The sequence below is a fragment of the Diadema antillarum genome, unplaced genomic scaffold, assembly GCF_040938485.1.
Source record: "Diadema antillarum isolate AM-2024a unplaced genomic scaffold, OU_Dant_1.0 seq00000455_RagTag, whole genome shotgun sequence".
NCBI classification, from domain to species: domain Eukaryota; kingdom Metazoa; phylum Echinodermata; class Echinoidea; order Diadematoida; family Diadematidae; genus Diadema; species Diadema antillarum.
This window is the reverse complement of record NW_027271427.1, coordinates 1,549,309-1,693,487: the sequence shown is the minus strand read 5'-3', so window position 1 is coordinate 1,693,487 and position 144,179 is coordinate 1,549,309. Positions and strand designations below refer to the sequence as shown.

The following is a 144,179-nucleotide window of genomic DNA, read 5'->3' as shown; positions in this document are numbered from 1 at the left end:
AGTTTTCAGCCACAAAAACATGATTATTGCAGTCTTATAAGACCTATTGATTTCTAAAGTTCTCAGTTCCTGTTCATTATTTCATAGACTATGACCTTGTCAAAACTGTTACACAAAATTATAAGGAATCATATAAAGGAATCAAAAGAGCTCCGACAATCCAAAACAATTATTGTTCCTGATCATCCATTCATGAGCGGTGATGAACGTTAATGCATAATTATGTAGATGCAGGTGCGCTTTAGAGAACGTCTTCAGTATTTCTAGTGGTGCCGGTAAGTAGAAAGATCGATATACTGAATATTTTATTCTGCAGTTTTATCTTCCAATAATTATGAACCCCAAAATTTGTATTTCTTTGAGGTTTTCCTCAAATTCATAAATTAGCATAATTTTTCTTGTAGTTTATATTTTGGATGGGCGCTGTTACGTTATAAAATTGCGTTGAAATATCCACCGTCCATTTACCTGTAGAAGTTGCTTTTGAATTATGAAACCTTAATCCTTATTCCATATGAGAATGGCAAATGCATCAAATATATATTTGTATAATTTCTTTGGGGTTAGGGTAGGGTAAAATTCAGTTCAAGAGGCTGCAATCATTGATAAAAATTAATGCATAAATCAACTATAACAAGTAATGTATTCAGAGTAGAACTACACACAGAAACAGATAATTTGATATTTCCTTGTTCTTGTTCTTTACAAATACATCAACAGGTCAAATTCACAAGCACAAATCCATTTAACAAAAATTTTTGTCACATTTCTAGAAAAAAATATACACATAAGTTTTTTGCTTTACCTCTGTGAAGCACATTTACATAAAATGTTATCTTTTTAAGTAATTGGTAATTGGGTTTATTTGTAGGATAACATGGCTTCAAAAGCAAAAGCATTTCAACCGAGAAAACAGCTCCCAGGAAAGAAACAGATTGGACCAGGTACATGTCAAGATGATGACACAAAAAAACCTATCATGTCCAGCTTTGTCTTTAAGAAATGATGTTGGTATAGGATACAAAACTTTGGCAGAAGATCTGATTTGTTTTCATGAGGCCGATTCTTTACCCACTACGCTGCAAATTACAATAGATGTCAACCTATAAAGATGTATCGTATAATACCTATCATATTTACTTTATCATTTGATGTATAACATTCAGTGTAGTTGTAAGTATCAGAACAGCCTGGTCAATCATGGATTTTACAGACACACATAATTGTAGTGTGTTTACATTTGATGTATGAAAGTGACCCAATAAGTTTTAGAAGTTTTCTCACACTTAGTGTCATATTTCCAAAGAAAACAGATGTACTATATTATAGACAGGGCAGAGCCAGGCAAAAACTGCCTTTTTTTCCAGTCAAGGTTTTCTCACTTGATTCTGGTACTTTAGACCATACTTAACAAAATAAGCTTCTGCGCCATCTTGAAATCTGTCCCAAATCCAAGATGGCCGCCAAATATCCAAAATGGCCGCCAGAGGACCTAAAAAGTGCCTTCTGTGGTTAAGATTTGTCTGGGGATGGGTTTTTTTTTACTCTATTTGATGATAAATGGTAAGAGGAATAAGATTCAGTGAATTAGAATTAAAATCAGTTTCTTTTTTATTGCGAAAATTCAACATGGCCGCCAGACGCAGCTGCCGAAATTAATAAATGTCATAATAACCGGAGGGCCAAACCCTAAAAACTTGCTTACTTAACAAGTGAGTTCCACTCTCTCTACAAACTAAGTAGACCATGCTTATTTTCAAATTTTTATTGTAAAAAACAACATACCACTGGTCTACCTCAAAAAATTTGTTGCGAAAGCCTCCAAATCCAAAATGGCGTCCAAGATGGCCGCCATATTTACTGAATTTGCTATTTGAAAGATAGAATTTGATAGAAACATCAGATTTCAACAATTGTGATGTCATATGAAAGAGAATAAAATTTCCTACAAGTTGATACCATTTTTGTGGGCGATTGTGATAACTGAATTGAGATATAAAGGAAAAACACTCATTTTTTGATATTTTTCTGAAAAAAGGAAAATCATGAAAATGCTTGATTGAGCATAAATCAGAAAAAGACGGAAGGATTATCTTGAAACGTTTTTAAGAATTTTGCTTAACATAGAATTAATATTTGGAGAAAATTAGGGGTCAGTACCATTTGCGGTTCAGGAGTTATAATGTCTCAAACTTGAAAACTCACTATGTAAAAATTTCCACTTTAGCTGTGACAAGACCTTGTTGGTCGTAAAGAGAGTCTGCACGCGCCAAGACTACTACACGCACCACTGGCACTGACGCTGGCAGCAGTGCCAGCGGTGCATGTAGTAGTCTTGGTGCGCGCAGACTTTTTTGACAAACAAGAGTTTGTGCCTGCAAACTAACTTTTCATACCAAGTGGTAGCTCAGGTGACGCTGATCGTTATTATTTCAAAGTAGATTGTTCTGATATGTTTTTATGCCTCCGCCAACGAAGTGGCCGGAGGCACTATGTTTTCGGGTCGTTCGTCCGTCCGTCCGTACGTACGTCCGGACGTCCGTCCCGTTTTGTTTTTGTCGATATCTCAAGAACCGTGTTGTGGTTTTACATCAAACTTGGTATGAGGGTATATCCTGGGGAATAATCCTTTGTTTGGATTTTAGGGTCATGGGGTCAAAGGTCAAAGGTCACAGGTTATTTTGTAAAAAAAGGTTGAAATTTCATGTTTTTCTCCATATCTCGCAAATGGTTAAAGGTATCTTCATGGAACTTAGTATATATATGCTTGTACCGATGGGCAGTGATTATCTAGGAAAGTTGGGGGGTCATGGGTCAAAGGTCAGGGGGGTCAAAGGTCAAGGTCAACTCCTCAAAATATCACTACTTATATTTATGCAATGCCTGAAGGTTTGTTTTTTTAACTTGATGTATGCATGTATTACCAAATATATATTCTGTGGGAAGTTTTTGCCAAAAGGTCAAAAGTCAAAAGGTCAAAGGTCAAGTGAAAGTGCTTAATTGCACTTTTTCCTCCATATCTCGAAAGTAACTCAAGGTATCATCATGAAACTTACATATCTATGCATGTTCTATTAGACCTGACAGTGATTCTCTTTGGAAATGTGAGGTCAAAGGTCAAAGGCCAGGTTTAGATGCTGCTATTTTACCATTTGATACTGAAATTATACTTTTTCTCAATACCTTGAAAATTACTCAATGCATAAACTTATAAAAGGGTCAAAAGTCAAGTAAAAATCATCAGTTCCCCAAATACCTGCACTGATGTTTTAATCATTCATCCAATTGAACCTAGTTCTAGGAAAGTGAACATTCAGCACATTTGTGGCAAACCTGTCATTTTAATATTTTGCCAATTGTGTGAAACTGTCATCACACATTGTCAAGACATTGATTTGTGGCAAACCTGTCATTTTAATATTTTGCCAATTGTGTGAAACTGTCATCACACATTGTCAAGACATTGTACTATAGACCTATTATGAGAACCATGCATTATGGCGGAGGCATACCAGTCGCCGTAGCGACATTTCTAGTTTTTTATACTAAGCTGTCAACAGTTATCAATGTTATGGTTTCTTGAAAAGAAATGGTGATATCTCCGTATGTTTTAGGCTTCATTATATATATATATATATATATATATATATATATATATATTTTTTTTTTTTTTTTTACATGGTAGAATGTTTTGTGATACAACTAACCTGCACATATAAATCGAATGTGATATCTCTTCCAATGACAAACGATACCTTTAGTGTGTTGCGTCAAAGTCAAATCTTGATTAACAATTTGATATATTTTTAGAATTTCTTGTATTGCTGTCTATCATATATATTGTCCTTGTTTAAACCATATTGAGGGTTTATTTATTTATTTATTTTTTTTTTTGGGGGGGGGGGAGGTGGAGCTCATTTTAGTGTTTGGGTAAGGCCCGATCTTTGATTTAAAAAAGAAATGCTTCTGTATCAAAGATATGCTTTTGTACTTGTATGTTACTCTGCTGTTGTAGAAACGTGAATGATGATGGCATATGTGTAATAATATCTGATCCGTACATGTCCTTGAAAGCCCTTCTGATCCGAGCACCCCCCCCCCCCCGAAAAATCCGACATGGCGGCAATTTCTCAAAGTTGCTTTTAAATGTGTTGTGCGAAATTACTTTTCAGTATATTGTTCAAATAACACTGTCCAAAATGATTATTCATGCTGTATATTCACATTTCTGAGGGGCCCACATTCTACAAGACTTGTCTTTTTAGTGGGTCCCTCCATTTTTCGAATTATCCACAATGTTTACTTACTTCAAATCACTTGAGTTTTATGATAATCTGTAAAGGTGCTACAATTATTGTATTCTTTTCATCTTACATAGTTTTGAGCACCTAATTTTCTGTTACCAAAAAAGAAGAAGTGATGTTTATATGTTCTTGTCGAAAAATGAAATAAAACATTGAATTGAATTGAATTGAATTTACAAATAAGCATGCTGAAAGTGTATTCACTGTGAATAGATTTTTCTTACATCGTTTTAGGCTGATTTCATGTGGGTTATAGTGTCAAAATTGAATTGAACTAATGCCATTGGTAGATGCTTTCACATTTTAGATATCAGGATCACTCGAGAGTGGAAATGTTCATTTTCATTCCTTTTAGAGTGATCTCAGGGATCACTCAAAGAGTGACGAGTGATCCCTAAGGTCACTCTAAAATGAGTGAAAATGAAAATTTTCACTCAAAACTCACTCCAATTTTACTTTAAATTTACTGATTTCCGTTATTAACTCCTTCAAAAATGAAACTTCCACTCGATTTTTTTTTCTTTTTCGGAGTAGAATATCACTGGTTTTTAAAATATCTCCATAAAAACCCATGACGGTTTGAAATAGCACTACAATGTTCAAAATATATAAAAACTATAAATAGATAGCACAACAGACAAAATTGTACCAAAATTAAAATAATACATTTAATTTGGCGCAATAAACTATGTCAACTTTGATGGCCTGCAATCTTGAAGTTTTTGAGTGATTGATCCAAATTTTGTTTTAAACTTTCTATAGCATGGTTGTTTCAAGCTTCTACCTCTATTTGAAAGACATTTTTTGCTTCATCTCATCTGCTCCAGAACAATCTACTTTGAAATGATAGCGATCAGCGTCACCTGAGCTACCACATGGTATGAAAAGTTAGTTTGCAGGCACAAACTCTTGTTTGTCAAAAAAGTCTGCGCGCACCAAGACTACTACATGCACCACTGGCACTGCTACAAGCATCAGTGCCAGTGGTGCGTGTAGTAGTCTTGGCACGTGCAGACTCTCTTTACGACCAACAAGGTCTTGTCACAGCTAAAGTGGAAATTTTTACATAGTGAGTTTTCAAGTTTGAGACATTATAACTCCTGAACCACAAATGGTAGTGACCCCTAATTTTCTCCAAATATTAATTCTATGTAAAGCAAAATTCTTAAAAAGTTTCAAGATAATCCTTCCGTCTTTTTCTGATTTATGCTGAATTTTCATGATTTTCCTTTTTTCAGAAAAATATCAAAAAATGAGAGTTTTTCCTTTATATCTCAATTCAGTTATCACAATCGCCCACAAAAATGGTATCAACTTGTAGGAAATTTTATTCTCTTTCATATGACACCACATTTGTTGAAATCTGATGTTTCTATCAAATCATCTTTCAAATAGCAAATTCAGTAAATTTGGCGGCCATCTTGGACGCCATTTTGGATTTGGAGGCTTTCGCAACAATTTTTTTGAGGTAGACCAGTGGTATGTTGTTTGTTACAATAGAAATTTGAAAATAAGCATGGTCTACTTAGTTTGTAGAGAGAGTGGAACTCACTCGTTAAGTAAGCAAGTTTTTAGGGTTTGGCCCTCCGGTTATTATGACATTTATTAATTTCGGCAGCTGCGTCTGGCGGCCATGTTGGATTTTCGCAATAAAAAAGAAACTGATTCTAATTTTAATCCACTGAATCTTATTTCTCTTACCATTTATCATCAAATAGAGTAAAAAAATCCCATCCCCAGACAAATCTTAACCACAGAAGGCACTTTTTAGGTCCTCTGGCGGCCATTTTGGATTTTTGGCGGCCATCTTGGATTCGGGACAGATTTCAAGATGGCGCAGAAGCTTATTTTGTTAAGTATGGTCTAAAGTACCAGAATCAAGTGAGAAAACCTTGACTGGAAAAAAAGGCAGTTTTTGCCTGGCTCTGCCCTGTCTATTATTGGTTGGAAACTATGATTTTCATTCCATGGTCCAGGGACCAGAGAATGCGAGAGTCTATATTTCTAGAAACCGTATAATCTTGAGAAATATGTACTTCAGACATGAAATCGTGAAGATCATGTTTTTCACATACTGTACACACAGAAATCCTATAAAGGAAGTTGAGCATATTTTCCAAAATGCTTCCAAAGTCAACTATGCCCAGATGTTCCACATTAGAATACTGAAAATGAGTGAACAAGTAATTGTTGAACTCTAAAACAAACGTTTACACCAGAATCAATCCACAATGGGCATCCCGCTTTCATAACACTCGTACGCTATATAACTGGAGGGAGGCCGTATTTATCAAATGGCCGCCAAAACAAAGGATGTGATGAACCTATTCACTTTGCTAAAACATCATTAAATTGAAAACCTTCACCCCAAAACTATACTTTTACACTTGAATCGTGATTATATATCTTTTGAGTACGAAGATATACAATATTCATTTTCTGTTGTATGGCAGCCATATTCATTAAAACGGCCGCCAAAACGTAGGATGAAGCGATTCATATTCACTTACAGTTGAATTTATGGGAATCCTTGACCCAAAAACATATAAGTTGGTACCAGAGTCATGACCCTTTGTCCATACGTTTTAAGGATATGTTTTTATCTAACATGGTGGCCATATTTTTTTCAAAATGGCCACCAAGAAGTAGGTTGCCATGGTTTTATCCTCTCAAAAATTATTTTATTGGAATCCTTGACCCTCAAAACCTATACTGTGGTACAAGAATCACGACAATCGGACTTATAGTTTCCAAAATACACTGCATTGCTATATCACATGGCGGCCATTTTGAAAAATGGCCGCCACGGCCGCCAAAGGGAGAATCAGAGTGGCTTCCATATCAGAAATGACTTATATTGGCATCATGTACATGTGTACCAAGTATGGTGCTTTTACCATAAAGTGCATGATTTTTTCTATATCCGCTGGACTAATAGGCCTACCTATGTCGCATTGGGGCGCTGCTAGCACAAGATCGAGCACATGAAGCCCACTTTTTATTTTTTTATTTTTTGTCTGGAATTAGTAATCCTTCTTCTACAAATTGGTCAAGTTTTGTGAAAATGACATGGGTTTTGAATGTGCAGCATAAGTTTTATAACCTCACCCTGTCAGGGCATCCCTGCATAGGTTTATAACCAGATTAGGGGGACTTACGATGATATATGTCGCATGGGGGCGCTGCTAGCACAAAACAATCACATAAACCCCAACTTTTTATTGTTTTTCTGGAATGAGTAAGATTTCTTCTTCAATTTAGTCAAGTTTCGTGAAAATGACATCGGTTTTGAATGTCAGTATAACTTTTATGAAAATTGTCCTTTAGCTTACCCCTATAACAAACAGAAAACGTCGATTAAAAGGATTTGAGAGATTTCGGTGTTTTCTGCCACGTGAGGGCGCTGCTTGCTCAAGAATGAGAGTGTAAACCCTAACTTTAAAGGCACTCAATCGTGGCGAGTGGTTTGTGCGGCACGGAGACGAACGCAACACGCTGCCTCCCCCATTCTGTATCAAATGTAGTGACCCCGAATGAGAATAGCGCTGGCTCAATGGGTCAGCGAACAACACGCTAACCTACAAGAGCTCTATGCTACAAATCTCCTAACCCAAAATGGCTGTCCGAGCGAGCCACGAGAGCTTCGGAATGGACGCACACTCTCAGTGCGCATGCGCGTGAAGAGAGGCCAAAAGAGCCACGCGTCTTCTGGCCTCTCTCCTCCAATCACCGCAGCTCGCGGTGACAATGTTTGTGTATGATGCGTACACACACACACGCACACACACACACGTGTCTCAGTGGTAGCTGCATTGTCCCACACGTTTATGGATATAGCACTGAATCTGGCATTGCGCAATTGCATGCACAAACTTCGGTCGTTCGGAGTTTACGTACCATACGGGATGGCGATCGGCTGCCTTTAAAACCTTTCCCTCATTTTGGATACCTTTTTCTGCAATTCTTGCAAATTTGGAGAAAATAACGTGGGTTTTGGAAGAATTATGGGGATTTAAGTTTGTCATTTCAGATTTTGTTGCCAATCATGGTCTTGATCCTGTAACGCTATCATTTTGGTACAGGACGGCAGATTAGTCATATTATTCTTCAATGTCCCGTAGATGAAAAACAAGCACATGAACCTATGGTTTTATTTACATATTTTTTTAGGCTTCGGATGGGTCAAAGGTACGGTATGGAAAGTTTGAAGAAAATGACATGGACTTCACTTTAACTGAGGAACGTATTTAAGCGGCGGAATAGATAGCGCAAGCGCGTAGGCGCAATCTGGAGCAACATTTTCACGCTCACAATTTGGTCAACACGGCTGCTTGCTCGTTCTGGAGCGCCTCATTTTCACGCTCAAAACGGCTCAAACTCGTTCAAGAGACACTCATTTTCACGTTCGACCGCTCGGATTTCCGTTTGGGAGCCCCTCCTTTTTTTTTTCTTTTCCTGCAGCGGCACGTACCTACCAAAATTTGGGGCGAGACAGCCATATTATTCGCTCATATTCGCAATAATTCAGCGGAATTTGAAAATGGCTGCATTTGCAGAAATTTGCGTAGAATGAAAACTGAATGATACTGAACCACATTTTTGATTCCGGTATCATTGTATTCTACGGAAGATGCTCATTTTAAATGATGTCAAAAAATATATCACGTTTAGAACGTAAGCTACTGAAAATCCACTCTCCCCCCCTTTTTTTTGGGGGGGGGGGGGGGGACACCCGGTATTAGACGTGAAAATACGCAGCGTTTCACAACCAGCCCTTACCCCCCCCCTTTTTTTTAACCTTGGAAGTGGCACACACACACACACACACACACACACACACACACAATCTGATAAGTCTTCTGTTTTGTCACTCGATTAACCCCGGAAGTGATTCCAGTTAAGCCGTCCCTCTTTTTTTAATTGTTAGATTACCACGTCATGCGTCACACTGTCCTCGTCACCAGAGGCCACAGAAATTTCTTAGAATGGGGTATGGGCTGCGGAACCGAGAGTTGGGGCCAATATCAATCACATTATTCTATTGATAATGATGAAGATCAAATTACTAATACTCTGCTTGTGCAGCTCCCAAACACTGACACAACTTACCGTTAGAAATCAAGAAATCCCCAACTGTAGCAGTCTTTTTAAAACAAGACTCAAAACACCTCTTTTCATTTAACTATTAAGTGGTCATTATTGTCAAGCATATCAGGAACTCCTGCAGAACAGATATTATTTTTGACGTGATCAGTGTAAAAAAAAATCATTATTATCATATTATCATTAATGTCAGTCATGTGGTAATATTATATAATAAAAAACAAATTTACAGCATTGCAAACATCACTTATGAATACCAAGAAAGGGTGACATAGCAATATAAGCTATTAAGCAAATTTATAATGCACTGAGAGCCTCATGAAAGAAAACATGACTTCACTAATGAAGTATTGAAATTACAAGTAAGACATTGCTGACACCTTCAACTGATTTGTTCAACTGGACTTGTGAAAATCACAGGGAGTGCAGTTTCGTGACTCATCCGTGTCACTTAACACCTCTGATCATGTTGACTGTCTAGAGAGCATCCAACATTGATGAGTGAAAAGGGAGCTAAATGGTTTAAAGAGGAGTCTGAGAAGCTGCATTTGATGTGAACGCTAAAGACCACGTCTCATAATTCAAGATTCAAGATTCAAATTTATTTTCACTTCCAACAAATAAATAAAGAGATTAAATACATTGCATATGTACAGGATATTTGTAATACTTGCAGAATGTAATTTGACAAAGGACATAATTATGAAAATGAGAAGTAGATGAAAAGAAATGCAACTATATCCTTGTTGATTATATACATAAAGCGTATAATACAAGTCAACTAAGAATGAGGCTGGAAGTGGAGGGTCCCACTAAGAAGCAGAGCTTGTACGATACAGGACCCTCAGAAAATACACAAGACAGCAATATAAAACAGAATAAAACGAATCGATGTCAACTGACATCAAGATGATTGGGAAGGGGAAGTGAAAGAAAAGGAAAAAAAGAGAAAAAAAGGAGGGAGGGGGAAAAACTACAGTACGTGCCATCATGGACGCAAGCATTGTGGATTCCATAATGTAAAATAAGTGATGAAATACAACCTGGATTGAATATAATGCAAAATATGTTTTTTATACATAATTATGTTGGTAAGAATGCAGGAGAAAGAGAGCATAGACACATCGATATATGCAGAACACTGACAGAAACATAATTACAAGGAGGACCTATGTAAAAGAGAATGATGACTTGACTGAGATGATAAAATGAAACTAACTCGGTTGAATGACGTAAGATTTCAATAAAAATATTTTAATTCATTCTTGAAGGAGTTCAGAGATTGAGCTGTTGTAATATTGTTGTGAAGTGAATTCCAATACTTTGAATGCGTTTTAGGCCAACACAGTTCTCAGAAATGGCAAATAGAAGTAAATTTTGATCGCCTTGTTGGGTAATCGCGAACGGATTGATTTCTTTGAAACATTGTTTCGAATATATTTGGAAGATTATTTTTGTTATAATTATATATATATATATATATATATATATATATATATATATATAAGTAATTTCTTATAAAGCGCTATGTCCAGTTACAAACTACTCAAAGCGCTTTCTGCTCTCTCTTAAGAAAATAGAAAAGGTACAAATAAATAGTACATTACAATACAGTGCAATACCATACAAAATAATACAATACAATGACAACGCCTAACAGAGGAAGAAAAAAACAATTATGCATAATAATTGTCCTAAATTAAACAAATACAAATTATTACTTTTCAATATTTTATTCTCATAAAATAGTGGGTCAGTATGGGACAAAAATGCAGTATGACATATGATACGGAGTGATTTCTTTTGCAATAAAAGTAATTTATCTAAAGATGTTTTATATCTACATGTCTATCCCCATAGCGTTCTCTGAGGGAGGAGCAGCTTTGGGAGCTCTCTCTCTACTTCTCTCTTTGAGGTATATCCATAGTTTTGGGAGTGTGCAAAACATAACCAGTATTTTGGTTATGTATCCTGGAATCTGCTAGACAAAATGTGGAGTCTGTTTCGATGTAGAAGAGTGGAATTGCCCTTCAACTTGTTTCTCACTTGCTGGCTTGGACTGTCAATTACCTGAAGCAGCCATACTAGCTGTTGGTCAGTCATGTACACAAACTCTATTCATCGTCGGTACATTGTCCTATGAAGCTGGACCTTCGCCAGTGAAAGTAGTGCTTTGATTGTCTTCTGTGGTGCTGTGATTATCGTCTGTTCATTCACTGCATTTGACCATGGGATTCATTAGCTGGTTGCTGGCACTACTCCTGTTGTGTAACCTGTCCACTGAGGCGGATCCCTACAAAACAACCTTAACCTCTTCACATGGCAATTCTGTGAACAATAGATCAAAGCCGGTTATAAAGTACAACGGAAAGAGAATCTGCTACTACAGCAATGCTACTGCAACCTTCAATGTATCATTACTGGTTGCCGGAGATATTGAGGCAAACCCTGGCCCAGATCGAATAGACAGAGAGGAGTGTGAAAACGGCAACAATGAGTCAGACACATTGCACAGGAGACAGTACAGCAGAGCAGCTCTTCTTGATCTCAACCATAATGGCTATGTCTCCTCGCATGTTTGGGCTACTGTGAAGTCACTTGGTATCAGTGTCAAGAAGCCTACAATTAGAGGCACCAGATGCGGTGTCAAAAGGAAGAAAGTGAATACTCCACCAAGCCGTCCATGCTTCTCAACAACGTGTAAAAGACCCATCGGTAAAGATGACAGGAAGAGAAACTACACACTGTGCCTCATTGACGCACAGTCTGTCAGTAACAAGGCTGATTTTCTGGCCGACTACTTCACTGAACATGATTTTGATATTTTGTGTTTGACAGAGACTTGGTTGTCCATGAAGAAAAACACAGGAAAACTATAGCTGATCTTACAATTCCGGGTTTCAAATTCCGACATGCTCCCCGTCTACATCGTGCTGGAGGAGGAGTAGCTGTTATCCATCGAGAGTCAGTAGACTTGGTGACTTTGTCGACTCACGCTTTCCCCAGCTTTGAGAGTATGTGTTGCGACTTTACACCTCACCACAATTCTTCAGTCTCCATTAAGTTGATTGTGATTTAAAAGCCACCATACAGTCGAAAAAATAAAACAACATCATCAATGTTTCTTCAGGACTTTGCTGATTACTTGTCTGTGTTATCTGCATCCCCTTCAAAGCTTGTGATTGTCGGCGACTTCAATATTCACTGGGACAATCAATCCAATGCAGATACCAAGAAATTTGCAGAAATCATTAAATCTCATGATCTTCTTCAACATGTATGTGAGTCCACACACATCAGCGGACATATTTTAGACTATGTCTTATCCAGAACGGATGAGGATGCTATCAGGTCAGTAGAGGTCTCCTCTTTTCTCAGTGATCATGCAGCCGTGCACTGTGATCTTCATATGTCTAAACCTGCAGTTGGTCGTAAGGAGATAGTATATTGCAAATTGAAGACAATACACCATGAGGCCCTTGCTGAAGACTTGGAGTCATCTGACCTTATTCGTAAACCCGAGACTGACATCGACAAGCTCGCTGATCAGTATGACAGAACATTATCAACTATTCTGGATATACACGCACCCATTAAACGATGTGTTGTTGCCACACGTCCACCAAACCCATGGTATTCAGAAGCGATCACAGAAGCAAAGAAGCTGAGGAGGAGACTAGAAAGGAAATGGAGAAAGACAAGACTTGAAGTAGATAGACAGTGTTTCAGAGATCAACGTCTGATTGTCTTGGACATGATAAAGAAGGCAAAAGCATCATTCTACGAGAAGCAGATCTCTGACTGTGTCAGTCAGAGAGATGTCTATAAAGTAATAGACAAGATGCTTCATTATCGCAATAAATCTATCCTTCCAACACATCGTAGTGACCAAGAGCTGGCAGAGAAGTTTATCAGGTATTTTTCAACAAAGATACAAGACATTCGAGCAACACTTGATGCTGAAGTGCTGACTGGTGGAAATCTTACTACAGCTCATTCTACTGAGAAAGACCACAAGCTCAACAGCTTTGACTTGGCATCGGAGGAAGAAGTGAGAAAGATTATAGCTGGTTCCCCGTCTTCTTCTAGCTCACAAGATCCAGTTCCTACATGGATTTTGAAAAGACACTTACATATTTGTCTCCCAAGCTTATACTGATGGTGAATAGATCGCTTGAAACAGGCATCTTCCCCAGCTCATTCAAACAAGCTGTCGTTCGACCTCTCCTAAAGAAGCCCAGTTTAGACCCCGATACCCTCAATAGCTACAGACCAGTGTGCAATCTCAAGTTTATTTCAAAAGTTTTGGAAAGAGTCGTAGCCCAGCGTCTTCAAGAATATTTGGAACTGAATGATTTAAGTGAACCATTTCAATCTGCTTATAAGAGGCATCACAGCGCCGAGTCTGCCCTGATTAAAGTCCATAATGATATACATCAAGCACTTGACAAGAAGCAAGCTGTTTTTTGGTGCTCCTTGATCTGTCAGCGGCTTTCGACACCATTGACAAGGACATTCTTATCACAAGGTTTCGTTCAATAGGTGTGAAAGGATCTGCTCTTGCATGGATATCTTCCTATTTGTGTAACCGTTCGCAGGCAGTCAGGATCAATGAGTGCATGTCATCCTCCGCTGAACTTCTGTATGGTGTCCCCCAAGGATCTGTTTTGGGCCCGTCATTCTTCAGCATTTATGCAAGTCCCCTCGCAGAGATCGCAAGGACCCATGGCATCCATATACATCTTTACGCTGATGACACCCAGCTGTACACCTCATTCGATCCATCCGATCCTTTAAGTGAGGCCTCTACCAGACATAGACTTGAAGCATGTATTGATGATATGAGGGCTTGGATGATACGGAACAAACTCAAAATAAATGATGACAAAAGTGAATTTATGATAATTGCATCAAAACATCTGGCAGCAAAGGTCCGTAGTCAATCATTACGAATTGGACGTGTCAATGTACAATCTGTGTGAAATTGTAGGAATCTGGGAGTTTATTTTGACCCCGAAATGTCAATGGAGACACACATTACAAACACATGTCGATCTGTATATTTGCAACTACGCAATATTCACAGTATCAGAAAATCCTTATCAAACAAAGCTGCAGCCTCTGTTATTCATTCGTATGTTATGTCTCGTATTGATTATGGAAATGCATTATTGTTCAAGGCTTCATCTTACCAACTGGCCAAACAACAGCGTGTTCAGAACTCTGCTGCTCGGGTCCTCAGTGGAACATCTCGCTTCTCCAGCATTACCCCAGTTCTAAAAAATCTTCACTGGCTACCAGTATCCAAAAGAATAGAGTTTAAAATTCTTCTTGATACATGGAAAGCAGTACATCTTCAGCTCCAAACTATTTGCAAAACCTTGTTTCAGAATACGTCCCTGGCAGAAATCTCCGTTCATGTAATAGTAAACAATTAACAGTTAAAAGAACAATCTCGACTCTCGGAGAAAAAGCCTTTGTTTCTTCAGCCCCATCTCTCTGGAACGCTCTTCCACTGAGGATCCGATCAGCAGAGATCATCGAAACATTTAAAAAGCTTCTGAAATCACATATGCTGGCATCTTGTTTTGATTGAATTTTCAACGAATTGTTCATTGGGTGTGTATCTCTATCGATCTCTTCTTCTTTTTCAACCTTCTTATGTACAATTATGACTACGATGTATGCTATTCTTTTTTACGTCCCTCTGCGCCTCAGAATAGGATATCAGATCGAAGGCGCATTACAAATGCTGTACTTATTATTACTATTATTATTACTTCCCCACGCGAGAATACCGTAATTTAGATCTGACAATATTAAGGATGAATATAATACAAGCAGGGACGACAAAGGAAAACAAAACTTAAGCTTATTAATCATACCAATATTACGTGAAATAATTTTACATATACTGTCAATATGAAATTTTTAGTGGAAAAGTGAGCAAAGAAAATGGGATTCCATCGGGATTCGAACCCGAGACCTCCGGATTGCTAGACCGGTGCTCTACCGACTGAGCTATAGAAAGCCCTAGTACAGTGTTCGTCCCAGAAACCCTTAATTCTCAATGCTCGGGTGGTCAGAAGCTATAGCAGTGTGTTTGTGTGTGACACACACGCACACACTTGAACCTGGCATAAACCCGAAGGATAATTCAACTTGGGGATAAATGCGAGGGATCACCGAAGTTATACAGCTTTTTGAGTTTGTAACAAATAAGGACAGAATAAACTGACCAGAAAGAATATAAATTATTAGTGGAAAAGTGAGCAAAGAAAATGGGATTCCATCGGGATTCGAACCCGAGACCTCCGGATTGCTAGACCGGTGCTCTACCGACTGAGCTATAGAAAGCCCTAGTACAGTGTTCGTCCCAGAAACCCTTAATTCTCAATGCTCGGGTGGTCAGAAGCTTGTCAACTGTTATTCCAAGAAATATTACATGGGAAACATTTTCGAGTGGAGTACCATCTTAAACAATGTCAACAGGTAATGCTTCAGTAGAATTACTAAAAAGCATATATTTTGTTTTTTCAAGATTAAGAGATAACTTATTTGCTTTTATCCACTTGGCAACATTGTTTAATTCTAAATTCATTGTATTAGCAAGGGTAAGAAGATTATTGTGCGAAAAAAAAATAAATTTGAATCATCTGCAAAGAGAATGAAAGAAAGAACATCTGATGATCTACAAAAAATCATTTATGTAAACATCAAACAACAGTGGACCCAATAAACTTCCCTGTGGCACCCCACATTTAACATTTAACATTTGTGAATTACAACCATTTAGAGAGACATTTTGTTTCCTGTTCATGAGGTAGCTCCTGAACCATTCTAAGGCCTTCCCACGCACTCCATAATGATGTCAAAGAACGGGGACATCGACTCAACCATCAACTCAGATGAGTCAGTCAGCTGTTCTCTTCATGAATTTCACAAGTTCAGTTTGAAAGAAGTAATTGCCTCGTGTTTATTGTATGAATGTTTTTAATCTGTACATCGATATGCAAATTATTAAGGTTACATGTGTACCTATAGCAAAACATGAAACCAAATACAACGAACAAAATGAAGTGTTTAACAGCAATAGGAAAGAACTGTGAAATCAGCCGAACGATTGCAATGCTAATCTTCTATTTCTGATTATCACCTTGATGGCAGCTTCAGTTGGTGGCAGCATTTCAATTAATGCCAGGTGTCCATTTGCTGGCATAAGGCTAATCTGGCGGTAGTACAGGGAAACCGGTTGTTCCCCCGGTTGCCATCGCACAGTATGAACCATCAGGCGGTGAAATAAGCCATCTTAATGTAAAACGTAAGACAAGGACAATATCATGGTGTTGATTTTGCGTTCTTGAAAATAGTTTGACTTTACCACCATTTCCATCGTACAAAATAAAAACAAACAAACAAACAGACAAACAAACAAACAAACAAAATCACTAAACATTATTTTTGGGTGCACTATTTTCTCCTTCAATCATTTTCTATACAGAGAGATTTGAAAGATAATCTGTCCGACGTCAATGAACCACACCGATATGTTTGAGCAAATTTACTTTATTTTTTTTCTCCCTCCCCTGAAGTGCCTGCAACATGGGAAATTAGGTAGAACCAATGAAATAGTCAAAAAAGTTTTGACATATTACTTCTGTCAGGAAATTTACGGAGCTTACCTGGCAAGAAACCTTGAAAATCCACGAAACATTTTAACGTTATCTTCTTCTTGATAGCTTCCATGTCTTTCGGAGAGATAGTCAGTTTGAACCTGGACGGGACATAGTACTGCTTCTACAAGCAAAGAACGTAGAACTTAATAACCAAAACATAATGAGGAGCACTCTGCCATGGTTTCAACAAAAACATTTTTAACTTCCCTAATCAAACGTAAATCCTCTGCATTAAGTAAATTGATTGCAAATATGTTACATAAACAAGTTACTCTTGATATCAACCACTGATAGCGTAGTAGATGATCACTAAAGTAGAAATACTTTCGTGTGATTTTCCACGTCAACAATAAATATGACCATCATGAATCCTGTTCGAATCCTGCTCGAGTATGTTCGCCCATGATTTGTTATCATGGCTACCATAGGTTTTCCCGGTCAATTTCATGCTTTTGTCATTCAGCTCCTATTCCGAGCGTTCGATTTCACGCATCTCACGCTCGCAGCACTGAATCAGCAATCCAGTCATTCGAATTCTATAGCCATGTTTAGACGTATTTCTAGTTGAAGTAACATTTTATGGCACAGCAATTAAAATTCTAATTGATGATAATCTTATCACGACCCTGTGTCCACACGACGGTCGTGAAAGAAACTCCTTCGCGAAGATCACCGTGGAGGGTCAGAGTAGCTTCCGGAAGTGATAGCGCCGCGCACGTAGACCATACGGTTATTTTTTTTTTTACAAGCGGCATTTGTCTTCCCCATTCTTGTTGATAAGAATTTCTGAGCGCCATACTTCCATAGCTTCTTCGTCGCGATCGGCTAGGTTAGAATTGTACTTCACGTACACGTGCGCACGTGTACTCGAAAAATGTCATTGCAATTTGACCCCGGAAGTATTACAAAGGTCGCAAGGCATGTAAGGTCATAGATATACTCCGAGGGCTTGTCCACACGGGCAATTTACTCCGACCGGCTAGTTGTGGTAGCGAGATACTCCTGAGAAAACTCAGGATGTCTTGGTCGGAGAAAAAAGTCGTGGTAAGTTCCCTCGACCGTAGAAAGATACCACGACTTTGTTCAGTCTGGCACTACTCCCACCTTTCCTCCGACCCTTCCTCCTATATAAGTTACTCAGAATAAAACTGCCTTCGTCTGAACACAGCTATTATCGGAGCATTCAAATTCACTGTCGGAACATTAAAATTCACTGTCGGAACATTCAAATTCACTGTCTGAGCATTCCAATTCATTTTCGGAGCATTTAGATTTAAGAAAGGAGCACGCATTTCAGCAATGAGCATTCAAATTCAGGTCAAGCTGGCGACGGAATATCGTCGGTCTTTCCAATTCGTGAATAGGCAACCATGTTTCAAATAACTGCATTCAATTTAGAAGAAATCCAGAATGAAGTTAAGTTTGGGGCCGTGTATGTGTGTCTATAGCCATGTGCAGACGTATTTCTGGTCGGAGTAAAACTTATGGCACAGCAATTAAAGTTCCAATTAATATACTTATCTTACCACGATCATGTGTCCACACGACGGTCGTGGGAAGAAACTCTAACAACAGCCTTCGCGTGGATCACCGTGGAGGGTCCGCGTAATTTCCGGAAGTGGCGCGCGCGACCATACGAATGTTTGTTTGTTTGTTTGTTTGTTTGTTTGTTTTACCAGCTGCATTTGTCTTCTCCACTCTTGTTGATGAGAATTTCTGAGCGCTATCTTCTTTGTCGCGATCGCCTAGTATAGAATGGTTCTGCACGCACACGAGCGCACGTGTACTCACAAAATGTCAACATTGGGATTTGACCCCGGAAGTTTTACCTAGGTCGTAAGGTGTGTGAGGTCATAGATACTCCGCGGGCTTGTCCGCACGGGCAATTTACTCCGAACGGCTAGTCGTGGTAGCGAGATACTCCTGAAAAAACAAAACAAAACAAAACAAAAAACAAAAAACAAAAAACACCTCAGGAGTGTCTTGGTCGGAAGAAGAGGTCGTTGTAAGTTTCCCCGACCGCAGGAAGTTACCACGACCTTGTTCTGACGGGCACTACTCCGACGTTTCCTCCGACCAAGACCGCCTCTGTCTGAACGCAGCTTTTCTCATTTAGTTTCGAATATATCGGGATTTATAATTTAGATTGTTTAGTTCGCAGTAGAGGTTCATCTGTTCATTGAAAATTTGAACTAGGGCTTCACTAAAAGGAATATACAGGCACATGTCACTCGGATAGCACATGAAATGGAGGTTCCGTGTGCAAGTGAGTCACAACTCACGCGCGTAAAAGATCCCACTTCATTTATTCATCGCAAAAAGCAGGATGTTTAACCCGGTGAAGTGGTCCCATCTAAAATATCTAAGTGGACGCCATAGAAGATCAGCTATTGCAGCTATAGATGGGCTATCCAGCCATCTTCTTACATGGAAAACGAAACAAACAAACATTAGGCATAACATAGGCCTGCAGATGAGCATAATACGTTGAAAAATGACAACATTAACATTGTATGCATCTTGTTTGTTGTTTATTGCTATCATATTGGTTTACTTTTGCAGGACTTTGTGAGATCATTGCGTGTCAGTTTGTCTCTGAATTTATGCTTTGTCATTATGTGGTTAGTATTGGGGCGTTGTCAACATGCAGTATCATCAAGAAATATGATTAGATTTTCGATGTGTTGTTTGGATGCACTGCAGATTGGACCTTACAGTTCAGAATTTACTGAGATCAAAATCAAAGAATACATACACAGGGAACAATGTAAAACCTTTACACAATCATAAATACACTGTATCCAAGCCTTCATTGGTCGTGTATGCCCTTTCTCCTTTCTTTAAAAAGTCTACTCCATTTTCCTCTGTAAATTGATTGCACGAAGTTGGAACCTGATCGCCTGAAAATGAAATTGAATATTCCAAACAAAGCGCATTGCTACTATCACATGACTGTCGCGTGAAATTTAATGCACGGGTAGGAAATGGAATGCTCGCATTTGGAAATTGAACGCCCAATCGTGAATTTGACTTGACGAAAACGAAACAGAACTCCCATAAATGAAATTGACCGCTTGGAACATTTTCGCGTGCGTTCGCTGTGTGAATTCTCGCTATGTGATAGCCAATACGCAAAAAAAAAAAAGAAGTTCGCGGATGTAGTCTTTACGTCAAGATGTAGTGCACTTCCGGGACTCGGCCACTTCCCCTGCGGGGCTTATTTTGCACAGCCGTAGCGTGCGTGTACGTGTACCTACATAATTACCGCCGTGCCGGCCACGGATAGGCGCCAGTACCCGATCCAGCAGGCCTTTGATAATAATTATGATAGCTAGCCCCCGCATTTTCCCTACTAGGCCTTGCATGCATACAAGCTAGACACCGGTACTGCTTGATCATAACGATCGACTTGTACATTAGTCATCTATGCATACCCCCGGATAACGTTGAAAATGCTGCACCCACCTGGATATCGTCATGGAAGATCCTTTTCAAAACTTCAAGAGAATTACTGTTCCCCAGCTGAAAGCGGTTTTTTTTTTTTTTTTGGTATTGTTTTTGATGGAAAGCCTTGTCATGGAAAATTACGCAAGCCTGATCTCGAATCACACACGCAGTGGAGTCACCCGGAAACTCAACCCACGTCAGGTCAACACATGGCAGCTTCGTAGTAACTACAAATAGTCGTATTTACAGCAATTTCTTTAGAATGGAAAAAAAATCATATAGTAATAATAAACGCTAAAATTCAAGTCGAGGAAACAGTAAGTACACGACAGGATACTGTCGGCCGGCTGTTCTATAGCTGTTAGCTGTATGTAAAGAGCATTCGCGTATCACGCGCGTACAAGCGGAAGTGACTTGGTTCCCAAACTATCCCATAATGCACCGTAAATGACGCTTAAATCAGCATCCAGGTAATTTTTGCGTCATTGGCGGTAGCGAAAATTTGAATTGGAATGACAAAAGTACGAATTTGACCGGGAAAACGTATTATTAAAACACTAATCCATTCAGTGCTAATTACGTTGATGTAGGGCAATCTACAGATGCAATGAAAACATCTCGACGGAAAAAAGGCATGCATTTGACAAATACTGATCTGTTGTCAATTCTTCTGGCGACAATTGCTCCACTGCTCCACTTGGAAGGAGAGGAATGCGCATCAACATCCTTCCCTCAAGTCCAAAACCTGGCACTTCGTATTTCGTGAACTTAAATGATTCCCAAGTTAATGATTACTATGACAAATTTTCGTCTAATAAAGTCGTCACAATGAATACATCGTTTCCTTGAGAGACATGGGTTATATTGGTTGCTATAGTACTAAGTCCTGGCTTGTGACAGTATTACGGTGTTTGTTGTTGTCGTTGCTAGCGGTGGTGGTGGTGATGATTATAACATCCACTAACCACTGAATGTTATGATTCTGTCATTATCACCCCATCCACATTGTATGTCCGGTTTCCCCTCTCATAACACTCCTCATCAATCACGTGTCAGCACACATTCCACTGTTATGACTGTCTAACCACTGCGTCTTGATCAAAGATCTCACAAAAGCATCACTGACCACTTTCCAAGTAGACTATAACCACTGCATCTCGCCTCTCATCACAACATTAACACAATTGTACCTCTATGCAACTGATAGTACACATATGTAATATATCTAAGGTTTCTCGGATAAAGATAACTTATCCTCCCAAGTACAACCGAGTAAAGTTCCTCTTTATCAATGTCTCTTGCCTCTGAGTATCTAGCTACTCAAAAGTATAATATACAACGACACACCTATTAATGTATCCCCCATCAAAAAAAAAAAAACAAACAAACAAAAAACAAAAACAAGAACAAACCCTTACAATGATGATGATGTCGTTGTTGCTATTGTTCATCATTCATGGAGAAAAAAAAAGGAGTGGCAGGGGAGATGGGAAAATGAAAAAAAGGAAACGCGTTGTAAGCGAAAAGTATACTTTAAACTTCTTTTTTAACGCTCTCCACATAATTGATTACAGACGGATGGACGGACGACGGACGATTCGAAAACATAATGCCTCCGGCGACACTTCGCGGCGGAAGCTTAAAAAAAAGATACGCACGCCGGACGATGAGGGATCGCAATAGTTCACCTGAGCCTTTGGCTCAAGTTACCTCAAAACGTGGTCCTTCTGCGTTCTGACGTGGACAATATGTATAGGCTTGGTAACTGCACATTAACTTGACTCTCTCAAAGTTCATTCCTATTTATGTAATTTTGTTCCTTTTCTTATTGTGTGGGTGTGTGTTCTGGCCAAGCAAGCTGTTAAAGGGGAAGGCTAGTAACTGATCAGTGGGAATCAGTGGAAATGCTGGGGGATGATTGTTCCAATCCTTATGGGATTCATTCAAGAGTTCATTGTTTATCTATTGTTGTGTGAAAATGATTGCTTCAGCACGGTCTCATATTCAAGTAATGTGCAGATTAATGCTCCGTCACTGACCAGGGACGCTAACCTGGAAGCATTAAACTGCACATTACTTGAATATGAGACCATTCTGAAGCAAATCATTTTCACACAACAATAGATATACAATGAACTCTTGAATGAATCCCATAAGGATTGGAACAATCATCTCCTATCATTTCCACTGATTCCCACTGATCAGTTACTAGCCTTCCCCTTTAAGCATTTAGAAAGGAATCAAAAGGCCGACACCAGGGACATGCGCTGCTGGACTGTTGACAAAATGTATCTACACGAATATAAATGAGAACCACTTTCTACATGAAAAATATCAACAGGGATGAAATTCTATTTAGAAAGTAAGTGTGGCCGATTTGTTTTAACGTAGACCCACGATAATTCAAGATATTGCAAGAGATAGATACCGTAATACAATTATGTACCACATTATCGTCTGTATACACTCTTTTTATCTTAAATTGTCTTCATAAACAAAACCTATTTATTGCATAAGGGTATACAGAGACATATCTATCACAAACTACTCATAATCTCAGATCAAGATCGATTTTTTAAAGAAATTCAAGCAACCTTCATTGGTTTGTGCTCCATGCGTGAAACGTATATTTCGGTATCTGCGGATATCAAGTGTTCCATCAAGTTTTAGACATCTGCCTTGAAACGTCTCTTTTAGTGTTTGTATTTTTTATTTGCGCTTTTGATAACCGGACGATATCGTGCACCTGAAGAAGTGCTTGCTCATCCCTGCAGATGAAGTAGAGTTTGGACCATGTTTTCCTAAATTATTCATCATAGCAGTCTTTGAATGCCTTATATTTGCGTGCCGTTATTAATTTCTAGTGTACACGGTAACATAGCTCCAGCCACGGCTATTTATTTCACTTAACTTCAGAACATTTGGGAAAGAGGAAACCCTTGGAAGGGGTAAACAGGAATGTGGTAACAACTTCGATTAATTGTGTACAGTCAGGGAGACTACCTATTTTGAGGGAAGATTGAAATCCCCCAAAAGAGGGAACATTGAACCGCGAGTAGATGTTACGTAACGGAGCGACGCGATATGGTCAGAGCGAACCGTTACAGATGTTCTTTTTCCAGTCGCTATGAGAATAATTCACCGAGAGGGAGAGAGAGAAACACGTACACACACGCGAGCGTACACACACGGAGGGTCATCCGCATCGAGTTGGAGGACGGATCGTTGTGTGTAGCTATTTTTAGCGCTCCTCTCTCTCCCCCTCTCTCCCCCTCTCTCCTCCATCGTTCTGTTGCTGCGTACCCGTGATCAGTGATGATGCTGATAAGCAAAATCCCCAATCACTTACCTTTCGCGACCCCCATGGCAGAAAAAAACAAAACAGCAAGTGAATTGACCATGCACATCGACATTGTGTTGTTGGAAGGCGGAGCATGGTCGTGCAGACCTATGTTTTGATCGAAGTTAGAGCACGAGGAAGAGACATGCAAGTTTGAAGAACAACAAAAACCTTCACAAGACAAGACTAATAGTGAGAGGTAATTATCATCTATTAACTCTATTTCAATTTCAACTATTTTAGTTAAAAGCATTTAAAAGCATATGTGATTGTGACGTGTTGATCAAACATTTCTAGAGACAAAGTGAGGGTGGATGTCGCAATATAGCTCCCTGGTTCATTACCGTGATAGTGTATGTGTGATGTTGCGATGATCTAGATGAGGTAACCTTGTGGTTGCATGAGGCTTGTAACTTTTAACCCAGTGAGCATGATCGCAAGAGAGCAAGAAAGTATGAGGACACTGATGGTCATGTAGCAAAAGAAAGAACCCCGGAGCTCCGGCGGTCCGCAGTTGACGTTCGACGGCTGTGCGAGAGCTCCAGCGTCATGCAACCTATCAGGGTTATTAGAACACCTACGGTGGCGGTCCTCTCTTGCTCTTTTCATTCGGACATTCCACAGAAATACGGGCAAACCAGGAGTTTAGGGGACCGGACTATCTAAGTTCAATACCAGTTCTCACCAATTCTTGATCATTTGACGAAAACATAACTGAATTGTTGATAGAAATATCGGCAAAAGCATGACAGGCTACCACAATTCCCACAGACGTTGAAGCTCAGCGGTAACAGCGCTCACGTACGCACGGTACGTGCGTGCACTGTGTTAACGCGATTCATGCATAGCGCATTGCAGACACACACACAGTCCGTCCCTGTGTTTCGTTGAATAAGAACGCCTTGAAAGAAACTATGACGCGGAGATTCAAAAAATACACTTTGGATTCGCGTTTTCATCCTTCAATTACAAATTTTCCTCACTATATGTGAATATTGATTTTTGGAGGAGATAAACTTTATTTATTCATCTTTCATTGGGTGAAATTTCAATATCAACATTAAATGAGGATTTTTTAAGGTGAATTTTTAAAGACATGCATGTCAAAACGATGCAGTGATAGCCATTGACTTTGTACGCGTCGAGCTTCGGCCAGAGACTGCGGAAAGGTCATGAATAATTCATTAAGTCCAACTTTCCCGATTTTTCGCGAATATCTCCATTCCCTAAAAATCGGCTGTCTCCCTGACTGGTGTACACAAAAATTACGAAAATTAAATGTTTCTGTTATCAAAGAGTAAAACATGATATTATTCTGGGATAACTTTATAATTAATGACCGGTTGGATACATCCGAATATGAGACTGTGACGAGATTGTGTTTGAATGACAAACTAGAAAATCCCAAATTATGTTGGCTGTTTAAGAAATGTTCCCCGAAGACATTAACGAAACTTCAAAATGTCATGACTCCCTTGTTTTCATCCAATTTTGATCAATTATTATTTTTTATTGTAGTGCATAATATATATATATATATATATATATATATCCATATATATGTATATAATATATATATATGTATATATATAATATATATATATATATATATACATATATATATATATATATATATATATATAATATATATATGTATATATATATATATATATGTGACCCGCTACAACAAAATGGTCCTAAATCGCGCACGGTCGAAGCCGTGAAAATCGAGTTTGAAGTCAGAGCATTAAAATTGGTCAAACCTTACGATTTTCTGATTTTGATATATTATTGGAGTCTAACATGTCTTCTATCATCTGTCGAAATTTTGAAGCAAAATGATCAAAGGAAAGACCAAAAAATAGCGTTTTTCAGAGCCATGTATTTTGGCGTTTCAACGAAGCACAAACTGGTTCGAAAATTTGGATTGAGCGCCACAGATAGGTTCCGCCCCTAACAACGACCAGAGTGATCTCATTGGTCAGTTTGCTGCTTGCTGCTAACCGAAGCGTGAAGCTCGCACACTGCCCAGTCGACTGGTGCGTACGGGCGGGGTGCGCTATGCTCAGCCGCTTCTCACATCCTGGTCACTGATTGGCTGGTGAGGAGACTGCCGACGCTGATGTGCTTGAATGAACTCTTCGGGGGTTGCTAGGCCTTACCTTCTATTGTCCAGAGGTGAAAACTGACTTGCGTGTCCCTTGATCGCGATTGCGTCGAAAGGAAGACTTTTAGGGCGCTTTTCTCGAAACAGTGATTTTCCAGACGTCTCAACATGCTCTCTTTTAAACATCTATATCTCCGCAGCCGATTATTCTTATAAAATGTGTTATATATCAATTTGAAGCAGAAAGATTAGGGGATTATATCATGCAATTTTCAAATAATCGACCTCGCCCGACTTTAGGATCATTTTGTTGTAGTGGGTCATATATATATATAAATATATGTGACCCTGCACCACAAAACAAACAAAAAGTCGCCAGACATGAAATTTTAGTTAAGACCATATTCTGAAAGAGCAGACTTTTAGCTTTAAAACGATGTATAACTCAAACCAATTTGATTCTCCTAACCTAATCTAAATATTGGAAAGAAGGCACACAATCAGGAAAAGTGTGAACTGAGAAAAGAGGCTCTGAAGTACAGCGTCCATTCAAGCGCTTAATCTTTACCAAGCCGTGCTCGCTGCGCAATGAATGGGACAAAAAACAGGATGTAAACCACCGGAGTAACAACAATGAAGGGATTACCAGATTAAATTGAAATTGGTCATGCCTTATCAACACATTCTGTCCTTAATCAATGCCAAATTTCAAAGCAGTAGCCTTATCCCTTCAAAAGTTACAGGACTTGATAATGAAGAGTGTGCACAAGGTTTTTAAGAAATAAAAAAGGGATTCCAAAGACACACTTAATCACACTATCCTGCCAAATAATGTTCCAGAAAAACGGCTAAAAAGCACACTTTTCTGCCCGTTTTATGATCTCAACTTTTAGCATAATGTAGAAGAAGACGTGCTTTTTCAGAAAATATGAAAAAGTCAACATCAGCTCGGTTGACCCTTTTCACCTATATTCAGTCCTCACACAAAATCAGTGTGTGCGACTTTTTGTTCGTTTTGTGGTGCACGGTCACATATACTCCTTCCTTCCAGACTACCGTTGATCATCTGCTTACTACTATTGATACTGTTTTGACCAGATATCCAGAAGCTGGGATCACATTACTCGGTGACTTTAATGATCTTGACCTGCAACCAATCCTCAGCAACGCCAATTTTAAACAAGTTGTTTCTCAAGCCACTAGAGGAGCAAACATCCTTGATAAGATCATCACAACTAACAGCTCATTGTACAACGATACTTGTGTAATATCCCCTATTGGAATGAGCGATCATAATTGTGTTTTGTGGTGTCCAATGGAATCGATATCAAAGTCCAACAAATTACGGAGAAGGATAGTACGGCCTCTGACAGACAGTGGAAAAAGAGCCTTTGGTAACTGGATAACAAATCATACCTGGGAGGAGGTTTTCCAGGAACAGGATCCTTCTGTTAAGTGTGATCTGTTGATGAATTCAATTCAGAGTCAATTGGATGTATACTTACCTGCCAGAGTCACGCATGCCCACAGTTCAGATAAAGTATGGATGACCGCTGAAATCAAATCTTCAATCCGTAGTAGGCAGCTTGCCTTTCAACAGAATAACATACCACTTTGGCGTCATTTCAGAAATAAAGTTACTCGTTGTATCAAAAAGGCCAGATCCGCGTATCATAACAAAAGAGTGAAGAACCTCAAAGTTGACAACCCTGCAAAGTGGTATAAGCAGATCAAAATACTTACCAACAATGATGCACGCCCAACACCAATCTCAGTACCCGGGACTGAAACCGGTGATCCCCGTCAGTTCAAGGTTACATCGGACCGCATAAACAATCATTTTACGTCAGTAGCTGGTGACTTACCTCCCCTCGATAGAGACCATCTACCTGCTTACCTCCCCTTTCCGTCTCCTTCTCCGGAAATTCAGCCGTGGCAAACTTACCGAAAGCTGCGTTCACTCAACCAGTGTAAAGCAGGTATTACCGGAGACTTACCTGTCCGCATCCTTCGTGAATTCGCGTATGAGATTTGCTTCCCACTGACAAACGTACTTAACGCTTCCTTCCAATCATCGGATGTCCCGCGTCAGTGGAAACAAGCACAGGTTGTTCCCATACCGAAATGCCATCCCCCAACAGTTGAGAATTTACGGCCAATATCTCTGACTAGTCATTTTGCCAAAATCGCAGAGTCATTTATGTGCAAGTGGTTGTTGGAAGATATAAACAATCAAATAGATCCTAATCAATACGGAAATCGCCCAGGTCTGTCGACGAATCATTATCTCATTAAGCTCCTTCATCAGGTGATAGAAAATGCTGAAAATGCTCGCTCCGTGTCTACTGTTGTTCTTACCGATTTCTCCAAAGCCTTCGATCGCATTGATCACAATATCCTCGCCAAGAAATTGATCGCCTCGAAAGCTCGACCGTGTCTCATTGCATGGATTTTAAACTTTTCTGGAGAATCGGCAACAGTGTACAAGATATTTTGGAAAATTGTCAGACCAGTCAACGGTGTGTTCTGGTGTTCCACAGGGAACGAAATTGGGTCCAGTACTGTTTCTTTTAATGATAAATGATGCCTGTAATGATTCCGTGGTGCCCTATTTCAAATATGTGGATGATCTGACGCTTGTTGAAAGCAGGAAAGAAAGCCAACCCCCAAATATTCAAAGTGCCCTAAATGATTTTCATGAATGGTCTCTTCGCAATAACATGACTTTAAATCCCGCAACATGTGAAGTTATGACAGTATGTTTCTCCAGAAACCCGGCAATTTCAATCCCTCTTTCAATAGGCGACAAAATTCTCAATACAGCTGACAAAACCAAAATATTGGGCATCACCATTCAATCAAACCTGAAATGGGATTCCCATATATCTGACATACTGAAACGGTGTAACAAAAAACTGTACATGCTGAGGTGTCTGAAAAGACACAGATTGCCATTGCGTGACATGATCACAGTCTATTGTGGATACATCCGACCTATACTTGAATATGGAGCACCTGTTTTCAGTGGCAGCTTAACAAAAAAAAACGGTCTTGCCGAATAATACTAGGCGACAATTATACCACGTATAATGAAGCACTTGAAATTTGTTCCTTGGATACGCTCAGAAACAGGCGAAACAAGCTTTGCCTGGATTTTGCTACCAAAATAGTCAAAAACCCATTGTGTAGAGATTGGATTCCTGTTACTCAGGATGTCAACTACAGCCTACGTAAAAGACATAGATATCGACAATTTAGCTGCAAAACAAAGCGGTTTCAAAGTAGTGCCATTCCCTATCTTATACACTTATTAAATGAATAGCGTAGTTTTGTTTTGTTTGTTTGTTTTGTTTTATGTCTCCTCCATAAAGTGCCGCAGAGTATTTATTATTTCCCCCATTATGCAAATTATTATGTGCATGGTTTGTGTTGCCAGAGAGTACACCATCAATATAAAAAAGATTGTGGACCACAGGGTCAAGTGTTTAATGACAAGTTGAAAGAGTACATGCCTAATTGCATCTTTTTTATATCATCATTATTCTCGGACGCGGTTCAAAATATTTATAATGTTATCTCTCAGTGTTTTGGTGTTTTATTACGTGAGATCAAATTCTGGTACAAAATGTGCAATAATATCATACAGAGTGTTGGTTACACTCTGTATCATTATTCTCGGACACGGTTCAAAATGTTTTATATTGTTATCTCTCAGTGTTTTGGTGTTTTATTACGTGAGATCAAATTCTGGTACAAAATGTGCAATAATATCTTACAGAGTGTTGGTTACATACAATAGTGTCTATTTGCTGGTTAGATGTACGAGAGAGTGTGCACATAAGTGGAATGAGAGTTAGGAGAGTGAAGGAGAGAGAGAGAGGGGGGGGAGGTGGAGAGAGAGTGGGAGATAGATGTGCAGATATCAGACTTTCTTAAAACGGTTTCAAACAAAATGGTTTCAAATAGTGCCATTCTCTACCTCATACATTTATTAATGAATAGCACAATGTTTTTGTTTGTTTGTTTGTTTGTTTTGTTTATGTCTCCTTCATAAAGTGCCACAGAGCATTCACTATTTCCCTTATTATGTGAAGATGTCATTTTTGAAAGCATATACATATTGTTTTAATTATGATGTGTATGGCATGCGTTGTCAGAGAGTTTATTATTATTAATATAAAAAAGGTTGTGGATCACAGGATCAAGGGCTTAACGACAAGTTGAGAAAGTATAATTGTGTCTTTTTATATCATTATTCTCAAAAACGGTTGGATTTTTTTTTTATGATGTTATTTTTTAGCGTTTTGGTATTGCTTATTTGTGAGATCGAATTTTGGTGTAAAATGCGCAATAATATAACACAGAGCGTTGGTTATCGAAACAATAGTATATTTCTTTGTTAGATATACATATTGTACGTGAGAGTGTGTGTAATAGTGGAATGAGAGTTAGAAGAGAGAGAGAGAGAAAGAGAGAGAGAGAGAGAGAGAGAAAGAGAGAGAGAGAGAGAGAGAGAAAGAGAGAGAGAGGGGGAGAAAGAGGGGGAGAGATGTGCAATTATCAGATGCTATTTTCGTATATACAATGCACATAATTATATGTAACGCGAATCATTGATTGACTGATTTGATGTAATGCGCTGTGTATAGATTGCATGTATTCTGATATGGGAGTTTATGTATATTACGAAGAGAAGATTGTGAGGATTTTTTTTTTTTTAAATCAAACTGATTATCCTTGTTGAGAAAAATGTGTTGATTTGAGTTTTATGATTATTTGATTATTTTTGTTGCGTAAAATGTGTTGATTTGAGCCGTATGACAACACAACATCTGTATTAATTAATAAGTATAAATGACCGGTATACATAATTAACATAAACTCATTGTTTGTTTGTTTTTTGATAATCATTGAGAATAGTAATATATTATATTTTTAATATTTGATTTTGTTTGGTATTATAGGTTAATCTAATTGTGCAATGATTCTGATAAATAAGATTGATCCTTTGTTATTTTAATGTATTTTTTTTTCATCGCTACATTGTATTTTGTGAGTATTTCTAATGTATACATGGCCATTGTTAACAATGTCTGTAATTCAGCCTCCGGGCTGCGAAAGATATTGACTAATAAAACACCATTTCAATTCAATTCAATTCAATTCAATTCAATTCAATTCAATTCAATTCAATTCAATTCAATTAATACCTTGCCACTGCACTGGAATTCCCGCGTCATTAGTCTGCCACCAGCAGGCGAGATGTTTATGGAAAGACTTACCAGCGATTCACCGTGGCTCCTGGTTCTCTCGTCTTTCTCGGGCGGAGCTTCGCAGATGAGATCAAAAATTTCCATGAGTTTGACCAAGAAGTCTCTCTCCTTCACCGAGAAGTCCTCCCACATGGAATTGATAAGGCGCTGTTCAAGTATCCCTTTATCCTCTAGCCTGGTCCAAGCATCGCTGACATTGCGGTCCTTCCAGCGGCAAAACGACATAAGAAAAGCGAAATTTCACTTGTGTCAATCTTCACTTAAACGTAATTAATGAGACTAACACATCGATTAGTCACATAGGGCGGGTATATACCAAGATCGTTACTCATTATGCTGCATAATGGAGTCATACTCCCACATATTGACTATTATCTTCTCAGCACCTCATTGCTAAATTACAACGCCTTCAAAATGGGTTCGCCGGTGTGGTAGATGCAAATCAAACTCGTCGTCAGTGTTTCAAAGAGTGTGTCTGTACTTGTCATGTATAAAGCCTTGAATGACCTCACTCCAGTAGATTCACTAGTATTAAAGAACGCTCTAGATATTAAGAGTTTGTTCGCAAAAACCGATTTTGTGTAATGATGTATTATTTGATAATGATTGTATCTGTTTTACATTGATATAGCTGATTCTGGGTGCATGCACTGGTCGGGGAGGAAGGTCTCGAGCCTCGGTGATTAAGTTTGCCTTTTCCTCCCCTGGCAACCAGCAGCATGCACCTGGAACCACCACAATTTTTATATCATGTATTTACGATTTTCTGTTTGTATTTTATGTCAGCTTGTATTGTACATTGTATATTGAATTGCCGAATGAATAATGATAATAATAATAAAGTCCATATTTGTCAAATGGAGATATTTTGCGATTAAAGGTCAAGAAAAATAAAAAGAATAATAAGAAAATGTTTGCTTCTTTTGACCATAACTTCAAAAATGTACCTTTATTATGTAGTGACCAATATCCCGATTAAAAGATATTATTTTGTACTTTATGACAGAGACCGTAATTCAAAAAGTTCAAAAATGGACTTATCGGTTTTTGAGAACAAACTCTTCATATCTACAATACACGATTTTATTTGTCCATTGTATATCCCCTAAACCCAAAACTGAGTGTAGTATACAAATATACTTGGCCTTGAGAGTTTCTTGTTAAAACTATGGGCAGACTGGATGTGACTCCAAACTAGTACTATTCACTAAGGGGCCCAGCCACGAAGTGAATAGCACTAGTTTGGAGTCACCGAGGCCCATAGTTTCAACAAGAAACTCGAAACTAGGCAAAGTATATTTGTTTTATATTTTGGATCAAAAATTTGAATAAAAAGTGAAAATCATTATAATGAAGTATAGGCGTAGCCGCACTGCGGCGGCAGCGCAGCGCCTGCAATACGCAACAGTGCGAGAGATCGGAAATTGAAAAACGTAGTAGCCGTGGCACCGCCAGAGTTGCACGTCGCATGTATACAAGCGCTTGTGTGGCCGCTGCAAACCTGAACACTAGAATTCGGGACCGGTGTGGTAGGAAGTAATGTCCGTCCGGAAATAGACTCCGGGGGAACTTATTTCCGGGTTCGAATTTAGGAAATAGTATCCTAGGACCAAATATCCGTTTCGCAAGGACCTAATCGCCGCCGAGGGGGATCGAATCGCCGGGTTTGTACGAAGAAGCCTATTCGGGGGACCAAATCGCCGCTGAGGAGGTCGAATGGGCGGATTTATACGCAAATTCGGGGGGACCAAATCGCCGCCGAGAAAGGACTTGATCGGTGGGTTTAGAAGAACCAAGGAGCTATAGTAATAGTTCCTTGGAAGAACAAGCCTACTATTATACTGTAGTATTCGCTAACGTCAAAGTGCAAGGGACTTAAATAAGCAGGTCAGAAGGATGATTTGCCGCTGAGGTGTTGTTATTTGATTGGTTTAGTGGATTCAAGAAATAATAATATAACTGTTCCATAATAGTCCCTTCATGGTGGGGTTATTGACAAATGTGATTCCTAGCAGTAGGCTACTTCAGAGTTAATGTTGGGAATTGGGCTCTTTTGGCATAGGATTAGGTACGCTTAATAACAACCCCCCCCCCCCCACAAACTAGTATGATTCTCAGTGCAAGACCAATTATTGGCATAAAAAAGGGAAATCATCACCTTTTCTCCATACATGCAATCTATCAGCTGTTTCTCGACAGAAATGACAAATCCAATAACACTAGTAACATCCTGCACTAACAAGAAGGTAATACCAGGGGCCGCAGAAAAGAAGTTGATGCTATTCAATCCTTTGTCGAAATTATCTCACAATATAGGCCTGTTATCATATTGTCTTATATTCTATATACAATGTTATATTCACCTCATTCTCTGTTGCCTGAGAAATTGAAATGCACATACTATGTTTTTGTCGAAAGACGAAATAAACTTTGAATGAATTAAATCCATTTTTTGACATACAAATTATGGGCAAAAAATATGCAAAGAAGGAGCTGCCATGTAGGGACCTACTTCTAAGGGCAGTATAAATATCATATTGTCCATGAATGTTTTCGCTATTTTTATTATTTTTTTTGCACTTCAGGTGTAGAAGTCAACGAAGTAGGAAATTTGTAAAGTATTTGCAAATAGGTTTCCCTTCTCTGCATGCTCCTGATCATATATACGGTATGATATCTTTTACCGCATAATCTGGACGAATCAGATCATGACCAAAGGATTATTCAATTCAATTTGATTCAATTCATCTATTTTCATTCTTCGTTTTCCAACAAACATAAAAAAGAATAAATCAGGAATTACATCATGAACATAAACATTCGCCTCTGCAAGAGATGAAATAATACAGTTTAACATAAGAATGCATACTGGCAAAAATGCAAAGTTATGTTTTAGTTAAGAAAACAAATTGAGAGGTCCACTAACAAGCTTGTATACTGTTAACCACTCAAAGAATCTTATGAATTACTTATTTACACATACTTATCACAAATATAATTTACGACAGGACGGAACAAAACAGGAGAAACACAAGACGTCTTGACAGAATAGATGGAAAGACCGGAAGGAAAAAAAGAAAAAAGAGAATGCCTATACACGCTGAACAAGGGAAATGGAACAGGGAATTGGGGTGCTTCAGAGCTCACAGCTCACAGCTGTGGAAGTATCATTATAGCTAAATCATTGCGAAATAATGAATTTAGTGACTGACTGATTGATGGTGTATTGAACCCTGAGGTTGATGAGACCTAGCTAATAAAGAAAAAAGATATCAGAGAGAACTTAACAGAAAGAATTTCAACTTACACTTAAAATAATACAAAGATGAATATATATTTTTTTTTTTGCTTCACAGCTTAATGAATTCCAAAATCTGGCACCGGTGTAAATAAAATGTATTCTGAGCCAATAAAGTTCTCAGGAGGGGTAATTGAAACTCATCGATTGCCTAGTGGGATATTTATGAAAAAACTGGTTCCGTGGGAACATTGAATTGAAAAATATTGGGAAGTGCATTTGTATTGTAATTAAACACAAAACTTGCCAAGATGAAAAAATAAAGGTACAAATCTTTGATTTTCAAAATCTTATATTTAGTGAATAATAGATCTGAATAAGAACGTGGCGGGATGCCACAAATAATACGAAGTGCTCGTTTTTTTCTTTTGTTACAGTAGTTTATCTAGTATAGTTTGATGGGCACTACCCCATGCTAGGAGTCCGTAATCAAGATAAGGTAAAATTAGAGAAAATACAACCGCAACAAACAGGGTAATTTGATATGAAACTTGAGTCTATCAATGATATCAATATTAGTCGAAATTATGCGGCCTCCACGAAAGTTTATCGTCCATCGTGATACGTGCAGAGTCATCAGAAATAACCTATGCGTAAAGCTTCTGGAATTGCTAAAAAGCATATTGCTCGGTTTTCTGGAGATTAAGTGATAATTCAGTAGCTCTTATCCACTGAAACACTTTCTCTTCAATTCGGAATTACCGATTCGAACGAGAGTATCTGGATTTTTGCGAGAAAAGAAAATATTTGAGTCATCAGCAAAGAGTATAAATGAGAGTATGTCACATGATCTGCAAAAGCCATTAATGTAAATAACAAAAAGTAAAGGTCCTCTAACAAGCTACCCTGTGGATCCTATAATAGACTTGAGTTGTTCTCATTTAGAGTTATGTATTGTTTTCGATTTTGTAGGTAATTCCTGAATTACTCCAAGGCCTTCCCCCGTATTCAATAATAAGACAACATTTTGTGAAGTAAAATGTCATGATTAATTGTATCGAAGGCCTTGGAGAAGTTCAGGAAGATACCAATAAGATGAGAATGATTATAAATAGTATGCGCGGTGTGTGGTCAATAAACTTCAAATGGACATGAACGGTGCTGTGTTTCTGACGAAACCCAAATTGAGAATTTGTTAAGAAAATTCATTGTTCTTGTAAATATTATGAACCTAAGACCCTAAGATAATGAACTTAACCAGGGAGGTGTCTCACCTCCCTGACCTAACTATTATAGTGTTGATGAAGAATTCAATAAGTGAATACATGTATTTACAACATGCATCTTTTTCACTTCTGCCCTTGATAATAATAATAATAATAATAATAATAATAATAATAATAATAATAATACTAATAATGATAATCTCTTATATAACGCATTTCAGACTTGAAAAGAATTTCAATGCGCTTTACAAACAAAAAAACAAATTATACCATAATACAAAATGTAGCAACAAAAATTACAATTTACCAAGCACAATATATTACCCTACAATCACTATTTCTTAAATATACGTACATTGAAGGTCAGAGCTGCCAGTACTACTGAAAAATGACTTCAAGTTTAACAATCATAGGCTATTTCGTAAAGATAGGTTTTGAGTTTTTGTTTGAAATTGTCTATTGGCATCTGACTTCTAAGTGGGTCTGGCAGAGAATTCCATAGAGTAGGTGCAGCAAAAGAAAAGGCCCTCTCCCCATTGACTTTGTTCGAATGGAAGGTACAACAAATAAGTTTCGAGCAGAGGATCGGAGACATCTAGTAGGCTTATTTTGATATGGGGTTATGAGTTCTGTAATGTAGTGCGGGGCTGTTCCGTGTAGTGCCTTGAAAGTAATGAGGAGGATCTTGTATTGAATACGATATCTTATAGGAAGCCAGTGCAGATCTTGAAGGATTATGTGTTCACGTTTCTTGGCAAGTGTAACAAGGCGGGCAGCGGAAGGTTGATAAATATTAGCACATGAGAAACGGCTCAAGGTTTATTCACCCCAACGCTTTATGGTACCATACCCAAGAAATAGCTCGAGCAAATCTTCGCTGACAAATAAAACGAAATTTAAGGTCCACAAAACGGGAATTTCACAAGCAGATATTGTACTCAAAAGCAATATGTAAATGCCTTCATTAAGTCTTCATCAAATTACCATTCAAAAGTATTACGGATTGTGGGAAAGACACAAAGAAACTGTATAAAGCTGTTATTGGTTTAACTTTTACCAAAATACCTCACTCATGATGATCAGACTGAGCTTGAAAATTGTTTTAATCAGAATTTTGTTGGTAGAATCCTGGCAATTCAACAGTCTTTCCAAACTTCCATCGTACAGTCAGATGGCATTGTCTGTGAGGCCAAGTAAGAATTGAGTGAGTTACAGTATGTCACTATAGATGGTATAGAACATTAACTTATTAATCAAGAACTCACCAAACAAATCACGTGAACTAAATACAATCCCAACAGACAGTGGCGTATCGGTGTGGGCAAGGGGGGCACTTGTCCCGGACGCCACTTCTTCGGGGCGACAAAAAACGAAAAAAAAAAAAAAAAAAAGAAGAAGAAGAAGAAGAAGAAGAAGAAAAAAAAACACCCTCGACCCGACCGGGGGGGGGGGAGGGGCAGTAAACCAAATCAAATAAGATAAAAACAAAACATGATGATGACGCGGATAAAATGACAATGTATATTGTGTTCACACATGTCATTTTATATTAAACAGGCAAAATGTTTCACGTAGCAGCGGCTGCAATTTCTTTTATTCTGAAGAGATCGCCGATTGGATCAAAGGAGGGCGCCAACTGTTTCGAACATGGGGGGTGGGGGAGGGGCAAAAAAACAAAACAAAATAAGAACAAAACGTAATGATGACGCAGAAATATACAAATTTCGGCTCACTCGCTTGTACTAATTCAGAGGATTTTTTCAAGTCCTCTGTTTGTTGGTATAAATCGTTATCTATAACGCCGTCACTATTATTATTTTGACTAGAATTGTAAGATTTAATAAGCAAAAAAGACAAGAATTCCATGTTTTGTAAGCTGGAAAACAAAAATTTTCGGCTCGCTCGCCTAATATCTGTCATAAAAAATATAAGAACAAAACGTGATGATGACGCGGAAATAGGGCCTATGCAAATTGCAGCTCACTCGCGCGTACTAAGATGGAGTATTTTTTCAAGTCCTCAGTTTATTGGTATAAATCGTTATCTATAAGGCCGTCACTATATCTTGATTAGAATAAGCCAGTTCGTAATTACCTCATTTACACATTGGTACAAATGACCTTTCTTTTTTCTCTGCTGGTTAGGCACTTCACTCGTTTTCAAAGGGGGCATAATGCATAAGCGTGCCCGACGTAACAATTTATGGAATTCATGTTTTGTATTTGAATGCAATAACAGCCTATTTCCTTATAGCGATGATTGCGAAATAACAGTCTTGTTGTCAGGTGGATGTGCTGGCAAGCCTCATTTATATAAGGATCACATGAATAATTATTGCATCACGGACGCTTATCTCAATGAATTTACAAACCAAAATGCCTGTTGGTAAAAATGACCTTTTTCTGCTCATGCGCAGAGTGTAATTACGAACTGGTCTATTGTAAGATTAAATAAGCTGAAATGACAAGAATTCCATGTTTTATAAGCTGAAATACAAACATTTTCGGCTCGCTCGTTGCGCTCAATATCCAAAATTTATTACATTTAAATCACCCTCAAAAGACCTCAAAAGCATATGATATGAAAAAGCATAAAGTCTCTATCGGGATGGGGTTTAGGTTTAACACTTTTTCAGAAATTAGGAGCGCAGATTTTCGCGCTTGCCCAGGGCGCCGTTTTCCCTAGATACGCCACTGACAACTGATTTGGTTAAGAATTGTAGCACAGTTTTGGTATTATACCCGTTATTATAAGAATCACAAACATGCCAGCCTGAGATAAGGTGTATTCCCACAGGATTGTAAAAGAGTTGCTATTTATCAAAATTTAAGAAACAACAATAGGTTTGGAGTTTCTCTGAGACTACCGTCTAATCTCACTTTTATTCTTTTTGAGTAAACTGCTTGAAAGTTGTTGTTATCTGCAAGATTGGTTTTCTTTTATCCATTTAGATCTGCTATTTAGCCTGGTCGAATGATGTGGAAACACTGTTGGTCAATTTAACATACATTATTGTGCTCAGAGAATTATGGGAATATCACTGTTGTTATCATGCTTGATATGAGCTCAGCTCGTGGCACAGTAAATCACGCTATGCAGACTCAAAGGTTGAAATATTTGGGTATCGAGGAAACCGTCCTTGATTAGTCCCATTTCTCTGAACAATCCCAGTGGTACGTCAGAATCACATTTGTTATTTTTCCCCTGGTCATAAAGCTACTGCACAAGTTTGGCAATGTTTGATGTACCAAAGCCAGGAAAGGGTATTGTTGGAAGCCCGCTATCTTTTTTACTTGTGCACAGTAAATCAGTGAAGTGTATTTCGCTAACATTGTAGTAGTTATCATTGTTATGCAGATGATATAAAACTCTTTGTGTCTTAAAACCTATACTACCTTTACCGTGTCATCCGCCAATGCAAAACTGTCTTGAAGAATGTTTCCCAGACCTGAAAATCTAGTTTGCATCCAATGACCTTAAACTGACTAATGGTAAAGCTTAATTTTTCTTATTTACTATTAGATTCAAATGACATGCTAAGTAAGAACGACTATCACGAGAGCGCCTTATGTTCACATTGCTAGCAATTTTACATCATTCCATCAAAAACAGTCCGTTATAGCTGTTATAGGGGTCCAGGAAATGTCTTTTCCAAATCATATTATTCAAGTTCAGCGGAGTATTAAATATCATGCAGTTGCATAATTTAAGTTTCATAAAAAAGATATTCTCTAAATCCGCAAAATGAATGCTTTTTCTTTTTTTTTCTTTTTATATTTTCTCATTTGGATTTTTTTTTTCGAATTTGCTGCTATGTAATCTCCACAGGGAGATGTTATAAAACCTCAACAATACCAAAATTATTCCTCCCGCCTGTCACAAAAAAAGTTTGATAACATATCACCAATCTTCCGTTCTTTACGTTGAAAAAAAAAACATTTTTAAGATTCTGTTATTAGTACATCATTCAGTTCACTCTCTTTCCCCGCATACTTGCAAGTCTCTGTACGATTCCCAAATACACATTGAAGCGGAGACGAAGCCCATACGTTCTTCATGTGAGATGCACTGTCCATTCTAATACCAAGAAATTAACATGGATGGGGATCGCTCTCTCTCTCTCGGTCATAGGATCATGCAAACTGTAACATATTCCACTGCGCCAACTTCCATCTACAGGAACATTCAAATCTAAACTAGGGACGTATTACGTGTTGAGGATTACATATAACTGCAATCCATGATATATATATTTTAAAAAAAAATTCTTGTCAGGGATTATGTTTCCTTTTTTTTTGTCATTTACTTCCCTGTTGTCATGTTTTGTACATGTAGGCCTAGGTAATGTGTGTATATTTTTCTTTCTTCCTTCCTTTTCAAAGCGCCTTTGGCACCAACATTGAATATGTGCGCCATACAGAATACACGTAGTGACTGCAGGTGTATTATCATTATTATTTTTTCCAAAATGAATTTCACGAAAGTCGTACCCATGGTGGCATTCAGAATGCAGACGTAGAACTTGTGAAACGTTGCATGGTAATGGGGATGGGGTTAACTTTGAACCCCCCCCCCCCCCCACCACCACCACCACCACAGTGTAAGCACCACTAAATAAAACAGAAACATACTCAAGTGATACAACGTGTACATACCAATAATAGGACGATTTTCTTGCCCAGCAAAAATAGGAATGTGTGGGACTGAGTGTTATGTAGAACGCAGCGACTTAAGTCACCAAGTAAGTTTGTTTGTTTGTTTGTTTGTTTGCTTTTATTTCTGCATTCAATCAGATGCAATTTGAATGCAAACTTCAAAAAGTACAAAGACAAAGAATAACAAGTGCAGTGAAATAAATCGATAACAGTACATAAATGTGACCGTGCACCTCAAAACGAACATAAAGTCGCACACACTGATTTTGCGTGAGGACTGAAAATAAGTGAAATGGGTCAACCTAGCTGAACTTGACATTTTCATATTTTCTGAAAGAGCGGGTCTTCTTATACATTATGCTAAAATTTGGTATCATAAAACGGGTAGGAAAGTGTGTTTTTTTAGCAGTTTATCTCGAACATTTTTGGTAGAATAGTGTGATTAGGTGTGTCTTTAGAATCCCTTTTTCATTTCTGAAAAACCTTGTCCACACTCTTCACTTTCAACTCTAATAACTTTTGAAAGGATAGTGCTACTGCTTTGAAAGTTGACATTAATTATGGTCAGAATGTGTTAATGACGCATGCTTAATTTTAGTTTAATCTGATAATCCCTTCATTGTTGTTACTCTGGTGGTTTACTTCCTGTTTTTTTGTCCCATTCATCGCACAGCCAGCACGGTTTGGTAAAGATTAAGCGCTTGAATAGACACTGTACTTCAAAGCCTCTTTTCTCAATTCACACGTTTCCTGAGTTTGTGCTTTCTTTCCAATATTTAGATAGGTTGGGAGAGTCCATTTGATTTGAGTTATACATCATTTTAAAGCTTAAAGTCTGTTCTTTCAGAACATGGTCTTAACTAAAAATGCATGTCTGGCGACTTTTTGTTTGCCTCACATAGGTGAAATGACACAGTAACATAAAATAAAATATACAGTATTTTTCAAAACAACAGACAGGAGACCACCATCATACTCTTGAAATGGATGGAGGCCTCATGACTATCCAACGACATAACTCTCTTGGAGGAGGTGATCAGGTGAGTGCAGTGCAGTTGCAGGTGAGAGTGCAAGATGCAGTTGAAGGAAGAAAATAGAGATTGACAATAAGATGACAATCTATACTATAAATATTTGTTAGCTCAATTGGTTTGGAGAATATAATTGTATCAAATATCGTTTAAGTGAAGCTTTCAAAGAATAAATACTTGAACAAGACTTTATATTATCCGGGAGATTATTCCAAATATCCGGACCCGAATGTCTTATAGATTTATGTGTCACTAATAATTTGGGATTCAAAAGGTGGAAATTTCTACATATACGAGTAGGGTACGAATGGACAGAAGTATTGAACCTAAACATGTTATCAAACGATGATGGAAGTTGATGATGTATATATTTGAACATAATTACTGCTACTTGAATAATATTCAAATCAAAAACCTTCAATGTTTTAAGCTCATGAAATAAAGAATCAGTATGAGCCAGAAAATGCGATCCTGTACAAATACGTATAACTTTCTTTTGTAATTTAAATATAGAATTTATTTTGGTAGAGCCGCAAGTACCCCATACAACATTGCAATAACTTATATATGGGAGAATTAAGGAATTATATAATAGAAATAAAGTTGAACGAGGAAGAAAGAACTTCAGCTTGGAAATTATCCCTATATTTCTAGAAAGACACGTTGTAACATGATGTAAATGCTCATTCCAAGTCAAACTTTCATCTATATATACTCCTAAAAAATTTGAATTCATTTTCTTTTCTAATGGGATATCATCAATATTAATATGTATCAACGTATCTTCATTATGAGAATAAAGTTTGAAATGAATAAAATGAGTCTTTTTTATATTCAAAGAAAGTTTATTAGACTTAAACCAATTTGATACTTTACTAATTTCAATACTTAAAGTGTCATTTAAAATCTTAAGATCTTTATGAGAATAAAATATATTCGTATCATCAGCAAATAGAACAAAAGAGAGAAGAGAGGATGTATTTATGATATCATTAACATAAAGAAGGAATGGTAATGGGCCTAGAATTAAGCCTTGAGGAACACCACATTTAATTAAAAGGGGGTCAGATTCACAACCATTAAAAATAACATATTGTCTTCTATTAGTTAGATAATCTTTAAGCCATAAAAGTGCTTGTCCTCGAATACCATAATGACTAAGTTTGGTGAGTAAAATAGAATGATCAAGAGTATCGAATGCTTTACTCAAATCACAAAATATACCTGCAACATGTTCTTTGTTTGCAAAAGCACTCGTAATTTTGTCATAAATTTGTATTAGTGCTAAATCAGTTGAATAATTTTTTCTGAAACCATATTGATTGGGAATAAGTAAATCATACTTATTAATAAATTTAAGAAGTCTATTATAAACAATTTTTTCTAAGATTTTGGATATACTAGGCAATAAAGAAATAGGACGATAATTGCTAATTTCATGAGGATCATATTTTTTATGTACAGGATTAACTTTCGCTATTTTCAGCAGATCAGGGAAAATACCTTGTGATAAAGAAAGATTAAATGTGACTGTGCACCTCAAAACGAACATAAAGTCGCACACACTGGTTTTGCGTGAGGACTGAAAATAAGTGAAATGGGTCAACCTAGCCGAACTTGACTTTTTCATATTATCTGAAAGAGAGGGTCTTCTTTTACATTATGCTAAAATTTGGTATCATAAAACGGGCAGGAAAGTGTGTTTTTTAGCAGTTTATCTCAAACATTTTGGTAGAATAGTGTGATTATGTGTGTCTTTAGAACCCATTTTTCATTTCTGAAAAACCTTGTCCACACTCTTCACTTTCAACTCTAATAACTTTTGAAAGGATAGTGCTACTGCTTTGAAAGTTGACATTAATTATGGACAGAATGTGTTAATGAGGCATGCTTAATTTCACTTTAATGTGATAATCCCTTCATTGTTGTTACTCTGGTGGTTTACTTCCTGTTTTTGTCCCATTCATCGCACAGCCAGCACAGTTTGGTAAAGATTAAGCGCTTGAATAGACACTGCACTTCAGAGCCTCTTTTCTCAGTTCACACTTTTCCTGAGTTTGTGCTTTCTTTCCAATATTTAGATAGGTTAGGAGAGTCCATTTGATTTGAGTTATACATCATTGGAATGCTTAAAGTCTGCTCTTTCAGAATTTGGTCTTAACTAAAAATTTATGTCTGGCGACTTTTTGTTTGTTTTGAGGTGCAGTGTCACAAATATATAACTTAACGATTCTGCGAGTGGATAAACTATTTCTTTCAATAACATCATACTTATTTTATCAGAACCACAAGATTTAGAGCTATTTAAAGATTTAGTGATACTAATGATTTCACTGGGACTTGTTGGATTAAAATAAATAGACTCTTGATTTTGGTCAAAAAGATAATCTGTAAAATGAGCAGAAGTATTGCTAATTTTAGTAGCAAGTTCCGGACCGATATTAACGAAAAATGAGTTAAATGAATTAGCATACATATTGGGATCATTTATTTTAATACCGTTTAATGTGATATCATCCGTTGGCGGAGAATCAGGCTTCTTACCTAGGACCTCTTTAATAATTTTCCATGGTGCATTAATATTCGAAGAAACCTTTTTCATTCTATCAGAAAAATATAATCTGCGGGATAAACGAATCAATTTTGTCAATTTATTTCGATAAACTTTATACATATTCAAATTAAATTCAGTTGGGTTACAAATATGTAACTTATTCAAAAAATTACGAGTGTTTATGGATTTCAAAATACCTTTTGTAATCCAAGGATTTTTTGGTTTATTTCGGTTACTTTTTGTTCTGCATAAAGGAATATTATTTTCATAATGATATAATAATTTATCATTAAAACATTGATATGCCAAATTAACATTGTTAATACTATAAATATCTGTCCATTCCTCTAAAAATAAATTCTGTTTCAATAATTCCACATTACGTTTTGACTCTTTATAATACCATATTTTATCATGTAATTTATTACGACCCACATTACATTCACAAATTGAAAATATTGGTAAATGATCAGAAACTTCAGAACATAATATACCCCCCATAATTGTATTATTATACACATTCGAAAATATATTATCAATCTGAGTTGATGAGTGTGGATTTATCCTGGTGGGTTTATTGATAATCGACATAAAACCATATGAATACATTAAATGCATAAAATTAAGGGAATTATTGTTATCGGATGTGGGGGAAAAGTTAATGTTGAAATCACCAAAAATAAAAACATTACCTATCTGATGGAGATATAAATCCAATTCATCACAAAATAATTCACAATTCAGATCAGGAGGTCGATAAATTAAACCTATAATAACATTTTTAGAGATTGGGTTCTCAATTTCAATAAATAACGTTTCTGCATATCTTAACGTGATTTCAGAACGGATTTTGAACGGTAAATTTTGCGCAATATTAAACGCAACACCGCCACCCCTTTTTCCTTGACGATCAGCCCTAACTAATTTATGATTGGGTAAATTAAAGATATCTGGGGAGTTTTGATGTAACCAAGTTTCACTGATTCCAATAACAGAAAATTCAAAATTGTTTAAAGAGTGCAAAAGATTTTCCAAATATTCAAAATTTTTATTTAAACTCCTAGAGTTTATATGAAGAAGTGAAATATTTTCTGAACTATACGATACAATATCATTGAATTCAAGGGGTGTGTAATATTTACTGTCGCGCATAGGCATAACGTCAGCAGGAATATCGGGGGTATTCACATGTGACGCCATTCTGTAATACAGAAATGTAAATTACCGAAGATTTGAGAGACAACAACTGCATAGGTGCTAATGTGCATTTTGCAAGTGCATACTACTGTGCAGGTGTGTGTACAAAGTGCAAATGTGTGTGGGGTTTCAATATACAATACAAAATTTGGTACAATTAGACCCATCTTGGTCACACTTACAATAATTACTAGTACGCAATTACAACAGATCACCAGGGGATAGCCGGACCACTCAGTATAAAGGTGTTGTGTTTTAAAACACGTACAGACAGAGAATTCAAGGACCGTGACACGGTCTGGAATCAAACACTAATATTCGGATATGAAGTGTAATTTTGTTATCCAAATCACATCAGAACTTCCACTCAACTATTAATAGATACGGTCATGGTACCAAACAGACACCACTTGAAATGTAGATTTAAAATGATTAAATTTCGACCCAGTGTCCTGTACTGTCGCAGTACACATCGGCCACTGGCGCTATCGCTGCTGGCAGAGTTACTGTGTGTGAGAGTAGGGACACTATTTCCGTCAGTGTTGAAAAGACCTAGGACCATATCGCCGGTTGAAATTAGGATACCACATCCTCAGACATTAAATCCTGAAACCTGACACGGAGATTTGGTCCTCCGGAGTGTTTCTCCAGGGGGGACATAATCGCCTACTACACCGGACGCGGACGGGTACACTTGATTGAAAAGAAGGGTGATTGTGACATCATTTTGCAAATAGTATACTATTTGCAAAATGTCGTCATAAAAGTGACGTCATTTTGCAAATAGTACCTCATGGAGTGTCAAAACACACCAACACTCTAAAATAGTTCAAAATACCTATAATCACGTGAAGCTCTTTTAACCAATTAATGGGTGACACATTTTTGATCCAAAATATAAAAAAAAAAAAATATGTCCAGTATTATAGTCCAACCTTATGGAATACTAGCCCACAAGTCACAAATACGTGTCATTATCATCATTCAAGAAGGAATGAAAAATTCCTCTCCTTTATTCACCGGTTGCTATTATACATTCTTGTTGCAGTAACACTATGGTGTGCAATTAAACTACAGTTGTTGTTGAAGTGTCTTCGTGGTTGGGTATACGTCACTTGCAGAATAGCAAGTAAAGTGAAAAGAAACAGCTCGCCTGCATGCATGTGAAGCTGGAGTACGAGTGTGAATCGCTGTGGGTGTGTTGCGACACGGATTGTCGCCCCCGTCACGGATTGTCGTCTGGCGACAATCCGTGACGAGGGCTGGCGGCACGGATTGTCGCCCGCCCTCAAAGCACATTTTGCTGGGTAATATCGTTCTGGACATAGTCATTGAAATACTAACACATAACTTACATGGCTACATCCATGCAAACATGCCATGTAAAAAGTCATGGTGAGGTTTCAAGGAAGTGTGTATGTGCGCGTGCACATGATAATTTAGTGTCCGTTTGTTTGTGTGTGTGTGTGTGTGTGTGTGTGTGTGTGTGTGATGGAGCGCTGCGCGTGTTGTGGGAATTGTGTCGCTTGAATGTTTCGTTCCTATTATCTCCTGCGTGCTAATGCAACAGTCACGCAGTGCTTTACGATGGGTTACGTACGTCGCGGATAGATGAGGATGAGTGGACGCAGGGGGACGCAGCGTGGACGCAGGCATCCGCAGGGACGTATGTAGACGTAACTGTCCGTAACTCGTCTGTACAGCAACGTAAAATGAAGGCGGCAAGCCTGCGAAATTTTGAAATGTTCAAATTTCGCAGAGGGACTCCAAGGACGCAGACTTACGTATGGTAACCGTAACCAAACGTAACTACCCGTAACTGAACGTAACTCTCCATAGCTTGAACGCAGACCATCCGCAAAACATTTTACCTCCCTTCCGTTTGCGTTCGTTTACGTCCACCGTAAGTATTCGAAATCAACCTCAAGTTAACGTATCACAACACTTTCGTCCGCTTACGGATATTTCCGGAGAGTTACGGATGCTGTACACGATTACGTAGTTTTCTGTTTTCCACTCGCATGGGAGCACAGAGACGCGTGGGAAGCCACACAACTCGTGCTGCCAAGCTGCAGCGCATTTACCTGAAGGAATGCTACAACACACTCGAAGCGGTAGAGTGGCAGAACTGCAAAGTCAAGTTACTAAATTTCTCCCACATATGGTCATTTTAGGTGGCACCCATATACGCATGACATCGCTTGACCATTGGTGCTGAACATTTTTTCCTTGTACTATTTGAATGTATATTTTTCGAAACTTGGAACGAAATTTTTGGGTTGGGGATGAGGTGACAGCATTTTTTCACTTTTCTGGCCGGGAAGGTGTGGGACAGCGATAAACGATATAAAATGAGAACGAATTTAGTATTTCCCTCTAGTCGTACCCACTTTTACGCTCCATGGATATTACATTTTTTGTTAATATTGTATTTGGGTGTGGGAGGGGTGTCCGAATGTCCTAATGATTTTTTTTTCTGGAAATGTAATAGGCTTTGCTTTATTATAACAAGCTCCCTAACATAACCCAGAAAGTCCTGAATATCGCTGCACAATGACAGCGTAACCACAGTTTCTCTATTCCATGACTGTAAGTAATATTTTCTTACTCTGTTTATCTTATCGATCTAGATAGTATTCTATTTGTGGTATAATAATGTTATGTAGTCATTACATTTATGATGTTTATCCATATTTGAGCTGCTCAAATAAGATTCAAACTTCACGTTCAAAATTTCATATATCTTTCATTACTGTAAAGCAAATAAAAGAAATGCGAAAACTTTTCACAAATCGTACGTAAATTCAATTTCAGTTTTCCCCAGTGTACAATGTAAGACAGTCTATTATGTGATACATTTGCTGTCATAATACATTGACTTGGCAGGGATCGTCATCACGATCCGAAAATATCCGCAACTCTCCGTAAATAGTCGCAACTCTCCGCAAGTGTTCCGAACTATTCGGAAGTTTATTCAAATCAATTCAATAATTGTTTTATTACAATCGCATTGCAGTCAGAGACCGAATAGAGCGATGTTACAAAAAGTATAACACATACACAATATAGATAAAATGATTACAAAATTACAAAAAAAAAACACCAACATTTAAATCATAAAAGCATCATATTTAGCCAGGATATGGACTCGACAGGAAGTGAGGAAGGGAAGAAAGACAGAGGCATTGATAGGGATTATAGAGGCATAAATGAGGGTGGGAGAGAAAGGGAAAGAGGGAGTTCGCGTAAGAAAAAAAAAAGAACATAAACGTCATCAATTAAGATACATAAGTTCATTCATTCAAGTTATGCAAGTTGAAAGAACAAAATTACGTGCCAATTCGTACGAATATCCGCAAGTGGACGCAGGTATCCGCATTTGGTCGTATCTCTCCGTATCGCCCGCATATTTTTTCCCGTATGTTTTATAAAAATGCTCTGGTGAAAGCAAGAGATCCCCGGGTGTCCGCAGAAAAAAAAAGACTTATTTGGACGTAACGCCGGACGCAGAGCATTACGTGACTGGGGCCTTTACGTAGACACACGAACGCTCACACACAACACACATACGTAGGGCCTACGTAGCCCACGAACACCAAACCCCTCAGATACTCATGCAGGCACAAAACTGCGCCCACAAACACGCACCATCACATACCCTCATATGGAAAACTTTCGCACGATTTCGCGCATTTAGGGTTGACAGACTAGAGTGCACGTGGTCGCCGAGAGCCAACAGCCGAGTGCACTCGAGCATAATATGGGAAGGAGCGGACTCGTCCATTGTACGGGAATCGGGAGAACCGTGCGTGTGCTTACTGGAGGGACAGAATACGCCTTAGAAGAAATGCATGCATGAACATGGAAGCCATTTTTTTTTTTTATCTGACAGCTAATAATGAAATGATATTAGTATTTTTAGTACCGGGAATCTAGATTTCCTACAACGGCATTTCCATTTCACCACACAAGTTGATCATTCACGAGCACACACACCAACGCGTACAGTATCTACATAATGCAGAGACTCCAACTCTCCCGTTTTCGTCGGGAGGTCTCCCGCCGACAGCCCATTTTTGCAAAATCTCCCGTTCTCCCGCTTGAGATTTGATTTCTCCCGCCCTGGCTCTGTGTCTCCCGGTGGAAAGGATTTCTTACTTATTGCTATCGTATGTTGAAAAAATAGGCCTTAAATAGCACCAGAGAACATCTACAACACTATAGAACTTTGCGCTTCGCACACATCAACTTAGAGTCTCCCGTTTGCTAGGGGTTTCGGGCGGGAGAATCTCCAGATCAGAAGGTGATTGGGGTTGGAGTCTCTGCATAATGGTTCACTAACCCCTGTTGATTTAATGGGACTGAACCATGGTCTGTTCAAGCACGGCTTGTTGCAACCTCAAGTCATCTCTGCAGAGCAAAATACGCATGATGATCCTTGAATTTGGCAATATTTAGCTCTGAAAGAAGTAGTAATACACTCTGCAGGATTGTCAGAATATTAATAAAGACTAATCTGTTATAATGTGGACGAAAGACGATTCAAAAAGCATGATATCCAGCGAAAATTGTGAATAACTTGAACTCTCCCGCCTTCGTTTCACAGCACAAACACAATTGTTTATTTACGCACACTCGTCCGTTGTCCGTAAGCATTAGGGGAATTGTGTACAATGGATAGCACAAAAGCTCGCACGCTTTAGCAAAGTCACAAGCAGTTTTGTAAAACATTCTTTGATTTGACAAGAAAAGTGCCCTAATTTCTCTCTGACCAATCAAAACAAGTTATACATCACTGAAGAGCCCAAACATTCTACTTCATTTTGAAGTGCGAGGGTAAAAAATTCCACTAAGCTTCCGTGGTACAGCCTGTGATTTATATGGGCATTTCCGAAAATTATGGCTTATTTTGGGTACGCCGCCATAGACAAACTCAAGATTTGGTGATTTGAAGCAGAATTTCAGGGGAAAAGTGCCCTAATTTTCCCAAACCTATTTTTGGGGAAATACACAGAGTAGAAAGAGGGTACATTCTAGTTTCATTTGGAGTGCGAGGGTTTTGAATTCATAGCCATGTTTTTTGTGCAGAGCTATTTTTGTCCCAAAGGAGGGGGATATGACGCGTCTTTTCACGTGTTATAAGCACCGGTGCTCTCGCTCCGGAGCAAATGCGCGCAAGTTTTCCATATGTGATATACACATACGCCACTATATACCACATACACACGTAAGCATACAGGCACACTAATACACAAAGACAAACAAACCACTACCACTATACAACCACCACACATGCACAGTTTCTACATTATTGTATTATTATACTCCAAACACACACACACACACACACACACACACACACACACGCACAACAATACGGAAACCCATACACAAGTCACTTATTGTACGCACCTACAAATCATACACATCACATAATATTATCATGCGCATAACTTACCAGTCATACCCATCCCACCAAAGCTTAACACCGGAGGAACCACCCCGAGCCCGGGGCGACAAACCTTGACGGGGCGACAATCCGTGTCGCAACAAATTTTTTGCCATCATGGATTGTCGCCTTCGAGGTCAAAAACTGGGAACTGCACAAGCGTCACGGATTGTCGCTAGACGACAATCCGTGACGGGGGCGACAATCCGTGTCGCAACAGGGTGCAGTGCATGAGCATGCATGCAAACATGCAGTGAACGAATCTACGTTGTGCATACAGGCGACATATCTGATAGTTTCATCGAATTTTGCAATCAATCATGGAATAAAACTAGATAATTTCGCCTTAAAATACACCGATAGTAAGTGTGTTATCACCCCTATACCTGCCGCTAGAAGAATACCTGAATGTAATTTGAAACGTCAGCCAAGGGCCAGAGGCCGGGGTACACTTGTACAATGTATAATAATGTAGTGCAACTGTAATTTCAAAATAATCAATGTCCGATCGTGGCTGCCGTGTACTGTGTGTGTGTGTGCCACTTCCCCCCCCCCCCCCCCCCCTAACCCGATTGAGATGGGGCGTTCGATTCTCCGCACACGACCTGTGGCCAGGGAGACGGACCGTTCAGTGAATTAAGTTTCGCCTGAAAACTATTTTTGTTTCATCTGAATTTCTATATTCAGTTTCTTAGTAATATGTACCGTGTTTTTTTTTAATCTTTGCACTTAACTTTGTTAGTATTGCATGTTGTTTTTATACAGGGTTCCTTAGTAAATTAGTTTGTGTGTGGGTGTGTTTTGTGTTTTTTTTTTTCTAGCTTAAAGGGCTAGCCTGTCATAATAACACGAATAAATAATAAAAATACTTGCTATTCAATTGGTAAACACAGAATCCAAGGTGACTAATACAGCCGTTAAAATGGGAAAAGCACCTGAAAAAGGGATTCGCCATTTGCATCAAAAGGTCAAGATTTATCTCAGTAAACGAATCTGAAATTCTGGTCATTACTGACGATAGGTCAAATTCTACTGCGGGCATGCGCGCGGTAGAGTTTGCTCTTCTGGGTTATCCACATTGCAGTGCAATGTTGCGTTCGTTTTGATCTTTGACCTTTCACCGGAAGGACTTACTCTCTCTAAGGGCTCCAACACAGTGATGACTTTTTTGAAGACGTCGATTAGCCCCTGTGGATTAAGGATTACGTAGTCTCCTAGGTTACTCGCTTCCTTGTCCTTCAGCTTCACCTTGTCCGTTTCCCTCGCCATCTCTTCCTCCATTTCCTCCTCCTCCTTCTCCTGCTCCTGCTCCTCTCCGAAGTAGACAATAAAGCCGAGGTCGTGGTAGAAATGGAGCATGGTGACGATCTCCTCGTCACTGCCCATCTCAACCATCTCTGCAACCTTTAGAAGATAGGATGGAGACTTCTATTGTCATATTACTAAAAATAATCAAATGGGGGAGGGGAAAGGGGATAGTGCATGACAATTTACATTGGTCTCTAGCTCTCTTTGACAGTACCAAGGGGAAGCAGTAAACTTTGTGTTTGCATAAGCGTTATTTTTTTTTTCATATATTTCATGTTTTTTGCCATTTTGATAACTCGAAGAGCATTATATTTTATACCCAACACAAGTCAGTTAGGAGCTAATAATTGGTTTCGTGTTCTATGGAGAAAACGGACCTTTGTTGTAAATGCATCACAAAACAAAAAGAAAAAAAAAGTCGCATGTGGGGGCACAAGATAGGTGCATCGGGTCAAGCTATAGTCAATGTTTAGTATTCCTTTTGAATTTCTATTTCTGAGAGAGAAATTCCTTCTTCTACCTAGTTCTTGAGTTCGCATCACGACATGGATCGGCTACTGTAAATTTTGCAGTTCTTCTTTAAAAAAATAATTAAAAGAATGTGTTAATAGAATGTGCAGAATTTCAACTTACTCTGATAATCCAGTCATTGTGGTGGCTGTGAAGTTGTACATCCTATTTTGTCCCATTCAATTCGAGAAGCACGGCAATGTGAGGACAGAGTACTTGAATACACCATAAATTCACTGTCAAAGTCTCTTTTTTTAGCATGACACTCTACCTTTTTCATCATTTAGAAAGACTGAGAAGTTCCGGTTGCCTTGAGTTCAGTGTATACATCAGTAATGCTTAGAGTCTGCTTCATGAGATAATGGATCAAGTGGGGTAAATTACGGATACTGTACTTTGTAAAAAGTGCAAGTTACAGTTATTGCGGGATTATAGTGGTAATAAACCATACAGGATTATGGACGGTTCGAAACTACAAACATTACATGATAATGGCCAAGGGATTATACATAACCAAGAGCTGCTGATGCTTAATGACTTATGAGCATACCTTCTTGAATTCTTTGAAGTCTTCTTTGTCTTTCACCACAGCATCTTCGAATTGGAGATATTTAATCGGTATTTCCTCGCCCATGTAGGACTGCTTCTTTACCTCGATTTCAATGTCTTTGCGGAGGGCAACGATCTTGGGGGGGGGGGGGGGGAAGCATAAAACTAATTATGTCTGCATGAGAACCACAGTAGTAGAATACATTTGCTAATTATTCCAAGTACTACTAGCAACCACCACAAGTTGTCCAGCTGTTTCGAGAAAATGTCGAGTTTGTACAAGTGTTATTTTTCTACCTAAAAAGTGGGCAAATAAAGATCGACTTATTGTTTCTTTGACAAAGATCATTGAATTTTCGTCAAACGCACCTAAACACTAAAAGAGCGGTTTGCAAGTGTCACCAAAAAAAAAAATCTTTCCCGGTTTCATGCTTGACCTAGAATAATGAAACTTTCATTAAATGGATTGTGTTTTTAAGAAATGTTTTTTTCTTCCGAAGTGAGACATTTCTTCCGTTGTTCCAAATACGGTATATTCAATTCGACGATCATAAACCAATTTGGTAGCAGTATCAGTTTGTCCGTTGCACCATGCTATACTCGTTCAAATGTTGTAGGAAATACAACATTCGTTATGACTGCGTGATGGCAACCATCAAACCAAGCAAATGATCTATGGGGACCATACACTTTTAATTGAGACCTAACTTCAGGTTTCTAACATTTTCTGGTAATAATCATAAGAAAACTCTTAAGAAATATTACAGAACATGTAATTCTATGAGGAATTCAACGTTTATTAGATGAAAATTAGTTTTGAAATTGCCGAGATATGAAAAAAGGAGTGATCTTTAAATAAGGTGGGACCCATCTTTTATTACAATAGCTTTGTTTTTACATTTTTTTTTAAATGTTTCAGCCATTTCAAAACCGATTTTTATAAACTACTTTGAATTCATCTCAGAATGGCATGCACTGCAGTATATTTCATAAGCGGTTTCTTTGTATCTCGCAAAAAGTTACAAACCAAATCCTCATCTTTACCAATACTATACGTACATCATCCCCTTCATCGAACTCGTGGAACATACCGTTCAAGGAATATACTGTGACGAGTTTCAGCCTATGGATATGTCATTATCAAAAATTAAAAGAAAAGCTCACTTTTGTTTTCACGGAACTCTCCCCTTACAGCCGCTCGATGATAACACAGTCTGATATTCTTTTATACAAAGACTTCATTGCCAGAACTAATCAGTTATTTATCATAATTCACCGAACCACGAGAAAGCGAAATAGTCTGACAATGCTGAATTGAAACGTACCTCCTCATCAATATCACCGAGACTGTTTTCTACAGCGTAGATCTTAGTTCTCACATGATTCTCAAACGGCCTCTTTTTTATTGCATTCCGAATCTCCGTGAAGATGGAATCCACCTATTAACTCAAGAATAGTGAAAAATAAAATGACGATTAAGGGGATCACCTCTTCCGTGCAGAAAAAGGAATGGCCATGAAGATGGTCAGCAAGATGAAGATTTCACTACTTTTTCCATTGATGACCAAGGGACAAGCTAACCAGTCATCACATAGTTGCTTTGTTTTATGGCGACATTTTTTTGCATGTAAACGACAGCCCATGTTTACTTTTTTCAATCTATCTATTTCGTCATTTAATTTCTCTCAAAGGCCAAGGACATGTATAATAAAAAAAAAGTTCCTGTATTCGTAAAAAAGGGTACAACAAAGCAGAAACCCAAGTTTAACAAAAGCATAATTAGAAAAAATAAAGATGATAACACAATAAAACAAAGGATTAATTGTACATGGATTGGAGGGAAAACAAACAAATAAAGCACGAAATAATAGTAAAAGAAATGAAATGGCTAAGAAGAAAACATGAAATTATGATTAAATAGTACTTTAGATAAATCTCGAAATAAACATGTTTGACAATAGATACTCGCATCACCTTTGATTTCTATGTAGGTTATGATTTAACGAAAGCAATGCAAAATTGAAGACAGAACTTTAGCGAACAATTAATGATCCCCTTACATTGAGATGTGGTTTGATTAAAAACGATCGTCTTTTTTATGTAACTAGCGGAGGATCCCGTCAGGAAAGGACTTTACCAAGCTTCAAGTCAATCCGAAATGGCAACTTGAAACTTAAGTCATCTATGTATCATGTCGTAAGGACGACAGATCTAATGAATAAGTGTGATCAGTCCACCGTGTCGTCAGTATGACGTCATTATCTCAAATTCCATTCTTAATCTTATTTCATCAATGGAATGAAAATTCTCAATGAAATTTCCATGTCATAACGTTTTGGTTAATCTCTTGCCATTCAGGTTCTTTTTTTTTATTCATCTGTAGATGGTTTACGTACGCGTACGTGCGCGTTGACATCTTAACATGCTCCAATAAATACCAAAATGTTTCAGGTCATTCGGAACATTTGGTAAAAAATCGACGGACGCGTCACTTTTCTCCACGAGCTTTATCCCTTGATTTCTTTTTTTTTTCTTCTTTGTTTTATTTTTTGGCTATTTTTCTCTCTGTGAATTCCCCTTTCACATGTCTCAAGAATACTGTATTCATTATCTTGTTTTTCTTTATTTTCTTTTCAATGGAACTTCAAAGGGAAAAGGTGGAAGAGCAGTATATGAATGTCCTGTATATTTTCAACGCTGTAATTATATTTATTACATGAATTTCATTGTAGTGGAGCGGCATAGCTTGAAAAATTAGAGGAATTGTGCATTTTATGATAAAAGCACCAAATTTCACACACAAATTCAGATATTGGGCCATCGTAAATAGCGCCCTCAACGGCCATGGCAGCCATTTTTCAAAATGGCCGCCATAAATGCCATTTTTCGTAAAAATTCACAAATTTCAGAAAGGAAAAATCAATAAGATTTTGCAAACGAGTTGGAAATAACATTCAAAATAAATTGAGATATTGGGCCATCACAAATTGCGCCCTCAACGGCCATGGCAGCCATTTTTTAAAATGGCCGCCATAAATGCCATTTTTTGCAAAAACTCAAAAATTACAGAAGGGAAAATCAGTAAGACTTTGCAAACGAGTGGGAAATAACATTCAAAATAAATTCAGATATTGGGCCATCGTAAATAGCGCCCTCAACAGCCATAGCAGCCATTTTTTTCAAAATGGCCACCATAAATGCCAGTTTTCGTAAAATTTTACAAATTCAGAAAGAAAAATCAATACGATTTTGCAAACGAGTGGGAAATAACATTCAAAATGAATTTAGATATTGGGCCATCACAAATTACGCCCTCAACGGCCATGGCAGCCATTTTTTTAAATGGCCGCCATAAATGCTAGTTTTCGTAAAATTTTACAAATTTCAGAAGGGAAAATCAATAAGATTTTGCAAACGAGTGGATATAACATTTAAAATAAATTTAGATATTGGGCCATCGCAAATTGCGCCCCCTAACGGTCATGGCAGCCATTTTTTTTTCAAAATGTGACCCTGCATCACAAAACAAACAGAAAGTCGCCATACATAAAATTTTAGTTGAAAGCATGTTCTGAAAGAGCGGACTTTAAGCTTTAAAATGATGTATAACTCAAATCAAATGGACTGAGAAAAGAGGCTCTGAAGTACAGTGTCTATTCAAGCGCTTAATCTTTACCAAGCCATGCTGGCTGAATGATGAATGGGACAAAAAACAGGATGTAAACCACTGGAGTAACAACAATGAAGGGATTATCAGATTAAACTAAAATTGAACATGCCTTATTAACATATTCTGTCCATAATTAATGCCAACTTTCAAATCAGCATCATCCTTTCAAAAGTTATGGGAGTTGAAAGTGAAGAGCGTGTACAAGGTTTTTAAGAAATGAAAAGGGGACTCTAAAGACACACTTAATCACACTATTCCGCCCAAAAATGTTCGAGATAAACTGCTAAAAAACACACTTTCCTGCCCGTTTTATGATCCCAAACTTTAGCATAATGTAGAAGAAGACTTGCTCTTTCAGAAAATATGAAAAAGTCAAGATTGGCTCGGTTGACCCATTTCACCTATTTTCAGTCCTTGCACAAAATCAGTGTGTGCGACTTTTTGTTCGCTTTGTGATGCACGGTCACAAAAGGTCGCCATAAATGCAATATTTCTTTTTCTTTTATGAAGATGTCCTAATGCCGGAAGAGGACAATAATAAACATTTTTGCGCAAGTTGACAATTACATACAAAGAATTTTAGACATTGAGCCATCATAAGCTGTGTTCTCAATGGCTATTTCAGCTACTTTCAAAATGGCTACAATACACTCTTCTTCTTTTTTTTTGTCTTGAAAATTTGCTTAACTTCTGAAGGAGAAGACAGTAGAATACTCACAGAGACATTATACAATCTGAAATGTGGTATTAAAGAAATCATTTCAGGAACAACTAAAACGAACAAGGCAAATGCTTAGCGATTATATCTCACCAATGTTGAATGCATATTTTAGGTGGCAAACCTGAAAAATTTCCAAAAAAGAGTAATATGAATATCTAGGGATAATGGCGCCATGTATTAACTTTGACAGTAACACCATATCATTGAATATATGGGACTATATGACGTGTATCTATTCTAAAATGTAACTTCCTAAATATTCTTAAGACAGATACGAAAAAATGGCCTTTCATTTTACGAAAAAGTGAATTTACTTGCTGTGCTTCCATTAAAACACATACCTTTGATATCCATACTGTTAGCCGTCACACGCGAAATACTGCAATTAGAACTAAGCTGAAAACATAGATTTAGAACTAACCCATCAATGAAGCCTTTTTTAAAATTCAAATTTCTTTGAACACCAGATTGCATTAGATATAATGGCTGTTTAGCAGTATTCTATTACCTTCTCCTTCTGGAATAAGCAAATTAAAAAAAAGGAGTGTGTGGAAGCCATTTTGACAAAGAGCTGCCATAGCCGTTGGGGACGATGTTTAAATAGTGGCTCACTATCTTCATCTCAAATTCAAACTTGAATTTATTTGAATGTCTTTTTTCAATTTGCACAAGAAATTGTATTGTCTTCTTCTGGCATTATCATATTTTCAAGAAATAAATAGCATCTATAGTGGCCATTTGGAAAATGGCTGCCATGGTCGTTGATGGTGCCATTTGCAATGACCCGATATATTATTTTGTTTTGAATATGATTTTCAACATATTATGTACAAATTTCATAGATTTTTTCTCTGAAATTAGCAAGTCTTTCCAAAAAAAGAAGAAGAAGAAGCAGACATCCATGGCGGTCAGCATGGCCCTTGAGGGCGCCTTCTAAGAAGACCGTATACTTAGATTTATTTTTGAGCATAATTTTCAACCTGTTTGTAAAGTCTTATTGACTTTTCCTTCTGACATAAGCAAATTTTTGCCCCCCCCCCCAAAAAAAAAAGGGGGGGGCATCCATGGCAGCTGTTTTGAAACTTGGCTGCTAAGGCTGTTGAGGGTGCACTTTTGGATGGCCTATAATCAAATTTAGTTTGAATGTAATTCTCCACTTTTGTGGAAATACTCATTGACGTCTGCAACACTTCACGAAAAGAAGACATTCATGGTGGCCATTTTGAAAAATGGCTGGAATGGCCATTGAGGGGACAATTTGAAATGGCCCTTTAAGTTTATTTTTGAATGTTATTGCCCATTTATAACCAAAATTTCATTGACTTTTCCTTTTGAATTGAAATGAAAAAAAGGGGCACTTATGGTGCCCATTAAAAAAAAAATGGCTGCCATGCCATTGATAGCGCAATCTTCCATTGCCCAATATCTTGATTTATTTTGGACGTAATTTCCCGCTGTTTACAAAAAAGAAAAAAGAAACTGGCTTTCCCTTCTGAAATTTGCATTTTTAAACAAAAAATGGCATTTATAGCGGCCATTTTGAAAAAAATTGGCTACCATGGCCGTTGAGGGCGCAATTTCTGATGGCCTAATGTCTAGATTGATTTTGAATGTAATTAATATTTATGGGCAAAATCGTATTAACTTTTCCCTTCTGAAATTTGCAAAATCATCGAAGAAGTGGCACATTAGACAACCATTTTGAAAAATGGCTGTCATGGACGTTGAGGGCGCAATTAACAATGGCCAAATATTTAACTTCATTTTGAATGTAAGTTTCCACTTGTTTGCAAAATCCTTACTGGCTTTCCCTTCTGAAGTTAGCAAATATTTTGAAAAAAAAAATGACATTTATGGCGGCCATTTTGAAAAATGGCTGCCATGGCCGTTGAGGGCGCTATTTCCGATGGCCCGATATCTAGATATATTTTTAATGCAATTTCCCATTTGTAACCAAAATCTTATTGACTTTTCTCTCCTAAAATTAGCAAATTTTACGAAAACATGGCATTTATGGCAGCCATTTTGAAAAATGGCTGCCATAGCCGTTGAGGGCGCTATTTCCGATGGCCCGATATCTAGATTTATTTTTAATGTAATTTCCCATTTGTAACCAAAATCTTGATTTTTCTCTTCTAAAATTAGCAAATTTTACGAAAACATGGCATTTATGGCAGCCATTTTGAAAAATGGCTGCCATGGCCGTTGAGGGCGCTATTTCCGATGGCCAAATATCTAGATTTATTTTTAATGTAATTTCCCATTTGTAACCAAAATCTTATTGACTTTTCTCTCCGAAAATTAGCAAAATTTACGAAAACATGGCATTTATGGCAGCCATTTTGAAAAATGGCTGCCATGGACGTTGAGGGCGCTATTTACGATGGCCCAATATCTAAATTTAATCTGAACGTGATTGTCAACCTGTGTACGAAAGTTGGTGCTTTTATCACAAAATGCACAATTGTTCGGCTATGCCGCTCCACTATTGTGGTATGTTCTTTACGAGGTAATCTAAAAGCTGATAAAATCAAGACCATTGATGAGTAATATGACCACCTATTCTAAACACACGTTTGGTATTACCTTTGTGACATTGTATAATTAAAAAGGTGTCATTTACAGGAATGAATATGAATCTAGTGTTCAAAGCTTTATGTCACTGCGTACTTTCCAGCACTGCTACTATACATTATGCACGTACAGAATAGCACAGCGTACCCATACCACAGGCAAAGCACTGTTGGTAGGGATGTCAGAATTTCATGCCATTGTATACATTTGACAAAGTAACTTTGCTTTCACACTAGTTGTCAAACAATTGTTAACTGTGAAGCCATTTATATAAGGCATTGTCCATACCTGCAAAGTGTTTGTACTTAATTCTGGCGACAATTATTTATGGCTCAAACTCAACACCCAAGCAATAACGAACAGTACCGGTAATTAACAGTAAATGCAGTTCGTGGGAATACATGAAAGTCGCGTACTTTCTCCAGTTTCTCCGCCGCTTCTCCTTAATTGCTCTTGTCTACTGCTTTTTATTCCTGATCCTTTTTCATTGGGATGGTTTGTCTTGTCAAAGAGTTTTCCTTCATTTTCCTCAATTCCTTGATCAAAATGTGATGAGCTTTTTCAAGATGTTTGTCAGATTTGCGTGGTGATTTTAATAGAAAGCCAAAAAGCAAAAACAGATTAAGTCAGTAGGCAATGGTAAAGTGTCAAGTCAATGCTGCTCTGTAATTGGTCAATTTTGCCGATGGTGTCATTGGAGTGGATGTAGTACCTTTTGAAACCCAACTGAAATGTATGTATTACCTTTTGAAACCGAACTGACTTTGAAATGTAATTTTTATTAAAACACTTTCTGGTTGGAAATTCAGCTTTTCGTTAGTAGTGGTGTAAAGAGGCCCTAAAAATGAGTACATCAAGACCAAAAGGTGGATTTTGAGGGAAAATGGATGTAGTACCTTTTGCAACTGAGCTCTTCATATATATATATTATATAAATACAGTGGGATGATGCTGATACTCGTACCGTACGCCTCTGTCATCTAGGGAAGAATTATAATCGACACAATAAATGACAGAAGATGTTGCAGGATGTTACATGATCTTGTGGCTGTCATTTTGTTCTCGCCACCATTTCCTTTCTCTCTTATCTCCTCAATATCTCTTCCTCCCTCCTTAAATTCATCTCTCATTCACTCCCACCACCCCCGGTCTCAAAACAGCCCAAGAAACACATGCACGTCTGCTTAGAAGACAATAAAGCTGAAGAAGATCGAAGGTCGAAAGCTTCCACCAGTTGGCATCCTGCAACATCTTCTCTCATCCATTGTCTCGATTAAATACATAGTTATTATAATTATATATATATATATATATATATATATATATATATATATATATATATATATCTGTATATACATAATTTATCTATATACATATAGGCCTTATATGTGACCAGGCATCACAAAACGAACACAAAGTCGCAGAACTTGATTTTGTGTGAGGACCTCAAAGGGATGAAAGAGGCCAATTGAGTCAATTTCTAGTTTTTCATACTTTCTGTAAGAGCTTTTCTTCCTCAACAGTATTCATAAGTATGGGGTCATAAAACGAACAGGAAAGTATGTTTTAAACAGTTTTTCTACAACTCGTTCTTCGTAGACTAGTGCGATTAGGTACGTCTTCAGAGGTCCCTTTTCATGTCTTTAAAATCCTTCACACACCCTTCAGTTTCAATTCTCATAACTTTTGAATAGATAGTTCTACCATCTTGAAAGTTGCAATTTATAATGGAAAGAATTTGTTAATTTAGCATTTCAATTTCAGCTTAAACTAGTAATCCCTTCATTGTTTTTGCTGCTGTGGTTGACATCCTGTTTTTGTCCCATTCATTGCACAGCCAGCACGGTTTCTGAAGATTAAGCGCTTGAATAGACCTTTTATTTCAGAGCCTCTTTTCTCAGTTCACACCTTTCCAGAGTGCGTGCTTTCTTTCAATTATTTAGATAGGTTAAGAAAGATCATTTACTTGAGTTATACATCATTTAAACGCTTAGAATCTGCTCTCTCAATATCTAAACGTAAAATCTATGCCTGACGACTTTTTGTTCGTTTTGTGATGCAGGGTCACATATCTATATATACTTATGAAGACCTCTGTTCCAAAAGACGATTCATCCATTTTTACTGGTTGTAGTATATGATGAGCCATGCTTAAGAGCTAATTGTCATTCGTTCAGGAAAAGTACAAAAAAGAATGGCAAATTTATGTTTTATTCCAAACGGCGTCCTTTCCACTAACATGGACTAAGCCTGTGTATCAGCCAGTCAGAGCGAGGTACATGTATGGGCACAGTGACCTTTTTGTCACCTTGTTTAATTGTTTTAACACAATAACTTTCGTATATCATACAAATTTCCGAAATCGTTTAGATTCGCATGTATTTCGGGTTTTTTTTACAATTTGTTATGTATTTCTCTGTTTCCAAACGATCTTGCTTATCACAATCTGTCATTGACCACTTTTTACCATAGTTAGCAAAAATCAATCAAAGTGATAAATAGTAAGAATAGACAGGTTTGTGACTCCCATGAAAGAACATTGATCCCACATACTAAATCTACATAAAATCACACAATTGTGCCCATTTTGCGAGACATGAAGTATCAAAAATGGGTGTGCGTTTGTAGCGGTACGGGCTAATACTGCAAATTTAGTTTTGGTCTCAAAAGTTGCCCGAGACTTGAGGAAAATGTCAAGAAGCCTCATGACGGAACCGTCTGGCGTTGCCCCTCCCCCCCCCCCCCCCCACCCTCCCTTTCAGAGTTAAAGGCATGCCAGATCAGCATAAAGTCTTACAATATTCATACCCGTTGAGCTAACTCTGCCCTGCAGATTAGGTAAACAACCGAAATATTATAGCATGAAAATGCCAAGAGTGTCCTAGATACTGTAAACATTTTTTTTAACCATAAATATGTAAAGGACTGCACTTGATGCTCCCCAGTGCGTATTATGCTAGGCCTGTGAGAACTTGGAGACCTCTTAAGCAGTTTGTTAAGTGAAGTAGAGACAACTCCTATCGAAGTATTTATCTTTAAAAACAACGGCTTTTAGACGTAATTATTAATTTTAATCCATCAAACCTTGTTATCTCTCTTCTCTGAGTCTTTGTCCACACTTTCTCGATGCGTCCCTACTATGAATATTGGAGGTGAGAACTGGGGCTCTTTGTCATTGCTGCTGTCGGGTGTTGAAGGTGGTACGGCGTAAGCAAAGATGGAATTCAGCCAAAAGATGATGAATTCGAGACATGTCAGCTCAGACTTTGAGTTCATTCTGGCCTGCAGAATAAAACAAACAAACAAACAGACAAAATGTGACCGTGCACCTCAAAACGAACATAAAGTTGCACACACTGATTTTGCGTGAGGACTGAAAATAAGTGAAATGGGTCAACCTAGCCGAACTTGACTTTTTCATATTTTCTGAAAGAGCGGGTCTTCTTTTACATTATGCTAAAATTTGGTATCATAAAACGGGCAGGAAAGTGTGTTTTTTTAAAGCAGTTTATCTCGAACATTTATGGTAGAATAGTGTGATTAGGTGTGTCTTTAGAATCCCTTTTTCATTTCTGAAAAACCTAGTCCACACTCTTCACTTTCAACTCTAATAACTTTTGAATGGATAGTGCTACTGCTTTGAAAGTTGACATTGATTATGGACAGAATGTGTTAATGAGGCATGCTTAATTTCAGTTTAATCTGATAATCTCTTCATTGTTGTTACTCTGGTGGCTTACTTCCTGTTTTTTTTCCCATTCATCGCACAGCCAGCACGGTTTGGTAAAGATTAAGCGCTTGAATAGACACTGTACTTCAGAGCCTCTTTTCTCAGTTCCCACTTTTCCTGAGTTTGTGCTTTCTTTCCAATATTTAGATAGGTTAGGAGAGTCCATTTGATTTAAGTTATACATCATTTTAAAGCTTAAAGTCTGCTCTTTCAGAATATGGTCTTAACTAAAAATTCATGTCTGGTGACTTTTTGTTTGTTTTGAGGTGCAGGGTCACAAATAGAGACCAGGGGTCTTGCGCTCAATTGAGTATTGCAAATTCACCTTTCATGCATTCTTTTAGACTTGTCCCACGAATGCTCAAAGAATAATGGTACGTTTAGGGCCCTAACGGTGCAGGATGTCCATTTGCATTATTTTTGTATCATTTAATTGATTTCCCACATCGTGATAAAAAGCATTTACAAAAAAGAAATACAGGAACGATACATACACACACACAAAAAAAAAAAAAAATTGGAACGATACAGGAACGATACAGGTGAAAAATGCTTATTGATAACAAATAAACGAAAACTATTTCGAATTTCCCCTTTACATTTTGAGTTCATAAATTATTACAATATTTTCGATTTGACCATTGATTCTGTTTTTGTAGAGAAGTCCGTTATACAAATAAGTAAATCGATTTTAAGCCTCGAATTTTACCCCGAGGCCTCGATCCATGTCAAGCTGCTGCTTATGATCGCGGTCTCCTGCTTTTCTGATGTTTAATTTCAAATATCAATTTATTTAAATTCCCTCTGTTATATTCTTTTTTTCTAAAATTCGTTCAATGAAACGACGTGATATGCTCTGAATGAATATCTAATTATTATTTACATAATCTACAAGTGTTGATTTAACGATTCGCCTCCGATTTTTGTGTGTGAATGATATGCTACACGTCTTATACATCGAATACTGTCATGTTCATAGTGTGTGTGTGTATATGTACCTTAAATTTAATTTGCAAGACATTATATGCTTGCTTAAATGTCGTGTAACGTTGATTTCCAAATATGCGTATTCTTTTGTTATGTGTGGTTTGGAAAAAGGCAGAAATAAAATCAATCAATCAATCCCCCCCCCCCAAAAAAAAGACCAACTTACAGCTATTTCACAACATAAAAGCAGTTATTTCAGTTTTTTTGGGATCAACATAGACCGTTGGTGTTTCTATGGGTGATTCCAATATTTCATCAAAGAATAGTTACATTAATGAAATACACACAAGAAAACTATACTACAGAAAGTACAAAATACATATAAGAAGGCAAAGGTCATCAAAGTATGGTGTTTGTACAACGAATACAAATTGAAATTTACAATATATCTTTATGAAGAAGAAATTATTTGTAACATCTTTTAAATATTGAAAGTCCGTTCGACAACTTTATTTCATTTGGCAAATCGTTCCATAGAGTAGGTCCCGTAAATGTGAAAGTGTATCTTGAAATGCAATATTTGAAATTTGTGATATACAATCTATTCATCGGTCTAGTATTATAATTATATCACAGAATTAGCTCCCAAATGTATGGAAGATTTGGGCAGGCATTGTCAAAAAAGAAAATTAAATGTGAAAACTGCCCCCCCCCCAAAAAAAAAAAAAATCCAATCCTCGTAACAACGGCGCCAACCCGGGATCTATATACTATACGCGTGTGTGTGTGTGTGTGTGTTTACTCCGACTACCTCTGGTAGGAAAAAGTTTGTTGATTTCAATCATTGCACTCATTTAACTCTTTATATGCCACGGTGGAAACCCCCTGTGTGCCACGTTATTCTGAGGCAAGAAGGTAGTCATGCTTTGAGAAAGAATTCTGTTTTTCCAATTTGTATAACTTCTACAAATTTCTGTTAAGATGGGCATAATAGTAGGCAAAGTTAAAGTGGAATATCAAACTTCCTTTCGATATAAATTGTATGACGAGTCTATTTTCAATTTTTCTTTTGAATGGCCAGTTGCTACATTACTGTAAAGGCATGACTTTTGCACATAAAACCGTGACAGAAACTTGGAATGTACGAGCAAATCTAGTTCGGAACGTCGCTTGATAGCCAGCTGGCCCATATAATGCAAGCCGTATATGAGAGGAACAAAAGCACGAGAAACGCTTTTATTGTGCCACGGGATTAGCAGTAAAAGGCGGTTTATTGATCGGTCTTGGCGGCTTTGTTTGTTGATAGTGGGGGGCGCAAGATATTTTTGGTTCAAATTTTTCCAAAAGCACCTAAATTTGGCACACATGTAGCCCAAACCATACTATTTCGAGTTTTGATGGGCGCCAAGAAGGGCGCCCATCGATTGGCAAACTCCAATATGGCCGCCATATAGGTTTAAAGGTCACTTGCATTTGAAATCATAAAAGGGTCAAACTCATTTTAAAAGTCAGGTTAAGAGGTTTTCTGGGCCAAGGAATTCAAATCTGAGGTTGTTTTTTATGGTCTAAAGTCAATTTTTTTCCTTATAAGGTCACCTTAAGGTCATTTAGGGGTCAAGCCATTGTATTCATAACAGTTTATTGAAAAACATGGCTTGCCCATGGTCAATATTCCCGGAATGCCAGCCTTAGTTATAGAATTGCATTTGTCGACGGCTGAAAAAAAGGCGTCTTTCTTGTGAAGGGCGCCCTCCGGGGCGGCATATTATTTGCAAAATCCAATATGGCTGCCACCTACGTTTAAAGGCCAGTCCGTAACAAAAAAACCTTTAAAAGTGTTACACTAATTTGAAAAGTCAGCTTTAGAGGTTTTATGGGTCAAGGAATTCGATTCTGAAGTTGTTTTTATGGTCTGATGTCAACTTTTCCTTATAAGGTCTCCCTAAAGGTCATTTGGGGTCAAACCATTATATTCACAATAGCTAATTTAGAAAATGCCTTGCCTATAGTCAATATAGGAGGAATGCCAGCCCTGCTAATAGAATTGCAGTTGTTGAGGGCTGTTGGAGAGGGAGAGGTGGGCTTTTTCACGCGTAACATCAATATATCTGCTTTTGGTTCTAGGAACACCACCCCCTGGAAAACCACCCTCCGGATAACTACCACCCGGATAATTACCCCCCAGGGCAATTCCCCCCTAGGGCAACTACCCCCCGGACAACTACCCTCCAATGGCAATTACCCTCCAGGGTAATTACCCCCTAGGACAACTACCCCCCGGACAACTACCCTCCTAGGGCAATCACCCCCTAGGGCAATTCCCCCTTAGGAAAACTACCCCCTGGATAACTACCCCTCGGATAACTACCCCTGGATAACTACCCCCTCGGATAACTACCCCCTGGTTAACTACCCCCCGGAAAACTACCCCTGGGTAACTACCCCCCGGAGAACTACCCCCTGGATAACTACCCCCCGGAGAACTACCCCCTGGGTAAATACCCCCCGGAGAACTACCCCCTGGGTAACTACCCCCAGGATAACTACCCCCGGATAACTACCCCCCGGATAATTACCCCTCGGATAATTACCCCCCGGATAATTACCCCCCCCCCCCACCCGATAAAAATTACCCCGGATGATTACCCCCCGGATAATCACCCCCCGGATAACTACCCCCCCCCCCCACTAGATAATTACCACCAGGATAATTATCCCCAGGTTAATTACACCCTCCTCCAAAAACTAGACCCAGATAACTTCCACCCGATAACTACCTCCCCCGATAACTTCCCATGGATGATTACCCCGGATAAGTAGGCCTACAACTCCCCCTCCCCTATAACTATCAAGAGGAAAATTACCCCCAGGACAGTGCACCACGCCAATTACCCCCTGGGTAGCTACCTCCGGGGTCATTGCCCCCATCCCACCCCCACCCCCAATCTTACTTTTAATAAAAAGAATATCATTACTACAGGAAACGAAGTTCTTTGTATTATTTGCCAGGAATCACGGAGATGCCATACTGATACATCATCTTATGAAAACAACATCTTAAGGATTTACGATTTGTATCGTTTGCATTTAGGACGATTTATGTACAAGCTTAATTTCTCCCTCTGTATTTTGACTCTATGTTCATAAAAAACGAAGCTGTCCCTTCATATCCTACCCGGTAATCCAGTAAATGTCAATGCCTTTAACCAAAACTATTTTCGCTAAATCTGTATTTTCTTTTACTGTTCCGAAATTTTGGATTTCTCTTGATAGTATAGTATAAAAAAAAAAGTTTTAAGTTTGAATGCCTTTACCATTGAACTAAAGACATTTTGAAGAAATATTTTCAATTCAATTCAATTCATTTATTTTCATTCTTCTTCTTTTTTTCTATTTCAACAAAAAATAACACAAGATAGATCAGGTTTTATACATCATAAACAAAGAACATTTGTCTTAATTAATAAATGATATCAATAAACATAGGAGCGCATACTGGCAAAAAAAATAATACAAAGTCATGCTTCAGTTGAAAAAAAAAGGAAGAAAGAATAGAGAGGTCCACTAAAAAGCAAAGCTTGTAGATTGTGAACCACTCATAACACAATGTTACACTTCAGAATGAGTGAAAATTTTTGCAATATTTTTTTAACCACACTCGTCTATCGTTTACCACAACTCCATGTAACACTTCTTTATTTTGAGGCGCTTATATTATCTCATGCCTCACGTGCCCTGGTTTTGACCCATCATCTTCCTCTTCCCTCTCGCTTTTCTCTGTCCACCGTGAAAGTAGTCTATTCCTGTCATTCATAACTCACCTTTCCTCTTTCTTTCATTACAAGGGATTTATCTCGTGTGTGTTCATGTGCAGTGCACTCCCGTTAAAACGAAATGCTCAGGACCGGCAGTTTTTTTTTTCGTTTTAACGAAATTTCGTTATAACCGAACAAATGTAATATGCAATGTATAACGAAAAGAAGGAAACCACGCATAAAAAAATTATGTTTGTTGAATCCTCATAATACGCTGGAAAGCTATGTGAAATGGGAGATTACCTTTTTAATTTCATTTAAATATTACATTTTAAAAAGAGCATAAAGTTGTTTGGGTTGTCACATATGTGTAGAAATGACGGTGTACGATTTGGTTACAGTTCGCTATTCCAAAGGTTTTTTTCTTACTAAAGTACGTTACTCCGAAGGCTCCTTATTCCAAAGTTTCGCCATCCCCGGGATTCCGATGGTTTGTTTATGTGAAGGTTCGCATTTCCGCAGAATCATTATTCCGAGAGTTCATAATTTACTCTCTAAAAAAAAAATCGAGTGAATAAAAAAAAGAGTGAATTTTGAGTGAAAATGTTCATTTTCTCTCATTTTGGAGTGACCTCAGGGATCACTCGAAGATTTAGGAGTGATCCATGAAGTCACTCCAAAACGAGTGAAAATGAACATTTTCACTCAAAATTCACTCCAATTTCACTCTAAATTCATTCTTTTTTGTATTCACTCCTTTAAGAGTGAATATTTTCACTCGATTTTTTTTTTTTAGAGAGTAGATCAAAATAATATATTGTTCATTTTCCGAAGGTTCGTTGATCTGAAAATGAAATGAGGTTCGTCATTCTGAAGGTTTATAAATCAAAAAAAAGAGAAAGGTTCACTATTCAGAAAGTCCGTTGTTCCGAAGGCTTTTTCATCCGAAAATTAAATAAGGTTTGTTATTCCGAAGAAATTTTGTTAATGAAAAAAAAAATGAGAAAGGTTTGTTATTTCGAAGATTTATTTATCTTAAGACGATTATAAGAATTGCAATTCTTAAGCTTTGTTAATGTACTCTCCTTTTTCCACCATGGATTAACGATACTTTTTGTAATGTTCCGATTAACGAACGTTTTGAATTCCTGTCATTTTCGGACTAACGAACCGTATAAGAATAAAAATAAGGACCATATTTTATTATCGGATTAACGAACCTTTGGAATAACGCCAAAATGTGCTTAATAACAAACCCTCTTTCATTTCCGAACTAACGGACATTTAGTTGTATCAGAATCTGTGTGTTTTGTATTAAAGGACTTCGGAACATGAAACAAACCTTATCTGAATTCAGATTATTGTATTACAATAACGCAAGTTCCCCTCGGAAACTGTGCGTGATACACGGGAGTGAACATTCAATGATGCGTTCGCTCATGCAGAGACGCTTTAAAAATGCTTGTTCCGCTATGCATTTTCGAATGCGATCCGCATTTCGTTACAACGGAGCACATTTCTTTTGTTTTTCTTTGTCAGTGGCGCTCAGAAAAGACTTCGTGATAACGAAAATTTTGTGATAACCGTCTTCGTTATAAGCGAATTTTGTACATAGACTTTAATGGCGATAATATTGGGACCAGAAGTTTTGCTTCGTTATAACGAAATTTCGTTATAACCGTGTTCGTTGTAACGGGGGTGCACTGTATCATTATTTGTGTATTTCGTCTCTGTCTTAATGTGCTTTCTTTGTATTGTTTCATCAATTTTGGAACTATTTTAGTGTTATACCGTTAACGCTCATTTCAGAATTGCCCTACTGCATTATTGGGCACAACAACTAGTATATCAAGGATGTGGGAAGAGATTGTCACCTCCTTGGTATGATCACCGCAGAGCATTACCTCCCTTGACAAGTACTCCTTATTAAAATTAGGCTCCAAACAATCACCCCTCTTACAATAACTCTCCCCCAGAGAAGTACGTCTCTCATTGTTATTTTCGAACAACGTTTGCTATTTGAATTGAAAAAAAAAAATTCATATCATCTGGTTTTGGTCGAGACCTAACTTCAGGTTTTAAACATCTTTTGGGTGAGATAATTAGAAATCCCTTACGAAATATTAAAGAGCATGTTATTCCAAGAAGGATTCAAGTTTTTGTGTGAAAAAAAATACTCTTGAAATGGCCGGGATAAAACAGAGCAGCCCTTTAATGTAAAAAGGATTCTGTCAACTACAACTCTCTATAGATCTATTCAAAAAGAGGGTGCAGGACAAAACACTTCGTTTACAACTAGGGGTGTTTTGTAAAAAAAAAAGAAATACCGTTAAACTCGTAATATTTTACTCTTTCTAATGAGACTAACTTATATTTGAACTGGATTTCCTCTTATAGTGTCGAGAACATTTAATTTGAAAACTAGCACAATTCTACGTGTATGTAAAACAAGGTGTAATTTTACTCTTTTGACAGATTAGGGCACCGTTTGATAAAAGTTGCCAGTTATGACATCTTGTTAGTCTCTAATAATTTCAATAAAACCATGGGTTCTGCTTGATTGATAAGCTTGAGTCACTGATTTGTTACCATGGACCTGCTTTGATCGACCTCCAACGATTGGTAATTGTGTGGAACTGACAGATTGTCAGGACTGATAACTTTCATAAAACCGTGCCCGGATCCTATTAGAAATTATGGCTTTATATCGAAGGGTCCCTCGCTAATGTTAACGGAATATGAATTGCAGTGAAATCAACTCTCCTTTTCTTATGTTTATCGTCTAATGTGTTATAACGGTAGAAAATGACAAGCCAAAATAGTAAATGTGACCGTGCACCTCAAAACGAACATAAAGTTGCACACACTGATTTTGCGTGAGGATTGAAAATAAGTGAAATGGGTCAACCTAGCCGAACTTGACTTTTTCATATTTTCTGAAAGAGCGGGTCTTCTTTTACATTATGCTAAAATTTGGTATCATAAAACGGGCAGGAAAGTGTGTTTTCTTAGCAGTTTATCTCGAACATTTTTGGTAGAATAGTGTGATTAGGCGTGTCTTTAGAATCCCTTTTTCATTTCTGAAAAACCTTGTCCACACTCTTCACTTTCAACTCTAATAACTTTTGAAAGGATAGCGCTATACTGCTTTGAAAAATGGCATTGATTATGGACAGAATGTGTTAATGAGGCTTGCTTAATTTCAGTTTAATCTGATAATCCCTTCATTGTTGTAAATCTGGTGGTTTACTTCCTGTTTTTTGTCCCATTCATCGCACAGCCAGCACGGTTTGGTAAAGATTAAGCGCTTGAATAGACACTGTACTTCAGAGCCTCTTTTCTCAGTTCCCACTTTTCCTGAGTTTGTGCTTTCTTTCCAATATTTAGATAGGTTAGGAGAGTCCATTTGATTTGAGTTATACATCATTTTAAAGCTTAAAGTCTGCTCTTTCAGTATATGTGACCCTGCACCTCAAAAGAAACAAAAAGTCGCCAGACATGAATTTTAGTTAAGACCATATTCTGAAAGAACAGACTTTAAGCTTTAAAATGATGTATAACTCAAATCAAATGGACTCTCCTAACCTATCTAAATATTGGAAAGAATGCACAAACTCAAGAAAAGTGTGAACTGAGAAAAGAGGCATTGAAGTACAGTGTCTATTCAAGCGCTTAATCTTTACCAAACCGTGCTGGCTGTGCGATGAATTGGACAAAAAACAGGAAGTAAACCACCGGAGTAACAACAATGAAGGGATTATCAGATTAAACTAAAATCAAGCATGCCTCATTAACACATTCTGTCCATGATTAATGCCAACTTTCAAAGCAGAAGCACTATCCTTTCAAAAGTTATTAGAGTTGAAAGTGAAGAGTGTGGACAAGGTTTTTCAGAAATGAAAAAGGGATTCTAAAGACACACCTAATCACACTATTCTACCAAAAATGTCCGAGATAAACTACTAAAAAACACACTTTCCTGCCCGTTTTATGATACCACATTTTTGCATAATGTAAAAGAAGACCCGCTCTTTCAGAAAATATGAAAAAGTCAAGTTCATATGGTCTTCACTATAAAAATTCATATCTGGCGACTTTTGTTTGTTTTGAGGTGCAGGGTCACAAATGATGACAGTGTAAGAGAAAGGTGCATCTTCTGATACGGTGTTATGAACTTATGGAAAAATTACAACGGGTGGTAACTTTCGGGGGGCGGGGAGGGAGAGTTGTCCAGTAGGTAAGTATCAGGAGGGGGCGGGGGGGGGGGTAGTAATCCGGGTGGTAGTTATCCTGGGGTAGTTATCCGGGGAGTAATTATCCGGGTGGTAGTTATCCTGGGGGTAGTTATCCGGGGGGTAGTTATCCGGGTGGTAGTTATCCTGGGGGTAGTTATCCAGGTGGTAGTTATCTGGGGGGTAGTTCTCCGGGGGGTAGTTATCCAGGGGGTAGTTATCCGGGGGGTAGTTAGCCAGGGGGTAGTTATCCGGGTGGTAGTTACCCAGGGGGTAGATATCCAGGGGGTAGATGTCCTAGGGGTAATTGCCCTTGGGGGTAGTTGCCCTAGGAGGGTAGATGACCGGGTGGTAGTTGTCCTAGGGGGTTATGGCCCTGGAGGGTGATTACCCTATATATAGGAGGGTAATTGTCCGGGGGGTAGTTGCCCTAAGGGGGAATAGACCTGGGGGGTAATTATCCGGGTGGTAGTTATCCGGAGGGTAGTTGCCCAGGGGGTAAGTGCCCGGATACGGCTTTGAATGCTCAGTCGCCGCCAGCAGAGCCATCGCGCCGCGCCGGCCGGCGGCACGGTTGCTGTGTGCGCTGGATTGGACATGGCTGTTTACCGTATGTCGATCGAATCGTGAATTCGGAATGGATAGGAGATTGATCAAACCAGGACCTTGATTGAGGTAGGAAATTGAATAAAAGCTTTTCTCCGAAGGCGTGCACTTAAGCACCAGAAAGATTGTCAGTTAATAAAATGGAAACCATTCTAAAAATAAATTTAGAAATAGGCGAGGCCTAACGTTAACTGTTATTAGGGGCCTAACGGTTAGACATCAACCTGTCTCGATATTATTATTAGAACAACAGAAGTAGATTTTACCTACCACATAACCTAACTTTAAGATCTAACGTTAGTCCTAACGTTACAATTGTAGTCTAGCTATTCGAATAGGTCTAGGTAATTTACGAGGTTCTCTAGTCTATGCCTAGATCTAGATCGACCTCGGGCTCTACTCTCCAGACCCCCTTAAACTGTTACAAGGTTCTTGGTCTAGTCTTCAGGTTTATTTATTTATTTATTTCCGTTTTATTTCAACAGGGTAGCCCTTTCATTTAAAAAACTGCTCTACCAAGGGGCCCTGCACAATAAAAAGATACAAAACATATATTCAAATGCACAACGTTACAATCAATCAAAACAAACGTAAACATATCAACCAGATAGAAAAAAAAGGGTGTGTTACAAAATTATACTATGATAAAAATACAACATGAATAAGAATGAAAGAAACCGAGAGAATATAACGCGAGTTAACAAACAACTATAACAACAACAACAAAACAAATGATATCTCAGTTACCGGTGTCATAGAAATAAACATGATATGTATTGCACTCTGTTCTTCCTCGTAAAATATCACAATAGGGTTAAAACTTGAGAGATAAGATTCTACTCTGCTTTTTAAATATAGAAAAAGATGACAAAACTTGCATAAAACGAGGTAAGTCGTTCCAAAGGTTTGATCCTTGATAATGCAGAGATCTCTTATAATATTCCGTACGGGGTGTATTGATTTTTAGTGGGCAAGAGAGTGCATATCGAGTTCGCAAATTGACTTGACGAAAAACAACTATTTCTTTTAAATACACTGGCACCATATCATTGATCAATTTATACATAATAAGATACGTTTGGTATTGCCTCCTTTGTATAATCTTTTGCCAGTTTAATTGTCTTAAAAGAGTAGTACTGGATATTGAAAAATCAGCATTTAAAACCAAACGAGCATATCTATTTTGCAATTTTTGTAATTTCTTGATATTGCACTTTGAACTTCTGCCCCAGATTACAAGACCATAGTCAATATGCGGCAAGATTAATGCATTATATAACATAATTAAAATATTTCGTGGAATGTTCTTTCTTAACTGTCGGATATACCCTATGATTTTAGAAACCTTCACATATACCTTCTCAATTTGTTTATTCCATGTGAAACACTCATCCAATACGACACCCAAATATCTAAATTCATAAACTTGGTCAATTATGTCCTTATTATATTTGATAACTAAAACAGCACTATTGACTCTCCGTTTTGTACCAATCAACATACATTTACATTTCTTAACATTCAATTCTAAATCGTTAAATTCCACCCATCTGCATATCTTCTTAAACTCCTTTTGCAACAATTTAGAAACAACATTAATATTTCTGTCTTTACAAAAAACTGCAGCATCATCCGCATATAAACACAATTTTGTACTATGTAAAAATGACAACTTGCACATGTCATTTATGAATATAGAAAAAAGCAGAGGTCCCAATATTGACCCTTGTGGGATTCCTACTTCAATATTTCGAGATTCTGACAATATTCCCTGAAAAAATACACATTGTTGGCGATCAAGGAAATAATTTCTAAACCAATTCAGTTCAACGTCATGAAAACCATATCTTAATAACTTATTGAGTAAAATAATATGTGAAACTGAGTCAAAAGCTCGTTTGAAATCTAAAAACAAACATCCTGTAACATAACCTTCGTCAATATTCCTTAGAATATATTCATTTAAATCCAGTAATACAGTTGTTGTTGAATGCATTGGGCGAAATCCAGATTGACAATCACTTAATAAGTTATTTGAAATGAAGTAATCATACACTTGCTCATATACAGCTTTCTCAAAAATTTTCATGACGTGACATATAACAGAAATGGGTCGATAATTGCTAACATTGTCCTTATTTCCACTCTTGAATACAGGTGTAACTTTAGCCTTTTTTCAATCACAAGGTATAATTGCTGAATGAAGTGACAAATTAAACAAATAAGTAAGCGGTTCGGAGATAAAGGACGAAGCAATCTTTAAAAGATACGGGTGTAGGTTGTTAAGACCACATGATTTACCACTGTCAAGTTTAATCAATTCCCTCTGTACAAATTCACATGTAACATCCGAGAAAATAAAAGACTTATTAATAAAAGGGGTTTGGTGAGACGAGTCTATCCGAGCACTTTTAACCCCGTGGGTAAAAAAGCAATTGAATTCGTTAGCGATTTCAGAAGCATCAGTAGTAACAACTCCACCGTTACGTAATTCGACGCAGTGACTCTTTTTGTTACCGGTCAACCTTTTCAAATTCTTCCATGTGTTACGGGGATTGTTGGCATGATCAGTAAATTCTTTAGTGAAATAATTTCTTTTCAAATATTTATTCAAATTATTGACTTTATTTCGTACTTTCTGATATTCAGTCCAATAAGAATCAAGGTGTGTTTCATCAAACTTCTTCTTCATATAATCACGTTGACGTGCTAATGCAATGTACTCCTCATTTATCCAGGGTGCTCTTCCCGACCTTTTCATAACAGAAACAACAGGTGCATGTTTATCACACAATGCGGTAAATTTTTGCAAAAAATAACTCCAAGCGGATTCTATATCATCATTTTCGTAAACATTTTCCCAGCACGTATCTTCACAATCTCTCAAAAAATTATCTGTACAAAAATTTCGAAATGATCGACACTTACTAACAAATGGCTTTTTACGAACTGTTGAATCTTTCAGATTTACATATACAAGAGAATGATCACTTATTCCAATCGATATAACACCTTTTCTAATAAAACGTTTACATTTAGGTAATATAATCAAATCAATACATGTTCTGCTATTAGGTTTAATTCTAGTGGGTACATTGATTACTTGATCCAATTGAAATAATGTACATAAATCATTAATATTCTGACTCAGTCTACTTTTCACCAACATATTGCAATTAAAATCTCCCAAAATCACTAATTGATATCAAATTCACTTCATCAATATTCCTCTCCAATTTTGCAAAAAAGTCAGCTGGAGAATTCGGAGCCCGGTAAAGCACACAGATAAATAAAGAACTTGCATTTTTTATTTGTAATGCTATCCAAAGAAGTTCAAGTCCGTCACTTTCAAAGTCTAATCTGCGTATATATGACAGGGAGGATTTGATGTAGCAACAAACACCTCCACCTTGGGAATTTCTATCTCTCCTCTCTAATTCATAGCCATCAACAGACAGATCAATACATACATCATTATCTAACTACGTTTCAGAAATTGTAAATACATCAAATGGATTTGACATGAGATACTGACAAATGTCGTCGACTTTACCCCTTAAACTTCGAACATTAAGATGAGAAATATTGAGACCATTATTACATCCAAATATGTTTTCTTCAGTATGATAATTGTGAGGTGGGGACGAGTTTACTGTGGCCCGAATTGACTCAGTCTGTTTCTCATGAGATACATTAAAAAAAGGTAATTCCTGAAAAATACAAAGTGAACAAATCCAATCCTTCTCACTTTGAAAGGTTTTGAGTGATACTCCACACTTCACATGACACCAGTGCAAACATTTAACGCAAAGAATACTATTTTGATTATTTGTAACCGATTTTTTACATATGATACATGGATATATGTGACTAGAACGAAGGTTCGAATTCAAAGGTTCAGCAGTCATATTGTATGATGAGACGAGGTGTAGTTTAACTTGGTTTGATTTCTCACTTACGCTTGCTTCTCACTCCTTCGGTTTGGTCCAGTTTGTCGATGTCAGCAAAGGACGCGATTGGCACTTTCTTGTTGTCGTGTGTGAGAACTGTTATGCGACCGTCCGATGTCCACACTTTCTTGACTCTCTCGTGCTCGCGGAGTTCAGCAACGGTACGTTGGCGCTTCGATGTCAGGTCTTCATGGACGTAGATGTTCGATCCTTTGAAGTCCGCTCGTTTGCTGTAGATGGCCATCCTCTTGTTGTAACTCGTGAACTTCATGATGATCGGGCGCGTTTTCGCTCCATCCCAGTCTCTTGGCGTGACTCGATGACTGCGGTCGATGTGAAGGGGGGTGATGTCGATGTGGAGCTTTTCTCGCACTTTGTCAACAATCTGCTGATCGGTGTTTTCGTCCTTCAGCTCCGTGATGCCATGGAAACGTAGACAGTTCCGGCGAGTGTATTGTTCCTGTTCTTCACAGATTTGTTCCAGACGATCGACCTTTCCCTGAAGCCGGTTGACAGTCTCGGTCAGTGACGCAACCTGCTGTTTTTGTTGATGAAGGTCAAGTTCAATGGCTTTGTAGACATCCTGTGTCACCTGCTCCGTGATTGCTGCGACAATAGATTCCACCAGTCGGTCACGCGTGTCGGTCTTATTCAGCGCTGTGTCGACTTGTTCTCGGATGGTATGCATTAGAACCGGGTCAAGTGATTCTAGATCCGATGTTTGGCGGGAATCTCTTTGTGGGTCTTCGGGTGATTGACCAGCAGGGCTACCAGATTTTGTACCCCCATTGCTGGCTGCTGCCCATCCCGATGTTTCAGGCGACGCAGTCGAGGACTGTTATTTTCATCGTAAGGACGAGACTAACGCTATATTAGTACAGGCAGTACTACTAGGTAGTAGTAACTAGTATTTCTAGATGTCGAGTCTCTTCTAAGCGAAGAGTAGAAGTCTCTAGTGCTTGTCTAGCTTGCAGATACTCTTTGCTTCTCAACGACATAGGCGTATCTCGTGTGTACACGCGTGTGGCCAGCAAGCTAGCTGCTGTATCCAGCCAGCCACTCGTTTTGTGCCATTGGCATTCATCTGTGTGCTGGTACCCTTACTAGTCATCGTTAGACTCGATTTAAACTCGACATAAACCTCCTCCTGGGTAGGTTTAATTTAAAACCAATTTAGACCATAGCTGGATTTAGTAGCATACAAATTAAACCTGGGTTTAAACCTGGGTCTAAACTGGTGTTTTAAACCCAGGTTTCAACCCCAAAACCCATTTTAGACCCAGGCGTGGGTTTAAACTCGGGTCTAAGTTTTTAGCAGAATACGGGCCTAGGTATACACTCGTGAATTATAATACGAACTCCTGTCTGCGAGTAATTAGGTCTAAGGGATCTTACTCAGATCCTTATTTCACAATCAAATTTGAAGACTTGGTAACCCTTCAATTTCATTTTTTATAATTACTTACGGTAATTTTTTTCTGCATCATTTCAATTATGGCCTGTTATGATATGGCTACACAAGATTTAAATGAGGTTCTGTCCAAAGCTATGGAATATCATAATTCATGTCACAATCATTCCATTAATTATTTTTACATTACAAGCGCTAAGAGGAAATGTCCTCACCGACTGGTCATATGTGCGGAATTCAAGATATTTGCATTTGCTTTAATGACAGCCAAAAGAGCTAGTTAGAATGATGGGCAATGCCCTCTAAAAGAGGTTTCAAGATTTGATTATTGGATTATTATTTTCATCTTCATCTGCAAGGAATGCAATAAAAACATACATATATGAGAAATAGAATCGTATTGCTACCTAATATATTAATAGTTTAGCAACAAGGGGGGGGGGGGGGCTACTCTCTATATTACCAACGTCCTTGACGTTGCCACTGAAAAGAGAAGTGTTTTTATTTCTCTGTTGCAGTTCAGGGATCCTCAATCACAATAGATGTTCATGATTCAGATCTAAATTCAATGGAATAATAATTATGAAGATCACTCCTAATCTGGATGAAAAAGAAAAGAATCTGTCGTGTTTAAGAGAGTTTTTAGTACATCAGATTGGCATCAATTTGCTATTTTCGAACTTGAGTAAGAAAGTTCGATTCAAAAGTCCTTATAGGAAATGTATGTGCCTCCACAGCTAAATATGCCGTTCAGAGAACATGACGGTCCTGGTGACGTCATCTAGGGAACAAGCATATTTCACAGGCGCCACAGTGACACCATTAACAGGGTACAGATTAGATATGCTATAGTACAACTTTCATGACACCTTCTATGGTCTATTAACATTCTATCCAAACTGCTTGTACGCAAATTGGTATGATATCACAAGACTTTATAAGTTGGTATCTCGTTGGTCTGAAGACTATAGGTTGCAACTCTACTCTCCGCAACATCTCTACGACGCACGTCTCCTGGAGATGAGCCCAATCTCCAGGATTCGCAGGAGAATCAAACATTTCCGTTTTTTGCTGAGACTATTTCCGTCTTCCAGCTTGTCTCCGAGACGTCTCTGCGAAGTCTCCATCACTGTGGCCATGTCATGGGGACTAGTTGTCTGCAACATCTTCGAGATGTCCCGCATCTTGTGGAGACCGTAATAACATAATGGCGACGAAAGTGAGAAGTCGCTGAGAAAAGACGTCTCTGATAAGTCCCTGCGACTGCAAAAGCTGTGCCAACATCCCCGTGACTTCCAAGCAAATAAGTTGTTCCTTTGTTTAAAGACGTCTTGGACGTCGCCCTGGAAATCGCGTTAGTTGTGACAGCGAAAATAATTTCTTCGAGACGCTGGCATTGCGACAATGTCTCCTCCCGCCAGATAGGCCCTCAATCCCCCCCCCCCCCCCACTTTAATTTTGCAGCAATATCAAACTACTGACCATGACTCGTCTGACACCTGCTCTACATTGTGCATTTTCACCTTCATTCATTCATTCATTCATTCATTCATTCATCATTACTTTTTTTTTTCATTTCCATGTTTTCCACCTCCCAATGCATGCCTTAAAACAGCTGTGGTGCAGAAGAATGAAATTTGGTACTAAAGCATTGCGGAGAGTGGCTGATAGTACTATTAATTGCCATGTACCTGTGCCATCTTTCCTCCAACTCCAGTCCCTGAAGTCAGGGATCACATCAAATAGGGTGGTTTCTGATGATCTGCTCCCACGTTATGACGAGATGATGCCTACCCTCGTTGACGCAGGCTGCCCCAAACCTTGTTGCTCATCAGTCCTTGCTGGACATGAGCACGATTATTAAAGTAGTTAATGCGTCAATGAGCTCTGGTTTGCTGACCCATACTACTACTGCATTTTGCATGCCACATCAAAGCAAGTCTCAAGTAATGTCGCACCCTGTCAGTGCCTGATGTTGGGCTCTGGAAGAGAGGTATGCTGTACAGGAAAGAGCTGAAAAGGCCTTTATCTTTTCAAAACCACGCCCCACCCGTAACTCCCTCAAATCAAAGGGATTAAAAAAAGCACGCTACCAAAAATGTGATGTTATGCTCATCCGTGCGATTGTATACTGTTTTCAGAAAATGCTTTCAGAAAACATTATGTCATCCTTTGTAAGGATATCTTTGCGTAGACCGCATCTAAGTTGTTGGAAAGCTGAAGGGTTGTGAGATCACAATTCCTGTTGGATATTTCCGTCTCGAATCAGGTGTTCAGGATGAGTTGTCCGTCCCATTTATTCTTGGATATCTGTGCGCTGATAAATGAGGGCAGTTCTTTATTTTTCAATCTCAATTTTCAGGAAGCCGCTACGCTCTTCCAATCATGATTTGAGATTTGAGTGGTGCCATCACCATCTCTTGTCAGAGGACTGCACAGTGTTGCTGAGCAAAAATGTTAAGATTATTTTCTTCGGGATCAGTATCCAATACAACATCAATAGGTGTTCAGTTTCCCTAGTCATTTGCGCTTTCAGTAAAGAAACGGTTTCGTTTGATAAAAAGAGAATAAAAAAAGATAAGAAAAAACCTTCAGTTGAATTGTCTTCACCTACTCTGATACGATACTGCCATTAAAGGACTTTAATGATCGAATTTAGTTAACTGCCCCTAAATACTGGTCTGACCTGGATCGAGGAGCTCGATTCCCCGGAAGCAAGGGAGAGAACTTAGAAGGCATACACCAATTTCAGCAGGAGGAGAATCATATCGCTTGCCAGCTGGAAAGTTATATAATTGACCATGAAAGGTGACGAGGTGGCTCAGTCGGTAGCGTATGACTTGCGATCTAAAGACTTGTGTTCCGGCGCGGGTTCGAATCCCACTTATCTCAAGTCTAGCTGAGCAATGGTGTGTGTTGTCATATCGTCCCCTCTAGTAGAGGAACAACACTTTGCGCCTCATCACTTGGATATAAAAAGTGGAAGTCCCTTGTGTGAAAGAATCACAAACCCAGACACATGAAAAGATCCCGAATCGGCATTCCGTTATCGGAAAACTCAAGGTGCATAAACCGGTAAAGTGGTCCACCCCTAGTACATACAACTGACCAGCTAGTTGCATACGGGCTATCCAGCTATCTCGTCAGAAGGGGAAAAAAAACGAAGACAAACTAAGATTAGGCGTGTTTATTACCCTCTTTGCCATTGCACGCTGATTCGGCACCTTGGAATAGGATGGCGGCCGTATATATATATATATATATATTATATAATTATATACATATATACATTGAAACAAAGAAAGGAAAAACTGACCAGAAACAATAGTGACAACTTTGAGCAAAGAAAATGAGAAAAGAAAACGAAACCGATGGAAGCCCGTTTTATGTGCTCAAAATTTCAATATATATGAATATAGATATATATATATATATGTATATATATCTTAAATACAATTTTTTCATTTATTTGTCATAATCATTATTGATATGTAGGAGGATGGAACCGCTCTTGGCCCTAATTGACCATTGAAGGAGTATGGAAGAGATGACAAATGGGACAAAATAGGGGTACCAGTGAATTGTAGTTGAATGCTCACAGATGCCGTTTCGAAAAATGCACAAAATGCCTGATTTGACCATTATTTGACCTTGAAAGTGACCTTGAGAGGTGATAGTGACCTTGAATTGCAGAAATGATATTTAGAATGACATTCTCTAGCCCCGTCAAATCTTCCACATGGGATTCATAACATTAATCAACCTTTTCAATTTGTAACTGCAGTTAACCTTTAACCCGGATGGCGGCCATATTGGATTCCACCAATATGGCGGCCCAAGGGTTTTTAGTCTTGGCGCCCATCAAAAATCCAAAGAGTATGGTACAAGGGACCTATGAGCCAAATTTGGTGCTTTTGGAAAAATCTGAACCAAACAACCCATTTTGAGCCCTTAGGCCCCCAACTATGAGCAGAATATGCGAAGTTGGCACGCCGTCGACTGAGTCGGACGTGCGAACATGGCACATAAAGAGTTAAACTCTAATATGGTGATGCTAGGTTGCACGGGGTCCCCAGGGGTAAGGTTATGGTGATCTTCCCCCCTTTTTTTGGGGGGGGGGGGGGGTAAAAACATAGTATTCTCCGACCCTAGTGAGGGGGTGCTTGCCAGGTTTGGTGAATTTGACCTAAGTGTTTTCAAGAAGAAGATAAAAAATTTGGTCCCTTGCAAGTACACTCACCTACTATTAAACTTATTATAAAACTTACCATTATCGGGTTTTTCAGGAGATGATTTGTAAAGATTCCTTGATTTTGTGGCGTTGTCTTCTTAACCTTCATTCTCTTGGCATTGTGCCCCTTGGTGCCGGTAGGTGAGAAATAATTTCCAAATCTACAAAGGTATTGATTCTACATTTCAGAAGCAGTATCTGTCAAGTTCGTTTCACGTCCTGTCTGAAAATTTGAAAAGGTAAATATTGGGACCCGATGTGACCCCCCCCCCCCAATTCCCTGGGTATTGTGTCCCCGGGGCCCCCGTGAGGAATGTGTATGTTTTTGTTTCAATTTTGTTATTCCGCCTGCCCGAGAGCAATCAAGCAGTGCATGTATCCCCTTTCCACGATCAACTGCATGTGGCATATCGCATAATGCAAAATATCGACCGAATGTGAGATGTGAATAGAGCATACACTAGCTTTGCAAACTCTGAATAGTGTCAGTGAAAGTCAAATCTAGTGTGCTCAGCCTTGATTGATACGTACGTCTTCAGACGTTTCTATTTTTTATAGCAAAACAAACGTACTACTTGTTTTATTAGACAGAAACCTGCAATCTTTGAAGGCTTCCTTGGTGGTAGAACGGTGGATGGTATGAGGTCTCACGGTGCACCACGTATTCTGTCTGGAGTATGTGAGTGGGCCTGAAAAGGGAATACCCTATCCTGACGTTTCGGCAAGCATGTTCTCGCCGTTCTCAAGGGAATGAGCAAGTGTTGTTGGCGGTGGTAGTGCCTAAAGGCGCCTCATTCAATATTGAATATTTACGACTTTTATCTCATATATAAAAAGAAATTCTCACTCATTTTTTTCGACAACGGAAAAAAACAATAATTCCATTGTTATGTAACTAAAATAATAATCGTGATAACAATTTGGCGCGGGGAGCAATCTGTACGCATAAAAGTTGAGATAGAGAAGAGCACCTCGTATAAGACTCGCAAAATCTGGTCAGTCCTACTCGGTAATGTTACTCTTTGGAGCAGTATCTTTTACAATACAGAACGTGAGAGATGGTCTCTTGTTCTTTACAAATATCACATTGTACATTGCCATGTTTTCCTACTTTACACAAATGATAAGTAAGCTTACATTTTCCAAGTCTTAATCGATGTAATAAACATTCATCTTTTCTACTTTTACAGAATGGTTTAAATTCGTATGGTGTAGGCTGAATAGTATAAAGATGCCTTCCATGCTGTGAATTTTCCTATCTCGTACACCATATCCTGGTGTTAAAATTCAACATAATTATAAATACGTAATTCTGTCACCGTATAAGAGACTTGCAAATCAACTTCTTGGTGTGCGAGTCCTGAATTCGCAAGAGTATCAGCTCTCCCATTACCTGATATTCCACAATAAGAGGGGACCCTCTAAAAACAACAACAAAGAAATAAGTTCCTTTTTTATGTAGATGTGTAATTTTGCACAGAATTGCAAAAACAAGATAGACAGGGCAGAGAAAGGCAAAAACTGCCTTTTTTTCCAGTCAAGGTTTTCTCACTTGATTCTGGTACTTTAGACCATACTTAACAAAATAAGCTTCTGCGCCATCTTGAAATCTGTCCCGAATCCAAGATGGCCGCCAAAAATCCAAAATGGCCGCCAGAGGACCTAAAAAGTGCCTTCTGTGGTTAAGATTTGTCTGGGGATGTTTTTTTTTTTACTCTATTTGATGATAAATGGTAAGAGAAATAAGATTCAGTGGATTAAAATTAGAATCAGTTTCTTTTTTATTGCGAAAATCCAACATGGCCGCCAGACGCAGCTCCCGAAATTAATAAATGTCATAATAACCGGAGGGCCAAACCCTAAAAACTCGCTTACTTAACGAGTGAGTTCCACTCTCTCTACAAACTAAGTAGACCATGCTCATTTTCAAATTTCTACTGTAACAAACAACAAACCACTGGTCTACCTCAAAAAATTTGTTGCGAAAGCCTCCAAATCCAAAATGGCGTCCAAGATGGCCGCCATATTTACTGAATTTGCTATTTGAAAGATAGAATTTGATAGAAACATCAGATTTCAACAAATGTGATGTCATATGAAAGAGAATAAAATTTCCTACAAGTTGATACCATTCTTGTGGGAGATTGTGATAAATGTGACCGTGCACCTCAAAACGAACATAAAGTCGCACACACTGATTTTGCGTGAGGACTGAAAAGAAGTGAAATGGGTCAACCTAGCCGAACTTGACTTTTTCATATTTTCTGAAAGAGCGGGTCTTCTTTTACATTATGCTAAAATTTGGTATCATAAAACGGGCAGGAAAGTGTGTTTTTTTAGCAGTTTATCTCCAACATTTTTGGTAGAATAGTGAGATTAGGTGTGTCTTTAGAATCCCTTTTTCATTTCTGAAAAACCTTGTCCATACTCTTCACTTTCAACTCTAATAACTTTTGAAAGGATTGTACTACTGCTTCGAAAGTTGGCATTAATTATGGACAGAATGTGTTAATGAGGCATGTTTAATTTCAGCTTAATCTGATAATCACTTCATTGTTGTTACTCTGGTGGTTTACTTCCTGTTTTTTGTCCCATTCATCGCACAGACAGCATGGTTTGGTAAAGATTAAGCGCTTGAATAGACACTGTACTTCAGAGCCTCTTTTCTCAGTTCACGCTTTTCCTAAGTTTGTGCTTTCTTTCCAATATCTAGATAGGTTAGGAGAGTCCATTTGATTTGAGCTATACATCATTTTAAAGCTTAAAGTCTGCTCTTTCAGAATATGGTCTTAACTAAAAATTCACGTCTGGCGACTTTTTGTTTGTTTTGAGGTGCAGGGTCACAAATGGATTGAGATTTTAAGGAAAAATACTCATTTTTTGATATTTTTCTGAAAAAAGGAAAATCATAAAAATGCTTGATTCAGCATAAATCAGAAAAAGACTGAAGGATTGTCTTGAAATGTTTTTAAGAATTTTGCTTAACATGTAATTAATATTTGGAGAAAATTAGGGGTCAGTACCATATGCGGTTCAGGAGTTATAATGTCTCAAACTTGAAAACTCACTATGTAAAAATTTCCACTTTAGCTGTGACAAGACCTTGTTGGTCGTAAAGAGAGTCTGCAAGCGCCAAGACTACAACACGCACCACTGGCACTGACGCTTGTAGCAGTGCCAGTGGTGCGTGTAGTAGTCTTGGTGCGCGCAGACTTTTTTTTTGACAAACAAGAGTTTGTGCCTGCAAACTAACTTTTCATACCAAGTGGTAGCTCAGGTGACGCCGATCGCTATTATTTCAAAGTAGATTGTTCTGGAGCAGATGAGATGAAGCAAAAAATGTCTTTCAAATAGAGGTAGAAGCTTGAAACAACCATGCTATAGAAAGTTTAAAACAAAATTTGGATCAATCGCTCAAAAACTTCAAGATTGCAGTCCATCAAAGCTGACATAGTTTATTGCGCCAAATTAAATGTATTTTATTTTAATTTTGGTACAATTTTGTCCGTTGTGCCATTTATTTATAGTTTTTATATATTTTGAACATGGTACAGCTATTTCAAACCGTCATGGGTTTTTATGGAGATATTTTTAAAACCAGTCATATTCTACTCCGAAAAAGAAAAAAAATCGAGTGGAAGTTTTATTTTTGAAGGAGTTAATAACGGAAATCAGTTGAAGTTTAAAGTAAAATTGGAGTGAATTTTGAGTGAAAATTTTCATTTTCACTCATTTTACAGTGACCTTAGAGATCACTCGTCATTCTTTGAGTGATCCCTGAGATCACTTTAAAAGGGATGAAAATGAACATTTCCACTCTCGAGTGATCCTGATATCTAAAATGTGAAAGCATCTACCAATGGCATTAGTTCAATTCAATTTTGACACTATAACCCACATGGAATCAGCTTAAAACGATGTAAGAAAAATCTATTCACAGTGAATACACTTTCAGCATGCTTATTTGTAAATTCAATTCAATTCAATTCAATTCAATGTTTTATTTCATTTTTCGACAAGAACATATAAACATCACTTCTTCTTTTTTGGTAACAGAAAATTAGGTGCTCAAAACTATGTAGGATGAAAAGAATACAATAATAAATTGTTGCACTTTACATCCATTACAGATTATCATAAAACTCGAGTGATTTGAAGTAAGTAAACATTGTGGATAATTTGAAAAATGGAGGGACCCACTAAAAAGACAAGTTTTGTAGAATGTGGGCCCCTCAGAAATGTGAATATACAGCATGAATGATCATTTTGGACAGTGTTATTAGAACAATATACTGGAAAGTAATTTCGCACAACACATTTAAAAGCAACTTTGAGAAATTGCCGCCATGTCGGATTTCTCGGGGGGGGGGGGGGTGCTCGGATCAGAAGGGCTTTCAAGGACATGTACGGATCAGATATTATTACACATCTGCCATCATCATTCACGTTTCGACAACAGCAGAGTAACATACAAGTACAAACGCATATCTTTGATACAGAAGCATTTCTTTTTTAATTCAAAGATCGGGCCTTACCCAAACACTAAAATGATCTCCAACCCCCCTCCCCCCCCCCCCCAAAAAAAAAAAATAAATAAATAAATAAATAAACCCTCAATATGGTTTAAAGAAGGACAATATATATGATAGACAGCAATACAAGAAATTCTAAAAATATATCAAATTATTAATCAAGATTTGACTCTGACGCAACACACTAAAGGTATCGTTAACCATTGGAAGAGATATCACATTCGATTTATATGTGCAGGTTAGTTGTATCACAAAACATTCTACCATGTAAAAAAAAAAGGATATATGTAATGAAGCCTAAAACATACGGAGATATCACCATTTCTTTTCAAGAAACCATAACATTGATAACTGTTGACAGCTTAGTATAAAAAACTAGAAATGTCGCTACGGCGACTGGTATGCCTCCGCCATAATGCATGGTTCTCCTAATAGGTCTATAGTACAATGTCTTGACAATGTGTGATGACAGTTTCACACAATTGGCAAAATATTGAAATGACAGGTTTGCCACAAATCAATGTCTTGACAATGTGTGATGACAGTTTCACACAATTGGCAAAATGCTAAAATGACAGGTTTGCCACAAATGTGCTGAATGTTCACTTTCCTAGAACTAGGTTCAATTTAATGAATGATTAAAACGTCAGAGTGCAGGTATTTGGGGGAACTGATGATTTTTACTTGACTTTTGACCCTTTTATAAGTTTATGCATTGAGTAATTTTCAACGTATTGAGAAAAAGTATAATTTCAGTATCAAATGGTAAAATAGCATTATCTAAACCTGGCCTTTGACCTTTGACCTCACAGTTCCAAAGAGAATCACTGTCAGGTAGAACATGCATAAATATGTAAGTTTCATGATACCTTGAGTTACTTTCGAGATATGGAGGAAAAAGTGCAATTAAGCACTTTCACTTGACCTTTGACCTTTTGACTTTTGACCTTTTGGCAAAAACTTCCACAGAATATATATTTGGTAATATATGCATACATCAATTTAAAAAAACAAACCTTCAGGCATTGCATAAATATAAGTAGTGATATTTTGAGGAGTTGTCCTTGACCTTTGACCCCCTGACCTTTAACCCATGACCCCCAACTTTCCTAGATAATCACTGCCCATCGGTACAAGCATATATAAACGAAGTTCCATGACGATACCTTTAACCATTTGCGAGATATGGAGAAAAAACATGAAATTTCAACCTTTTTTTCACAAAATAACCTGTGACCTTTGACCTTTGACCCCATGACCCTAAAATCCAAACAAAGTATTATCCCCAGGATATACCCTCACACCAAGTTTGATGTAAAACCACCACACAGTTCTTGACATATCGACAAAAACAAAACATATCGACAAAAACAAAACGGGACTTCGTTGGTGGAGGCATAAAAAAATATCAGAACAATCTACTTTGAAATAATAACGATCAGCGTCACCTGAGCTACCACTTGGTATGAAAAGTTAGTTTGCAGGCACAAACTCTTGTTTGTCAAAAAAAAGTCTGCGCGCACCAAGACTACTACACGCACCACTGGCACTGCTGCAAGCGTCAGTGCCAGTGGTGCGTGTAGTAGTCTTGGCACGTGCAGACTCTCTTTACGACCAACAAGGTCTTGTCACAGCTAAAGTGGAAATTTTTACATAGTGAGTTTTCAAGTTTGAGACATTATAACTCCTGAACGGCAAGTGGTACTGACCCCTAATTTTCTCCAAATATTATTTATATGTTAAGCAAAATTCTTAAAAACGTTTCAAGATAATCCTTCAGTCTTTTTCTGATTCATGCTGAATCAAGCATTTTCATTATTTTCCTTTTTTCAGAAAAATATCAAAAAATGAGTGTTTTAATCTTTATATCTCAATTCAGTTATCACAATCGCCCACAAGAATGGTATCAACTTGTAGGAAATTTTATTCTCTTTCATATGACATCACATTTGTTGAAATCTGATGTTTCTATCAAATTCTATCTTTCAAATAGCAAATTCAGTAAATATGGCGGCCATCTTGGACGCCATTTTGGATTTGGAGGCTTTCGCAACAAATTTTTTGAGGTAGACCAGTGGAATGTTGTTTGTTAAAATAAAAATGTGAAAATAAGCATGGTCTACTTAGTTTGTAGAGAGAGTGGAACTCACTTGTTAAGTAAGCAAGTTTTTAGGGTTTGGCCCTCCGGTTGTTATGACGTTTATCAATTTCGGGAGCTGCGTCTGGCGGCCATGTTGGATTTTCGCAATAAAAGAGAAACTGATTTTAATTCTAATTTACTGAATCTTATTCCTCTTATTATTTATTATCAAATAGACTAAAAAAAAACCCATCCCCAGACAAATCTTAACCACAGAAGGCACTTTTTAGGTCCTCTGGCGGCCATTTTGGATATTTGGCGGCCATCTTGGATTTGGGACAGATTTCAAGATGGCGCAGAAGCTTATTTTGTTAAGTATGGTCTAAAGTACCAGAATCAAGTGAGAAAACCTTGACTGGAAAAAAAGGCAGTTTTTGTCTGGCTCTGCCCTGTCTAAGAGGAGAAGAATCTCGATGTTCTATTGCCTGTAGTGCAGATTTAGAATCAGTTAATATCAACACAGGTGTTTGCATTATATGGTTCACTTCTAACCATTCCAGGGCCATTAGGATGGCTATAAGTTCCGATCTGTGTACTGAAACGGGAGGGATCCGGAACGCTTTACCATATTTATATTCCGGTTCATAGAAAGCAGAAGAAGATACTTTGTTCTCTTGTTTGGAAGAAATACATCCGTATAAATCATTAAAAAAAATCCTTTCATTATCAATATACTCTAACATCATCGCCCTCAATTCGTACTCATCAACATCTTTCTTATTGGCTATCCTTTTCTGAATATTATAAGAAGTATGTGGTACAACCAAGTGCCAAAAAGGAATACCTCTGATACAACCGTCAAAATTTTCGATGGTTTCATCTAAGGTTGTGATTCTCATTGCAACTGGTTCTCTGCCAGCTTTCCAGTGAAATGTTTCATATTGCCAGCAAAATAACAGGAGTGATTTCAAAGGATAATCTGCATTTTGCGCTTGAATGTGGAATTTAAATGAATCAGTAAGATACTGTCTTCGTAAATCCAGGGGCATCTCCCCACACTCTATTTGGAGTGCATCAGTTGAGGTAGTTATAGCGGCTCCTGTGATAATCTTCAAACATTGATATTGAATTGATTGTAATCTATCCTTTTGATATTTAGGGGCTGAATCATATACAATACACCCATAGTCCAAAATAGATCGAATAAGTGCTATGTTAACTAAAAGTAGTGTTGCTGTATCAGCACCCCAGTTTGTGCCAGCTAAAATCCACAGCAAATTCATTCTTTTCCTACATTTTGTTATAATTGATTCTATACATCGCTTCCAAGTTAACTTAAAATCAAACCACACCCCGAGATATCAAACCTCCTTTTTAATTTCCATGGGCTCATCACATAATCGAATACATACCTTTGGTATTCTTCTGTTGCTAATTTATGCAACAGCGCACGATTTCTTCCTAGATAATATCATGCCCCAATTATGGCACCATTCAGATATAAAATCAAGACCTGTTTGAACTTCCTTCACACAAAAATCAAATTTTTTATTTACACACCATATCACTACATCATTAGCATACAAGGAGACACTAACCTTATTTAATCCATCATTCCAATCACTCAGCATTATGTTGAATAATGTCTGGCTGATAACACTGCCTTGATGTAGACCATAATCAGACACAAATGTATCAGACAAAACATTGTTAAGCTCAACTTGAATTGTTCTACTATTAAAAAAAAACAAAAAACTGTGTATCCATGTAATAATTCTTCCACGGAAACCTATCTTTTGCGTCTTATAAATAATTGCTTCTCTGTACAACACATCAAAAGCTTTTTCAAACTGCAAAAAACAAGATGATAAAAAAAATAACATATTCCTTACTTACCAAACCTTTATGTACATCGTTTTCTAAGCTAACGATCACGTCCATTGTGCTTCTATGTCCTCTAAAAGCAAATTGATTACAGGATAATATCTGACATTTCTCTATTATCCACAACAATCTGTTATCAATCATACTTTCCATCAATTTACACATCACCGATGTCACAGATATTGGTCTGTTTGACGAGGGTTTTGATGGGTCTGAATTTCGTTTCAGAATCGGGCAATGACTGAATGGGTCCATGCTTGTGGCAGCACAGATGTTTTCCAGATAAGATTGAAAATTCGTAGCAAATTCGTAGCACATTCGTAACAATTCGTAGAAAATTCGTAGCAAGTGAGAGGAAAATCCGGCTTAAATACCATCGGGAAGGATCAAAGGGACTTTAGCTTCCTGGAGGGAAAGTCATTGATTGGCTGAATGGGTCACGGTGGGTAGGGAGGTCAAGGTTTAGTGCGCAGAATCACTTCCTGTGTGTGGGGTTGTCACGGTTAGCTTCACACATTGTAATGGTTGTCTAACTGTAAGTATCAATTAGGGCCACTATAGTGTGGGGGTCTGAGGGGTGTTTAATAATCAGCCTGCTTGTCAAGTAGAGTTAGCCAGATATTGCTCAGGAGGAGGCCATTATCCTGTGTGCAGCCAACCGTAACAACCCACACACACAGGAAGTGACTCTGTGCACTCAACCTTGACCTCCTACCTACTGTGACCCGTTCGCCCGTTCAGCCAATCAAAGTCCCTTTGATCCTTCCTGAGGGTATTTAACCCGGATTTTCCTCCCTCTTGCTCATTCCCTTGAAAATGGCGAGAACATGCTTGCCGAAACGTCGGGATTGGGTAGGCCCTTTTCAGGGTCATTCACATACTCCAGAAAAGAAAAAAAATACGTGGTGCACCGTGAAACCTCATACCACCCAAAGAAACATGCAATTTTCATACAGAAAATAAAGAGATACTGAAGGAAAAACTGCAAGCATTCAATCAAAGTCATTTTTCTCGTCAGCATAAAATACATAGGTTAAGAACACAGCCACTCTTGTCTACAGCTTGGGATCCTATAGTAAATCGACCAAAAAAAAAAAAAAAAAAAAGGTAAGCCCACTGGAAGTTAAAAGGCATTTTGGATTTTTTTTTTCAAAAAATCGTTATTGAATGTCAGCCCAAGCCCAGAGATTGCTACATACCAGTTGTACATTCTAGAAAAAAAACAAGTATATTATAAGCAGACAATCAAGAGCTGACAGGAATATTACTTTCACGAACATTATTCAACATTTTCCTTGAAAGAATCATGGCAGATGCGCTTGAGAAACACGAACACATAGTAAGCATTAGTGGCAGACTAATTGCTAACCTACATTTTGCTGACGACTATAATTATGGACTTGCAGCCAGCTACGACTAATAAGGAACATCAGCAGCTGACGTCATGGAGATAAACCCAGAAAAACAAACAAACATCAAGTCAAACAAAGCTGATGGTTTCACAAGAAATGTCAAGATGAAAGACCACAACCTTAAGGAAGTGACTAACTCCAAACATCTCGTGATAAATAATGGGTCAAAGGGGATATAGTTGATACAATACGCAAGTAGAATCAGCACTGACCAAACTAAAAAGGACAGTATGGTCACCAAAACAGAATACTCAATCAGTTCGGTCTGTAGTCACAGCAACATATACGTATGTGAAACATGGACCCTTACAGCTGAACTGGAGCGAAAAAAAAAATCAAACTTGTGAAATGAGATGCCACAAGAAAATCTTAAACATCACATTCAGGGATAGAATAACAAACAAAGAAGTCAAAATAAATGTGAAATTGGGTCAGAGAAGCGATTGGACCACTTCATGACGTCCTCTACATCGTCAAGATCAGGATATTGAGATGGTGCGGTCACGCTACACGAACAACAGGACTTACAAAGACCATTATGCTGGTACGATAGCATCAATGAACAGGTGCAGCTACCTCTCGCCATTACTGAGATTACCGCAGGACAGATACAGCTGGAAGAACATTTGTCAAAACATATTTTCTATCAAGTGAATGTCAAATACAGGTTGAAGAATAGACGGGGATTCTTACAAATACTAGCGAAAAAATGTTTTCGTTTCTGTTTTCGTAAAATCCTGATTCTTGAAAAAACCTCTGAAGAGTAAGAGCAAAGACAGTCTTGTAGCGCATGAAGAACAGGCCCAGTGTCTCAGAGCAAAAAGTGTGGAAGTGTAACATGTTTGAGTGCAGAGAATACCCAATGAATGATTGTGAATTCTTGATGATTAAAATAATGTTACACAAGAGGGAGAGGGAAAGAGAGAAATAAAGACGGAGGAGAGACAGAGAGAGGGAGAGGGAGAAAGAGTGACAAGAATATCCACTATTCATGCAGTACTTCTGTCAGTCGCGAGTTTGCATCCACTCGTGTAGCATGTCTTCTTTGCTCGAAAATGGTACAAAAAATATATATTTGTAGTCATAAAACTTCCCGTCAAATTTCGATAAAATTGTAGATTATCATGCAATACACACTAATACCGTAGAGGCGTGCTCTAATTTGGTATTTTGTTGTTGTTTTAATCGAAGAAATGTTTAAGAAGGCAAAATTTTAATCATTGTTCACCAACCGTTTTATAGCATTCGTCTCGAGAATCCGGTGGGACCACTGAGTGAAGGTCTCGACTCAGATCAAAGACAACGATGTATATAGCCCTCCACGTTAAAAACACCTGCATAACAGAAACAGGGACAGAAAACAAATCAACATATTATGAGTGACTATTCTTCAAGCCGTGAGTAGGACGCGTGGTGAAAGAGAGTACCATGACCGTGGTTTAATACTAGTAAGAATTAACAGAATGCCACAATAATGTTCTAGTTAGTGTCTACCAACTTTCAATGAAATCTGGTTTCCAGGCATGAACGTTTTCATCACAGAACGACATTCAAATCAATAGTTTATTTCCATTAAAAAACAAAACTGAACAAAAATATGATACAAAGCAGAGCATGTGTCAATTTTATTTAGCTGGAAAGGAGAGTTCATAAAACACAATATTCAAGAATGCACACTTTGCCATGATGCAAAAAGAAGAAGAAGTGATCATAACGATGGAAAGGAGTGTTCCATTAAAAAGCCAATTTTGCAGGACGTGGAACACTGACATGAAAACAACAGCAACACCAATATACCAATAAAATGTATTTACATTACATTCATCAACATTGTACATTTAATCTTTGCTATTTATGATGTTGATAATACAACCATACTATCAACAATATTTGTTTCAGAATGTAAATAACAAACATTGTAAAATAACAATTTCATGGCACTGACACTATTGTGACCATGCATCACAAAACCAACAAAAAGTCGCTAGACATGTATTTTTTTTAAAGTAGGGTAGATTCTGAAAGAGCAGAATAATATAAGCTTTAAAATGGTGTATAACCCAATTCAAATGAATTCCCCCAACCCCCTATCTAAATACCGGAAAGAAAGCACACACTCTGCAAAAGTGTGACCTGAGAAAAGAGGCTCTGAAGTACAGAGTCTTTCCTTAGCCGTGCTAGCAATGTGATGAAAGTGACAAAACACCGGATGTAAACCACCGGATCAATAACAATGTAGGGATTATCAGATTAAGCTGAAATAGAGCATTGCACCTGTCCGTGATCAATGCTAACTTTCAAAGCAGTAGCATTATCTTTTCAAAAGTTATTCGACTTAAAATTGAAGAGTGTGCACAGAATTTCAAGAAATGGAAGAGGGTCTCTAAGACATACTTAACATTCTACTCCCCCACCCCCCCCCCCCCCCCCCCCACAAAAAAGGGATGTAGAGAAACTGCTGAAAACGCACTTTCCCATTCATGTTAGAATCCCAAACTAAACTAGACTCGGAATTTGTCAACACTGACAAATTAGGTGATCCGATCTATTGGGAAATCAATTATTTGAGTCCTGATCCCAATAGGCATGACCATACAGGTTTCATCTGTGTTGAGGGGACATTGGCCATGTGATGTTTGGAGTCTCATTTAGAAAAGGGAGTCAGACCTGCCATATTTGGTACCGAATTCCGTATGCACTAACGAAGATACATAATGAAGTATATTTGACCTTTGACCCCATTTTGCACACCAAATATGGCATCTGAGCAAAAAGTGGTTATTTTGTGAAATGATTCTTGTAACATGGTCTTTGCGTGTGCAAAATATGGGAAAGATAGGACAAGTATTCACCAAGATACAGGATGAAACATTTATGACCTTTGACCCTAATTTACATACCCAAGATGGTGTCCGTTCAAGCAGTTGTTATTTTGTGAAAAAATGTACGTGACATGAACTAAACATGTGCAAAATATGGGGGTGATAGGGGCTGTTTTTCTTGAGTTATTGCAAAGAAAGTTGCAAAAAGAAAGAAATATCTCAATACAGCAAAGATAAGCTTTAATTTCAACCAAGTTTTTTTTATCATGATCCCGACATTGTATGAAAAAGCAAAAGGCACAACAACATAGCGCAAAGTCTCAACTCCAACATATTAAAATCTGGGAGAAATTCACCGAAGGGTAAGTGAGCTAGTGCTCGATAAAGACAATCATGTCAATTTTCACATCTAGAAAAATTCCCTCCCATAGAGATAACACGTCATAACGAAGATACAGAAAGAAGTACATATGACCTTTGACCCCACTTTGCACAGACAAGATGGCATCTGAGCAAAAAGTGATTACTTGTGAAATGATCCTTGTAACATGGTCTTTACGTGTGCAAAATATGGGAAAGATAGGACATGTGTTCACCAAGATACAGGATAATACATTTATGACCTTTGACCCTAATCTACATACCCAAGATGGCGTCTGATCAAGTAGTTGTTATTTCATGAAATAATGTACGTGACATGAACTAAACATGTGCAAAATATGGTGGTGATAGGGTATGTTTTTCTTGAAGTATTGCAAAGACAGTTGCAGAAAGAAATATTTCAATACATCGAAGATAAGCTTTAATTTCAACCAAGTTTTTTGACGCAATCCCGACATCGCATGAAAAAACAAAGGGCACATTCACGATAGCCCAAAGTCTCAGCTACAACCTTTTAAAATCTGGGAGAAATTCACCGAAGCATAAGTGAGCCAGTGCTCGATAAAGATAGTCATGTCAATTTTCATTTCCATAAAAACTGCACTCCCATTGAGATAACACGTAAACTGTTTCAAATTTGACAAGGTTACCTTCAATCCATTTTTACGAGGTAATACCATCATCCAATTAAAATTGTGTTAGCACATTTATGAAAGAGCATTTAATAAGCTACAACATACTGAAATTAGGGTGAAAATCGGCAAAGGATAAGTGAATTACGCTCGAGTGAACTTGAAATTTGATGACGTCATTTTGAAAATTTACTTTTTTTACTTTATTAAGAAATTTGATATCTTTTAATCATTTTTTTCAGTATCGCCAACCCATGAAATGACATGTACAACTCATCAACTTTCAAAATATGTAAAGAAAATGGGGAGTCACTGTCCATCCTGACGAGTAAAATCGGATTAAAAATTGGCGGTTTTTTGGCATTGTTGCACTGTATATCGCCATTGACGCGCGCGCGGAATTTCAACTTTGACGGGCCCGTATGACGTCATATTGAGTCAGATTGACTTGAAACTTGGTAGAAATATTCCTTGACATTTCAGGCATCTGATAAATGTGAAAAAAACGGGAAATTTTTATTGCATATGAGCTGTGCGTGTGTATATGTGCGCGCGCGTACGCGTCCGTCCATTTTTTTTCAATTTTTCATAAGGTAATGCTCCAGATGGTCTGAAACGTGTGCAAAAAAAAAAATTAAGCTCGATTTGAGCATACAAATATTTCAACGCGCGCGTACGCGCACTTTTTAATAATAAATATGAATTTTGATAATATGAGTAGAATGCGCTTGACTTGAAATATATGTGACGTAAATTTCATTGAAAAATTCCATTCTATTAATGATATATGAATAAAAATGTGTTTTCATATAATGACGTCATAGTGACGTCACGGTTGACCAATCACTCTGATACATTAGATTTGTCGTCTTTGGGACATGATACATATATACTATAAGTTTGAAATTGATACTCTGAGAACTTTCTGAGTTAGTAGATGCACAACTTTTGTCCAGAAATAAAGAAAGAAGAAGAAGAAGAAGAAGAAGAAAGAATCCGTACAGATACAGAAGGTGATCCGAGAGGATACTCGGATCACCAAATAATGCTGCAGAAGATTAGGACTTTCAGGAAACTTGAAAATCTCAAGATTTAATTGGTTGACCCATTTCACTATTTTTGAGTCGTCACCTAAAATCAAAGGATAAGACTTCTCGTTGGTTTTGTGATGCACGGTCACATTTAGACGTGTTTACAAAGATTTTTTTTTTTTTGATATCCAAGTGATGTTTTATTTGGCGCTCAACATTCTTGATGTAATCACAGCTGAGAGATACATGACAAAGAATAAATTTTGTTCAACTTCTTGATTATACATGCACATTTTTGTCTTGAGGTATGCTGTCTGTGTGGGTTTATAATGGAAAGAAATGCCATTCTGTACCAAATGTAGTGACACCGAATGAGAATAGCACTGGCTCAATGGGTCAGCGAACAACACATTAGACTAAAAATCTCCTAACACAAAATGGCTGTCCGAGCCACGAGAGCTTCCGAATGGAAGCACACTCTCAGTGCGCATGCGCATGAAGAGAGGCCAAAAGAGCCACGCGTCTTCTGGCCTCTCTCCTCCAATCACCGCAGCTCGCGGTTAACAATGTTTGCGTATGATGTGTACACGCACACGCACACACACACACACGTGTCTCAGTGGCAGCAATGTCCCACACGTTTATGGCTATAGCACCGAGTCTGGCATCGCCCAATTGCTCGGTCGCTCGGGAGATTACGAAATAACGCACCGTTAGGGGAGACGATCGTCCGACTCTAATCCAAGCGGTTCAATTTCCCTCTGTATCATGATAACCTCGTGAATTAAGCGGGACTGACACATTAAAGTTCTCCCCATAAGAGCACAGATGTGTTCCCAAGTGTAAGCATGAAAGTACAATAATGTGAAAATTTGAAATTTTGCTCTGACTGAACCAAAACTTATCGGCCTCATTATGAATTCACTTTTTCTTTGGCTGTTGGTTTTATGATAAATACTATGACTTGCGTCACTTAACAAACACCCTAAAAACAACACAGAAAAAGCAAGTTCAAATCGACCCCCTTTTCAAACCCGTTCTTTTCCTTCTTGTCCATGGCAATTGCCCATTCCCCTTCTCCTCAAAAAACAACAACAAAACACAAACAAAAATCCCAATTGGCATGAATAATGACATGACATGGAGAATAAGGTCATGACCATGTGAACATAAACCATTCATCATCTTATATGTGACAAAACATGACACCTAATCTATACTGTAGGCTACTATGAATTACCAACCTGGTGGGTTGTATAGTAGACATCATGCCCAGCAAAGTCCCATATACTCAACGACATCTCATCAGCTGGAGGCGAGTTCAGACTGTCTCCCTTCTCCTTTTTCTCCACGTACTTGAGCATCTCCTCTTCAATGGATGAGTCACTAGTATCGGAAGGTAACAAGACGGCCGACGAGGCAGAGGATCCCACAGAAGGCTCTGAGGTAGGTATTAAGGGTAAAATAGTGTACATGTCTAATATGGATGCCGTATGCATAAAATATTAATATAATACTCTGAACAATATACTAAAATATATGATAGGATAAAAAGTGTTGCTTGATAAGTGACTAACAGTAGCTGTCAGGAGCCTATTTAGCAACTACATGTATTAAAATCAACTTCTTATACAGTTTCTTGTTAAAGTACAGAATAGTAGAAATAAGTACAGAGTGCTAGTCCAATCTACCCGTGCTTCAATATACAAGTGTCATTTGTATACAAACGTTATTGTGGTGTTAAATAGCCACAAGTGCATATATATATTTTGTTTGCTTGTTTGAGAGAACCATAGCTATACGTAAAGGCCGTGTCACACCTTTCCGGGCAAGCTACGCGGGCTTGTGGCGAGGAGGTATTTCACAGCACGCAAGAGATTTCAGCGGGCGAACAAGAATGTTTACAGGTTTCGCACTTGTTTCTTACATAATGCGTGCACTCCGTGTGACCTGCGTGAGTGCTTTGAAACCGATCCGTTTCCTGTTACGAGCGACTTATGGGTACTGAGAAGTACCTGAGTTAAATTACCTGCGAGCTGCTGACCGTAAAGGCCGTGTCACACCATTCCGCGCAAGCTACGCGGGCTTGTGGCGAGGAGGTATTTCACATAGAAGATTTTCAGCGGGCGAACAAGAATGTTTTCAATTTTCATTCATGCCTTGTCATACCGTACGGGGGAACTTCTGCGGCTTGACTTGCGGGGAAACAAATTTACTCCCCGGAGCTCTCCGCAGTTGGTCCGCACCTGACAGTATCTAGCGCGTAGTTGCCCGGAGGTGCTCACGCAAGTCCGATTTAACCGTAGCCAAGTTTTGAGCATGACCAAAACTTTTTCCGGGTGAGTCGCGGGAATGCCCGTAGAGGTCCACGCAGAACGCCAGTAGGAGACCCTTAGCGGCAGTACTTCCAGGCAATTACCACGCAGGTACTTCGCAGTCCCGTATGCAGCCTAGATAATGAAATTCTGTGAGATTTCAGCCATTCCATTAGAGGAATTCCTTCACTGAGTTGTTAGCCCCCACGCGACTGGTACAAAGGTCACACAGTATACTCGCAAGTATAACGCGTCCAGCAAGTAAGACACATGCGCTGACTCGCACGAATCCTTTTCCGCCCTCAGGAATGTCCGGTATGCTAGAAAATCCTACACGTAACAAGCCCGAGTAGCTTGCCCGGAAAGGTGTGACAGGGCCTAAACATGGTTGCGGGTAGAAAAATATGCGTGTGCACCTCCGGGCGACTACTTTTGAGATACATGCTAGGTACTATCATGTGCGGACCATCTACGGGGACCTCCGAGTAGTCAAAATTGTTCTTTGCAAGTCGCACGCAAGGCTGGTGTGACACGGCCTTAAGGGTCTCCTACTGGTGTTTTGCGTGTACCTCTGCGAGCGAACCCCCATGATTCACTGGGAACAAATTTTGAGCATGCTCAAGGCCTTGTCATACCGTATCTGGGGAAGTTTTGCGGCTTCACTTGCGGGGAAGTTTTTACTATTAACTATTTTAGTTTTTACTAATTTACTATCCGGAGCTCACCGCGCTTGGTCCGCACATGACAGTACCTATTGCGTATCTCGCGTGTAGTTGCCTGGAGGTGCGCGCGCAAGTCCGATTTAACAGCAACCAAGTTTCGAGCATGACCAAAACTTGTTCCGGGTGGGTCGCGGGGATGCTCGGAGAGGTCCACGAAGAACGCCAGTAGGAGGCCCTTATAGCGGCAGCACTTCGCAGGCAACTCCCACGCAGGTACTTCGCAGTCCCCGTCTGCAGCCAAGATAACGAATTTCCTTGGGACTTTTGCCATTCATTCAGAGGAATTTCTTCACTGAGTTGTCAGCCCCCAGGCGACTAGTACACAGGTCACACAGTATACCCGCAAGTAGAATTCAAGTAGAACGCGTCCAGCTAGTAAGACACATGCAGTAACTCGCCCTAATCCTTGTGCGCCCTCAAAAAATTATTGTTCGGTATGCTGGAAAATCCCTACACGCAACAAGCCCGCGTATAGCTTGCCCGGAAAGGTGTGACAGGGCTAAACATGGTTGCGGGTAAAAATATTTGCGTGCGCACTTCAGGGCGACTACGGGTGAGATACGTGCTAGGTACTGTCATGTGTGGATCATCTACGGGGACCTCCGGGTAGTAAAAATTGTTCTTTGCAAGTCGCACGCAAGGCTTGCCCGGAAAGGTGTGACACGGCCTTCACCCTACAAAGCCCAAGCTATTTTGACCCCTTCCAGGCCCAAGGGGGGGGGGGGGGGGGGGGGGCACACTGTGCCCCCCCCCCTATATAAGTTCTTTATTATATGATGTATGACCGTCATATTTTGCACGTGGGTAAACCAATTTATACTTTTTATGACCCAACATTTGAAATTTCTCAAGATCATCCACTGAGGGCGCTATTTACCAAAATGTAGAGAAATACATAGGAAATACGCTAAACTTATGTTCTTTCTCTTTATTTCTGTATCTCCAGTATATGTTTTTATTATTTGTCATTGTTTTTTTTTTATCATTTTCATATTTCTCCATAAGGGAGAAGCAAGTCAACCTCCACTATTTCTTATGGTTGAAATTTATCAAGGTCAATATGTGGGGGCGCTATTCAATACAATATAAAGAAAAACCTATCGTGTATCGCATGGAATGGGTACATATATTGGAATCACATTTCATATTTCCAAAATATTGAAATTTTGAGTTTGCATATTGATAAAAATGATAGACAAATTGTATTACCAGCAAAGCTTGTGTGAATATAACACAAAATAAAAGGGTAGTCTTTGGAAAATGCTGTATTTTTTATTATTCCTACTATATCTATTGTTTGATGCCTATGTCATATAAAACAGAAAGGAAATAATAAGAATGCCATTTCAACGTAATTTACAACCATAATTAGTTCACATTTTGGTCCTTCAGGAAATTACAGGCAAGAAAACTCCCATTTCATCAATTATTATACTGTTAACTGAACTTGGAACAGAAAATCACGCAAATCTGATGAACATGGTTGTCAGTTTATGGTTGCCATGGCAACCAATACTTTATATAGCTAAATTACATACCAAAATGTTTCTAATACAATTCTAGGAAAAGTCACCAAATTTGGTTCAAATCGGGGGCCCGTTTCATAAAACTTGTCATCAGTGACAACTGCCACATTTCTATGACAAATTTGCTCTCAGTCAATTAGATGGAAGGATTTCAGTAGTTTGACACATCTATGACAACTTGTAGTAGAGCAGATAAGCCGAAGAATTGTGCAAAATTTGACTAAAGCATGAAACTTTCACCACTGTTAGTACATGCTATAAGATTAATTTTAAGATCGGGAGGTAAGTCTGAATTGACCTCTGATGACCTCCAGAGGTCAATGACCTCAAAATCTAAGAAAATTCATATTTTGAGTCATGGGTTAATAATAAACACAGTATAATGATGTACTAAAACTTGATTTTTGTCACAGTGAAATTGTCTTCATGTTCAACAGAGCCTTGACAGGTTTTTACCTTTGACCTCTGACGACCTTCAGAGGTCAATGACCTCAAAATGTCAGAAAATTGATATTTTGTGTCATTGGTTAATGATGAACATGGTAATGGTGTACTAGAACTATTTTTTTTTTTTGGTTACAGTGGAATTATTTTCATGTTCCACAGAGCCCTGACTGGTTTCTAACTTTAACCTCTGATAACCTCCAGAGGTCAATTACCTCAAAATGTAAGAAAATTGATATTTTAATGCGTCAGTCATAACTGAAACACGATAATTATGTACTAAAAACTAATTTTTGTAAGTGGAATCAATGTTCCACAGAGCCTTTCAAGTCAGGTTTCTACCTTTGACCTCTGATGACCTTATATGACCTGTGATGAGATCATTGACCTCAAAATATCAGAACATCAGCTCATGGGCAATATTTGCATAGCTTCCAGCTGGTGGGCCTGTATTGGCCAGTGTCAAGCTTGTGGGTTGTTACAGTATGACTCATGGTCCTGGAGTATACAATCCACAGCTGCGACATCATGGACCATCTTGAAAACTTCGACATGCTGTGAGGCCAACATGCATTCCACATGAAGCAATCCTGTGTTTTGCAACTAGATATTGCCTTCCGAGAACAACCCAGGGAATAGATAAGCATTCATGGCAAACCATGGAGAAAGCGGATTGTGCAAACTATTTTGGAGTCTACTCCGAAAGGAAGCTCAGTCGGAATCACATCGCCACAGGAGCTTAAAAAGGCTATCCCGTACTTCGACCAAAGACTCTCTCCACACGAAGATATCATAAAGTTCAGGTGCTTTGCTACTCCGCACATACTGCTCAGGACTCTCCTGGAATATGCATGCATCATCTGGGATCAATTCACCCAGGCAAACATCATGAAGTTTGGAATGATCCAGAGAAGATAATGCACTCCTCAGTTGCAATGACCATCACATGCAAAACAAGCAGTGTTACAGCCACACTCAAAAAAAAAAAATACAATGCAAATCCCTGTAAGAAAGTACAGCACAGGCAAATTCAGCGATGATGTTCTGCATCAAGAACTCCACACTATCCACTCCGCAGGAAGTTGTGGCCCCACTGCTGCATCCTTCAGAAAGGGCCAATGACCAGAAATGTCAGGCATCATTTGCAAAAGCACAAAGAAGGCCTACTCCCAGAGATTTTTTTTTTTTTTTTTTTTTTTTTTTTGGGGGGGGGGGGGGGGGGGTTAAGTCGCTACCCTAAGCCACTGTCTCTTGTATCTCTTTGAAACACTGCAGGAGAGAGATACTCAATATTCAGCTCTGCTATTAAAGATACAGATGTCTGTCTTTTTGGTTTGGGTTTTGTTTGTTGTTTGCTGTTGTTGTTGTTGGGATTTTTTTTTTGTTGCATATAGCTCTTTGAAGACCTTTGTTAACCAATTAAGAAAAGGCTCCACGGCAAAATATTACAAGATAACACAATATGGTGAAGAAGAAGAAAAAAGAAGAAGAAGAAGAAGAAGAAGTAGTAGTAGTAGTAGAAGAAGAAAGAGAAGAGGAAAAGAGATTTGCTGTCAATGATGCAGAGCCAATACCATTCAGTTCTATGGTAGATCCTAGTCGGCACTGCAAAGGTTCGGATGTCTCTGTTGGCAAGGGATATTCTAAAGCTCCAAGTTAGTATTGGGGTGTTTTACATTGTCTGGGAATAGAGGGTTGAGTTCTGTCTATGAGGATATGTAACAACAACTAGATCTGTTGTCTTTGGGACATGATACATATAATGGTATAAGTTTGAAATTGATAGGCAGAGGACTTTCTGAGCTAACCTCTACACAATTTTTGAGGAGAAATAAGAAGAAGAAGAAGACGAAGAAGAAGAAGAAGGAGAATAAGAAGAAAAAAGAAGAAGAAAGAATCCGTACAAAAACAGAAGGTGATCCGAGAGAATACTCGGATCACCTATAATTAGGTCTGAGATATCTGGGTTTTTTATATTTGTTTTGACCATCCGACATGGATCTCCAACGCAAAAGAATAAAAATGTGTTAGACCCAGCCACCACCGTGGTTTTTTTTTTTTCAATAGATATTGATATTACAGTGTAGTTGAGAAAAAATAACTTCTCATTGTCCTAGATGGAAGTCAAAATTGAACAGTGTGTGGAATACTCTGCATACAATTTGGACACACACACACACACAAATGCATTTTTCAGTATATTACTTCATAAACAGCTGGCCATTACAAACCAGTGAGACCAGACATCAATATTCTTACATTTCGATATCTTTCAATATCCTCCAGAGGTCAGAGGATAATCGCTAATGTTCATGTGAAATGAGTACACGCTTTTTGAGTTGCTCACTTTTGTTACTATAGAAATACATAATATGAGCATCATGTCAATCATTAAGTAATTTATCAGTTTCATTTGCAGTCTTGGATTATTTTTTTCTACGTGTACAAATAAAATCACTGCAAAGTGAATAACTTTCACATCAAAATTTAAAGGAGAATACTAAAAGAGAAATAAATGTGATAACATGCAAAGCAAATATAGAAAAAAAACTTATTATATGGTATTCAGTAATTCTTTGAATGTTGTCCCACATGAGATCAAAATAAATGATATATGTTTAACGCAGGTCAATAACGCAAGGTTTTTAGGGCTTTGGATTGACCGAGAATTATCCTGGAAAACTCATATTAATTTTGTAAGTAAAATTTTGTCCAGAAATATTGGAATTTTAAACAAGCTTAAACATTTGTTCCCTTTTTATATTTTGCAGAGTATATATTCTTCTTTAATATCTCCACACTTTAATTATGGAATTTTGGCGTGGGGAAATGCAATCAATTTACCATCAGATTCCCTTCTTCGTATTCAAAAGCGTGCAATAAGAATCATAAACCACGCCGGATATTTTGCTCATACCAACTTTTTTTTTTTTCATCAAAACAGAATTCTGAAAATTCCAGACCTATTTTATCATAATCTTGGAATTTTCATGTATAAACTAACAACTAATGAATTACCATCTGTTTTTATTCACATGTTCAAAAGAAATCGCTCTATTCATTGCTACCCCACTCGACAGAGTGACGCTTATCACCTTCCCCGTACTCGCACTATTTTTGCAAAGAAAACAATTATGTTTACTGGACCCAGATACTGGAATGACCTCCCTCAAGATATTACTTCTTCCTTATCCTTATTCACCTTCAAACGCAAACTAAAACGGCTATTACTTAGTGGATACACACTACCCGGCTCTTAGCAACATTATTTTTTTTTTAAATACCCCCAGTCTTTTGTCTTTGTCTGCAGCTCCAAGTTATTTAACGATACTGTTATAGCACTTTGTGTGTGTGTGTGTGTGTGTGTGTGTGTGTGTGTGTGTGTGTGTGTGTGTGTAAACACGGCGAAATATGTACAGTCTCGTTTAAGCGATACTAAAGTATTCATGTTCGATAGTTCGTTTTTAACACTGATTTTGCACTGGTACAATTTAAGTTGGTCGAGATAAACATGTCCGTTCTCCGTATAATTTCACGCCTATAAATTCGGGAATCTACAGTTTTTACAAGCATCATTGCTTTTATGTAGGCCCCATCATATTTCTGACATTTATTTGTGATATCCTCAGATGATAACGACCATTTATATTTGTGTGTAATGTTTGTTTGTCTTTTTTTTTCAAACATGAGATATGGTTGTATATATTTTGTACTTTTGTTTTATTGTCAATCATTATGTAATCCCGTCACTGAGAAAGTGGAAATATGAAATAAACTTGAAACTTGAAATACCAGGCCTACATCATCTTAAGGTATACAGGTGAAGGAAATCGCCTTATTGATAAACAATTTTCATAGCGACCACTGAACAATATTGTTTCTTACAATTCTCTCTTCTTTTCAACAAGTGGAATAAAACACATGCACATACCGGGGCATCAGTTTGGAGGAGGGGTGGGGTGGTGGCAGGGATAGTTGACCCCCACCGCAATAAATTGTGAGATGTGGACTTTGTTTTGTTTTTGTTTTTTGCTTTTTAGACAAAAAACTGCCCAAGTTTTTCACTTTAAGTGTGCATCAGATTGTTGGAAATTTGATTCTGAAATGCAAAATCTCCCTTCTGTGAGAGGGGATATCTCCTTCCAATAGACTCCTTCCCCCTGCTTGGTTCCATCCACATATATAACATTGGGGATTGATAGTTTCCCTAATTCTATGAAAAATGTTTTTAAGAGATATTATAATTTAAATTCTAAAGATGAAAAGGCTTTCCTATATATGCACGAGTGTTCATCTTGGAGGGCAAGAGGTAGTTGCTCCGCTTCCTGAGAAAATATGGAAGGGGAGTGATGGTACATAAAACTTTGCCTCCAAGTATTTCCTGAGATGCGTTTTTTTTTTGTTTTATATCATCAAAAAGTAAGTACTTGATCTTTAATTTCAGTTCCAACAAATTAAAGAAAATCCCTCTTGTTGGAGGGGGTAGGGTATCCTCTTTTACTTAACGCTTCCCTCCTCAGTTTCTACCCTTCAATTCAGTACACTCCTTTTACTGATAATTTCCCAAATATTCCATCATAAATGTGTATACAAGATTTTTTTTTTAATTTCTATTCCTAATGCAAAGGCTCCCTCGCATGGGAAGGGTTGGGGGACAGCCCCTTTCATACCCTCCTCTCGCTATATCAACCTTCCCTCCATGCATTGATTATGGCTACACATTTGGGGATGGACATTTTTTTTTAATGGTAGTTCAACCAAGAGTGGCACGAGATCATTGAACTGCAAACAAAAGAATGTAAAAGTTCCATTATGTGGGAGGGGGATACCTCCACCCACATCCTTCCCTCGATTGGTCTCCCTCCATAGATGGCTGACTTACTACACTTCTCTGATACAAATTTCGAGATATTCCTTCAAAAGTGCATGTGTTCCAGATCGTTGAATCTCATTTCTAAAAATACAAGAGCTCTCTCGAATGGCAATGGAATACCCTACCCTCGCCAATGCTGCTCTTTCTGGGTTCCCATCAATATAGACTTGGTACACTTTGGCGATCCATAATTTTCCAAATATTCCCCAAAACGTATGCATCAGATTCTAAAAATCCAAAAACTTCTTCTTCGAGATGGGGGGGGGGGGGGGGAGGGGGCAGGGGGTGAGATGCGTCCATACCCGACCAACTTCCATTTAAGTGATGACGCACACGTTAAACAAGAGCTGCACTAAATCCCTGATTTCAGGTCTAAAACTGCAAAAATCCAATCCCCACCCACACACTCCCCCCCCCCCGCTCCACTCCTTATACACCATGGACTTATGCTTACACATATTTTCCAAGTTCCCTCCCCCAACGTGAAAACAGATCGACACCCCTTGCTCTGTGCACATACCCAATGTAGATAATTACTTGAAAAGTTCTGCGGAATGAGTAGCCACTTTTTGTAACAGAAATGCATGGTTTGTAAGCCCTACATTATAAACAATAAACTATTAACTATCGCAATATCAATATTAATATCCTCACCTTTCATTAGAGGTCTTTGACCTTGTGTGATTTCCATGGGTGAAAGGTATTGGCTCGTTATTAAGCAGGGCCTACAAGGTGTACGAGTGCTCTCTAGAACATCATCATGTTTACCATTAATGATGCCAAACTATCCTGATACTTTGAGGTCATTGACCTCTCGAGATCATCAGAGGTCAAATGCAGAAACTCGTCTGTGGTTTTGGAATATGAAGACAATGTCATTGTAAAACAGATATGCTTGTTTTGTACATCTTTACCATGTTTATCATCAACCAATGATGTCATAGTTCAATATTCTGATATTTTGAGGTCATTGACCTCTCAAGGTCATCAGATGTCAATGGTAGAAACCTGTCTGCTCTTTAGAATATGAAGATAATTTCATTGTAAGACAGATATGCTTGTTTTGTACATCTTAACAATGTTCACCATTAAGCAATAACATCACAGATCAACACTATATTTTGAGGTCATTGACCTCTAAAGGTCATCAGAGGTCAAAGGTAAAAAAAAAAATGTCAATGCTCTGTGGAATCAGAAAATGGTTTCCCTGAAGTATAGATTCATGTTAAGTGCAACATAATCACATCTATCATTCACAAACGTCTCCAAACATCAATTTTCTTATATCCAAAGTTCATTGACCTCTGGAGGTCATCAGAGGTCAAAGGTAAGAACCTGTCAGTGCTCTGTTGAATCAGAAAATGGTTTCTCTAATGCATGTTAAGTGCAGCATAATCACATCTATCATTCACAAACGTCTCCAAACATCAATATTCTTATATTTAAAGTTCATTGACCCCTGGAGGTCATCAGAGGTCAAATCAGACTTACCTCTCGATCTTAAAATAAATCTTATGGTATGTACTAACACTGGTGAAAGTTTGATGCTTTAGTCAAATTTTGCATTAGGGCGGACGTCCACTTGGGCGCGGACAAGCTCCGGAAGGGTTGCGGAAGCAAATTTTGTCATTTCGGCATCCTGTCCGCGACAGACGCGGAATAACTTTGTGAATCGGCTTGTCCTGGGACATTCCTAGGACTGTCCGCGGACTGACTGCGGACATTCCTAGGAATCACTCCGGAAGAGCGCGAAATACCTCGGAATATGCTAATCGTAGCCAGGCAGCGCGGAAACATCTAGGATTACACCAGGAATGAACGCGGACAATCAGGATGCCTTCCGGACAACACAAGTTAGGCATGCGGACAAACTGCGGACAATACCAGGAAAATGGAAAGGTATAAATTTGGCGCTGACTTTCACTTTTTCTCATTTGACTGCTAGCCGTCATTGATGCTCCTTGTTGTGTTTCCGCAGTAGCTGCTGATATTATATTATATGATTGGTCAATATTATTTGTGACCCTGCACCTCAAAACAAACAAAAAGTCGCCAGACATAAATTTTTTAGTTAAGACCATATTCTGAAAGAGCAGACTTTAAGCTTTAAAATGATGTATAACTCAAATCAAATGAACTCTCCTAACCTATCTAGATATTGGAAAGAAAGCACAAACTCAGGAAAAGTGTGAACTGAGAAAAGAGGCTCTGAAGTACAGTGTCTATTCAAGCGCTTAATCTTTACCAAACCGTGCTGGCTGTGCGATGAATGGGACAAAAACCAGGAAGTAAACCACCAGAGTAACAACAAAACAACAATGAAGGGATTATCAGATTAAACTGAAATTAAGCATGCCTCATTAACACATTCTGTCCATAATTAATGCCAACTTTCAAAGCAGTAGCATTATCCTTTCAAAAGTTATTAGAGTTGAAAGTGAAGAGTGTGGACAAGGTTTTTCAGAAATGAAAAAGGGATTCTAAAGACACACCTAATCACACTATTCTACCAAAAATGTTCGAGATAAACTGCTAAAAAAACACACTTTCCTGCCCGTTTTATGATACCAAATTTTGGCATAGTGTAAAAGAAGACCCGCTCTTTCAGAAAATATGAAAAAGTCAAGTTCGGCTAGGTTGACCCATTTCACTTATTTTCAGTCCTCACGCAAAATCAGTGTGTGCGACTTTATGTTCGTTTTGAGGTGCAAGGTCACATTTTATAAATGTGACCACCAAAAGTCGAAGAATAGGATTGTCTGCATGTCGGGTGACGACTTATTTTTTTTTTTAAATTTCTCTCATCTGGGAGAACAATCTTTTCTCTGCCTACAGTCACATGGATGATATTCGCAAACTTTTTGAACCATATATATATATATATATATATATATACACATAAAAATGTAAATGTATATGTATATATATATATATATGTATATATAATATACATAAAAACGTAGATGTATATGTATATATATATATATGTATATATAATATACATAAAAATGTAGATGTATATACATATATATACATATATATATAATATATATTTAAATGTTGATAAGGTAGTCCACGTGTTGGCAAGATAAAAAGATAAGTAACAAAACTGCAACAAAGTCCATGCTGTATTCACCAACGGTTTATTTCTTCACAAGAAATAAACCGTTGGTGAATACAGCATGAACTTTGTTGCAGTTTTGTTATATTCTTTATCCCCTTTTTTTAGACCTGTGCTTTATCCATCGTGAAGTATATACATGTTTTGTCTGATACTTCTGCAGAGCATGCCAAAATGATCCTAATCATTAGATTTGTTCTTCTTTCTCTCATTTTTACCCTTGTGCATCTCTAACTCTCTCTTATTTTGATCACTTTTGAACATTTTGCAATGATTCAAGTCCGAGAAGTTTTTTTTTTCTCATGCTTAGAGCTTACTAGCCTATTGTCAATGAAGTGTAAAAATGGGAAAATATCTTAACCTACTTTAATTTACTTTTTTTTTTTGGGGGGGGGGGTTCAACTGGGCTGTCAAATTGGACAATCGAGTTTATTTGCAACTAAAACAAAAAGAGAAGATGAAATTATTAGGTAATAACAACTACGGAAATCATTCAGGTAAAGAATATTTCTGAAATGATTTGTGATGGTTAATGTGTATTTAAATATATACACTCAGCAAAAAACAAACAAACAAACAAGCAAACAAAAGAAAGACAGAAATTTAACACTTTTTCGAGTTCATAATTTATTGCTTTTTCTCTCATTTCACTTGAATTTTGAAGTGACAGAAAATTCTTCATTTCCCCCCATCATCTTTATCTTTCATTGTTATTTTGGGCTTCAAAGATATTACATTGTAATGAGACCACAGGTATATCTTTGGAATTGAATTCATGCTTTTTAGTGTGATGAATTTGTGTTTTGTTCTAATATGTTGTATCATTAGAAAGCATTTACGTATGAATAACAACTTGATCATGTTTATATATATAGGACATTAACATTTAGCCAAAAATTCTATGGCTTTTTTTTTTCTGAGTGTACTTCCACCTACTTTTGTGATTTTTCAGCTGGGCTGTCACATGGGACAACCTAGTTTGTTTGCAAATAAAATACAACATAAAGGAAAATGTACCATAGCAAGTAATATGAACCAGGAAAGTCACTCAGATGAAAAATAATTTCTGAAGATCAAATCAACATCTTGGTCTCGATCAAAATTTGGACGGGGAAATTTTTCTCTCTCCCGAAGGTGCGGAAACGCCCGGACATGTTTAGGGCAGTGAGCGGACACGTTCAGGAACGTGCGGACAGGTTCCCGAAGGAGTGCGGAATACCAAATTTGCATTCCGGGGCTTGTCCGCGTCTTGTTCGCGCCCTAGTGGACGCCTGGTCTTATTCGCGTGATTTTGAGGGCTTAACCGCTCTACTATTGTCACTGTGACAAGTTTTATGAAACGGGCGTCTGGTGAAGGGTGTAGGAGTGGCAAAAGAAAACGTGGTGGGGGGGGGGGGGGGAATGTGCCCCCCTTGGGCTTTATAGGGTTGATATGCCTGTTTGAAGACCCTGCCACACCTTTGCGGGCAAGCTAAGCGGGCTTGTTGCCTGTAGGGATTTTGCAGAACGCAGGATGAATTTCTACGTGCAGAGAAAGATTTGGGCTATTTTCACTTGTCTCTTACCTGCTGGACGCGTGCTACTTATGTTCTACTTGCATTCTAGTTACGGTGTTACGGTACTTGCCTGTTAGGTGCGGCCGCTACGAACCTCCTACTGGTGTTCTGTGTAGACCTATCCCCCCCCCCCCCCCCCCCCCCCGCAGATGGCACGCACCGGCAAAGATTTGAGCATTCTAAAAAATTGCTCCTTGTGAGTCGTGGGTATTGCCAGCAGAGGTCTACGGAGAATACCACTAGCACTGACTAGGAGGCCCGTAGGTGTCGCAGGTCAAAGGCAGTTAACCCGCTTGAACTACATAGGTTGCCCGTTTATCTGTGCCTATCCACCGGATCCGTTCGTCATCTGCGGGCATCCTGTGAGCATAACACGGGTGGTTTAATGGCAAGGAATGGTCGACAGTGAAAAACATCCGCGTATTGCTAGGTCAATTCTGCGGGCGTGGATTGCTAATGATCGCCCCGTCACTGTACAAGCATGCTAACCTGGAAACATTGAACTGCATATTACCTGAATATGAGACCATTCTGAAGCAAATAATTTTCACACAACAATAGATATATAATGTACTCTTAAATGAACCCCGCAAGGATTGGAACAATAATCCCCAAGCATTCCCACTGATTCCCACTGATCAGTTACTTACTAGCCATCCCCTTTGAGCTTGTAATGGATGGATTTTTGTAAAAAGATATACTACGATCCATGAAGATACATACTTTGAGCCATTCCCGAGATATGGAGAAAAAAGGTTAGATGTTAGCACCTTCAATTGACCTTGGACATTATGATCCGAAAATTTCCTTTTATAAGGAGAATCTGTATTTGGTAACATATTCATACACTGAGTTTCAAGAAAATACCTTCAGGCATTGCAGATATGTGGGGGAATAATGAAATTTTACGAATTTAAGCATGTGCACCCAAAAGTTGATAGGAGAGGCACAACTTCGTGCACTCATGTATACATATAATATGCCAAATTTCATTTGGTTTCCTCAAACAGTACTCAGGGGCGGATCCAGGAATTTCGTAAAGAGGGGGCGCGTTTACAAAAATAAAGGGGGGCGCACGCACCCTTCCCCCCATTTTTTTCTTTTTATTTCTTTTGTTTCAACAAAAAATAAAGGGGGGGGGGGCGTGCGCCGGTTGCAGTCCTCCCTGGATCCACCCCTGGTACTTTATAGTTACGCTGTCCACAATATTGATTTCGGACGGACGGACGGACGACCCGAAAACATAATATTATGCCTCACGGGACACTTCGTGGAGGAAGCATAAAAACACACTCACCCTCAGACGGGTTGAGGCCGATAACGTCAGTCTTGTCATTTCCTTCACTGTCTGGCTGGTTCGTCTGAGTGGAGATAAAGATCCACATACAAGTTCCTGTCAGTAACTGTTAATTGATAAGATTTACTAGTATTTTCAACTGCTGTATAAATCATGCGTTTCACCATAATAATGAATATCGTACAATGCAATCACCAAAACACATATGTTTAAATTCATAGGCATTCATGCAGAGAATTAAAGGAATATAAGATCTGGAGTTCAAACTATTAATTATTCTTGTCAATTGCAGCACATGTACATTTGATTTCAGGTTTTCCTAATTGTTGCGGAAAAGTAAGACATTGATAATGTTCGTTGCTTTCAACGATGAGAACAGGGGTATTATGCTGATAAAGAAAAAAAGAAACTGCTCGAGAATTGTTTAAAAAAATATTCTAGATATCAAGGAACATCTCTGGTGTAGTGTTACGGTTAAGTTCACACAAATGAATACAAGGCGGTCTCAGTGAATTGAAATGAATAAATCTTCCGGAGCTTTCTAGGAGTTTGCTTGACAATCAGCTTCCAACCAGAATTATCATTCTTGCTTAAAAAGTGAGGGGGAAGAAATGGTATTACAGTATTTCTGGAAAAAAAATACCTCTTGTAAACCAGTACGATGGTGTTCCACACAATCGTCCATCATGACCTGCCAGTAAGAATCCCCTGTAATAGATATAAAAAGCACCACTTGAATAAAGTCTCAGCAGACTTATCTTGTTTAGGGTAAGGTTCATGTGTGCATTTGTGTGTATGTGTATGTGTGTGTGTGTGTGTGTGTGTGTGTGTGTGTGTGTTTGATAGAGTGTGTGTGTGATTTGCCCGATGTCATTACTGAAAAAATGCAATAAATTCCAACACTTGACACTGTCGTCAATAGCGAAATTTATATCATCATAGGTTTGCTGGCCTTTTTTTAATTTTTCATCAGTCTTTACAACACAAGATAGCTGGTTAGCCCATACTTATTTGCACGATCGTACTGCTGCTCAAGGACTGCTGCTTGTCTTCCACGGGAACCAACTGTTATAGACGGACCACTGGGTTGTGCAACCTGCTCTTCGCACACACAGAGTGAATGAATGAATGGAGCAGGATCTTTCACGTCTATGTACAATATTTCTTGACTCTTTCACAAACGGATCCTCCCTGTTACGTCCTATCTTATGGGGGACAGGAAATTTTATTCTGGAGGGAACGACATGATAACACACAACATTGCTAAACAAGACTCGCTGGGATTCGAGTCATTCGATTACAAGGCATATATACACTACGACTGAGCCACTAGCTTCGCCGTCCTAGAGTGGAATTATTGTGAATACTGCTCACCACTAGGCTTAATACGTGTCGCCTTGTCTGTCTGGTTAATGTTCCACTTCTCACCAGCCTTGGCAAGGTCAATACTGATTTTACACCCACTTCTGGTCTCAACTCCATCCGTGACTTTTTCATCTGTGTTAAATCTGATGAAGGGAATAACAAAAAGGAAATTACATCACCTTATATTATTGTTATTTCGTCAACAAAGACAAACAAAAGCTTTTCAAGGGGGATGACATTGAAAAGCAGTAATGTGTTATCAACATCTTGTCACCTCACATCACTATTATTTTTTTTCCCGAAGATTTCAAGTAGATTGTTATGTGATTTAATTTCATACTAATTTATGTAAGGTCCTTAATGACACGTGCATGTAGGTGATAACCTCCCGGCCCCCAAATGTCTGACAGAAGTTAAGAGTTAATAAACGCCAATCTCCTGTTCTAATCGAGGATAAGAAAGAGGGAGAGGGAGGGATAGAAGAGAAAGAGGGAGGGAGAGAGGCAGGGAGAGGGGGAGGGAGAAAAACAGGTCAGTTTCGGTCTGAATCTATAGTGAAAGTTCTTCGTTGAATTTTTGGACTGACTGATTTTGCTATAACACACATTCCCCATAGACACCTGCCCGAGCTTTTTCGTTATTCATCTTCAACGGGCTAAAACAGTTCCACCTATAAACACATAAAGCATCGATAAATTGAAGGGTTTCTTACTCTTGGCCTAAAAGTGCTTTCCTAAGGCTGGTTTTCCCAACTCGCTCTTGGCCGACAAGCATTAACCGCGTGTGGTAAACCTTGCGTGTTTTGTCTCGTGCAGCTGTTTTGGCGTAGGCCTTTAGTGCTCTCGGCCCACGAGCAAGAATTTCTAGCGGTACAGCGACATTGTTATCGGGGGATTCCACAGCTAGACGGGCAGATCCTGTCGTTCCGGTGTTGTCTTCCCCTTCTCCACCAGTATCAGTGAATACGACACCACAAAAACAAGAAAAAAAGTGAAATGTCAAGCATGGCAAGAAATTGCACCTTTCGGGTGGCATATCGACACTTTTTTACCGTACCCATTAAAACACCGATTTCTTTAATATTCAAACGATCGCTGAAGGGCGTAGAAGAATAGAAATGCGTAAATCTTGTTCTCGATTCTTCTTTGAATGATTACTCTAGCTTTCTGACAGAGTGTTAAGAGAGGGTAATGAGCTCAATCAAGTCTTTGTCTATTTTATGACTAAGTCGTTCTATCCTTTGTGTTCTAACGACATTCCGGAGCACAGATTGGATTAAAGACTGGAGAAAAAAGGCTCTGAATTGTTTGGCGGGTATAAACCTCTACGGGTCATTACATTCCAATCTGAAAACGGATGGGAATAATCTCTGCTTAACACAATTTCAAATGAAAAAAGAAATAAATCTGTAAAACTACAAATGAAGAAATACACGAAGACTCTCCAATAATCTTCCTTCTAGACGTATCTTTGAGGGATATTTCTTGATTTAGTTTCCTTTCATCGCAATTATGTTGTTGTTGTTTAAAGATTGAGACACTTCGAGTATGTCACGCACTTTCATGATCAGTAGGGTGGTACATCCAATTACCGGACGCTTTTTTTCGTGGCTTTGATTCCGTAGTCAGAGGATGAAATTTCGGCTAAAAATAAAACCACTTATTTACAGACTCCTGGAAATTACGAATTCAGCCAACTTATGTCAATTGTTGGCTCCAGTTTTTAGAAAATATGCTTCAAACGTTCCCCTCTAAAAAAAGTTGTCTTTTTGCGCGGTGCAAAATCGCATTGTATTACCGGACGCGATTTTCGTGATCGAATAATCGAGGTCTTTCGCACCTATAGTCCTTGCACCAGAATCACAATTCATCCCACAAATCACCGTACACATTCTCACCTAGAGGATGACAAAGAAAAAACCGGCAAATGAGGCTTAAATTTCGTATTTTACGGTAAAATGTCTGTCTTGAACATTTCGAACAGTTTACGCAATAAAACCTTGTGAGAAATCGACAACTGCTTAGACGCTACTTCTACTTTACGTGCTTTGTCTATGGGAGCTGCACGCGCGGATTACGAGTTGCGGGCCCCTTTAGCGCACAACTATTCCGCATCGTTCGCGTTTGAGGACGATAGCTACAAATTTCCGATATCGATCAGTGAACTTTTAGTTATATTGGAATCCTGTATTATTCTGTATGTGAGTGGGATTTCATAGAGTTTCAGTCGTGAGATGTGATTCAAACATGCATAAATATTAACTATGACGAGGTGCGAGTCACTCGACTATAAATCTGAGGTAAAATGTGAATTTCTTCGTGTTTTTACATTCTTATGTCGCGTTTTTTGCGATTTCGGTCCACACAAAGTTCTGTTAGGCTAATCTAACAGAATCGTAAATTTGATCGTACAGAATGTCATTAGTACGCAAAAATGTGCGTTTCCGGTAAATACCGTGGTGTCCCGTAATACCATGCTTGCCTATACATCGTCAACGGTAAGACGGTGATTGTTTTTATTGAGCCAAGGGATAGATTCGAGTGTGTATGCAATCGAAAATATTATTGAGTTTATGTTACAGTTAGTTAGTTTCTGTCGGACCAGTGTAATCAGCAAAGGTAGACGTCGGTTAGCTTAATCTCTGCCTGCAGACTCCTATCTTTTTTTCACGTATCGATACTAATTTTCGTCGGTGTGATCTAGGGAGCAGCGATGAGATTCATGAGAACACTTTCTGGTGGACTCAATAATCATCGACAGTGAAGGACAATAAGTTGTCGTGAGATGGTGTTGGTATAATATCAACATTATAATAGTTATTATGCTGTATATCGCACCAGAAATATGGCTTCCTCAATGTATTTCACTTTGTGAAAAAAAGCTCTTGCTGGTGGACTCTGAAAAAAACAAGAAAAAAAAGAAAAAGAAAAAAACAGTAGGATGCATAGAAACAGAAACATCCATCAATGGCCATAGTATTTGGGTTGTTCCACTAACAAGATCTTGTTTATACCGGAATTCTGCAAAGTCACATATAGAATGTATTGTACTGGACGTATTCTAAACCTATTTTTGTTTCAGTGAAAGGGGCGTAGGAGTGGAACTCCTAGTAAAGTGAAGCTAACACCACAAGTTGTCATTAAAATGTGATGCAATATGGAGTCTTAGATAGATTAAGCAAAAATTGACAAAAATTTGATCAAAGTGAAGCCGACAAAATAAGAATACTTTGGGGTAATGCACATATGTAAACTTTGCCCACTTTTATTTCGCTTCATGGTTGTAGGCTATTCAGTTTCCTTTTTTTAAGAGGAGGAAGTGAGAAAAAAAGTCCATAAAATTATTGGATACGGTTTTGGGGTACTTCTGCTAATGTCAGGTTAAGACAATAACTGTAGAACTAGTCTTGTTCCGGTATAGTTCATCAAACACTGAATATCTGCGAATTTCTTTCTGTCACATATTAACATATTTCAAATTCATGAAATTCTTCCGTCAAGATGCTTTCATTGCAACTGATTGACAAATTTTATGAATTTGAATAATTATGCAGTACCCGCTGCATGCTATAAGGATAAGAACCAACATTTGCTGCCTGGCGAAAGCTCGGTGGTCCAGCAAAGATGACGCCTGTCCGGTGATCAGGAGGTCGTGGGTGCGAATCCCGCTCGAGTATGTACGCCCATGATTTTTTTTTGAATGGCTACTACTAACACACTGATCAATTCAGTGCCTATTTACGTCGATGCAGGGCAATTTGTCAATCAGTTGCAATTAAGATATTTGGGTTTTTTTTTCGCTCATAAGCGCAAGCCCGTGTTTGTGGGTGAAAGGTAGGACTGATCATTATGATTTACACTGCGATTTTCCACTGTCATATTTTATACAACGCCCAAGTAGATCCTAGTAATTTGATTGGAGGATTGTTGGTGACGTGATATTCAATAAGTACTCCATTCCACGCGCCGTGCAATTTTGGCTCTATTTTTGTGTGCAACTTGGTTCAATTTTTTCGTTCTATTCCACGGTTTGAGAAATTGTACGGTATTGCATGTACTGTGTGTTGCATATTGCAGCTAGCGCGGTGAACGTGTGCGGTACATCCCATGCGCGTTTGTTGGCCTACGTAGTGCTAGTGTACGTGTATGAGCGCTAGCTGTTACCTGTATCTACACTGATTGTACAAGCCAGAAAGAGAATCGCAATGGATCCACATGTAAGTATGGCTCTGTTTTTCATACATATATAAGACTTCTAGGCCTACTTAGACCTACCCAACAATCCTCCAACCAAATCTGGATCTGGATCTGGATCTGGATCTGGATCTGTTACTCTGAAAAGCTCAGGTTGAGCATCACTCAGAACGTGACTGTGACTGGAGTGACGTTTAGTCCAAATGCAAATGCTTTTGTAGATACCCTATTAGTGAACATGTGCAGGAAAACAAAATGTCATTTGATCTTGATTAAGTCGAAATTTATGCCAAATTCATATGTCTTTCAATAAAGCCAGTGATAAATATTTTATATGACAAGGTTATATTTACATCTTATAAAATTATTATGACATGGAATTGAATCAGTCAGAATCTAGGAAACGTCAAATAGATAGCAAGCTAACGTGGGAATTCCATGTTGATTTTGTGTATGTAATGGAGACCTACGTTGCACGCATACTAGCGAGCTAAGGTAATTTTGTCTCAGGCATGTTTTACAGTCATTGTATCCCCTGGCTAAATACCGGTTAGTGATAAGGTTAGAGTAAAGATTAGGGTTAGGGTCAGGGGAAGGGTCTGGGATAATTGCACTAGACTCGGAAAAAATACAGATTTTTGTTCCATATAGTTACAAAACGTTTGGTTTGTTTGTTTGTTTGTTTGTGTGTTTGTTTGTTTGTTTTATTTAAACACGGGTAAAAATACTTGCAGCAAGTCCGTATGATATACACTGTACAAAAAAAAAAACACATAATGTGGTACGATCAACGTATAGGATAAAACACAATAATCGGTATAATGAAAAAAAATGAGAGAAAAAATGCATATATACACAACACTCTTTACAAAACAGTCAGACAGTAGAATGCAGTAAGAAGAAAAAAAAATCTCGGAAAGGAAGTGATTAAAAAAACATACATTTACTCAGAAATAGAAAAACTCATAAATCAAGTAAGAAAACAGAATCGATATCCTTCGGAAATTGGGCTAACCTTGCACACGTTCTCGTGGCTTCCGGTAATTTATTTAATAATTGAGCTGCTATGTAAACAGTACTACTTTTGCAAAAATTGGTTTTGGTAACAATACTTTAAATGCCGAGTTCCTCAGATTGTTATTAGATACTTTTACGTTCACTTGCTAAGTTCAATTTAAAACTCGTCAAGGTGATGACATCATAATTTATTGTTATCAATGCGTGTTTCCTCCTGATATTTTTCATTGTCTTTACAAGGTATCATGATGTGTATATTGGTGGCCCTCGGAAAATATAATCGGCTATTCTTCCTTCACGTCTCAGGAATGAGATCGCGTCTCGTCACTGTTAATCAGTGTTAATTCTCCTAGTAGTGATATCAAAAGTACCTTTTCCAGCTCTCTTTCTTCCGGTAGTCGCGGGCTGGGATGCACCTTGATTCGTCTCGATCCACCTTTTACAAACAATTTAAGAAAATTACCAGGTCATTAAAGTATGTTGGCGTCTTGGAGATTTACTCCGTGTCAAGCAAATTTTACTGCATATTTCCAGTGAAAAGACTGGAGGCATCAACAGAGTTTGTACATCAGCAAAAATTCGTCACGAAACGAAAAAAAATTCATGGGAAACGAGAAGGACAGGTTATTATAATAACAACCTGGAGAATATCCAGATAATCAAAGAGCTCTGATTTATATTCATATTGGATGAAAAAAAAAAAATCAAGTCACAACTCAACGAAGAATCGTCTAATAGTAACAGAATAGGCCTATGAAAAAAATTTAAAATGTATCAAAGGACATCAATAAAAGTCAAACCTATATCGGTGAAAAAGGAACATTTTACTTCTGTTTAAATTTCGACTATTGATTTAGATGGAATTAAAAAGATTAAACTAACAAAGATTATGGTTTTTCTTAATTTCTCCTGTTGACTTTTCTGCCATTGTAAAAGGTGCTCAAAGTATAAAGCAACAATGCGTCATTTGATTTTGATTAAATCGAAATGTATGTTTTTCAATAACACCAGTGATGAATATTTTTTTATATGGCATGGTTAAGTACGGATGATAAGTTAACATTGTTTTGACACTAGCTATGAAATGCAGGCATGGAAAAAAATGTTTTGTTTCAGCGGAGTATCAAAAAGATCTTAGCCTGGTATTACTTTGATATTGCATCATTTATTATGTATATCAGTAGAATGAATTGCCTTCCAGCTATTTACCGAAGTTTGTTAAGAATTGCTGAGTACATTCTAATCGTACAAGTACAGATTTTCTTTTTGCATCTCTTTCTCGTACGTGATAACCCGAAACAGCATGATCTATATTTTTGATAATAATCTGGAAAGATAAGTGATTCTATCGTCCGGAAAATGCCTTTAAGAAGAATCTCAAGTTATTTCTTTTCTTTAAATTCCCGTCTGCAGCGATTTTCTCTATGTTGTTGAGCACTCTACGATCATGCTTTTTATTTCCTTCTTTGCATCCAAGCATCACACTGGAAGAGGAATGGGGGGGGGGGACCACGATCTGGTAGGCAGACGTTTGATTGCCAGCAATGGCCGTTATTCTCTACCTTTGCTGAACGTCCTGATAAACACGACGCTTTTCTGTAGCTTCGTAGTGTTAACACCTAATATGTCATATTCTTTTACTTATAAATGCATTTTCCCATTCCATAATTTGTCATTCCCTAAGAACTGCAATTCTCATGTGAGAATTTATCCTTTTTTAACTTTTGGCAATCTACGCCCTACAAGTAGTGTTTCCATGTAGATTCCTCACATTTTAACTTATTATTTTTTTTTATTTGCTGTATTCTACAATAACATATGTATAAAATATGTATACACCTGTATTCACACGCATATATACACACAAATACAACTGCATCTTACCGAACTCCTTCATCAACGTTTCTGTAGACTCCGCCCAGTTGTGCCCCCTCCAGAGCTACCTTGAGGTCGGCTTTGCTTCTCTCTTTTGCGTCTACCCAGGTGTGGAGGACACTGGAGAGGGCCTGGGCGTAGTCTTTGTTGAACCTATACAGTATCTGCTTTGTCTGGTTGTCATTAACCCCAAGCATGTAGCACAGGTCTGTATATTTTTCCGGCGGTACAAGACGGGTCAATCTCTTGATATGCGCGGGTGTGACGTTTTCGGCATCTGCGAATGAGTTAAATTCAATTGTGAGTCCTTCGGCATCGTTTTTCGTTTATAATCTAGCACAATGGCATCGTTCTAGCCTAGTGCCTAATGAAAGAGCAAATGAATAACCTCTTTCAGAAAGCAGGAGTGAATGATATTGCCCTTATTTGCCAGGAACAAGTCAACGGAGCACGTACTCCAAATTAAAATGAAATCTTGCAAAATTCTTTGAGTTTTATCTTGGTTCTGCAGTGACGTCACGAACTGTTGTAGTCTTCTCATCAAGCAAAGGCGGCACCAAAACTTTAAAAAGTCACAACTTTTCAATGGGATTGTCTGATTTTCCTCAAACTTCATTAAGTTGTAATAATATTGCTGCATTCAATCAATCCACGTGTATGTTGGGAGACACTTCCCTGTTCAATAACCAATTAAACATTTTGGAAACAATGCAAGTTGTTATGATCTGTTGGGGGGGGGGGCGGATGCATTCCAATGTGTTCTGTTTATCAAGTCAGTAATGTACCAGTGATTGGCAGGTGATGTCATCGACAAAATTTTGGCTTGGGAAACCATATTTTGTGTGCGTATCCAAGTAATCGAAGGTAACAGAGAGAGCATTCGATTTATCATAAAATATAAAGCAGACAGTTTGTATATTCCTTTTGCCACATAAATGATGATATAAGGGTATCACAGATCAACGAAAGTCAACAATACTATGTATTCGCATTGCAAAAAAAAACGTCAACCTGATATCCAGTGCGATCCTGTATTCATGCAGCTAAATTTTATTTCACGCTGCCTTTCAAAAAACAACAACAAATAAAATATAAAAAAATCAATTTTGAATTAAATTTGTACCGTTGTTTATTTGTATGTGTTAGACTACATATTCAATATTTTCTTCTATATTTGATTGACACCTTTAAAATTGAAGGCAAGTACAGCTCTCGTCGTTCATTCTGAGATCATTTTTATGCAAATGTCCAATGCAAAATTTGATGCGAAATAGGATTGATGCCGAGAAAAGACTTTTTCTTCAGATATAGAGCATTTCTTTATTAAGATTGTATGAAATAAAGCAGTTATTGATGTGACAGCCATTCTTAAAAACTTAGTTGGCATTTACTCTAGATCATTACAAGATATCTTCATTGTGAACTAACGCTTATCTCCGGGTTTATTATTTCTCCACTCCCCTCAAGGGATGTGCTGAGTTCAGGCGTATTTCTGTTCTCTTGCCTTTATTCTCTTTTTCTCTTATTATTTCTTTTCAAAATTGATTGTTTTTCCCTGCTTGTGTTATGGAAAATAATTTGAAATGATTCACGTTTGCATGCCAACTGTTGAAATCAATAAAACATTCAATATAAAAAACAGAATGGTAGACAATCTCAGTCCATTAATGTATGTACACTAATAATATATTTCCTATTCATCACAAGCGACAGATCTTCTTTCTGTTTTAATGATATGCTCTAGCAAGTTCGTCTTAATATTCTATAAAGAAAAAAAATCAGTAATTTAGGGCAAATTGATATTATTGTTATTAATATACTACTACAATTATTATGAATTATATACCCGATGGTAGATGTATCTCAGCAATCCGGACAAGCTTTGCTCTCATCAGAGCTTCTCTCAAGTCTGATCGAAGTGACGACGTGCTCACTCCCATACTCCATTTACGAAGCATGCTGAGAGTCCCTCTGCTCGTTATCTCATGGTTGTGATAGTTAATTCGTGTAAAGATATTGATTTCTCCCAGAGAGAAACCCAACTGTGTCCCAATGTTCTCAATGTCGTCAATGCTTGATATATCTCTGGCAATACCTTTCAGAAGGAAATCCACATCACTTGATTGTCCCGCAGCCATCCTGCAATAAATCATTCAAAGGTTCTCGCAATCTAAATGTATGTTGACATCTGCTGATCCTTTTTGGTCTTTACATCACCAAATTAATAAATATAATAATAATATGCATTGCTTAGTTTTATACTTGTTTCTTAATCTTTTATTCACCCTGTTAAGCCCAACCTCTAAAAAAAAGGGGGAATGGCTCCATCATCTTTATTCATATTTCAACTGTGACATCATCATCCTGTACGCTTAGATAAGCTGAGATATAGACACAGTAATTTTATCTTATACCATTCATTGATTCCTCAAGGGTCTGTATAAAAAAATAATCTGTGATGATAGTTTGAGTAATTCAAGTGCAGGTATCGTAATAACAATGAATGGCAAGGCATATAACTTTGTCAATTGTTCAGCTGCTCTATAGGAAGAGAATGATGTCTCAACGGAAACGTGAATTAAGATGACCTGGATGATTTGTTTGAGATGTAGGGCTAATTGGCCGGGTGCACATAAAGTGTGGAGAAGAAAAATAAAGATATTTTGATGCATATTTTCAAGCAGGATTTAGTGAATTGGATACATTGAGTACAAACCCGGAGGTATAAGGTCAAAATACATTTTGATTGCAATAACCCTTTAATGTATACGTTGACTTCTGTAAGTATTTCCATTGGTCAATAATTGTTTGTTTGTTTTTGTTTTTTCACCGTGATTCGGTTTCTTCATTCCCAGACTTTACCCCGTAGTTGACCCCTGCATGCAGGTTACAGTCGTTATAGCAAACACATACCTTGCGAGTCCAAACGTACGGAAAAAAAAAACGTTGTATGCAGTGTATTATCGTACTCTGTGCGTCAGTGTTGAAACATGATATGCAAATAGATAAATATATATATCTATGTCTTTACCTCATTTTAATTACATTTACGTTTTTAGGTATTCCTATGCCTTTAAATACAATTATGATATATAAACACGCACATAAATATTTAAACATTATATATATATATATATATATATATATATTATACACCTATTATATATGTGTGGGGCCAATAAAAAATGAGTTTATTCGACTCAAATTTTCGCCTTCTACAGGAGTCTTGCATATATTCTGTACGAGAATATCGTAATATAAACGGCAACAAATCAATGAACCATCTTCGTGAAGTGTGTATACATTGATATTATTCAATGTTATCGATAGTGTTTATTGTTTCTCTGTAGTTTTCAGGAACAAAGAACCAAATTTATAAACAAAAAATGTTTTTAAAACGTCAAACTGTCTTCTAGTTACATGACTCCCATTATGTACACAAGTCAAACAAAAGAATTTTAATTCCATCTTATTCTATCTTAATTGTGCATTTTAAAGTTATTGGACATCATACGAATAATCAATCATAAACGATGTATCACTCATATTCAAACAATGTACTAGACATGAGTATGAAATAAAAAATATTATTCCAAATCATACCAAGTTGTTCATTCCACTGGTAATGAGCACTGCCTATTTCTATAGAGGTAACAACATGATCTACCACACCTAAAAACAGTTATATTAATCATCAATAAGCATAAGCCTAACGGAATACTCGACTGTTTTAGATGATTTTGCTTATTTTTCTTTTATTTTTGCATTTTCATAAAAACGCGGCAGCGCTCAACGAATGATCAGTGATAGAAAAATCCCTGAATAGCATTCTAAGTACAAAAAGACATGAAACTGGTCCATACAGAAGTGAGTCCATCAATAATAGAGTGTTCAAATGAAGGGTTTGTTTGCAAAAACCGATAAGTCCATTTTTGAAGATTTTGGAGTACAATCTCTGTCATAAAGTACAAAATAATACCTTTTAAATGATATATTGGTCACTACGTATAAAAGTATATTTTTAAAGTTATGGTCAAACGAAGCAAAAATTTTCTTATTATTCTCTTTATTTTTGTTGACCTTTAATCGCAAATATCTCCATTTGGCAAATGTGGACATATTGGTTTTTGCAAACAAACTCTTCAAATATTTAATACAGCACAGAATGAACTTTGACATACATATTCTAAATCTATACATGTGTAAACAATGCTTGTATCCACTGTATCTATACATCCATATCATATAAGCATGTGTATAAACATGCCTGCATGTATAGGCCTACTTAGAACATAAGTATTTGTACCATGTACTGACATAAAAAAGTTGTGTGTCTGTCCTCCAACTATTTGAATGCCAACTTGCCGAAAGAGGTAGATGAAGCACAGCCAGATACAGTATTTCGTTCGCCAGCTAAAGTAGCAGTGACGTGCACGCTGAATAAGTGAAAGTGGTGTGCCCTTGCTGTATACTTAATCTGTTTGACACTCTGCATCAAACTGAAATCTTTGATGTTTGAACATAAGCCTTTAGGCCTAACCAAACTACCATATTTTACTTTTAGTCTTTTCTGCCATTTTCTCCATCTCTCTGTGGTCATTCTCAAATTCAGGGGTATTATGTACGCCATTGTTTGTGGTCAAAGCCCTGAGCAAATCTGTCGTTACATAACTAGATATTACTACAGGACTGAGCATGCGATCAACGATACCACTGCAAGGATTTACCAATCACTATGGGTTGCCAGATCCAAGTGATTATACTACATGTAGTACTAGTAGTTTAGGCATATAGTCTCTACCAAACATCTCCATGGGGCATCAGTAAATGTTGATGTTCTTGTTATCTGATAATCGTTTCTCTGAGCTATTTACCCCGTGTGGGAGTATCAATAAAAACGCTGATCTATTTGTTTGGGGTAGCTGGATGATTTCCTGAATATACGTCTCAATCCCCTATATGTCCTACAATATAGTCTATTCAAATAACATAAAGAAAGGAAAATTCGCGGAGCCATTCACTGTGATATTATGACGATAATAGCATTGAAACGGAACAAATGTGTACAACACTGCGAGCACTTGGGTCGACATGATCATGATGAACAATGACTGTGAATAAATGCACCACGTACTTATATGGGCTGACTGCACATCACAATCTAAACAACACACGAATGAGGATTCAAAATGGCCAGTCATAAGTGTATTTTAGCTGTAACTGATTTGGAAATCAGTGCAGAGTACAAGGTACAAATGTCGATGGACATTACTTACCGGTACATTAAACACAGAACGAAGACCGCAGTATTACAAGGGAAGAGCCGGTCCTATACTAATCTAATGGCACGTCTGACAAAAATGGCGGATCTATCCGACAACTGCCGACGGGGAATCCCCAGTTACTACCATACAACCGGTCCATACTGTAGGAACCTACGTATTCTATGAGCGGATATCATTATAGTGGCTGGAGTGAAAACAAGCCTACATGGATAAGATCCGCATAGTTTTGAGACCATAATTTTCATATAATCATTCAGTAATTGGCTTTGGTCCATCTTAACATTTCTGGTAGCCACGATAAATGTTATTGACAAATGATCAGATGGAAAGTTTAACAATGGTGAATAAAGGATTCTGAACAATTATTATCAACTTGTGTGCGTCGTAATTAGTCGTCTGATTTCATGTACCTATACTGCATAAGTATTATGCATGCTACGTATAATTCATGTTCAGGCTAACGTCATTGATACTGTACAGGTGAACAGTTATTGTTTTCAATCCAGCTATACCGGAAGTGACGTGTACCCGACAATGGGAATACGGAACACATAGAAAATTGAAATAGACGAGTCATGGTTTGTAACAAAAGATTCTTTTGTGTGTGTGTGTGTGTGGGGGGGGGGTGTATAGAAAGTAAGCATACAAACATATCAAAACTATTTTAGGGGTGAGATGGTATCCCAATGAAATCAAATCATTTGGAGGCTGGCCAAGACACTAATTAATTATCATCAGTCGGAGGAGTTTGAGCAGAATGCCTTCATAAAAAGAAATATAAAAAAATCAGCATCGAAGAGGAATTCATTTGAAAAATAATTCAATGTGAACAGAGTAAACAAAATGTCCAGTGTAAATCAAGGTTTGTAAAGAACCTAGTATGAATTCACAGATACCCATGTAGGTGTATATATTATAGACTGTACCTACACGGAAAAGCGGAAATGAAGAGGGGGTGATGTCTGCAACAGGAAACAACATTATTCGTGATTTTTCCACAGTATTTCACCCAGATGTTCTTCCTGTCGAAGTAGAGGGATCTCATTGACCTTTGACCAGCAATCTCAAATACTACCCGAAACAAACTAACAAAAGAGCATGTAGTCTGGGTGCCAGAGGCTGAACCTTGTTTTACCGTCCACCCAATGTTTTTTGATGGTTTTACCCTATTTCGGGGGTGCTGAATCCGAATCCGGATGATGCAACTCTTGCATCCTTGAGGGTTTTGAGATATTCAAGATGGCCGCCAAGATGGCCGCCAAAACCGGAAATTCCCACGTATTTCCTTCTAAATGGTGAGATATTGAAAACAAGTGATGGTTTTACCCTATGTCGAGGGTGCTGAATCCGAATCCGGATGATGCAACTCTTGCATCCTTGAGGGTTTTGAGATATTTAAGATGGCTGCCAAAATGGCCGCCAAAACCGAAAATTCCCACGTATTTCTTTCTAAATGGTGTGAAATTGAAAAGAATTGATGATTCTCCCTATTTGGAAGGTGCTGAATCCGAATCTGGATGATGCAACTCTTGCATCCATGAAGTTTTTGAGATATTTAAGATGGCCGCCAAAATGGCCGCCAATTAAAACAGGAAATTCCCATGTATTTCCTTCTAACTGTTGAGAAATTAAAAACAATTGATGGTTTTACCCTATTTTGAGGGTGATGAATCCGAATCTGGATGATTCAACTCATGCATCCATGAAGTTTTAGAGATATTCAAGATGGCCGCCAAAATGGCCGCCAATTAAAACCGGAAATTCCCACGTATTTCCTTCTAAATGTTGAGAAATTACAAATAATTGATGGTTTTCCCTATTTCGAGGGTGCTGAATCCGAATCTGGATGATGCAACTCTTGCATCCATGAAGTTTTAGAGATATTCAAGATGGCCGCCAAAATGGCCGCCGATTAAAACCGGAAATTCCCACGTATTTCCTTCTAAATGGTGAGATGTTGAAAACAATTGATGGTTTTACCCTATTTCGAGGGTGCTGAATCCGAATCTGGATGATGCAACTCTTGCATCCTTGAAGATTTTGAGATATTTAATATGGCCGCCAAAATGGCCACCAAAACCGAAAATTCCCACGTATTTCCTTCTAAATGGTGAAAAATTGAAAACAATTGATGGTTTTACCCTATATCGAGAGTGCTGAATCCGAATCTAGATGGTGCAACTCCTGCATTGTTGAAGATTTTGAGATATTCAGTATGGCCGTTAAAATGGCCACCCAAAACGGAAGTTCCCATGTATTTCCTTCTAAATGGTGACAATTTGAAAGCAATTGGTGGTTTTTATCTTATTTTGAGTGTGCTGAATCCGAAGCTCAGGATACAACTCTTGCATCCTAAAGGGTTTTGAGATGATAAAGATGGTCGCCAAAAATGACCGCAAAAAACGGAAATTCATATGTAGACCCCCTATTTCCTTCTAAATGGTGTAAAATATAAAAAAGTTGGTAGTTTTACACTATTTTGAGTTTGCTGAATTTGAAGCTCCAGTACACAGCTCTTACTTCCTTGAGGGTTTTGAGATAATAAAGATGGCCGCCAGAATGGCCCCTAAATGGCCGTCAAAAACGAAAATTTCCATGCAAGCCCTATATTACCGTCTAAATGGTGTAAAATTGAAAACAATTGGCGGTTTTACTCTATTTCGAGGGTGCTGAATCCGAACCTGGTTGATGCAAGTTTCGTGTTCTTTTTTAAGGGTTTTGAGATGTCCAAGATGACCGCCAAAATGACTGTCAAAAATTGGTAAATTTTAGGCCCTATTCAGCACCCTCGAAACTTGGTTGTTGAAATTCGTCCATTCTTTAGGGTTTTAGACGTCCAAGATGACAGCCAAAATAAGTGGCAGAAATTCCAATGTTAATATTTTTTTCTTAATGGTAAAAATGTTAAAATAAATTGATGGTCTTACCCTATTTCGAGGGTGCTGAAGGTCTATGAAGGTTTTCGGACATCTATAACTGTTCTGTATGAACGGAAACTCCTTAATATGTTCTTATGCTGAAATGGTAAAGTATTGTGCTCCAACGCGAAGCGGGAGATTAAACCCATGCAGGGTGAAAAGCAATAATTTGTATTCTTGAATTCAACTCAGTTGAGCGAATTTGTCAAATCAGCCAAAATTTATTGACAGTCATAATGACTGTCACAATGGTATTGTAATATACTGAGATATTCCGATATGTCTCAAACGGAACTTTAACACGTACTGGGAAAAAAAAGAAGTGATATTGACATCATACTGAAACGTAAAAACGCCAAGAAAGATACGACTGAAAATGTCTTTATGCATAATTGTTATGAAATAATGCTTCTGGTCGCCAATAATATGGCTCCATAGATGTAAAGTTAATCCTTTTCGGCTATCAATAGAGTAAGATTAAATTATGGCATGTTGGTATTTGGTGTTGAAACTTGTCTTGTATTCTGACGAGTCTTGCCTCGTATTCTTGTGAAACTTGTCGCATATTCTGATTAGGTCATTGGAAATGGTTGCATCCATGACCACTATAGTAGATATCAATAAGGGCAATTTCAAAAGCACTCTGCGCGATTATGATATTCGTAAGTACTGGATAATCAACTATTACCTTCCATGTTGTCGTTTGATTTTTATTTAGTTTTTTTTTTTTCACGGCGCGTTACCTGTGATTTGTCCGTCCCCTCGTGTGTGTTTGTCATAGATTATAATATATACATATACACATATATAATGTTACATTATATTGAAGAAAAAATTGAAGAATAACAATAAAAATGTCCCACTCGTGTCTTCAACAATGTCATCAAGACCACCAATATAAACCAAATAACCAATTTGAGTGTTCATGGATAAAGAGATTAAAACTGCTCATGGATTAAGGCAGGTAATGTTGGGTAATTTCAGCTCTACATCACTATCACAATATGATTTAGATGAACATGTCTTGTCCATTAATTGTTAGTGTTCAAAACTTATCCATTATATGAAGACGAAACAGTGTAATCTTGCAATTATTCAACCGCATCTGTAGCCTTGAAGGGTTAATTCCTGGCACATTTGTATCGTACCAACTCAAAGATATCCAGTAGAGCTGGTTTCACTGTATATACAGCAAGTTAAAACTGTGCCATTGACGAAAACCATCGATTGTTATCAATTTCTCACCATTTATAAGAAGGAAATACATTGGAGTTTCCGTTTCGGCGGCCATTTTGGCAGCCATCTTGACTATCTCGAGGTGCATCATCCAGATTCGGATTCAGCACCCTCGAAATAGGGTAAAATCATCAACTGTTTTCTATTTCTCACCATTTAAAAGCTAATACATAGAAATTTCCGGTTTTGATTGGCGGCCATTTTGGCGGCCATTTTTGCGGCCATCTTGAATATCTCAATACCCTCAAGGATGCAAGGTTTGCATCATCCAGACTCGGATTCAACACCATAGAAATAGGGTAGATCCATCAATTGTTTTTAATTTCTCACCATTCAGAAGGAAATACATGGGAATTTCCGGTTTTAATTGGCGGCCATTTTGACAGCCATTTTGGCGGCATTCTTGAATATCTCAAAAACTTCATGGATGCATGAGTTTCATCATCCAGATTCGGATTCAGCACCTTCCAAATAGGGAGAATCATCAATTATTTCCAATTTCACACCATTTAGAGGGAAATACGTGGGAATTTTCGGTTTTGGTGGCCATTTTGGCGGCCATCTTGAATATCTCAAAAACTTCATGGATGCATGAGTTGCATCATCCAGATTCGGATTCAGCACCTTCCAAATAGGGAGAATCATCAATTATTTCCAATTTCACACCATTTAGAGGGAAATACGTGCGAATTTTCGGTTTTGGTGGCCATTTTGGCGGCCATCTTGAATATCTCAAAATCCTCAAGGATGCAAGAGTTGCATCATCCAGATTCGGATTCAGCACCTTCAAAATAGGGTAAATCCATCAATTGTTTTCAATATCTCACCATTTAGAAGGAAATACGTGGGAATTTCCGGTTTTGGCGGCCATTTTGGCGGCCATCTTGAATATCTCAAAACCCTCAAGGATGCAAGAGTTGCATCATCCAGATTCGGATTCAGCACCCCCGAAATAGGGTAAAACCATTAAAAAACATTGGGTGGATGGTAAAACAAGGTTAGGCCCAAAAAGTGGCTTTGGCACCCAGACTAATGTGACGACGTAGCGAAGTTGCGGCATGCACTTGTCATTCTTGAGAAGTCGGCTACATATGACGAATTATTCAGAGCAAACCCTTGCGTAGACTCCGCCCAGTTCTGCCCCCTCTAGAGCTACCTTGAGCTCGGCTTTGCTTCTCATTTTTGCGTCTACCCAGCTGTGGAGGACATCGGAGAGGGCCTGGGCGTAGTCATTGCTAAACTTCGCCAGTATCTGCTGCGCCTGGCTATATTCAACCCCAAGCATGGAGCACAGGTCTGTATATTTTCCAGGCGGTACAAAACGACCTAATCTCTTGATATGCACGGGTGTGACGTTGTCGGCATCTGCGAAACAAAATTCGAAGTTGCCAAATCACTGATTTTTTCGATGTCTCTCTGGCAATAGTGTTTATACTTTTATATAGAGCTATTATCTCAAGCATGTTGTACGTGTTCATCTACGGTGACGGAGGTAGAATGAATGATAAAATGCAGCTTAATGAACAGATACAATTTAAATCATCAAAGTGTGTTACCACATAGGTGGAATGTATGCATTAAAATGCGATTTAGAAACAAATCATGTGCCATAATTCGTTTTTGTGCAACATGTGTACCAATGTGACCTATGTAGTTGTGCATCATAAGATGATAAGTATTATTTGATACTGCCAAATAATCTGTACAGAAGACTAGAACTCAATTTGCGTTTCTTTCCAAACCATCTTGTAATGAAGGTTTTACGTCATTTTGGTTCAGTATCGGATTTCGCAGGACAACAAGAACGATTCCACAGAACAGTTTTGCGCTGTCAGGAGCTGCGTTGTGAAAGACGATATGATCAAATTTCGGACAAATCAAGGCAAAGAATCAGTGGCAGATGCATTAAAATCAGCCATGGTTTTTGCTGATTACAGAATTGTAATTGACAAACCTTCACCAATACTTACTCTTTCTCTGGACAACAACAACACCTCTGACTCAACTGACGTAGTATATTTAGAGTTCCCCCATGTACATCTTGGTTACTGTTACTTCTAATGGATGCATACAGCTCTCGGGTATTGGCTGTAACAAAAGTTGTGATTTCTGGTTCGCTGAAACCCATCACTTTCCCAAGTCTCCCGGTGGTGGCGTTGTCAGGTATTGCCCTCGCGACGATCCGTAGCAGGTCATCAACCTCTCGTTGCCTAGCACTCATTGTGATGCTTTTTTTTTTTTTAATGGAAACATTGAAATCATGAATTAACGGAATATTCATATGTTTCAACGGGTAAACCGCATCATAATTGTTTCATCTTTTCCTCACGAATTGATTTTTTTTTTTTTTTGGGGGGGGGGGGGGGGGTTAAGGCAAGTTGTGTATCTATTCATACAGCTGAAATGAAATATTTTTGTCATTTCTTTTTATGATATGAATAAGAAATTGTGAGAGCATGACATCATCAATTTGCTGATTTGAATTTTCATGACGATTTGTCAAGAAGTGTATTCCGAAAGGTTTTTGAGATTTCAGAATATCAAAATTGCCTTACTTCTAATGATCATTAAGCACTGTCCTGCAGGTTTTTTTTTCTTTCTTATGAAATTGAGAAAACTTTGGATGGATTCCTCCTTTAAGAAACAGAATCGACCACCCAATGCACACATGCCTGTACAATGTTGCGTGATAATAATACAGAGTATATGGGGACCTATACTGTGAACGGCTATATCGCTAGCAACTTGAGTACATAGATGACCCTGTAAACATAAGATGTACCGAGGAAATAAAACCATTGACTTCTCTGTGTGTATAACATTGGAAACTTTCTTAGCTTCTCCAAGTTGCGATGGTTTATTCAAATGGACTATAAACAAATCTGTCTACTCGTCTTTTTCTTCAGCCACCCTAAAAGGGAAATCCAGTCCAAATATAAGTTAGTTTGATAAAACGAATAATTTGACTGAAATCGGATGAAAAGTAAGGAAGTTATGACATTTTGAAGTTTTAATTGCTTATTTCTGCAAGACAGTTCTTGTACAGTGGATATGAATATGCAAATGAGTGAGCTAACCATGTCATACCCTCACAGTTTTTGATTGATCGTGAACAAAAACGAAATGACGAAAATTCAATGTTTCTCTCATTGAAGTGTGAAACATGATGTTATTCCTGGTCGAATAACTTCAGAATAGTGATCAATTAGATATACCAGGATTATTTTGAGCCTCGAGCATAATTGCGTTTGAATGAAAAACAGGGAAATTTCAAAATTGTACGCACAAATATATGACAAGTTGTGAGGGAATGACATGCTCACTTTGCCAATTGCATATTCATATTGACTGCTCAAGAACTGTTTCCCAAAAAATAGCGAAACTTCAAAATGTCATAACTTTCTTATTTTTCCATTTGATTTCGATCAAAATTATATCTTTGAAATAGTAATATTTTACTCTTATCTTTAACAGTGTACGTTAGCTGCTTACTAAGATATAAAGCTTATGAGAACAGAACTCCGTACGACGTGTAGCGGTTTGCGACTGTATATAATACAAATGCAATTCTTTCAATACACGTGAAGTACGTACGATAGCTGCGATGCACGCACATTCAACGCGCAGGTAAAAACGCGTGTGATGCATGTGCTGCGTGTGTATAGCTGCCACCACTCTGCGTGTAACAAAAAAAGGGGGGATACCTGATGGCGCCCAGTCGCCCTGTTGTGGCCAGTAAAACCGAGAAAAGTAGACATGCTTGCCTTTATTACAGAGACTGAACTTCCGTCTAAATGACAGAGTCGGGAAACACTAAACATCTACCCTAGACCTATACATGCTTGTAAACGTACAACTGTATATCATGGCAACTATATATGCTGTCCTCACGGGCGTATCAGTGGAGATACTGTATGTGTTGCAACGCAGTATAGATCGAACTAATTTCGAGTCAATATCATTTAGGATATAGGATTTTGATTAACTAGCGAATGGAATATTTAGTTTTACAGTATAGTAATACAATACTTACATTCAGCGCAGAACGCAGATCACATACCAAGAAATGTAAAGTATATCTCTGCAGAATACAGTAGGCCTGGTACATTACGACGGAAGGCAGTCACTCAGCTGGGGAATTCCCTGTCTGCACTGCAGCAAGTGACCATTACACAGTGCAATAGACGCCGTCATGCTTTGTTAGAAATCGCATTGTGCTCAGGGGGATAGCAAATAAAAGGAAGCGGGCTGTGCCAAAAATAGATTCCACTATCCTTTTTCATTCCTCCATTGTGTTATATAACTCTCTTCAGTTCATACCAACTATAGGCGTACTCATTTCCCTGTCCGCATTATAGTATACCACATATTCTTCATTATCTCTAACAAATTAAGTACACGTAACACGTACGTACATGCATCTATACATACATACACACACACTTACTTCAGCAAATGCATAGATCGACCTACCTACCTTCCTACATACATACATACATACATAGGCCTACATAGATATTTTACATACATACATATTTTACATACATACATACATACATACATGTGCATACACACATTTAGGCCGTACTTCGTTGATCTGTCAAATCACTATTACTCTCTAAAAAAATCGAGTGAAAATATTCACTCTAAAAAGAGTGAATACAAAAAAGAGTGAATTTCGAGTGAAATTTGAGTGAATTTTGAGTGAAAATGTTCATTTTCACTCATTTTGGAGTGACGTCAGGGATCACTCCAAAATCTTCGAGTGATCCCTGACGTCACTCCAAAATGAGAGAAAATGAGCATTTTCATTCAAAATTCACTCCAATTTCACTCGAAATTCACTCTTTTTTGTATTCACTCTTTTTAGAGTAAATATTTTCACTCGATTTTTTTTTAGAGAGTAGTATTTGTGTAAATAATTTTGAGGAGCATATGCACATAATTTTGTGATCAAAATATCAACAGTTACATTGACCTATTGGTTGAGAAATTGCTTGGGGTTTTCGATAATTCTCCGTAATAGAAAGCAAAACACACAGACACACACACAAACAAAAACAGCAACTAGAAAGAAGGTACATTTTTTCTGGAGTGATTTTGAGAGCAGCTCCGGCACTCGATCTCTCACATTGGCAGATCTTTTGTATCTGAAAGAGCGCCCCCGTGCGTCTTCAAAGTGTTCATCTTTACCACCAGCGTACCTGTTTGTGCCTGTGAAAGAGTCATTTCTATAGTTTTGACATCGTGGTGACGTAACTCCTGATGACATTTAACGATGGTGGCAGTCCCATTGACTAAAATTGTAAAAAGACTCATAAGATAAGAGGGAGAAATGATAACCTATGAGAATGGTATCGATGTTAATTCAGCATAAAAGTGGTTCAGATATTAATGGGGTTAGATTTTATTAAGTTGATATGAATAGAATGATGCGGCAATTTGTGTATCGACGTGATTACTGCTACGGGGTCATGACCTCTCTAGGTGTGTAAGGGACAGAAATTCACCTTTCTTTGCCGATTCCTTTGAACACGTACAACTACAATCATTATTATAAAGGAATCGTATAGTTTTGGCTGAGACCTAGCTTCAGGTTTCTAACATTTCTTGGTTAGATAATGAGAAACCTTTTATGAAATATGAAAGAGCATGTAATTCTATGAGGAATTCAACGTTTATTTGATGAAAATTGGTTTTGAAATGGCTGATATATCCAAAAAGGAGTGATTCTAATAAAGTGTGGGACCCACACTTTGTTTTACTTTGTTTTTGGATGTTTCAGTCATTCGAAACCCCATTTTCATCAAATAAACTTTCAATTCCTCTTAAAATGGTATGCTCTGTACTATATCATAAGTGTTTTCTAGGTATCTCGCAAAAAGTTAAAAGCCCAGTTCTCATCTCCCCCGATACTGTACTATCCCTTTTATCTATAACTTTGTATCTCTTTCTGTCAACCACGAGAATACTGCTTCTTGCGATCTCTTTCATTGTAAAGGATTTCCTTTCACTCAGACTCCAGGGGTTCACAACCAAAAACCAGCTCTTCCATTAGCCCTTCGATTATTGACCGATTCGGGTTCGTTGAGGGCAGCAGACATTTCATGGCACTGGGCGCAGCCATAGTGGGTGTCTCAGCCGACCCCCCCCCCCCCCCCCCCTGCTCTCCCCCACCCCGGGCAACATGTTTATCACGCACTTGTAACAAAGGTTCGCGCACTAAGCAAGCATTCGCGCACTCAGTACGAGACGCCCATTGGCTAAAGCAGTTTTCATTCTGCGCGCGTGCTAATGTAGGGAGAGGAGTGGGGAGTGGGAAGGGGGGGGGGGGGGGGGGTGGGGTCGGCTGAGACACCCACTATGGCTGCGCCCAGTGCCAAAAATACACATAGCGCGTCACAGAATCGGTCAATAGACAGTCAAGACGACGAATGATTGTGTTTGCTTCACAAAGTTATCATTTACATAATACAGTGCATGCGCTGGTTTCTATAAGGGTCCATGTAGGGAGAAAACGTTTCCTTAACAACCAGAATGTATCTAACCTGGGGATTGGGTTTTAGTTCGTTTGTTTGTCAGTTTGGTTGTTTTTGGTACAAAGTGAACTTGATTGGTACTAGTATATAACATGAAGCAGATATGAGTGGCGATTGTTAGATAAAAGTGTAAAGAAAAAAATATAATCTATTATGCATTTTTTTTAATATATGGTAGGACGGAGACAGCAACCAGTGAGATTTTATGCCATAGAATGAGTCAACAGAGTCACATGATTTAACGAGTGTTAGTCTCCGTGCAAGGAGTTCTACGTGGAGCTAAAAACAAAAACAGAATAAAACAAAACAAAGCATAACCAAAACCGAAACAAAAACAAGATAACCATGGAAACAGCCCCATACACATTGCATGTCATCTCGCTCCACTTCAGCATATACAGAACACTGCTGCCCGTCTCATCACCTGTACTAGAAAGTATGATCGCATCAGCCCTGTCATCCGCAATCTCCACTGGCTGTTAATCCCACAACGAATCAAGTTCAAGATTCTTCTCATCACCTACAACATCATCCATAACCGTTCACCTATATATCTAACTGACCTGATCTCATCGAAACCCAGACCGTATACACACATTAACCTAAGATCATCATCTGCAACCCAACTTAAACTTGGCCCTCGCACCCACAATCGTTATGGTGACCGTGCTTTTTCCGTTTGTGCCCCCCTTCTTTGGAACACTCTCCCTACTCACATTCAGACCTCCACCTCCGTTGACATCTTCAAAAAGAAACTTAAGACTCATTTATTTTTAGAGCAGAATTAATGATTATGTAGGCTCTGTATGCATTTGTAGTAAATTATTTGTTATTCTAAGCTGATTTGTATGTTTGGTTGTTTAGCATTGTAAAGCGCTTAGAAACATGTTGTATTAAGCGCTAAATAAATATTTCATGTTATTATTATTATTATACACTAAAAGAAGGATTTTTGACCAACATGAATAGCGCCCTCAAACGAACCAATCAGGAAAAAAACAAAGTAACACTTCGTAACCCAATGTCATGACGAGATACCGTTAGACCTGTAATTATTAGTTCGAGATTGAAGAATTAATAAGTATGTAGGTGAACAGGCCGAATGTCTTTTTAGTGACAATGTTCGAACATGCCTTTATAGGTCCTACGATTGTCCTTTAATCTGTGCAGTTGTATTTTGTTTTACGTGATTCGAGCAAGTTAGTGTGCTAGTTCATATGTATCAACGTACCAATTCGGCTCCTTTAAAAAAAAAAAAAATCGGTTTAACGGGGGGCGGGGGGGGGGTCAGAGGTCAGCTTTTGGTTGTGACGTTGGTGAAAAGTGCGGAGCACAGCCGAGATGATCATGGTGTGCCTCATAGGCATAACCTTTAACCTGAGATCCTTGGAGCATAATAGGTACTTGTGATTTTATGAAATATCGGTCAGAGAGTGCTTTAAGGGCTTTTTACACTTGTGTTTCTTAACCCCGGACTTTCTCTGACCCAGGACTATCGTTAGTCCTGTACCAATTTTTTCAGCTTTTTACACTCGCCAATTAGTCCCGTACTATCTCTTGTCCGGGGCTAAGGAGAAAACTGACCTTTTTACACTCGTATTTCTTAGCCCCGGACTTTCCAAACCACATGAATATTCATAATTACGCTGTGTACTGTACACGTACACGCACGCACCGGCAGCACTTGATTACCTCGTTTCTGATTGGTCAGTGAGGGTCGGACTTCCACTTTGGCAAAAACGAGTGTAAACAGAAAGTGGGCTAAGGATAGTCCCGTACCAACGGTGGGGCTAAGCCCCCCCCCCCCCCCCCTTAGCCCCACCGTTGGTCCGGGGCTAAGCAAAATTTTACAAGTGTAAAAAGCCCTTAAGATGTTTCCTGGCAATAGATTCAAATAAATGATGTAACTAGATGAGTGAATAACTCTAAAAAGATATAAATGAATGAATAAGATAACAAAATAAGTAGATATTAATGAATGATTAAATTTTCACTGTTACTCATTTATAAAGAAACCTTAAAGAGGAATGAAACCTGAAAATATTAATGAATTTTATGGATGGAGAAGAACACATTGAAGTTAGGGGAAAATAGTGCAGTCCCTTCAGAAGTTTTGAATTATCATAGTTACTTTGCCGCCATAGCTGGAGCAGAAGATAATCTATCCAACAGGTCGTGAATATAAATAGTGTAGGACAAGGATATTAACAAATAAAGGATGCATAAAAAGTACTCGTCGTTCTTTCTACTTGCTACTGATAAAGGTGCCTTACATAGGAAAACTACTATTTCCCGTGCTTTCTAAAAGCGGTAGGTCAAGACAGTGCTCTTTCTTAATAGAATAGAGAATGTGTATTGAGTTCTCTTTGTATTTTCTTTACAACATTTTCCTGTATTGACGTCACGCCCTGTTATAGTCATTTCATCCAGCGATTTCGGCACCGACACTATAAAATTTATAACTCTGGAGAGGATTGTCAAATATTTCGTCAAACGTTCTCCACATCCACTCGATGAATTCACTCAATGAAAGTGAGGATAAAAGTAACGTAAAATTATTACAAAGTAACCTATTGTTGGTTTATCCTTATGTTGAAGGTATATTTCGAGAGGATAATGATAAAAATGAAAAACACTTCTAATAGCAAATAACCTGTTCTGCTGTTCCTCGTGACTTTTGGAAATAGCTCTCAAAGTGAGTATTGCAACAACAACAACAGATGCTCTTTTTTTCGTCTGCAAATTCACAGACGCCATTTCTGCTAATGTCCCTGCGTAGTAATGGGCGATTTGTCTTTCGCGACTGCAGCACTAAGCTTTTTCTCTTTTCTCTCTCTCTTTCTGCGAAATGCGAATGGCGAGCGATGGCTAATTTGAAAAGCCAGCGTTGCGTGTGACATGCATATTTCCCGACGTGATAAATGGTGAAGAGTCGGAATCCGCCTGATAGGGTGTCTCTAAAGAAACAAAAAGAAACGAAATGCGCTGCGACAGGCGTAGTGGAGGGCAGGACAAAAGCTTGGCCACCATAATGTCGACAATTTTAATCTTCCTGGCGCCCATCATAAAACGAATATCCTTTTTTGAAACCTGTCTGAGGCAGCATGTTTCGAACAATCATTAAATTCACCCGCCAGTTTTCATAAATTTTAGAATTAGTAACATATCAAATGAATCGTTAATCAACGCCCTTCTATTTGTATTGTACGTGAAAAGATTAATGACCATATATTTCCATTAGGAATTAGCATTTTAATTTTTTTTTTCTTTTTGGCTCTCCCGCACTTGTACGCTTTTTATAGCATAATTGGAACATGTATGCGATGCCTTCAATGCAACGGACAGAGAATGATTTCTGACTCGTAACTATTTAGGGGGGGGGGGAGGGAAAGAGAGAATCCGATTCTGACACCATACTCATATCATAGTCATTGGTCTATATTAGTTAATATTTTTTCATCATTGATTTTGGTATTGGAATAATCTCAGTCAAGGCGTTCATAACCGTTCTCTGAAATTTCCACACCTAGAATTTTTTGGGACCTATGCAGTTTTACAAGCAAGCTTATTCTATATGTTGGCCCCATCATGTTCCTGTTACATCTATGGAACACCTTTATGCTATGATGTGACCATTAACAGCTGTGTTCACTACGTTCTTTATTTGGTGCAATCGAAAGACATGGTTGTATACACCTTTTACCCTAATCTGTTGTATTAATGTCAATTTGTTATTCCTTGAGAGAGAAGAAAAGAAGTAAATGTGAAAATAAACGTAGTGAACTGAACCAAACTGAACTGAGCAGTAATTATCAACACAGTTATACACCGCACAGGTATAATCGGCGCGTACGTTCGTGTTTTGATTTGATTTGATATGGTTTGATTAAATTCTATTTCGGCATTCACTAAATACAAATTGAATACAAATTTCAAAAGCAAAAAGACAAAGAATAACAAGTGCAGTGATAAAAAATGGTAATATAACTTTACACAAATAGATGCACATAAGCAATTTCATTGAGCATTATACATTATATAAAAACATACAATAAGATATATTCATGGTATTTTAAGACATTTTATGAATTATGCACGCCAAGGAATATTTTACAATTCCTTTTAAAGTCTATAAACACAATCCTCTATTTCCTCCATATGACGAATCCTAATTTCTTTTAGTATGGCATTGCATCATATTTGGATTATAATTGATAGAGCTGCGAATGGGGAAAATATAGTATTCCTTTGAAAATCGGCTTCGTGTGAAGTGGTTTCTCACAGTAAATGCATAATGGAGATCACTTCCTCTTTAGAAAATTTCAGTTCAATCTCTAAAGCTTATAATAAAGGGGAAGTCCGGACGATTTTCATAATTTCACATCATGTAGTAAATAAATTGACAGCTTCGTGTATAGATTTGTGGAATTTATTGTTGTCCTTGACCAGAGAAATACTTAAAAAAAACACAGAACAAATTACAACGAACAAGGATGATGACATAAGAGGCTCACATATTTCACATATGTTGCAATGTAATTCCATTGCTTGCTTAAAAATAGATTTCCCTGTGTAAATCTTATGCACGTTTTCTTCTATTGTTAGCTTCATTGGGTCTCCACTCATGTTTCCTATTGTGCAGCTGCCATGTCACCATCCTTGTTCATCGTGATTTGTTAGAAATTTTGAAAACATTCTTATTCCTCATCCCAATTACTATTGAATGATCTGATTGAGCGATTAAGCTTGAAATGGATGGGGCCTCATTTTAATGATGTAAGTCGAGTTCAGAGAGAAATTTTAAGAATTATGCATGCCAAGGATTTTTTTAATTCCTTTTAAAGTCTATAAACACAATCCTCTATTTCCTCCAATGACGAATCCTTTTGTATACTATTCAATAACTGAATTGAATTGAATTGAAATGAAATGAAATGAATTGAATATTATTCAATTCAATTCATTTCATTTCAATTCAATTCAATTCAACAGTTTATCTATTTCCATCATCAAATTAACTATAAATTCTGAAACCCTGTACCCAGTATAACCAATTTATAGCTGTTCAAATGTAAGAGTCTGAAAATCAGTCAAAAGTCCTCCTTATCAAGAACAATCACTTTTTGACTTGATGAAAGATGATTATTACTATTAACCCCATCAATACCGTCGACAAGCTGTTGGTCGCAAATAACCGAGAAATTTGGGGAGACAGTGGTCAATGGGTCAATGGCATGCAGGGGAGGGACAGAAGAAGGGATTTGAGAGTAGGTGGGAAGTAAAAAGGTCAACATTAAAGGGATTGTATAGTTTTGGTCGAGACCTAATTTCAAGTTTCTAACATTTTTTTGGTGAGATAATGAGTACCCTCTTATGAAATATGAAAGAGCCTGTCATTCCATGAGGAATTCAACGTTTATTTGAAGAAAATTGGTTTTGAAATGGCTAAGATATCCAAAACAGAGTGATTCTAGTAAGTGTGGGACCCACACTTTATGACGATCGCTTTGTTTTACTTTGTTTTTGGATGTTTCAGTCATTCCAAACCCGATTTTCATCAAATAAACTTTGAATTCCTCTTAAAATGATATCCTCTGTACTATTTCATAAGTGTTTTTTTGGTATCTCGCAAAAAGTTACAAGCCCAATTCTCATCTCCACCAATACTGTACCATCCCTTTAATATGTGGAAAGAACATATGATTATGTCATGATATGATGTGAGATGCCATACGAGATATATCATAAGGAAGGGAGATCAAGAGATTGTTCTTATTAGAAATCATATTCTTTTTTATATAATATTGCTAGTAACGATAAAATATAACTATAATAACATTATAATATTTTGAATTCATAAAGATTTTTATTAAGTAATGGCATAGTCTCTGTTGAACTGAAGGGTTGCGATTTGCTTGGTACAAGTTCACCCCCCCCCCTTTAAAAAATTATGTAGGCCATACATTTTTAGCTATACTATTATGGTGATATTAGTCTCTGGCTTAGATATGAAATCACACAAAATTATACGCTCATTATTTCAGAGTATATTGATTGTTTGCAACTGATTGACAAATTGCCCTACATCGACGTAATATTTACGTCGATGTAGGGTAGTTGCAATGAAAGCATCTTGACGAAAGAATTTCATAAATTTGTATAATGTTTATTCTTTGCTGTGTTTGTTATGACGCACTGTGTATGAATACCCGGAGGAGAGTAAAATAAGTTGAGTTCTATATACAAAGGCCACTGCTGCCAACTGACTGCCGAATTGCACACTGTGACGTGCGGGTCACTGCTCGATCGGTCACCGCGACGAAGAGATTGGGTGCAGCAATTGATCGAG

At 38.1% G+C, this 144,179-nt stretch overlaps 2 protein-coding genes across 2 annotated transcripts; both read right to left on the bottom strand.

Annotated features, from left to right (window-relative positions):
- Positions 1-31,259: 31,259 nt before the first annotated feature.
- Positions 31,260-98,882, bottom strand: LOC139732927 (probable serine/threonine-protein kinase pats1; the record flags this gene model as incomplete). The annotated part of the gene is made up of 7 exons (XM_071643765.1): positions 98,793-98,882; positions 93,915-94,016; positions 63,017-63,214; positions 54,293-54,406; positions 52,969-53,103; positions 51,735-52,004; positions 31,260-31,454 (listed from the first exon to the last, which is right to left on the bottom strand). Coding segments are annotated over exons 1-7 (1,071 nt in total), but the record flags the coding sequence as incomplete, so codon positions are not given.
- Positions 98,883-112,430: 13,548 nt separating this feature from the next.
- LOC139732926 (uncharacterized) lies at positions 112,431-132,576 on the bottom strand. The gene is made up of 8 exons (XM_071643764.1): positions 132,406-132,576; positions 121,862-122,025; positions 120,349-120,413; positions 115,480-115,708; positions 114,777-114,910; positions 114,046-114,110; positions 113,403-113,466; positions 112,431-112,465 (listed from the first exon to the last, which is right to left on the bottom strand). Exons 1-8 carry the CDS (start codon positions 132,574-132,576, stop codon positions 112,431-112,433), a joined length of 927 nt encoding a protein of 308 aa, XP_071499865.1.
- Positions 132,577-144,179: the final 11,603 nt, after the last annotated feature.

Bases quoted from the DNA above. Each gene is read 5' to 3' on its own strand.
- LOC139732926 (XM_071643764.1), bottom strand. From the start codon at position 132,576: ATGCTTGGGGTTGAATATAGCCAGGCGCAGCAGATACTGGCGAAGTTT. The intron at 113,467-114,045 runs GTATTTTTTTTC...ATCTCCACTCAG, and splicing joins ATCGTACTGGTTTACAAGAG to ACGAACCAGCCAGACAGTGA. The intron at 112,466-113,402 runs GTGAGTGTGTTT...TTATGCTCACAG, and splicing joins CGGCCTCAACCCGTCTGAGG to GATGCCCGCAGATGACGAAC.